The following is a 144,179-nucleotide window of genomic DNA, read 5'->3' as shown; positions in this document are numbered from 1 at the left end:
ATAATATTCTTTAATATGCCTACTCTCATGGATTAATGTGGTGGCTTGCATGAGCAAACTTGGTAGAAAGTAGATAGATAGATAGATAGATAGATAGATAGATAGATAGATAGATAAATAGATTAGATAGATAGATAGATAGATAGATAGATAGATAGATAGATAGATAGATAGATAGATAGATTAGATTAGATTAGATTAGATTAGATTAGATAGATAGATAGATAGATTAGATTAGATTAGATTAGATTAGATTAGATTAGATTAGATTAGATTAGATTAGATTAGATAGATAGATAGATAGATTGATAGATAGAACCATGAACTATGAACGATTTCAGTTTTGTGGCCAGACTTTTGTGCCGTGACAAGCTAACCTGTTTGTCTTATGTGTTATTGTAATTGAAAGGAGAATCGGATTAAAATATCATAAATCCAGACACAGAAAATATTTCCAATAACTTTTCATTACATCTCCCAAATCAACCAGAGTAGTTACACATGGACCTAGACAAGAAGGAGAAGCAGACATGGAAAGCGATGGGCAGACAACATAAAGAATGAACGAGCCTGGCATGGAAAGATATTCTTGTCATGGCCAAAGAAAGAGGAATGGAGAAAGACGGTCGACTGATCATGAGTGGTACCCCAACGGTCTAACAGAATAAGGGATGAGTGATGTTGAGGGGAAGATGGTGTTGATGCTGAGGGTGCCTTTATCTCTCTCTCTCTCTCTCTCTCTCTCTCTATATATATATATATATATATATATATATATATATATATATATATATATTAAGATAATTTTATTGATCCAATCAAATATAAAGAGAGAGAAGGATGTGTTTGTATGAAATAGATAGATATAGATATATTCAATGTTTTTTTTTTTTTAAAAAAAATAGGTGCCTGTACTCTGTGATGGATTGCCTAACTTAATCTATTAATACTTTAATAATAAATGTTTGAATACAAGAAAAGTATAAAACTTTTCCCTACATTGAAAAAAACGCCGGTACGCCGTACCGGTGCGTACCGTCATAAAAAAGTACTGAGTAATATATATATATATATATATGTTTACTTTAAACAAAGTGGTGAAACAGAGAAAGACAGTGAAACAGTCAAACTTAAAAACAATCAATGTCTTTCACAGTTGTATGTATCCGTAAGAAACCGAATCACCCAGAGATTTTCTACCTTTCGATGGCCAGATAAGAAAATATCAAGATGGCGCCAAATCTCGTTACCGGTTTGCATCTCGTGAGAGACCTCCAGCTAGCAAGCGTCAAATTACGTCACACAAGGGAATCATTTCCTGTCGAGAGAGAAAATGAAGGGAGGCTATCCCAGCAGTCATCTCTTATGTGTAACTCTGTCTGATCTATTATATTATCCTTTAGTTAGAAACCCAGGAGTTCCCAGAGCGTGTCCAGGTCTATTGGTTCTATTTAAAATGGCCACATCACAAGGTCCTCAGGGCTTGCAAAAACCTTCTTTCAGGGAACAGTACCAGGAAGAAGAAGAAGAAGAAGAGAAAGACAGAGGAAACGATAGGAAAAGAACATCGAAGAATGGACAGGCCTCTCATTGAATGAAATCCTAACCAAGGCAAAGGACAGAGAGTAATGGAGAAAGACGGTTGACAGATCTTGTGTGATGCCCTAACGGTTCAACAGACTAAGGGATAGGTGAAGGGGAGTAGAAGGGGATTTAAAATTTCTGCAAAATTGACGCTTCATATTAAACATTCGCAAATCTATATCCATTAAAATATTAGCTTATTATTTATTAGAATACTTCCTAGATATGCATACCTTCTTCATGGCTGTTTTTTTAAACTGTTTTTTTTCTTTAGCTTTGTCATCTCTATTGCAATTTTTTTAGTTCAGCTTCTAAATAAATGATTTAATTTTGACTAAAGTTTATGGTTCTATTATTGGATACTTTTATTCTCAAGAGGACCCATAGTGATGCCAGCCTCCTGCTGTCGTAGATTGACTTGAAAACTAAATCGAGGTAGTTCCTCTTGTTGAGCGCTTTGTGACAGTAGGGCCCTTCACTGGGAAGACATTCCCGTTCATATACTGGCAATTACTTAGGCTGTAGAGAAAACAACTGATTTTATTTTGGCTCGCTTTTCTTCAGGAGCTGAGGCTAATGTTTTATTTTACTGTCTCAACATAGTGCAGTCTAGGGTTATGTCTTCCCAGAAGTTAACATCTCTCTCCACATAGTGCAGTCTAGGGCTATGTCTTCCCAGAAGTTAACATTTTTCTCCACATAGTGCAGTCTAGTGTTATTTCTTCCCAGAAGTTAACATCTCTCTCCACATAGTGCAGTCTAGGGTTATGTCTTCCCATAAGTTAGCATCCCTCTCCACATAGTGCAGTCTAGGGCACGGGTCGGCAACCTTTTGAGTCAGAAGAGCCACAACAAATTATATAATATACATATCATGTATTAGATGATTATTATTTTTTTATTTCGGTATTAACTAAAGAAGTTCAACATTTACTTACAACACTAACTTGTACTTCACTAACAAACAGGTGAGCAAACAAATTCATGGGGGAGGGTTGTGGTGACAGGCGAGTACAAGTGGCTCAGAGATAGAATCGGCGCCTAATTTTCGTTAAACGATTCGGAACTATTTTTTTAAAATGTTTCGATAAAATAAATAATATTTGCGTATAAACTTGAGAGCCGCAGCTTCACATCCAAGGAGCCGCATGTGGCTCGCGAGCCGCAGGTTGCCTACCCCTGGACTAGGGCTATGTCTTCCCAGAAATTGATATCCACTGCATTAACTACATCCAGATATGACGACCTGATTTAGTTTGGCTCAACCCGAGCAGCTCATAGAGGATGGCTTTCAGAATAGCCTGCGTCCATACTCTATCGTTAAAAATGTTGGTTAAGGCCACGCCTTCAATGATGTAGGCCTGCTTTGTTCTTATGGACCGCAAGCCGTTCTTCCATTTACATAACGTAAGCGTATTTCACTGGTTATTTTTCAGATGGCTATTGGATTATTTAATTATATTTATTTCTCTTATTTAAATGACATTAATTTTTTTTTTTAAAGGAAACCTCAGAATTTGCGCTATTCAGTTTTAGCTTTATCATCATAGGAATCATTGGGCCTTAGGCCTCTTTTCTTTGCCTCTTTTTTGGGCTTTATGTGCCTCTTTTATGGGCCATCTTGCCTCTTTTGTGGGCTTTTTTTTTTTTTTTTTTTTTTTAATAATATGTTTTTATTTGTAAGTTATCATAATTCACAAGTATTAAATCATAAACAATTGAAAAGTGATTAACCTAAAAATATAATAATAGTAATAGAGATATTATTTAATATCAAAGACATACTACCTAAAGACAGAAAAATGATACAAGTATACTCTACTCCAGAACAATCAACACAATATCAGATATCCCTGACCCCCAACACCCTATTTTTGAAAAACTACATGAGCATTGTACATTAACATGTACATGTGCAGTAAATGACATTAAAGGTTATTGTAAAGTTATTTGCCAACTTTCTTTGATCTAAAACAATCGCAAAGGACCTACTTTAAATGTAACTTAAATATGAAATTAAAGTTAGTTTTGTATATTAACCTGCTGAAAGAAATGTTATCTGTTATTGATGCAATTATTTGTGAAAATGAAAAATATATAAAGCTATTTCTACTTTTTTAGAAGCTAAAAATATTTTGTTTTATTGTTTTTTCTCTTGCTTCCTATCAAATAACGTACAATCTAAAAAAAAAATAATAATTACCCCCCTTATGTCCGTGCTAAAACGATTCATAAAACTATTTTCTTTTATAGTCGAATTAGATTAATCAGCGCACCGGTTAAACGGGCCAGCTGCTTATTCGAATCCCAAAGTACCTAAAAAATCTTATTTAACAGTCCAATCTGGTTAATCGGATGACCAGCAATAGCTAACACAATTGCGTCCCGATGTGGTCCGGATTAACCGGATTTGACTATATCTCACAGATGTTAAACTTGACAGACTGACGGACCAACAGACTAACAGACTACACAAAACCAAAAGCGGGAAACTTGAGGAAGTGTGACGTCTTAAACGCGATAGAAAGTAACAAAAAAAAGTAACAGAAGATGTAGGAAGGTAAGTCCCACAACAGGTGCAAGACCAAGAGGACATTCTAGAACCCTCGAGATATCGTTGTATCGTCTGCCCATCAACAACAACAAAAAAACAACAACAAAAAAAACACAAGCACGTGATTAGTTCAAAAGCCAATAACCAGATTCGACTTCGTGAATGAGGCTTTTAGCTGTACAGGAACAGAAGACTTCCTGGATTGTTTCTCAATAATGCTCTAGTGTAGCAGTCAAGATTTGAAGGGGGCTCATTGTGGCTTGGGCCCATTATTAAAGGTCCACAGGCGGTCCTTAAAAAAAATTACTGCAAGAATTTGAAAGCACATTATTTTTCCACACTTTTGTTTAGCCCCCTGTCTATGTACAGTTGTTGTCGCTATTGAGTTAGAATCAGCCAAGTGTTTTAATATTATGTAATTGTTACGACTTGCTGCTCGTTAGGCCAGAAAAAAAAGCCGCTTTTTTTTAGGAAACAAATAGCATTGATACAATAAAATGTTGATTGTGACATGTTGGGGCTTTTGTCCATCCCCCGCCAGTGCTCTGTCTGTCTGTCTGTCTGTCTGTCTGTCTGTCTGTGTGTGTGTGTGCGTGCGTGCGTGCGTGCGTGTGTGAATGTTGCAAGATAAGCGGCATTGTCGTCAGCGGTCTTAGGAAAGACAGACGACTCCAGGACGCCAGAGCGAAAAGACGTGTTTTTAGCGTCCCCCGTAAGGGGAAAAGCCGCTATTAGGTTTGTGCAAAATGTCCGTTTGTCGGTCTGTCCGTCTGTCAAACTCAGATCTCGAAAACTAGAAGAGATATGAAAAATATTATTTCATCATTAAATGCGGATTGAAAAGTTTAGGTGCAACGGCTACTTTTGGTTTTCTAAAAGCAAACCGTTTAATTTTTTAATTTATAAAATTAATTATGCAAGCGTTTTTTTTCATAAAAATGCTCCAATTCTAAAACAATTACGTAAATGTAAGGGAGGCAATGTTACAATATGCTAACAAAGATAGACAATTTTTGTGTATTTTCAGTATCACTAAGTCAAATATATCTATAAAATGTACGGAAATGTTTACAACAAATATAAATAATAGTTAAAGATGTTTTTTTTTTTCTGGTCAAATAGCTGCTAAAATTAAAAGATAACTTTTCTGTTTGTTTATAAAGGCTATTTATATTGAGTTAGATTTTGTTCAGAACAGTATTTTATACTGTTACAAAAGTCGGCTATATGTATAACATTTCACCGGCTACATCGGTTTAGTTGTCTACCAGCAGTTTGGTGCTATAAGTCAACGACAGAGAAAAGCAATAGGAAGACAACATCAAGGAATGGACGGTCATGTCATTGAATGAAATTCTATCAAAGGCAAAAGACAAGATGAGAATGGAGAAAGAGGGTCAACAAATCATGTGTGGTGCCCCAACGATTCAATTGGTTTTTGACCTGCAGGCCATTTTAATTTCCGACACTCGTGTCGCGGGACAAATGACCGAAAAGGTACACAAACAAAATGAAATTGACCTGGAACTATTTGATTAGTGACCCGTGGATCTAGTACTTAATGGGATATTTGAAGTTTACTTAAAATATAAGAAATATTCTAGTTATCTTTACCACAGACTCATTTTCTTGTCTTTTTTTTTTTGGTAAATATTCCCATCAATCCTCCTGTCTCTAGGAATTTAACTATCTTTTATTCGCGGCTTAAAGAATGACGTCATATTTGTTTCATCGCAAGGTCTGAAAGTGGAACTTTCAATACAACTTTCGTTCTTACGAATCAAATATGTTGGCTTATTATGACGTTCCACAAACAAAAGTTAAAATCCGTTCACTTTTCCTGGTAGATTTTATATTCAGAGTCCCATTTTATAAACGCACAAACGTTAAAGGACATGGAACCTATCCATCAGAGATAAATTGAGGGCCCTAACTAACGTTTTGGAGGGGGAGAAAATTCTCCACTTTGTGCCGACATTTCGGAACCATGTCGCTTTCCGGATCTGGCCCGCTGGCCGTATTTTTGGCATCACTAAAGGATAGGTGAAGGTGAATGGGGGGCAACCAGTGTTCTTGTGTCAATAGCAGCATGCGTGAACTCCTGGTGGGTCGACCGATTTCTGTACTACATAGTGTTTATGAAAGGGGAAAGCACTCCCCACTACTTTTATTGCAAGTTGATAGCTCCTTTCATTACTAGAACCTCCCTCGTTTGCGAGTCTGACACAGTGACATCACACCACGAGCCAGTGGCGTGGCTAGCCATGTGCGGGCCGCACAGGGTATCACGTAATGAGGGGCATCAAGCTAAAGACAAAATTTGTCAGTAAAAACTACACATTTGTATAACTCATGAAAAAAACAGAAACAAATACATTTAATGTATTTGTTTCGATGCTTAGTTTTTCGCCTATATGCTTTCTTACATTTAATGTAAGCTGTTTATTACCTTAAATCCAATTAATTACATATGTTTAAAGCTATGAAGGCAAGGCACTTTTACACTGTCTTCAGAGATACATGGTACAGTTTTACTTCACTGTTCAATGCTCTGTATTTATAAGAGGGACAAAGTTGTGTTGGTACATTTTTTTACTCAATTATTCAGTACACTTTTTTTTGCTTCCCCTGCTTCCCCTTCTCAACAAGATCAAGTACTACATCTCATATACATTTAAATCCAACACTGCATTGAATGTGTGATGGAGGTTATCTACGAACATTGAAAAGTAACGAGACCAACAGAGCTCACATTCAGTCATCGCTTTCTGTGAAGGAATTTGTAGTTCAACTGTAGGGAACAGTATTGGCAGCAAGGCGCAAGATTTAATTCAAGAATAGGGAAAGAGGGAAGAGATTATCCAAAGAGAATCTTGGACATCATTTGTTTTCTCTCAAAGCAAGATCTGGCACTCCGTGGTCATCGCAAACAAGTTAAAGAAGTATTAGAAGGTCAAACATCAAAGCAATTTCTTGAATTTAGTGAAACTATTATCCAAGAAATAAGAACCAATCCTGACATAACTTGTGCTTCGAACCAAGCTTAGTTCTACACCAAATGCGTAAATGTCACCAAGAACACAAAGCGAGTTTATTGTGATTTAGGACGATTACGAAATCATGATGAGAAAAAAATCTTGATGGTGTTCCAAACAGTATTGACAAAAACAAATTTCCTATGGATACAAAGATACTTCAACGGTTGTCGCAGTTTCTTCAGAAAGCCTCCAACGTATGAAACAAGGATCCGTTAAGCTCTTGAGTTTGATAAAAACATATTCACTAGATGAATCAGTCTCGAATATCACCATCTTGATTCGCATATTTCTGACGATTGTGGTAAGCAAGCGAAATAGTTCTAAGCTTTAGTTAATCCAGAATTACGACATACTCATTAAGGCAATTTAGTCTATTGAGCAAATGCTGGTACAAAGAAAAAGGTTTTGATAAAATTATTGATAAATTGCTAGTAAGAAAGCAAGCACTAGGATATATCTGTAGTAGGCTATCTTTTTGTAAAATTGATTTTTTTATCGAATCAGCGTACTTGAACATTGAATACACATTTCTTTTGGAGAAAAAAAAAGAACGTTTTACTGTTTCTTTTTTTTTTTGGGGGGGGGGGGGGCATCATGAGAGCCTGCCGCACCGGGCATCAAATACTCTAGCTACGCCACTGCCACGAGCTAATCGCTAGAACGTCTCTGACACTGGCAATATATTCGATTTCCTCGCATTATTACTGCACATTACATTTAGGAAGCTGAAGACGCCAGAGGACCGTGTACTTAATTTGAAGCAATTACACGTTGAGCATGTTGTGACATGGAGCGTTCTTGTCCAGGAATGGTTCAGTCACGTGATGTGTTCACAACCCCCCCCCCCCAATTTCCCCACTTTACCCTCTTTTTTTTTCTTTTTTTTTTGCCACAAACTTAGAATACGTAAGGGAGTCATGTCGACTTGCGAGAACAATGACACGCTGACCGAGTGGTGAAACCCAAGTGTCTCACGTTCAAATCCAGGTGATCCAGACCAGGACCAGGCATTTGTGATGGTTTCTGGTTCGAACTCTGACCGCCACCACTCCCTGCCCACCCGCAGAATGAGCTGGGGTGTAATAGTTGTCAGCCAGGAAGAAACGTTAGAAATCAACCACTTTTAAGGGGAAAAACTGAGATTCAGGGATTTAAACACAAACATTAGGAAACTGATCGCCCTAGACGAGAGGTTCTGAAACTAATTTGACCCGAGACCTCAATACAGTCAAAACCTGTTCATGGACCCCTATGTGAAAAAGCTAAATAAATGCACAGTACAAAAGTTACAGATGTAAAAAAATAAATAAAAATAAAACATTTTGTTGAAGGAATGTGTATTCAGATTGTAACTTTCTGTTTAAAATAAAATTGTAAAAAAAATAAATGACTCGAACTATATTGATGAGATTTTATAAATGCATTTCTTGTCCGCCACAATCTTTGTAACTAGCAACCGTGAATCTCCACGAGCATGAATTTCTTGTCGGCTTACTTTTATTTGTAATGAGGTTCATATCGGCACTCAATCCACGTTCCACCAAATAAACAGTCAAATAAACAGTCAAATAAACAGTCAAATAAACAGTCAAACAGTCAAATAAACAGTTAAATAAACAATCAAATAAACAATCAAATAAACAGTCAAATAAACAATCAAATAAACAGTCAAATGAAGTCAAATAAACAGTCAAAAAAACAGTTAAATAAACAATCAAATAAACAGTCAAATAAACAGTCAAATAAACAGTAAATAAAAAGTCAAATAAACAGTTAAATAAACAACCAAATAAACAGTCAAATAAACAATCAAATAAACAGTAAATAAAAAGTCAAATAAACAGTTAAATAAACAACCAAATAAACAGTCAAATAAACTCAAATGAACAGTCAAATGAACAGTCAAATGAACAGTCAAATAAACAGTCAAATGAACAGTCAAATAAACAGTCAAATAAACAGTCAAATGAACAGTCAAATGAACAGTCAAATGAACAGTCAATTGAACAGTCAAATGAACAGTCAAATAAACTGTCAAATAAACAGTCAAATAAACAGTCAAACAACTTCTGTATAATGACCCATAGAGAAATACGAATCTGTTTCTGTAACCAGAATTTGTGGTATCTTTTTTCAAACACTGGTTTCAGTTCCTTGTTTGTGGATATTTCACTAGGCTGCTCCTGTATGAGTAAAGATTCATGTGTGATTGTGATCTGAGTATATCCACTTGGTTCAATACCCAGTCGGGAATATCCAAGTGAAGAATGTCTTTCCAATTCCTTGGCATAGGCCGTCATAGAATACCGTAGTTCGTTATAGGCAAAGGAAACCAGTAGCGAGGGATGAGTTTATTATCAGAATTCAAATAAACTGCCTTTTAAAAGTTTTCATCTTTCTCTTTGAGCCACGGACATTGCACTAATTTAAATATAGGGACTAGTTAAGTGTAGACATTTTAACGCAGAGATTTATCTATGAATGTGTCTATATTATTTATCTCACGAAAGCCGCGGGACACTTGATACCCACAGAAAAGCCGTTGCCGAATATAGAGGCAGAAGATGACTAAAATAAAACAACGTAACCAGAACCCCCGTGTGGTAACGACTTTGTCTGCATCTGTAAGTAAAGTGAAGTACCCGTTTCATACCTTGCTATCTACTGGGCCGATGATTTATAGGGCATCTGTTTCTGTGGCTCACGGTTTAACGAGGGTGTCATGTGATCAGCACAACAACCAACCGCCTTTACTTTTCCCCAACTAATGCAAGGTACCCACCCATTAGAGCTGGGTGGACTCAGAGGCATCCTCAAGATTCCGAAATTAAAAATCACAGTCTTCCCCTGGATTCAAGCCCGGGCCCCCCGGTTCGAAAACCAAGCGCTTTATCACTCAGCCACCTCGCCTTCAAATATGACAACGTCTTGAATATTTTCTAAATCAATTTTTTTTTTCAGCCTGATGTCTTCTTTAACATTGCTTTAATACAGTGGTTCCCAAACTTTTTTTGTCTCGTAGACCCCTTGCCATGTATTCCAGTTTTCGGTAGACCCCCCTGCTTAGCTGATTATGCATTTTTCAAAATTCATCAGCTTCATATGCGTTCGTTGTTCTCACTGATTTCTAAGTCGTGCATATTCAATGGAATTTAAATTTAAAATTAAGCGAATACAAATTTAGCATTTATGACATGAATTTACCAAACAAAAATTCTACGCCAATAAGTGGGATGTACGGTGGGCTGATTTCTTTTTGGATTCGGCCATGTTTCACAAAAACACAATTAAGATATTTAAATACGATGTTAACAGTTACAAATTTGAAAAATTCACTGGAATATCAGGGTTGAAATTGAAAAGATTAACGAAGGTACAAATCATATAAATCAGTGTAACTGTGAGTTAATTTCATTAATAGGAAATAAAATGTATGTCTCGACCTGGTTAGATCGTAGATCCCCATTTACATCTCATAGACCCCCAATTCATGTTTTCACTCTCGTAGACCCCTTGGAAGTCGTAGACCCCTGGGGGGAGGGTCTATATAGACCACTTTGGAAATTACCGCCTTTATAGACCTACAGGTCTTTGCGATTTCCCACTTATATAATCTGTATATAAACCTTTCATTAAATGAAAATAGTCCCAACCAATGTCTGCATCAGATATGGAAAAATGTGCTGGTCGCAATTTGGTTTTTGTGTGATCACATACTGCACCCAATCATGATCTTCAGAATAGAAGAAAATGCCGTACATATTCCCAGACTTTTTTGTCTCGTAGACCCCCTCTATGTCTATTTCAATGTCTAAGTAGTCCTTTTTTGGTGAGCTGAAAGGTGCCCCCCACGGAAACGCTTTCAAAACCAGCTTAGGCGCCAACTTGCTTTAACTGACATAGTAGAGAACACCTGGTTGCAGTGTTGCGAGCGGCCTCAGGACGAGACAGCTGGAGGTCACTTACAAAGGCCGCGGGATACACCTTGGAGACCAAAAGAAAATCCACTTCCGGTGACAGACGTATACGGTTAAAGGAAAATCTAAATCCACCACCGGAAGACAATGGTTATGCCTGAAAGGGCAGAGGCAAAATATATAGGTCGCGGGTTGGAAAATAATGCATTCCTCGCTAATCTTCGAACTCGAAGACAAGCCTTATTATTATTATAGACTGCATTTTAATCATATTTCATTAACTAATTTAAATGCAGTCCCGAATACAAGCGCATACGGCAAGAGATTAATTTAAATGGGAGTCGGTTGATAACGTATTTGTCAGCGTAAGTAGCGATAATCATCATTGTGATAATCATCATTGTGATAATCATCATTGTGGCTCAACTGAGGCCCTAAACTTGCAGTCCTACAGCTATCATCAGGGAAGGACTATGGTAGCTATAGCGATAGCTGAGTATCTATTGCCTGTTCATTAAGTAAATACAATAAAGTTAGTACATCTTTTAGACCAATCGGAAGTATGTTGTAAACCCAGTAAGACTGTTTTATTTGTCCCTTATTGAAATTCGTTGTTACTACAAGGACTATTTTTTTTCATAAAAAGAAAAAAAGAAAAGAAAACTATTGTTGATATTTAAAAAAGCAAAACATAACGGAAGGCAGATACTAAGAGCAGACAACGAATAGTACGTCTTTTCTCTTATCAGCCTGTTATTGAATAGATTACCTCCTCTTGTCTCGTTCAAACTATCCGATAAGAAATTAACTCCCCCTGAGATGTCGTAATATTTGTCCTCTTACAAATGAAAAATATTGTCTAGGAATTCGCGTGTGTGTTTAATAAGAATATAGAAGAAGAGAGAGAGAGAGAGAGAGAGAGAGTTATGGAGAAAGAGAAAGAGAGGAAAAGAAGAGGTATCGAAGAAAAGATAGAGTGAGAGAGAGAAGGAACTTGATAGAATGAAAAATTAGAGAGAGAGAGAGAGAGAGAGAGACAAACTGAAGCTGTTTAAGATGAGAGGGGGCTCGTGCTGAGAAGTAAAAAAACAAGAAACTTAATTCAATTTGGGAACACAAAAACAAAAAAAAAAAAAAAAACAAAAAAAAAAAAAAAAAAAAAACAGAAAATGGTAAGTGCACTATTTCTTGTACTTTTAAAGGTCGATTCCCCCCAGAACAAGTTCATCTTTTATAGACATGTATAGCTCCGCAAGAATCACTTTGTAATTATTTCATTATAATAAAAAAAAAAAAAGAAATAGTTTGTCTAGGCTCGTTCACCTTATCACCTAACACCTTATCACCTATCACCTTATCACATATCACCTTATCACCTATCACCTTATTACCTATCAGCTTATTACATATCACCTATCACATTATCACCTTATCAGCTATCACCTTATCACCTATCACTTTCGCTTCTTCCTCTATCACTCTTTCTCCCCTTCCTTTATCACACTTTCTCCCCTCCCTCTATCACTCTTTCTCACCTTCCTCTATTACACTTTCTCCCCTTCCTCTCTTCCTCTTTCTCCCCTTTCTCTATCACACTTTCTCCCCTTTCTCTCTTACTCTTTCTCCCCTTCCTCTCTTACTCTTTCTCCCCTTCCTCTATCACACTTTCTCCCCTTCCTATCACATTATCACCTATCACCTTATCACCTATAACCTTATCACCTATAACCTTATCACATATCACCTTATCACCTATCACCTTATTACCTATCAGCTTATCACCTATCACTTTCGCTTCTTCCTCTATCACACTTTCTCCCCTTCCTCTATCACACTTTCTCCCCTCCCTCTATCACTCTTTCTCCTCTTCCTCTATCACACTTTCTCCCTTTCCCCTATCACACTTTCTCCCTTCCTCTATCACACTTTCTCACCTTCCCCTATTACACTTTCTCCCCTTCCTCTCTTACTCTTTCTCCCCTTCCTCTATCACACTTTCTCCCCTTCCTCTCTTACTCTTTCTCCCCTTCCTCTCTTACTCTTTCTCCCCTTCCTCTATCACACTTTCTACCCTTCCTCTCTTACTCTTTCTCCCCTTCCTCTATTACACTTTCTCCCCTTCCTCTCTTACTCTTTCTCCCCTTCCTCTCTTACTCTTTCTCCCCTTCCTCTATCACACTTTCTCGCCTCCCTCTATCACACTTTCTCCCCTTCCTCTATCACACTTTCTCCCCTTCCTCTATCACACTTTCTCGCCTTCCTTTATCACTCTTTCTCCCCTTCCTCTATCACACTTTTTCCCCTTCCTCTCTTACTCTTTCTCCCCTTCCTCTATCAGTCTTTCTCCCCTTCCTCTATCACACTTTCTCCTCTTCCTCTATCACTCTTTCTCCCCTTCCTCTATCACACTTTCTCCCCTTCCTCTCTTACTATTTCTACCCTTCCTCTATCACTCTTTCTCCCCTTCCTCTATTACACTTTCTCCCCTTCCTCTCTTACTCTTTCTCCCCTTCCTCTATCACACTTTCTCCCCTTCCTCTCTTACTCTTTCTTCACTTCCTCTCTTACTCTTTCTCCCCTTCCTCTCTTACTCTTTCTCCCCTTCCTCTCTTACTCTTTCTCCCCTTCCTCTATTACATTTTTCCCATTCCTCTCTTACTCTTTCTCCCCTTCCTCTATCACACTTTCTCCCCTTCCTCTCTTACTCTTTCTCCCCTTCCTCTATCACACTTTCTCCCCTCCCTCTATCACACTTTCTCCCCTTCCTCTATCACACTTTCTCCCCTTCCTCTCTTACACTTTCTCCCCTTCCTCTATCACACTTTCTCCCCTCCCTCTATCACACTTTCGCTTCTTCCTCTATCACACTTTCTCCCCTTCCTCTATCACACTTTCTCCCCTCCCTCTATCACACTTTCTCCCCTCCCTCTATCACACTTTCTCCCCTCCCTCTATCACACATTCTCCCCTTCCTCTATCACACTTTCTCCCCTTCCTCTATCACACTTTCTCCCCTTCCTCTATCACACTTTCTCCCCTTCCTCTATCACACTTTCTCCTCTCCCTCTATCACATATTCTCCCCTCCCTCTATCACATATTCTCCCCTTCCTCTATCACACTTTCTCCCCTTCCTCTCTTACTCTTTCTCCCCTTCCTCTCTTACCCTTTCTCCCCTTCCTCTCTCACTATGTCGCATCCCGACAAACAAGCGATCTATCGAAACACTATTACTTTATGATTATTAAAATAAACATAAACCTCAACACCCATTTTACAACAAAGTTTCTGGCCTCCTGTTGGCAAAGACGGAACTAGGACTGCAGTAGGCACCCTCGCACTGTAACCCCTAGACAACGAACTGCACTACCACCCAAGGCAGTCCATCTATAGCAGTGATTCCCAAAGTGGTCTATATATACCCCCAGGGGTCTACGAAGACTTCCAAGGGGTCTACGAAAGTGAAAAAATAAATTGGGGGTCCATGAGATGTCCACGGGGGTCTACGATAATAAATTACATTCAATCAGGTTGCGACTTTAATTTTCACATCCCACTAATGTAATTATTTATTAAACTAATCTATGATTTGTACCTTAGTTAATCCTTTAAATATGTATCATGCTATTCAAACGAAAAATTGTAGCATTTAATTTCAATACTTATTTCACTAGCTTAATTTTGTCGACATGTAACTAATGCTAAACATAAAGAAAGACTGTACAGCGTTGATTTTTTAACATTGGGATTCATTCTTTCCTTGTCAAAGAAGCGGTTTTATGACGCTATGAAACCAATTACGCTGGAGGATCGTTTGAGACGATGCCAGCCTGACAAAATAGATAAAGGTTTGAAAAACTTTCGAACACTCAAAGATAAAGTTCAGAATAGACCCACAAAATCCCTCTTCGACATCATATAGAGAAGATGATGGTTTGTAGGCGACTTACAATATCTCTTTACTTATAGCAAAAACCGGTTGATTTTATCAGCCATTGTAGTTTTAAAAACTGTTTTACACAAACCTACATCTGATATTATTAAAACATTTTCTTTAAGCAACAATACAGTTCAATGGCACATTAGTGGTATGAGTTATAAAATTGAAGGCTTCTTATGTAATGCTTTATAAACGACATACATTCTGTGTTTTGGATCAGCGGTATCACAGGCTCTGACAGAATGTAATGCTGTGTGCTTCAAACTGGTTAAGGGCCGCCGGCTCCTTATTTTTAACAGGGTTGACCCACGAAATGTTTCCAGTGTTTGGGTAAAGTTGCAAGCAGCAGAGGTTTGAATTCAGTTTTCCTTCTGCTAGGTGGGCAGCAAGCCAAGGCTAATGAGCCCTTCCTGCTCAGGTGCCAGTTACTCAACTTCGCCCCTTCTCCTCTTAGTGAAAACAGTTCTGTACATCCAATATTTGAGCCACACGTGAAAGATCAACAAATAGGCCTACACGAGAAACTGCGCTTTGCGAAAACTTTTACAAATAAGGCAAATTAATTAATTGATTAATTAATTTTTAATGTTTGATGATTACATCATAGAACAACAAATTCCTATATGAAACATAATATCCATAGCAACGGATAATAGACGTGCAAGAAAGACATTTCCAGTGTGTTTTGGTGATTCCAGTAAAAAATATTAATTGTTATTTTAATTGGTTTAAATTTGAATTTCATGAATAAAAAAAGATTATCTATATCTAATATATATATCTAATATATCTAAAAATATCTATTTTTCATTCTTACACTCACTACTATTAGAAATTAGTTTTAAAAAATGGAGTTGATGAATTTGCAAAAATGCAAATATAAGTTAAGCAGGGGGCATCCATGGCGCGAAGGGGTTCAATGAACCCGGGCCCACAAGCAATAGGGGCCCACAGCTGTGGCGTAGCAACCATGGCGCGAAGTAGCTTATTACGCTTGGGCCCATGCCTCAAGGCCAGTTGGAGCCCACATTAGAACTTAGGAAGAACATTTATTTGTTCATTTGAAACACTTTTAAGTAGTTTAACTCTGTTAAGAAGTTGTAAAAACATTGACTTTTAAGAAACTATTACTTATATACAATCCTAACTGAATCAAACGTTATGACATAATTACTTTTTTAAAGAAAAATGTACAATCTTTACATTGGAATGTATTGACATTTAGTTTTTCTCATTATTTGTCACACACTAAATTTGTCTTATTGGCTGGAGAGGAGCCCATCAAGATGTTCTTGAACCCGGAGTACTAGTGTGATATTTACTTGTGTAGCAGACAGTGGTTACGTCCTATAGTCCTAGCAGTACTGGTGTGATATTTACTTGTGTAGCAGGCAGTGGTTACGTCCTATAGTCCTAGCAGTACTGGTGTGATATTTACTTGTGTAGCAAGCAGTGGTTACGTCCTATAGTCCTCGCAGTACTGGTGTGATATTTACTTGTGTAGCAGGCAGTGGTTACGTCTTATAGTCCTAGCAGTACTAGTGTGATATTTACTTGTGTAGCAGGCAGTGGTTACGTCCTATAGTCCTAGCAGTACTGGTGTGATATTTACTTGTGTAGCAAGCAGTGGTTACGTCCTATAGTCCTCTCAGTACTGGTGTGATATTACTTGTGTAGCAAGCAGTGGTTACGTCCTATAGTCCTCGCAGTACTGGTGTGATATTTACTTGTGTAGCAGGCAGTGGTTACGTCTTATAGTCCTAGCAGTACTAGTGTGATATTTACTTGTGTAGCAGGCAGTGGTTACGTCCTATAGTCCTAGCAGTACTGGTGTGATATTTACTTGTGTAGCAAGCAGTGGTTACGTCCTATAGTCCTAGCAGTACTGGTGTGATATTTACTTGTGTAGCAGGCAGTGGTTACGTCCTATAGTCCTAGCTGTACTGGTGTGATATTTACTTGTGTAGCAAGCAGTGGTTACGTCCTATAGTCCTAGCTGTACTGGTGTGATATTTACTTGTGTAGCAAGCAGTGGTTACGTCCTATAGTCCTCGCAGTACTGGTGTGATATTTACTTGTGTAGCAGGCAGTGGTTACGTCCTATAGTCATCGCAGTAATGGTGTGATATTTACTTATACATCTGGCCATCTACTAAATTAAAATTTAACTTAACACTAATAGTCCAATATTTAAACTACAATCTTACATATTACTTCCTAATGTGTCTTAAAACGAATAGATATTAATGAATAATATCGTTTTATCCCGTGCTTTTAAGAATGTGCGCTTATAATACTGTCTCTAATTCAGTCACAAGAAGCACTGGCACTTGATTTCCAACATCAATTCGGTCCAACACCAAGCCGTGTTTATGCCATCTCCCATTTAGCTCGAGCCTGTCACACATGTTCTGGGTTGGATTCCCATACTAAATGAAATATAGATGTTAAATGTTTTCTTGGAGGTTCAGCGAGTGCCTATTTAAATTATTCCGATAGCGGATTCCAGCGGTGGTTGATTTTGAAACCAATACGATGCCAATGCCCATACATTCTCATCGTATGACCTCAAAACCATCCATTCGAAGTTTGTTAGTTTCTTTTTTTTCTTGCGGTGGTTGATTTTGAAACCAATATGATGCCAATGCCCACACATTCTCATCGTATGACCTTAAAACCATCCATTCTAATAACTTATTTTTTTTAAAAAAGGTAAGATCTTTACATTGGAATGTCTTTGCATTTAGATTACTCATTTTTGTCACACACCAAATTTGTCTTATTGGCTGGAGGGGACCCACCAAAATGTTCTTGAACCCGGGCCCACCAAGATGCTCTTGAACCCGGGCCCACGGGTACCTTGCTACGCCACTGGCAGGGGGTCTACCGAAAAGCAGAAAACATGGCAAGGGGTCTACGAGATAAAAAAGTTTGGGAACCACTGATCTATAGAGACAGTTTGTAGCAGTCGTCCATAATCAACTCAATTATAATATATTTTGTTTATATTCTGTTCTTGCATCCTTCAATTTTGTTCAGCAGTTATTTGTTTCGTGCATAGATTTTTACTTCGGTTTGTTTTTGTTAAAAATGGGATCCTACTTTTCTGTTTGCCACTTTTCCATCCATTAGAACAGGGGTTCTCAACCTGTGGGTCGATTGACTATTTGCCCGGGGTCGCCTAAGACCATTGAAAATATGGTTTGTTATTGTCCATTCTTCTATTGCTGTATGTGTATGTGTGTGTGTGTGGGGGGGGGGTCGCCGCAGAGTTGGGGATTGTAAAAATGGGGCGCCGAACATAAAAGGTTGAGAACCGCTGCATTAGAACATCATGCTTGAACTGTACACACCATCTCGTAACATGGGAACTGGCAACAGTGCTAGTCCATAATGTTAAACCAAAACAAAATTAACCAAAAACCCTATGATCTTTAAAGTTTTATTATTATAACTAGCTTTTGGCAAGCCATTCTAATTCCTAGCAGTGTATTTTTTATTTACAACTCCTCTATTCAGTTTGCGAATTCTTCATCGGGTCAAATAAAATCCAAAAAAAAAAAAACATGGGTGGGTGAACACGGCTCTCGAAAACGACTTTCCCAGAAATTTGTCAGTTGAAGTATTGATAAGTGTTAAGAAAACCTAACTTAAGTTTTTTTGTGTTTATTTTTGTGTTTGCCTGAAGTTGTGGTATTAGCTGATTTAGTCCCTTTTGTAGGTCGTCGTCTGAGTCTTAGTGAACAGAACATGTACAATAGGACAAGATTATGGAAACAATAGATAACTCTACAATCTTCCATCTCATGGGCTCTCCACTAGCAGAGTGGTTACCGCGTTGCCTTGAGAAGAATTGAGCCATAAGTTCGAATTCAGGTCGTCCCCCCCCCCCCCCTTTTTTTTTTTAAATATTTTTTTTATTGTTAGTCTAGATCTGTTACAATCTTAATTCCATGACTGATCCAGGATGGCTGCCTGGCTCGTGTGCTTTGTGCGCTGGACTGTCGTTCGGATTTATCGACGGTCGAGAGTTCAAACCCTGCCCGCTCCCATCCCCCGTCGTCCTGCGGGAGGTTTGGACTAGGAAGTAAACTATCTTCAACCCTGAAGGAACATCCGAAACATGTAAAATATTTTACAAACAAACTAACTAAACTAACCAAACTATAAGTTCGATTAATATAAGCTTTTTTAAAATTATTTTTTTCTTTTTTTATTTTCATGGTAGTGTCTTGGACATTGTTTTATTTCGTCTATTTATCGTTTTATTTTTACTTTGTATAGGTTCCATTTTATCGTCTTCGCATTTCTTCATATCTCTTTCTCTTCTTTACTGCTTATAGAGTTTGTTGCTATTATTCAAGAAAAAAAATGAAAATTAGTCTTTATTCTTGTTACAAAGTGTTAGCTTTACAAATCAATAAAAATCGTCAATGTGTACTAGCCTAGTTATTTTTAACCTGCGATATTTTTTTTTTTTTACAATGAGCACTCCCTCCTATTTTCCTAATGTCTCGTGTTTTTACGAATATCCTCTCGCTAACCACATTTTAGGACTCCGAAGAGGTCTTTCTAAAAGTGCACAAATACCACGTGATCTTAACGAAACAGGTTTTTCTTTCACTCTAAAGTAATTACTGCCCGAGGCTGTCTAGAGGACTGTATTTTGGGAGGGGGGGGGGGAGGTTGTAATTAGTTTATTTTCCAGTGGCGGGAACAGATGTATGGTATAAAAGTGTCAAGGGATTATTTTTTTGTAGCGTATGGTTTCTATTAGACTTATTGTCAAATGTGGACAGTCTGACCTCATTCCAAAGCGATATCTGGCTCAGACAACATAACTTTATATCTCTGTATTCAGTACCAGTGGCGTCACTAGGGTTGGTGTCGCACGGTGCGGTTAGCTCAGGTATCATGTTCCATATGACCCCCCTCCCCTCCTCCAGATATACTAATAAAAACTATTGTTCGTTTTGTTTATTTTGTTTATTTTTTTTCAAATGCTGTTTTTGTATAGCGCAACTTTCATGCTAATAGCAATGGTCCAATCTCTTTTGAAGAGTTGTAGGGGGGGGAGGGGTGTTCTTTAGGCCTTTAGCTAACACAACTTTTTCTCCAAGAGTCCAGATTTGAACTTGACCCACGTGGAGTATCACCAGAAAATGCTGACCACGTCCTCCAAAACTGCTCTCTCTACCAAGAGGCCCGTATAAGACATTGGCCCCAAATCACCCCAATAGAAAGAAAACTATATGGAAACCACTGCGCAGTTCATCTCATGTATTGGTCTAGTCATATGAACACTCCAACATAACAATGAGAACGATGAAGAAGAAGAAGAAAGAATAACTTGACCCCTTGATAGGTGGTCATGCATCCTTCGTCACTCAGCCACACAAAGAGTTATCTAATTAGCTACATTAAAATGAAAGTCTGTCTGACCTTATTATGCTCTGTAGGCTGAACTTTAAAGGGTCAGATGGCGCCATTCTGATTCCAACAGACTGTAATCTTTCCTTTATCTTATCTTATACGATACAGACGTTACTTCAAAAAAGAAGATGATTACGTCCTACGCTTCCATTCAGTTCAATCGCTCAGCAAATCATCAGAGAGGTTTTATTTTTGGTATTGTTCATTAGTTGTTTCTTGTGTATTCAATATTAGAAAGTATACGGTAATAGTTTTGTAGGCATTCCTCCGTTTATAAGCAGTAGTCCAACATGGTCTACTAATGTGGTATTGTAACATGATCTTTTACCATTATCTTTCAACATAACCTTTTAACATTATCTTTCAACATAACCTTTTAGCATTTATCTTTCAATATCATCATTTAACATTATCTTTCAACATAACCTTTTATCATTATCTTTCAATATCATCATTTAAACTTAGCTTTCAACATAACCTTTTAACATTTATCTTTCAATATCATCATTTAACATTATCTTTCAACATAACCTTTTAACATTTATCTTTCAATATCATCATTTACCATTATCTTTCAACATAACCTTTTAGCATTATCTTTCAATATCATCATTTACCATTATCTTTCAACATAACCTTTTAGCATTATCTTTCAATATCATCATTTAACCTTAGCTTTCAATATCACCATTTAGCATTATCTTTCAATATCTCCATTTAGCATTATCTTTCAATATCATCATGTAACATTATCTTTCAATATCACCATTTAACATTATCTTTCAATATCATCATTTCACATTATCTTTCAACATCATCATTTAACATTATCTTTCAATATCATCATTTAACATTATCTTTCAATATCATCATTTAACATTGTCACAGCCTAGTTCTTGTTGTAGGCGTGATGACGCGAATGTCTCTGTGTGTTGTAGATACCTCTTCTGGTACTACTATAATGTTCTCTGACTTGTTAACTAAATACTTTCTCACACGCACTAGATTTGCAGGTGCGTGAGAACACTAACATACTGGACTCTCCGACCACAACATTTAGTATCATTAATAGACACGCTGGTCAGCAGACATGGATTTTATTCACATAATAATTCACAAAAGATATTGGCGACTTCAGCCATCACAAATTATACATCCAAAGAAATAACTTGATAATAATCACTATCTACTTATACTTTCTACTCGAGGAGATAGCAACGCCCCTCTCTTTACCAGAGTCTAAGAGCAACTGAGGTGTCCACCTCGTGGTCAGTCCCCGACCAAACAAAATCTCGTGCTGACCGCACGGAATAGTTACTAGTCACCAAATATTACAGGGGTTCTAAAACTGATATATGACAAACATTATCTTTCAATATCATCATTTAACACTGTGTTTTAACATGATATCTCAACACGATTTCAGCATTACCTTCTAACATGATCTTCAAATATGATCTTTGAACATTATCTTCTTATCTTATCTTATATAATACAGACGTTACTTCAATGATCTTATAACATGATCTTCGAACATTATATTTCACAATGATCTTATAACATGATCCGTATACACGATCTTTTAACATTTTTTCCAACATGATTTTGCAACGTGAATCCAAAAATATGATCATTTAAAATAGATTTCCAATAAGAATTTTTTACCATTATCCTTTAAATGATCTTTCACCATTAGTTTCCAACAGGATCTTTCAACAGGATCTATTAACATTAGCATTTAAAATAATCTTTAACTTGATCTTCGTACAAGATCTTTCAACAAGGTCTTCCAAGGAGTAAAGATCCTTAACAGATGTTCACACATAAAAAAAAGAAAAGTTTCCCTTTCAGACCTTGTGGTCTATAGGGCAGATGATGTAAAGGTCATCTGTTTCTGTGGCCTACGGTTAACTAGGGTGGCATGTGGCCAGCACGATGGCCAACCGCCTTTACTAATGTCAGATACCCATTAGAGCTGGGTGGACTCAGAGGCGCCCGAAGATCCCAAAATTAAAAATCCACGTCTTCAACAGGATTCGAACCCTGGACCCCGGTTCGAAAGCAAAGCGCTTTACCGCTCAGCCACCACGCCTCCTGTAGATGTTTTCAAAAACTGAAGACATGTTGATGAAGATAAGCTCCTTCTTCCCTAGTGCCACTAGAGCATGGAACGGGTTGCCTGAATCAGCCAGGAAAACAAACGACTTAGCAGAGTTTGAGTCACTTATTAACATGCATGATTAGATTGACAGGTGAAATGCGTAGGGCGTAATTATTTTTCTTTTTAGTAACGTCTGTAATCAATAAGATAAGTTATCATAAGATAAGATAAGAAAAATCCGACACTATTTTACTCAATCAGTCCCCTTGATCTATACATTCCCTTCCCATCTCTGAGAATCGAAAAATTGGAGTCAAACGGAATTTCCCTAATTATCTTATCGTATTTTATCTCATGCCATTGACATATGTATATTCTGTTAGTGGTAACAGAGGCACCTATTTTACAGTTAGACTGAGAGCGCCCTTCCCTGCTACTTCAAATATAAAGAGCGCTTTACAGGCGCCTGTCGCATGTCTAACACTTATCCGAAATTTGCTCAAAGTCTTTCACGATCATTTTTATAGATGCCAGAAAGTCTTTAAAACTAATGCGTTAAAGGTGTATGATACATCAACTGTGCTCGAAAAAAAAAAAGCCCCAGTCTTTTATGTATTTGTACAGAACATGAGATGGGTGGCCTATTTAGATTGGTGGGCTTATGATGGTATAAGAAACTTCATGTTGTGAAACCCTTGCCAGACGCGGGGGTCGTGTGGGGCCGCCCCTGTTTGCCACTTCCAAGGGTCTCCTCTAAAAGCTGGTGAAGAGGGGGTAACGATGTACTCTTGGTGAATGTAAAGGTTAAACTAAGATGTACTCTTGGTGAATGTAAAGGTTAAACTAAGATGTACTATTGGTGAATGTAAAGGTTAAACTAAGATGTACTCTTGGTGAATGTAAAGGTTGAGCTAAGATGTACTCTTGGTGAATGTAAAGGTTAAACTAAGATGTACTCTTGGTAAATGTAAAGGTTAAACTAAGATGTACTCTTGGTGAATGTAAAGGTTGAACTAAGATGTACTCTTGGTGAATGTAAAGGTTAAACTAAGATGTACTATTGGTGAATGTAAAGGTTAAACTAAGATGTACTCTTGGTGAATGTAAAGGTTGAGCTAAGATGTACTCTTGGTGAATGTAAAGGTTAAACTAAGATGTACTCTTGGTAAATGTAAAGGTTAAACTAAGATGTACTCTTGGTGAATGTAAAGGTTGAACTAAGATGTACTCTTGGTGAATGTAAAGGTTGAACTAAGATGTACGCTTGGTGAATGTAAAGGTTGAACAAAGATGTACTCTTGGTGAATGTAAAGGTTGAACTAAGATGTACTCTTGGTAAATGTAAAGGTTGAACTAAGATGTACTCTTGGTGAATGTAAAGGTTGAACTGAGATGTGCTATTGGTGAATGTAAAGGTTAAACTAAGATGTACTATTGGTGAATGTAAAGGTTGAACTAAGATGTACTCTTGGTGAATGTAAAGGTTAAACTAAGATGTACTCTTGGTGAATGTAAAGGTTGAACTGAGATATACTCTTGGTGAATGTAAAGGTTGAACTAAGATGTACTATTGGTGAATGTAAAGGTTGAACTGAGATGTACTCTTGGTGAATGTAAAGGTTAAACTAAGATGTACTCTTGGTGAATGTAAAGGTTGAACTGAGATGTACTCTTGGTGAATGTAAAGGTTAAACTAAGATGTACTCTTGGTGAATGTAAAGGTTGAACTGAGATATACTCTTGGTGAATGTAAAGGTTGAACTGAGATGTGCTATTGGTGAATGTAAAGGTTAAACTAAGATGTACTATTGGTGAATGTAAAGGTTGAACTAAGATGTACTCTTGGTGAATGTAAAGGTTAAACTAAGATGTACTATTGGTGAATGTAAAGGTTGAACTGAGATGTACTCTTGGTGAATGTAAAGGTTAAACTAAGATGTACTCTTGGTGAATGTAAAGGTTGAACTAAGATGTACTCTTGGTGAATATAAAGGTTAAACTAAGATGTACTCTCGGTGAATGTAAAGGTTAAACTAAGATGTACTCTTGGTGAATGTAAAGGTTGAACTAAGATGTACTCTTGGTGAATGTACAGGTTGAACTAAGATGTACTCTTGGTGAATGTAAAGGTTGAACGAGTAAAGTTCCCCTTTCAGACCTTGCGATTAGATAATGTTTTGGTCATATGTTTTTATGGCCTACGGTTAACGAGGGTGTCATGTGGCCAGCACAACAACCAACCGCCTTTACTTTCCCCAACTAATGTCAGGTACCCATTAGAGCTGGATGGACTAAGAGGCGGCCAAAGATCCCAAAATTAAAACAACCAGTCTTCACCAGTATTCGAACCCTGCACCCCCGGTTGGAAAGCCAAGCGCTTTACCACTCAGCCACCAGCCTCCAAAAGGTTGAGCTAAAATCATAAAAATGCTGATTAAAAAAAAAATCTAATATTTTCCTAAGCACCCACCTGGAGCCGGGGATAGATAATGAACTTTTTCAGGGATGTAAAACAAAAACCTACTCGTCTGACTGGGTTGTTGATTGACATGAGTTTTCTTTATATACGTAGACTTTAAAAAAAAAACAACAACAACAAATTATTCAACCTACCCCCCCCTCTCCCCCCAAACCAAAACTTTGAAAAAAAGACAATGAACAAGATTCCTAATTTGAAAGGTCAGAGTACGTAGTTCTAGCCTGATTCTATCCTTTCAATGTCTTTGAAAATAAAGCAAGTATCTTTCTTTAGTTTATAAGGGCCGCATTTTATGAATAAAAATTAATTGTTTCAATTACAGGGGCATTTGTAAATTTTGACGAAACGAGATTTTTTTTTTAAGGGAAACCTCAGAATTTATCTACTCAATTATAGCTTTGTCATCATAGCCTTGGGCCTAAGGCCTCTTTTCTTCGCCTCTTTTTTTTGGGCTTTATATGCCTCTTTTTTTGGGTCCTCCTGCCTCTTTTGTGTTTTTTTTTTATTATTATAATTAAGTTCCCACATGTCACAAAATTTATATATTTTTTTTCTTTTTTATTCAGTACTGAAGAGATGACCTCGCCAACAACACATAAGACACTACCGTAAGTTTACGGTTTACACAACAGTTCACGTTAAAAATGTTCATAAACTGTCCAAACTTGACGATCTTTTTTTTTTTAATTAGGTACTTAATACCTTTTTTTTTAAAATTAGATACTTAATACCTTTTTTGTTTCACTTTATTTTCTAAAAGATACATTGCAAAAAAGAATAATAAATTTTAAGGTATCACAAAAACAAATGTTCAGAAATTGTTCATAGTTCTTGCGTTCATTTGCTTGTCCTTATTCCTGCCATAGACGCATGAAAGTCCGCATACAACCCACATGGGCTTGCATCTCACACGAAATGTCTGATCTCCGAAGTTTTGAAGGTCATTGTCTTTATTTACTAGTAAAGTCCAACTTGTTTTTTTTTTTTAGGAAACCTCAGAATTTGCGCTATTCAATTTTAGCTTTATCATCATAGGAATCCTTGGGCCTTAGGCCTCTTTTCTTTGCCTCTTTTTTGGGCTTTATGTGCCTCTTTTATGGGCCATCTTGCCTCTTTTGTGGGCTTTTTTTTTTATTTTAGGTTTTTATTTGTAAGTTCTAATAATTCACAAGTATTAAATCATAAACAATGAAAAGTGATTAACCTTAAACATATAATAATAGTAATAGAAATATTATTTAATATCAAAGACATACTACCTAACCATTGAAACCACTAGAGACAGAAAATTGATACAATTATCCTCTATCCCAGAACAATCAACACAATATCAAATATCCCTGACACCCAACACCCCATTTCTGGAATACTAATTGTACAAGTATATATGAAAATCAAACTAGATCATTTTCTACCCTAAAATCCATTATTTTCCTAAATGTCAATTCTAAGTGATTAGGATCAAACACCTTATAATTATGTAGAGCAGTGGTTCCCAAACTTTTTTGTCTCGTAGACCCCTTGTCATGTTTTCTGGTTTTCGGTAGACCCCTTGCTTAACTTATATTGCATTTTTGAAGGTTCAAAAACACATTTTTTCAAATTAATTTCTAACTGTAGTGTAGTGAGTCGAAGAGTGAAAAAGTAATTTAAAGCTACATCTGAGAGATCTATCTTTTTTACTGATAAAATTAAAATTTGAACCAATTCAAATAACCAAAAGTATTGCTGGAATAACCAAACACACTAGAAAAGTTTTTTTGCATGTTCATCATCCGTTACTATGGATATTATGTTTCATGTGGATAATTTGTTGTTCTATGAAGTAGTCCTTCAAACATTAAATATTAATTAATTAATTTGCCATAAGTGTCATTGTAAAAGTTTTCGCAAAGAGTTTCTCATGTATTTCTTGATTTTTTACGTCTGGCTTAAATATTGGGCCCGCGGAACTGCTTTCACTAACATGAGAAGGGTCAAAGACGAGTTACTGTCGCCTAAAGCCTAAATCAGTAAGCTTCGGGCAGGAGGGACTCATTAGCCTTCGCTTACAGCCTACCTAGCCGAAGGAAAACAGAATTCAAACCTCTGCTGCTTTGCACCTATACCCAAACATGGGAAAGGTTTCGTGGGTCAGCCCTGTGGAAAAATGGAGCAGAAGACCATTAGGCAGTTTGCAGCTTTAATGCTATAACTCATCCCATCCATGTGCCTTTGAACTGTAGTGTTGCTTAAAGAAATTCGTTTCATAATTTCAGATGTAGGTTTATCTAAAACAGTTTTAAAACTACTTCAATGGCTGGTGAAATTTAATGTTTTATCTAAAGTGTTTTCCGTATTTGGTTATAGGTAAAGAAATCTTGTAAGACGCTCTCAAACCACCTTCTATATGATGTTGAAGAAAGTTTTTGTGGGTCTATTCTGAACTTTATCCTCCAGTGTAATCTGCTTCATATAGTCATTAAAAAGGCACTTAGACAACCGCTTATTTAACAAGGAAATAAATACCTAATCAACGCTGTTAAATCTAGATTTCTTTCTGTTAAAGATGTAGACACAATTAACTATTTAAATAACTATTGAAATGAAATACAATTTTACATTTGAATAGCGGAGATAAATATTTATAACTAAGGTACAAACCTTTATACGTGTTTGAAATTAACTGGTGTGAAAATTAAAGTCATGACTTGCTTAAATAAAATCCACTATCGTAGACCCCCATGGACATCTCATAGACCCCCAATTTACTTTTTCACTTTCATAGACCCCCTGGAAGTCTTCGTAGACCCCTGGGGGTCTATATAGAACACTTTGGGAATCACTGAATGTAGAGCTTTGAGCCAGCTAGCCCAAACAAGATTCCTGTATTCGGAAACAATAATCAAGTTATAGTTATATATCATTTTATTTTTTAGTTTCGGCAGCTTGTTTAAAACAATAGACAAGTTAACATTTACATAGTTGCCACAGTTTGATTCTAATAAGTCCCTTACAGTACATTTAACCTTAAGGAATAATGGACATTCCAAATACATGTGTTTCTCATTATCAGCATTTTCAAGACGGCATAATTTACATTTACGGTCATTTGCCCTTTTTCTAACCATAGGGGTCATCCCAAAGATAAGTATATAACTTATCTCTCTAGCTTTTGGTGGGATATGTTTGCTGTGCAGGTTTATGACCATGACTAGGATAACTGTAGTCCATACTTTTTTGGTTTCAACTGAAATATTTGTACTGTTGGAAAACAAATGGGATGAACTCTTGGTAGTCAAACATTTTAGCGTCCAGTGCAACGAGTTTAGTGGTACTAAAATGTAGACATTCGTTTATACATTGTTTATATCTGTCATAGTTTTAAAAAGTTTAGATGACTTTGATGATGAATTTGATGACGATTTAATTATCTTTGATGATGAATTTGATGATGACTTTGATGACTTTGATGATGACTTTGATGATGATTTTGATGATGATTTTGGTGATGACTTTAATAACCATTTAATGATCTTTGATGATGACTTAGATAATGACTTAGATGATGACTTTGATGATGACTTTGATCTTTGATGATGACTTTGATGATGACTTTGATGATGACTTTGATGATGACTTTGATGATGACTTAGATGATGACTTTGACGATAACTCTGATGATGACTTAGATGATGACTTAGATGATGACTGATGATAACTCTGATGATGACTTAGATGATGACTTAGATGATGACTTTGATGATAACTCTGATGATGACTTTGATGATAACTTTGATGATAACTTAGATAATGACTTTGATGATGACTTAGATGATGACTTAGATGATGACTTTGATGATAACTTTGATGATAACTCTGATGATGACTTAGATGATGACTTAGATGATGACTTTAATGATGACTTTGATGATGACTTTGATGATGACTTTGATGATGACTTAGGTGATGACTTTGATGGTAACTCTGATGATGACTTTGATGATGACTTAGATAATGACTTTCATGTGTTATGCAGAGGCAGCCTTAGCAGTAGGTGGATTCCTGGGCGAGTGTCACTAGAGGGTCATACAGGATTCGTAAATGTAGCTTATATATACCATATCGCATTTCTCACTGCTCTTTTCACATCTAATGCAACACATGTAGGTCTTATCATTGCAATTTACTTATTCATAATAGCCGTAATACCTTATCCGTAATAGCTTATTCATAACAGCTTATCCATATTTTATCTGCAATAGCGTATCGGTAATATCCGTAATGGCTTATCCGCAATAGCTTATCCTCAATACCTTATCCGTAATAGCTTATCCTCAATACCTTATCCGCAATAGCTTATCCTCAATACCTTATCCGTAAGAACTTATTTATAACAGCTTATCCATAATACTTTATCTGTAATAGCGTATTCATAATATGGATGAATGACAGTCTTTCTATTGTTGGGGCCGCACTCTCAGACTCGAGACTCAAGGCGGTTTCCCCACTCTCAGACTCGAGACTCAAGGCGGTTGCTCCACTCTGAGACTCGAGACTCAAGGCGGTTGCCCCACTCTCAGACTCGAGACTCAAGGCGGTTGCCCCACTCTCAGACTCGAGACTCAAGGCGGTTGCTCCACTCTGAGACTTGATACTGAATGCGGTTGCCCCACTCTGAGACTCGAGACTCAAGGCGGTTGCTCCACTCTGAGACTCGAGACTCAAGGCGGTTGCTCCACTCTGAGACTCGAGACTCAAGGCGGTTGCTCCACTCTGAGACTCGAGACTCAAGGCGGTTGCTCCACTCTGAGACTCGATACTGAAGGCGGTTGCCCCACTCTGAGACTCGAGACTCAAGGCGGTTGCCACACTCTCAAACACGAGACTCAAGGCGGTTGCCACACTCTCAGACTCGAGACTCAAGGCGGTTGCCCCACTCTAAGACTCGAGACTCAATGCGGTTGCCCCACTCTGAGACTCGAGACTCAAGGCGATTGCCCCACTCTCAGACTCGAGACTCAAAGCGGTTGCCCCACTCTCAGACTCGAGACTCAAGGCGGTTGCTCCACTCTGAGACTTGATACTGAATGCGGTTGCCCCACTCTGAGACTCGAGACTCAAGGCGGTTGCTCCACTCTGAGACTCGAGACTCAAGGCGGTTGCTCCACTCTGAGACTCGAGACTCAAGGCGGTTGCTCCACTCTGAGACTCGAGACTCAAGGCGGTTGCTCCACTCTGAGACTCGATACTGAAGGCGGTTGCCCCACTCTGAGACTCGAGACTCAAGGCGGTTGCCACACTCTCAAACACGAGACTCAAGGCGGTTGCCACACTCTCAGACTCGAGACTCAAGGCGGTTGCCCCACTCTAAGACTCGAGACTCAAGGCGGTTGCCCCACTCTAAGACTCGAGACTCAAGGCGGTTGCCCCACTCTCAGACTCGAGACTCAAGGCGGTTGCCCCACTCTCAGACTCGAGACTCAAGGCGGTTGCCCCACTCTCAGACTCGAGACTCAAGGCGGTTGCCCCACTCTCAGACTCGAGACTCAAGGCGGTTGCCACACTCTCAGACTCGAGACTCAAGGCGGTTGCTTCACTCTGAGACTCGATACTGAAGGCGGTTGCCCCACTCTGAGACTCGAGACTCAAGGCGGTTGCCACACTCTCAAACACGAGACTCAAAGCGGTTGCCCCACTCTCAGACTCGAGACTTAAGGCGGTTGCCCCACTCTAAGACTCGAGACTCAAGGCGGTTGCCCCACTCTAAGACTCGAGACTCAAGGCGGTTGCCCCACTCTCAGACTCGAGACTCAAGGCGGTTGCCCCACTCTCAGACTCGAGACTCAAGGCGGTTGCCCCACTCTCAGACTCGAGACTCAAGGCGGTTGCCCCACTCTCAGACTCGAGACTCAAGGCGGTTGCCACACTCTCAGACTCGAGACTCAAGGCGGTTGCTTCACTCTGAGACTCGAGACTCAAGGCGGTTGCTCCACTCTGAGACTCGATACTGAAGGCGGTTGCCCCACTCTGAGACTCGAGACTCAAGGCGGTTGCCACACTCTCAAACACGAGACTCAAGGCGATTGCCACACTCTCAGACTCGAGACTCAAGGCGGTTGCCCCACTCTAAGACTCGAGACTCAATGCGGTTGCCCCGCTCTCAGACTCGAGACTCAAGGCGGTTGCCCCACTCTCAGACTCGAGACTCAAGGCGGTTGCCACACTCTCAGACTCGAGACTCAAGGCGGTTGCCACACTCTCAGACTTGAGACTCAAGGCGGTTGCCACACTCTCAAACACGAGACTCAAGGCCGTTGCCCCACTCTGAGACTCGAGACTCAAGGCGGTTGTATATTTGTTATGTCGTTTGTGTGTGTTATGAGGAAAGTGGTGTCGTCTGCGTACGCTTGTATTTTGATGGCGGTTTCGTCTCCCGGGACTGCTAGGCCTTTTATTGTTGTGTCCTCCCTAATCTTTTGTAGGAGGGGTTCTATACCTAATGTGTATATTGTGGGGGAGAGGGGGCAGCCCTGTCTAACTGATCGCTCCACATGGATGGGTTAGACAAGGTGTGGTTCACTAGTACACTGCTCTGTGGGTCAGCGTACATTAGCTTAATCCACTTTATTATTTTGTCTCCTATGTTGTTCCTTTCAAGAATTTTGAATAGGAAGTTGTGGTCTACTCTATCGAATGCCTTCTCCTGATCGTTGGTCAGAAACGCTAGTTGTGTGTTTTTTTATGTCTGCGTATGTTATGATGTCGCGTATGCGGTGGTTCATTGTATCTATGTTTCTTCCTGATGTGCTGCAGTGTTGGTTTGGGTGTAGTAACGAGTGGAGGTGTGGTTGTAGTTTGTTTGCTAGTGTTTTGGCTAGGATTTTGTAGTCTGTGTTGAGAAGGGAGATGGGTCTGTAGTTGTTTAGTAATGTTGGGTTGTTTTTGTCTTTCTCTAGCACAGTAATGTAAGCCTCACTGAAAAGATGCGGAAGTTTGCCTTTTTTTTGTGCATTATTAAAAATTGTTAAAAGGATAGGGCCTATAAGGGGCAGAAAGGCTTTGTAGAATTCCGCTGTTAGGCCGTCTGGTCCGGATGTTTTATCGTTTTGAAGGCTGTTGACTGCTATCTCTATGTCGCGGAGTGTGAGTAGTGTGTCTATTGCGGTTTTGTCTTCTTCTTTTAGTTGTTTGCAGAATTTTAGTGTCTCATTTTGTGCCTCTGCGTCTGTTTTTTCTTTCGTGTAAATGCTTTGGAAGTGTTGTTTGAATGCCTCAGCTATATTTTTATAGTCTTCTTGTGTGTTGCCTAGTGTGTCTGTTATTTTCTCTATGTTGCGTTTTCTTTGTATGTTCTGTTCTATGGTTAGGAAGGCTTTGTTTGGCCCTTCTGTTATGGTTCTTTGTCTGCATCTTTTTTGTACCCCTGTGTATTTATAGTCTACTAGTGTTTGTAGTTCTTGTTGTGTTGTCTCGATGGCGATTGAGTCTTCTTGTAGTGTTTGGAGTTTTTCTTTTCAGATGTTTTTCTTATTGTGTGCGCTGCTTGTTGTTTTGAGTGGCTATTATTATTGTTTGTTGTTTTATGCTTCGTTTAAGTAGTGCCCAATTGTCTTCTGTGTTAGTGTTTGGGTCCGTTGTGTCGAAAGTGTTTTGTATTAATTTTGTTATGTTTTTAAGGTAATTTGTGTCTGTTAAAAGTGAGTTGTTGAATTTCCAGTGTGGTGATTGTTTCTGACTTCGCCTCGTACTGGTCATATTGCGAGGTAACGTGAAGTGTCTTGACTCTAACACACTCGCTCTTATATAGGGTCCATAGGCCTTCTAGAATTGGATGGAACGTCGCTTGACCTCTGGTTGATCACAATCGCCGTGACTTGTGTGCGCAATATTTACAACACGTGTACGGGTCTTTGCCGAACTGGCGTGTACTGTTTTTCTTCACGGTTGACCGCTCGTCTAGCGCTGGCCTGGGGCGATTTGCGTAGTCCAAAACACACACAGCACTACCCCCATCTGTCTCACCACCAGGTTTATAACAATAGTTATACAATGAAAATGACATGTGATTAATGATAATAATAAATGAATATAAATATATATAATGATATAGTTCAGATTAAATCTGTGGCATTTTACGTCTCGAGAGACGATATTTTCTCTTTGCAACTTTTTGTGTGACTTAAGAGGCCAATCCTTGATACACAGCTGCAATCGCAGGTTGGGCATATGTGATCACTAGGCGCCGTTGCGTTATCGCCCTTCTTTCTGCTTCTGTAGTGTATGGCATCTGCAATCCGAGACCTTTCCTTTATGCTCTCTCTTAATGTATATCTATCCATTGCTACATTTTCCCAGCTGCTAGTGTCGATTTTTAAGAGCTTCATGTCGCGTTTGCATAGTTCAATTTAAATACTTCAATAGTATTTTATAGAAATAGTATTGACCTCATCAATATTCCATTTCAAGACAAAGATTCTGTAAACTGTTCAAGTAACATTACTATCTTTTAGCCAGGACGAATGTTCACCGACGATGAAGAATCAAAGTTCAGAGTATTATCAAAACTCCCAACGTCACAACTTAAACCTAGAATTAGCGCGGGTCCTATGAAAGTGCGGGGCGTACTGCTGTCGCATAAGTGCGGAGCCCACTGCGGTCACCTAAGGTCACCCTGCAAAATAGCGGCGTATGATCAGCCACATCACCCCAATATCAATATATCTAATTTGAAATCTACTTAGTATCTAAAAATAATTTTAAGTCTTATTTTGGTGGCGTGGTGGCTGAGTGGTAAAGCGCTTGGCTTCCGAACAGTATCCGGGGTTCGAATCCTTGTGAGTCCAACCAGCTGATATCAATTTTCTTAAGCAAGGTATGAAAGGGGAATTTTTTTTTTAAAGTCTTATTTAAAAAAAAAATAAAACCCTCTATGCTAATTATGAGAAGAAATTTTCTGGGATCAATCATTCAAATGATAATAAATGTAAAGCGTGCTAGGAAACATCACAATTATATGCCCATGACGGTTTGTAGTTCGACTGCACACTAGGCAGACCAAATGGGAGCAACACTAAGTCATTTTGTGTCAACCTGGTTTAAAAAGTGTATGTTCTTTCGAAGAGCTTTGATCTCTATATATTTTAATTTAATATTTTAATTAATAGTGTAAAAAAAAACAACAGCACTTCTATTGGTTCGACGCGTTCGTTTTCTGTGGCGTGCTCGCCCGATTTCCACGCAAGGGACCGCTTCGTCCGTCACTCTCAGTTTTGTCACACACAGATTGAAAACTAGGTCACTTAAAGTATCGTCAAGTGGAGCCAAGAATTAAAGTCGGCAAGGTTAGAGTTTTACGCACCAGTGGTTAAAGAAAAGGAAAGCTTATGAAAGCTATAGCATCTACATTTCCAAAGTTTTGAAACAAGAGCACTGTGACACTAGGTATCTCCTCAAAAGCCATATCTCTATCATGAACCCAATGAACTCTTTGGGGCACCACCACTGAAGCTAACAGTTTAGCTCACTACAACAAACGCATCACCACCACTGAAGCTAACAGTTTAGCTCACTACAACAAACACATCACCACCACTGAAGCTAACAGTTTAGCTCACTACAACAAACACATCACCACTACTGAAGCTAACAGTTTAGCTCACTACAACAAACACATCACCACCACTGAAGCTAACAGTTTAGCTCACTACAACAAACGCATCACCACCACTGAAGCTAACAGTTTAGCTCACTACAACAAACGCATCACCACCACTGAAGCTAACAGTTTAGCTCACTACAACAAACGCATCACCACCACTGAAGCTAACAGTTTAGCTCACTACAACAAACACATCACCACCACTGAAGCTAACAGTTTAGCTCACTACAACAAACACATCACCACCACTGAAGCTAACAGTTTAGCTCACTACAACAAACACATCACCACCACTGAAGCTAACAGTTTAGCTCACTACAACACACGCATCACCATCACTTCTCTGAGATTCAGACTGCCGCCCGTCTCCTTCTTCCTGGTGAGTTGGCCGAGCACGCTGTCAGTGAGGGTACCAAGACCATCACCAAGTGCACCAACAGCAAAAAACGTTTTGTAACAATAAGGTCAAACAAAAGCTCTTTTTACTCAGCACATGCCATTTTGAGCGCCTCTTCTTGTTTCCAATTAGATCATTCCCAATACGATCGATTTGATTTATCCACGTCATACTCTGTTAAAAAATAAAAGAAACTTGGTTTGAACTCTAAAAATAGGACTTTCCCGAAATGAAAATTATAGATCTATTATATTATATTTGTCGAATGTCATACACAAAAGGCCTTCTTAAATGTTGATAAAAAATGTATAGCCACTTCGATGTCTTTGTTAAAAGATGGGAGGTCAACTTTTTTTAAAGCTTATATCAACTCACTCTGTCTGCCTGGTAAAATGTTTTGTACACTTTATTTCTCACATATGTTTCTAATCGCACACAATTATTATTATCTTCTTATCTTATATAATACAGACGTTACTTCAAAAAAGAAAATGATTACGTCCTACGCGTCATGCATTTAGTCATGCATGACTTAAATTCTGCCAAATCACTGTTTTTCCTATTAATATTAGTCTAGAAAAATCTAGATCTATTACAACAATCTGGTATATACTTTGTCACATGTAAATTATGAGTGAGTCTGGTGTGAATGTACACTTTGGTTTCTTATAGTTATAATGTTTTTTGTTTGGTGTAATGCACAAATTGTAAGGCAAATTTCCTTACGGATAATAAAGATTATTATTATTATTATTATTATTATTATTAAGTTGGATTACATAACTAATACAAAACAATTGATACAATTATTCTAAATATAAGCTTTATTTTTTTTTCTTTTTCTTGTTACGTGATACATTCCCACTCCAACATGAATTAGGTCAATGTTCACACAGGTTTTTTTTTTTTTTTTATTGTTTGGCGTCCAAGCAGGTTTTTTTTTCTAACTTAGGGCTCGAAGAGCCTTCGGCTCAGCCCTGCGACATTAACATTGGTCTGCTGGACCGTTAGGGCACCACACATGATCTGTCAACTTTCTTTTTCCAATCTTCTCTGTCATTAGCTTTTGATAGAATTTTATTCTGATATTCTTTCTGAAAATATTGAAATCTGCCTTTTTACCTGCCTGGATAGACCACTTCGGGTGCTGATTTTGAGTTTGTGTTTCCATACCAACTGTCTTTGTAACCTTGTTTAAAATAACTTTGTAATTGTTACACTTTTTGAAATGGTCATACACATTCCTTAATGTTTCATCTAGACTCGGCCAGCTAATTGTCTCTTCTAACACAGTTTTTCCAAAGTCTGGTAGCCTACGCGAATCCCAAGGGATGCAGAAAGAGTTTGAACGGAATGCGCGTTGCATTGCATGATTTATGATGTTTTAAAATACTTATTTATTTTGTTCAGTTAATACATTAAATTAAAAGTCAATAACTTTTCAATCACATTTTATTTGATGTATTACAAACTAAAACACCGAATATAGAAAGAAGAATGTGAAGATGAGAATGTAGAGATGAAAATGTGGAGATAAGAATGTTAATATGAGAATGTGAATATAATAATGTGGAGATGAAATTGTGAAGATAAGAAAGCTAATTTGGGAATGTGAAGAAATGTGGAGATAAGGTTGTGGAGAAAAATGACAGCTGCACCTGCAAAAAATTGAAACAACTTGAAAAGACAAAAGCATAACCCTCGACACTAAATTCAGACCGACACGCTCCCTGGCCACATTCTTATGTGTGTGAATCTTGGACGCTGACTGTGGGACTAGAGAGAAAGGTCCTAGAAGTGAAATTTAGATGATATATATTTAATATATGAGGATCCTAGACATCCCATACAAAGTCAGCATCACAAAGGAACAGATAAGAATTAAGATCAAAACTCAGATTGTACCCCAAGACGACCTGCTAACAACTGTCAAAAAACTCAAACTAAAACTTTATGTCCAAATCACAAGGCCTCATTTCTTGCAAAGATCTTCCTTCATTAAACAGCACCAGAATAAAGAGGCAGACGGAGAAAGCGATGGACTCTGGGAGGACAAGGTAAATGAATGGTCGGGCCTGTAATTGAAAGAGATTCTAGCCAAGTAAAAAGATAGAGAGGAATGGAGAAAGATGGTCGACAGATCATGTGTGGTATCCCAATGGTTCAACAGTCTAGGGCACGAGTAGTGCTTGGTCATTTCAATTATTAATTTCTGTACTGCTTCTCTTATTTCATCACAAAACCAAAACATGAATATGTTCATAGGAAATAATTGCATATGTTTGTATCTGTGTGTGTGTGTGTATTTGTGTTAGTGCGCATGTGTATGATGATCCTATACGATCAAATGTTTCAATTCAAGTCGCAATGTTGACATGTGTATTTTGGGTCGTGTTTTTTATTGTCATGTGCTATAGCTTAAGATTTTAGTATAGGCTTATGAGTTTCACTTGCGTGGCTAGTATTTAGAAACTAGCTGTGTTGTTTTTCATTAAACTTGAAAAAAAGGTGACTAGTCACGCTCTATTAGTTCACATAGCACTTAACTCAATGTTTCTCATACTGTATCCGGGGACCACAAGAATCGGCATGACGAAAGGATTTCCACACAACATGAAAACTGTATAAAATGAATTCTTTTCTAGAAGCCAGTTTATCCAATAGGATAATTTCAGCAACAATCGACTCGCCCCTCACTACTTTATATATATCTATATATAAATATTAAAAATGCTCCGCGACAGAGATGTCTTACTTAACACGAAGATCTTTAAAAAAAAACGTTGAAAACGAATATAATGCTCTTTAAAAGAAAACAATATATGCAACGCATTAAAGAATGCATGATTTTGAAAAGCAGCCTAAGCAATCCTTTATAGAATGAATTATTATCGGCAATGTCTGGCTTTAAAGGATCCACAAATAGGTTCTCTCTCTCTCTCTATCTCTCTCTCTCACGCACGCACGCACGCATACATAAAACACTGAACCATAATCTTCAAATACAAAAACAAATTTAATAAAATACTCAGAATAACACAAATATAAATGCACATTCCTCGTCCTATATGCTAGGACAAATTCGTATAAATGCTCCTTCTTCCCTAGCGCTATTAGAGCATGGAATGGGTTGCCTGAGCTAGCCAGGAAAACCAGTGACTTGGTAGAATGTAAGTCATTGGTTAATATGCATGACTGAATGCATGACGCGTAGGACGTGATCATGTTATTTGTTGAAGTAACGCCTGTATTATATAAAATAAGATAAGTACCCAGGCAATCCTGCCTCATTTGGGACCAGGTCTCCTGGTCACGTGACAATAAAATAAATAAATAAATAAAACAAAACAACGTGTACACACACTCGTATGTGTGGATGTGTAGCAGAACAACTGGTCAAATACAGTCCTGTCCTGACTTTGGAATGTCGACCCCAATTGACCTCTTATCCTTGGCTTAAAAACAAACAACGATTCTTAGCATACATGTAGGATGGCTGCCTGGTCGCACGCTATGCGCGCTAGACTGTTGTTCGGACTTGTCGATGGTCGCAGGTTCATACACTGCTAGCTCCCATCCCCCATCGTCTTGCGAGAGGTTAGGACTAGGAAGTAAATTATTTTCAATTCTGGAGGAACATCTGAAACATGCAAAACATTAATGTCAAACAAGGCACGCACCCCCCTTTAAAAAAAAATAAATAAATAAATTGGGAAAATGAAACGTGCTTATATCAATTTTCTTTAATTTTTCAATGAAAACTTCTATTATGGATTTTAAGCAGAGAGTTTTATTATAAAATTCTAAATAATAAACAATTATTTAAAAAAAAAAGACAAGCACGGAAACGAACATAAGACTCGACTTTCAATAAAAGGAAATTTAAAGAAGATATTAGTTTAGTCATTTGATGGAGGTGAGCTACAGAGAGTCAGAGAGAGAGAGGGGGGGGGGAACTGGAAAGATTGCAAAATTTGTTATCATCGGGTGACTATGCTCTTAGCTTTGTACTCTGGTTCATATTTGTTTTTATTATAAACGCTTCAAAGACCACTTTCAACTTTCCTTGGCTGACATAGAAGAGAGCACCTGGTTGCATGCTATACCAGTGATTCCCAAAGTTCTGAGTTGTGACTCTTTGGAGAGTATGTTAATCCTCCACTATTACATAAGATGTTCCAGTCGTCAAGAGACTGAACTAGGGTTTGGAGTTGCTCGCCAGTGATCCAACCCTCTAAATGACTTTCACATCCAGCAGGGGTAACCTCCCATGTATATGCGGATTGTGACAGCTGAATAGCTAAGTTGATCGAGCATAGCATAACAACAATGTCGTGGGTTTGATCACATAATGGCCTTTGTTTCACTTTTTTTGTTTGCCCAACGACTAATAGGAATGTTCAGTTCATTCTGTTATTTGAACATTAAGTAGGAATAAATTTAAAAAAAATATTTGTAGCTTTCTTTTGCAAAAGTTAAATTTATTCACCGTGGTGTCAGCACTGACGGATGTCACCTGATGAGGTACCTCCGCCCCCCCCCTAGCTAGGTCACTTGCTATGTAACTATTAATACATAAACCATTCATCTCCCCATTGAATCACCCATTCCATCAAATGATAGCGTACCTTCACACCGTAAAACGACACGAGAGCATTTACATAATAGAGGTTTCCAACTTCCCATTAGTCAATAGTTATCCAACCTCAGTGCCGTGTTTAGAATTGAAAAGTCCTTGATCTATTTGAGATATGGGGTCCTTTTACGTGCCGGAGATGCCAGAGGCCCGTAAGCTAGGCATCACTGCCATAATTAGTATCTCCAGAATCCAGATATCCCCCATTCACACGCCCTATGAACTAGTAAAGTTCCCCTTTCAGACCTTGCGATCTATAGGGCAGATCGATGTAATGGTCATCTGTTTCTGTGGCCTACGATTAACGAGGGTGTCATGTGGCCAGCACAACGACCAACTGCCTTTACGTTTCCAAAACTAATGTCAGGTACCCTTACCGAAATTAAGAATCCCAGTCTTTACCAGGATTTCAACCCGTGACGCCCGGTTCGGAAGCCAAGCGCTATATCACTCAGCAGGCCCCTCCGAATGAGCTCAAAAAGAAATAAAATTTGTTAATGTAACCGAAGATTCATTCTTCTCATGACAGTGCTGCAATTTTATCTTCTTTCACTTCGCATCATGTAAATCTAATTATGAAGATAACGGAGACATTGTTCCCACTCCAGGCCACGGATTTTTTTCACTGTCTTCTGCTTGACTGATGCATAGATATATGGTCACATGTCACGCTCTTCAGTATAAGAAATCATAAGAAATCTATCTTCTGCGTTTATCAAAGTATTTTAGTAGGCCTTAAAAAGGGAGAGGGGGGGGGCGAATTTCTTGATTTTACGTCTAAACGTTACAAAAGCGTTTGTTTCCCTCTCTTGTTATTATTCATCCTGTTTGGTTAAAACAAATGTTCGAAGGTCATGGCCGCTTTAGTTTTTGGAATGTTCCAGTTTCAACTGAACATTTCAAACATTGTAAATTTTGGTGTTTTATTTGTATGTCAACTGCTGCCAGTGGCTCTCTTCTATGTCATTTAAAGCAAGCTGACCTTTAAAGCGTTTCGGGGAAAAAAAAAAGGGGGGGGGGCTTATTTCGACCACCTTTCAGCTCACTAAAAAAATATTGCCTTTGGCATATGGTAGTTGTCACAGCTTTCCTATTATATAACTCTATCTACTTATAACTCGATAGAATCTACCTTAGGTCTCGATACGTCTTTAGGCATATCACACAAGCTGGACTCTGTCTAATCACTCTCTGAGAACACACTCCCGATCAATCGCGCAGAGTGTAAAAATAGATTATAATAATAATAATAATAATAATAATAATAATCTTTATTATCCGTAAGGAAATTTGTCTTACAATTTGTGCATTACACCAAACAAAAAACATTATAACTATAAGAAACCAAAGTGTACATTCACACCAGACTCACTCATAATTTACATGTGACAAAGTTTATACCAGATTGTTCTTATTTAATGATTTGATTGCCAGGGGAACAAAAGAGTGTTTGTGTCTGTTTGTCTTTGCTATCGGTGTCTTGTATCTCTTTTGTGATGGTAAAATCACAAAATCCTGACACAAAGGGTGATTCTTTATTTCGAGGATCTTGTTAGCTTTTTTATAGATGTTTGTCTCAAACAACTGCCCAAATGGGGTTTGTTTTTTGCCAATGAATTTGCTAGCAGCATTTAGGATTCTATTAAGTTTATTTTTATTTTTAATGCTCAGATTGCCATACCAGGCAGTGATATTGAAACTTAAAATATTGCAGATGTGAGCGTGATAAAACATAGCCAAGGCCTTTTCGCTAACATTAAACGAGGACAGTTTTCTTAGTAGTCGTAATCTTTGCTGCCCTTTTTTGCTGATATAATCAGTATTTGCAGTAAAATTTAGTTTATTGTCTAGGATAGTACCAAGGTATTTAAAGGTTTGCACACATACATACATACATACATACATACATACATACATACATACATACATACATACATACATACACACATTCATCCGTGACATCTCGCCCTCCTAAAATTATAATCGATTTTTACAAAGATTAATAAATACAACGATTATAAAACAAATAGTAAACATTACACCACAATACAACAAAAATGTTCGTTCGATAGGCCACAAACGCTCTGAATATGCCACACAGGCGGTTATGTAGTCATTCAGACTTAAACATAGTCACAAAGATTTCAATGTAGTCACACAGACTTCAATGTAATAGGCACACAGTCTATATTTAAGACACACAGTCTTAGTATGCGAAGTGCTCAGTTAAATACTCAGAACGTGCGAAGTGTTCCTTTAAGGTAGGGTCTCAAACTCATTTCAGCATGTGTGCCGCAGTGGGAAGTAACAACCAGTCAGCGGGCCGCACCACGAAAAGAGTATGTTTTTCCATTAAATTTTACGAACACTGCAGTTAAATGCTAAAATAAAGTTTTTATAATTATTAATTACATTTAGTGTAGTTTATAACATGCACAGGCAGTTTAGATTACTAAAATAAGTTGACGTTGTGTCTGTCACTAGTAAAAAAGCAGAAACTGTATCCCCCCCCCCCCCCCAAAAAAAAAAAAAAAAAAAAAAAAAACTATAATTACTAGGCCACTTGCAGTTAGCTCGTCACTCATGCTTCTGTCCACTCATCTGAGAGCGTTTGGCAGAGACCAGACCATCGACGTTAGGCATGCAGTCGCGTGTAGTGGCAAGCCGCAAGGTTGCTCTCAGATGCTCATCAGTCAGTCTTGATCGCAATGCTGTTTTGTTGATCTTCATTCTGGAGAAAAACTGTTCGCAAACGTACGTACTCCCAAACATCGCTAGAATTCTAGCAGATGCGCAGAATAAGTTTGGAAACTTCTCTCTGGGAAGAAACTGGTAGAAAATCTGGAACGCCAACATCAGCGTATTTTTGCTTCAGAACAGTGTCACACTGCAGGTCCAGTAGATCCATCTGGACTTCCTCTGGAACGTTGTTCACGTCAACTGCAATACAGCAACTCTCCGTATTCCGTTTCTAAATCAGCTAGAAATTACACAAACTGTCTGTGGTTGAGACCCCGTGCACGTATGAAGTTCACCGTCTTCACGACAACATCCATCACGTTCTTCATTTGTAGACTTTTGCCACAGAGTGCTTCTTGGTGCTGAATGCAATGTATGGCTGCAAAAGGTCCCGCCAAGCTGAGCTGATTCCGTTTCTCTACAATTAATCCAACAACACCAACCTTCTCTGAACACATTGCTGGTGCACCGTCCGTAGCCACTGAAACAAGTTTTTCCCACGGTAGCCCACACCTGTCAATACAAGCTTCCAAATCTTGAAACACGTCGCGTCCAGTCATCTTTCCTTTCATGGGTAGTAAGTCCAATAGCTCTTCAACAATGTTCAAGTTTTCGTCGACCCCACGAATGAATACAGCACAGTATGCGGTGTCTGTTACACCAGTAGACTCGTCCAGTACAATGGAATATGCTACAAAGTCTTTTGCAGCGGCAATCAGTTGCTGTTGAACATTTGTCGCTGACTCGCTAGCGGCCAGCGGTTAGAATCAGGCCACCGTTCACCCAGCTTCTTCTGAAAGCCTAAGCGGTCGGTGGGCGACAGTGACACCTCATTTACTGATTTGTGGAGTTGTAAATCATTTCACGGCTTTTATGTGGTCATTGTAAATTTTATCTATTTTTTTTTTTTTTGAATTTGCGGAAGTGTCCGCGGGCCACACAAAATAGTTTCGCGGGGCCACTTGTGGCCCGCGGGCCACGTGTTTGAGACCCCTGCTTTAAGGAAACAGTTTGTGAAACACTGCTCTAGTGACACACGTTTAGTTGCTCATGCAATAGCGCCGACTTTTATCTAGGTTTGCTCTCAGTGGACAGTGACTTGAAATACCCTCCCCTCTTAAAAATTAGTATATGAAAAAGAAAATATAAAAAAATACTTTTAGAAAAAAAACTGTACAAACTTTTTACCAGACAGACAGAGAGAGTTGATATACGCTTAGTAAAAAAAAAATGTGTGGCCGCCTGTTCGAGTGATATGCGTTTTAATGCTAGTCGTCAATGACGTCATCCCCTGACGTCACGCATGAGGTTCGGTCTGGAATGAATTATCTTCATTTCAAAATAAGTGTACGAAACTTGAAAAAACAAAACTTTAAATTGGGAGATCACTTACACAATCAACCTGTCTTTACACAGTTTATATCAACTCACTGTCTGTCTGGTCTAAAGTTTTAACACGTTATTTCTCCCATACCCATTCTTGGATCATGCTTAAATTTTGCACAATTATTCCTTGGTGAAGTAAATACATGAATCGATAACAAAAAAAAAATAACCAATTAATCAATTTTTAAGTACTGATAATTAAATATTTTGTTTAAAGCCAACAAGGGAAATTAATCATTCAACAGTCACAGATATGCTAAATATGTAGGGTTTCGTCCCCATAGATAATTGTTATTTCTCCCACATCTATTTTCGGATCAAGTTGAAACTTTAAACATTAATTTTTTTTTGTACCTAAAAAAACATGAATCAATTAAAAGTTAACCAATTTGCCAATAGACCTCATTCACCAATTGTAAACAAACAACATTTAGTCACGTGATCTTATTGATAAAACAACGAAAAAAAACTGTCACGTGACAACCAACATGAATTAAACACGAGATCGTAAATTATATAGAAGAGATAGAAAACCGCGTGGCTAAATGTTGTTTGTTTACGATTGGTGAATGAGGTCCATTATATATTGGTTATCAATTATTTTGATATGGAAAAATTAAAATAGCTTCTACAATATTGAAATTTATTGTTGCGAAGGTGGAGTTCTTCCTCCTATAAAAGCTTTTTTTTTAAAAAGTATTTCTATATTTTGCCTTTTTCTTGTTCCTAATGTGTCCAGATAGTGTATCCAGTACTTCTGAAAGACCTTTTTGTTCCAGGTTATTTGCATTGCTGGATAGGAGTAAGATCATTCAAAAATCTATTCAGGAAAGCAACAAGTACACTGCAAACTTAAATTCCTGTTTATTTTAAATTTTTTTAAATTAGATTTTAGATCTATATCTAAACTTAGCTATCACAATGACTTGTTCAATTAAATGAATCATCTGAACATGTTAAGAAAGGGGGGGGGGGAGTTAACAACGTACACAAATTCTACATTCGTAAAATGTTTTTTATGTTTCGGATGTTCCTTCAGAGTTGAAGATAATTAATTCCTAGTCCAAACCTCCCGCAGGACTACGGGGGATGGGAGCGGGCAGGGTTTGCACCCGGGACCCTCGATGAATCTGAACGACAGTCCAGCGTGCAAACCGCACAACCAAGCAGCCATCCACGACCAGGCAGCCATTTAAACAATGAATGACAATTGATCTATATTTGTTTTGATAGTACTCCTTCTTATTTAAATCGATCTAAAATTACTTAATTCGAGATCATCTAAAATTTAGAGCATTTAAAGTTAAAAAAAAAAAAAAAAGAAAAAGCGAAGACCAGAAAGTGAGGACTTAAAATTATAAATGATGGCTCCCCATGTCTCAGAAGACAATGGATGCTCCCATTAGATCTATAAATACGAATTAGAAAAAAAGATGACTTCCGTTAGAAGTTTTTATTATTGACGTCTGAAACTAACATGACTAGCTAGCTCTATTGACTATTAGACTTTAATTTACAGTCTGGTATATAAACGCTAGATATTTCATCACGGTAATCTAGATCTATAGTAGATTCTTATATTAGGCACACCGTATTCGGGAACTAGGTCAAATTTTTATTTGGTGACGGTTTAACTTACTGTCACTGTGACACTGTCTTACAAAAAAACTGAAAGCAGATTCTTATTCTGCAACTAAAGGACTATAAAAATAGCCGTGTTTCTTTGAATTACCACTCATAGTCAAGATTTGATTTTATTTTAAAATAAATCAGGTCACTTCATGCTCCTATAATAAACACAGTTTTTGTGCTTTCTCCTTCAGCACACATCGAGCACCGTTAAGAAACACCACTATGTTATTGCTAATAAATTATATCTGTGTTAATTAAAAATTATTTAGATTATATTAAAAGAAGTAGATTCACTTCTGCAATATGTATTTATAGTATATTGCCTCTCTCTCTCTCTCTCTCTCTCTCTCTCTCTCTCTCTCTCTCTCTCTCTCTCTCTCTCTATATATATATATATATATATATATATATATATATATATATATATATATATATATATATATATATATATGCCTACCTATATAATCTATGTGTAGAAACAGAAATAAATCTATATAATTATAGATCTATAAATTAATTATTATAATGTAACAAACATGATATTTTCAACTAGGCTACATGTATTCTCTGTCTCTTTCTTTTAATTCCCATCCAAGGACCCTCTTCTTTTCATAATTTGGATGTTCGTTTTGTTACATCCCCTCCCTCCCATAGATGCTTATAATTCTTTTCATGAATCTCTCCCCCTTCCCTCCACTGCCTGTATGATAGGTTGTGACACTACACGCTTAGTGTATACCTCTCCTCACCACCAGCACTTGCCTGGCGTGATCACCTGCAGTGGGCATGGTCTCTGGCTTCAAATTAGCAGCCCACACTTTTTCTTTCATTCATAAATTATATATTCTAGATATCTAGATATAGGTCACATTTATTTATTGAAAAAAATCATAGATTTATTAATCCCAATAATATTTCTTACGATTTTGCCTTGTGCACTATAGGAGAATGTGTTTAATTCATTATTATTCATTGAAACACCTCCTTTTTAAATTTTATTTAACAGCTAACAGTATGAATGTGATTGGAATGTCTTTCTAAAGATGTTTGGAAGCTTATTTTGATAGATCCACCAGTCTACGATCAAACAGGCTCATAATATAGCCTTCATCCCTTATATGGGTATGAATTGCCGGGGGAGGTTTAAACAATAGCTTTACATACTTGGTTACCGAGAATCTAAAAAACTGCCATCTGCTTTGGAAAAGCGGAACAAAAATTCAGGAACTTATCTAAAATTGGACATGCATTGTCCCGAAACATCGTTTTTAGCTTCAAACATAAAAACAAATTAATTATAAACAAAAAAAGCGACGTGTTTCTTAAAGGAGAATTCGATGAGCTGTGCCTAATATAAGAAGCTACTATATATAGTTACTAGAATCTACTCTAGTATTTCCTGAATCATTCATAAATTTCATACATTTATATATAATTTATTGTTTATAAATCGATGGCGATGAAGACCATAGGCCATAGGCATAGCATGATGATGATACTGTCTAATGATAGCCCAGGTACACTCACTGACTCACTGGCAATATAAGTTTAAAAGTTGTAAGTTACAAGTAACTACAGTGACTAAAAGTGACAGTCTGAGTTAAGTTAAGAGTCAGAGACAATCTCTTACTCACACTCATCAGTGAGTAACACTTACAGTGAGTCACAGATTAAGAGTTCAGTCTCACACACCCACGCCAACACTAGTCTATGATATAGAACTAGATAGAATCTGTAAGTCTATATTCTATATCTGAGTGTTTCTCCAGTACTGGTTACAACTAGGTGTTGGTTCACTAAAAAGTCTGTATTTCATAAGATTCAAATGTGTAAATACTAGCGTAGTAATTAACAGGAGTACTTAAACAATAGTGTGTCCCACAATTAACCATTGATGCGCCTCAAGCGTCGACACGATCAATCTCCGGCAATCTTGCACAAAAATCTCATTTAATCTGTTTTTTGTGATCTTTTGTGAATCAACAACCCATCAGGTACGTAGATATTTCCTTATTCTACTGAAATGTAAGCTTATTACAAATCATCATCATCATCAAACTCCATTAGAGTGAGGGCTTGAGAGGCTCAAATCCTCTCCTGCAAAAGCCCTGGACAGAAACCCTGCTGTCTTGCGTAGTGCATAAATGTCGCCATACAGGTCGAGAATTTTGGGTTTCCCAGACCTGTCGAGACGGAGATCAGCAAGTCTGGGGCAGTCAAACAGAATATGAGGCACGGTTTCCTCTTCTTCCCCGCAGTGGGGGCACCGTAAATCCAAATTTGGCCTTAGCCTCGAGAAATATGAGCCAACAGGACAGTGGCCTGTCCTGCACTGTGCTATAATAATAACCCTAACCCTAACCCCTCCACCACGGGGAAGTGCGGTCAGGGCGCCTCATGCGCTCCCAGACTCCACTGGCTTTTTGGGACTTGTCCCAGCACTCAAACCACTTTTCCATTTCTGTTTTTTGTATTATATCCAGGGCTTGATGAAAGCTTACAGCCTGATCAGTGGGTGGAATTTGCCCTCCCTGGTGGGCCAAAGAGTCTGCGATTGTGTTGCCAGTCACACCTATGTGACTCAGTACCCACTGCATTATTACAGGGGTGCCATAGCGTTGTTTGATGTTATGTGAAGCCATGATGACAGTGTTGATATTGGGGGGCCATGGTCCGGGGCTTTGCAAAGCCTGTAGTACAGATTTTGAGTCAGTGACCACAACAATCTGTGTTGCCCTCAAATGTCCCTCGCCGAGTTGAGAGTCAATGACTTTTAAGGCTTCACAGACTGCCATGGTCTCCGCATCAAAACTGCAAACACTACCACAAGGTCCAAAGATTTTGACTGTGTAAGAGCCAAGAAAGTCGATGTAGGCTCCATAGCCTGCTCTTCCAGAATCTATAGATGCCGACCCATCAGTGTATGCAAAAATAGCACTGGGCTTGAAGGTATTAATGGTCTCCAGAGCTAGGATTTGAAGGTCATTAGATGAACGGCTTTGCTTAGTGGCATTAGGGTATACTAATTTCAAGCGTATGTCTGGGGTTGTTTGATTGCAATATGCTAATCGAAGTGCTTTTTTATTACGAGGTTACTAAATTTAACCATTAAATCATGACGTCACGTGAAGCGTCTTGAATACAATTTAGTCTTAAATCGTAAAGTTAATAAATTTTAAAGCCTGTTACTAAACAAAAAGTTTATATTTCTAAAACAATTATGTTGATGTAATAGTAGACGTGTGTAGGGATTTAAAATAATTAATTTGTTTTTATTTTGAGAAGTAAATCGGATTAGGCGTTGAGGCGCTCCATGGGACCCCGTGTTTTCCATGCATAAATTATGGCGTCACATGTAGCGTCTAATACGAGTTCAGGATTTGTTACGTTTTCTGTATTCATGGAAAGTTTCAATTAAGATTAAATGATTTTAATATATGTTATAAACTATTTTCATAATCATTTTAAATGAACATTTTTTTTTTGACATCTTTCATTTTATATTTTTTGTAATTTTACTTTACATCGTTTGGGGTGTTTCAGTGGACACTACCCAGTTTATTTACAAATGGTGTCCTAGTTTACGTCTGTTAAGTCCAAATAGATTTTAGTGATACTTTGTTAAAGATTTTACAGTGTCAGATAATATTAGCTACATCTAAAAGAAATAAAGCGGTACTGTTTAAGAAATATTAAATAATTTAAAATTTACTTATTCTGTAAATAAGATTTAGAACTATTTGATCTTTCGTTTGAGGCGCATCTCGGACACTTGTCTTTAAAACTTTAAAGAGCTAAACTCTAGATCTAGAAATCTAGACCTAAATCTAGATTTACTCTAGATCTAGATCTAATTATGTAATTCATTATCTACATTTACTCTAGATCTAGACCTTGATCTAATTATGTAATTCATTATATTATAGCTAGATTTACTCTTGATCTAGACCTAGAGTAGAGTACAAGAGTCTAGAATAGTCTAGTCAGTCTAGATCTAATTCAATATCTAGATTTAGATCTAAACTAGATTATTAGATTAGAAATCATTAGATCTTTTATGAATCTAGACTAATGACTCTAGACTAGGTCATTAATGATTTAGATTTAGAATCTAATTCTAGATTTAATAATATATTTTTCTTTAAATTGACAAGTATCTAGAAAATTATCTAGATCTATATTATAGACCTATTCTATCTTATATAATACAGACGTTACTTCAAAAAAGAAGATGATTACGTCCTACGCGTCATGCATTTAGTCATGCATATTAACCAATGACTTAAATTCTGCCAAGTCACTGGTTTTCCTGGCTAGCTCAGGCAACCCATTCCATGCTCTAATAGCACTAGGGAAGAAGGAGTATTTGTACAAATTTGTCCTAGCATATGGGACGAGGAATGTGCCTTTATCTTTGTGTCTTTCAGAGTATTTTATTAAATTTTGTTTTTGTATTTGAAGATTATGGTTCAGTGTTTTATGTATTATTGCTACTTTACTTTTGAGCCTTCTGTCCTGAAGGCTTTCTAAATTTAGTGATTGTACTAAAGGTGTTACTCTAGTCAAATGTGAATATTCGTTTGTTATGAATCGCACTGCTCTATTTTGTGTCTGTTCTAGTTTCTTAATGTTTTCTTGAGTTGAGGGGTCCCAAACAGAGGATGCATATTCTATTATTGGCCTAACCAAGGTTAAATAACATTTTAGTTTTATGTTCTTATTTGATTTATAAGAAATTTCTTTTAATAAATCCTAATGCTTTGTTTGATTTTTTTGTAGTTTCATCAATATGTGGATTCCGTGACAGTTTTTCATTTATTATAACACCTAGGTATTTTGCGTTTTTAGTCTGTGTTACTGGTTTGCCATGAATAAGATAAGTGGAATTAATTTGTTTTAGTTTTTTTGTTACTCTTAACAACTGACATTTTTCTGGGTGGAAAGACATGCTCCAATTTGATTCCCATTTCTGTAATTCATTTAATTCTCTTTGTAAAATATCTGTGTCTTGTGTTGTTTTTATTGTTCTATATATTATGCAATCGTCTGCAAATAATCTGACTTTTGTTCCTGAAGTAATGCAATTTGGTAAATCATTTATGTAAATTAAAAATAGTAGTGGACCCAAGACTGTTCCTTGAGGTACACCTGAGTTTACTGTTATCGGTGTTGATTTAGAGCCATTTATTATTACAGTTTGTTCTCTCCCTATCAGAAAGTCTTTAATCCACTGATGCAGTGGACCATTAATGCCGAAATATTTTAATTTTTTAAGCAAACTATGGTGGTGAACTTTGTCAAAAGCCTTAGAAAAATCTAGTAAGATAGCATCTATTTGTTCACTATTATCTAAACCTTTTGAAAAATCATCAATTAGTCCTATTAGTTGTGTTTCACATGATCTATATTTCCTAAAGCCATGTTGGTATGGTGTGAGGACATTATGTTTGTCTAAGTGGTTTATGATGTTGCTACATATTATGTGTTCTAGGATTTTACATGTGATGCTGGTAAGTGATACTGGTCTGTAGTTTCCTGGGTCAGATTTTTCTCCTTTTTTAAATAGGGGGGTGACATTAGCTTCTTTCCAGTCCTTTGGTACTCTGCCCTGGTTAAGTGAAGCCTGAAAGAGTATTTTGAATACTGGGGCTAGCTCATTACTTAGTTCTTTGAGTAATCTAGCTGGAATACCATCTGGTCCAGAAGCTTTATTTGGTTTGGTGTTGGCTAATAGTTTTTTAATTCCATTTTCTTGTACTACTATATCTTCTATGTTGTCTACTTGGTTCAAATTCAGTAATATGTCTTTGTCTCCTGGGGCTGAGAATGCTGATGCAAAGTATTTGTTTAGAATGTTTGCTTTAGTTTCATTATCATTATGTATTATGTTATGTTCATCTTTTAATGGCGCTATGCCTGTTGTTTCCATTTTCTTAGACTTAATGTATGACCATAGGTTTTTGTTGTTGTCTTTAGATATTACATTGTTTATGTATTCACTCTGCAGCTGTCTGCTTACTTTTTGGGTTAAGTGTTTAATTTTTATATACTTTTTGTAAACTCTTTCTGCATTAGTTTCTTTAAATTTTCTATATAGGTTTTCCTTCTGTTTACAAAGCTTCTTTAGTCTATTATTAAACCAGCATTTATTTATTTTGTTTGATGTGTATTTAGTTGGTATTTGATTTTCTATAATGCTTTTAAGATGGTTTTTAATGAAATTCCAGAGGTCATCGACTGGTTGGTTAATGTCTTTTTCTAATAAGAATGTTTGTTGAAAGTTTAATGCAGCTTGGTGTAGTTGTGTTAGGTTACATTTATTCCAGAGTAAGATTTTTCTTTTGGGTTTTATATTGGCTACTGCTTTTATCTGACTGTGTATTTTTATGATCTCATGGTCTGATAGACCAGGGATAATATCATAATCAACTACTAATCCAGGTCTGTTGGTTAAGAAGAGATCTAATGTGTTGTTTAATCTAGTTGGCTTTTTAATGATTTGATCTAAACTTAGGTTGTGTAAAGTTTCTATGAAAAGCTCATTTATGTCCTTAAGGTTTTGGTGTTTATCTATGGTTAGTGTTTTCCAATTTATATCAGGTAGGTTGAAATCACCCATAATCCAAAAAACTGCATTTTTATTTGTCTCTTTAAGTGTCGTAATCTGATTACATAGTTCCTGCATGTATTCTAAACTAGAATTTGGTGGTCTGTAAATGCTGCCTATTATTAGGGATGTTGAGGTGGTATTAATTTTACAAAATGTTGATTCTATATTTTTTGAGTTAGGTAAGGTAATTTCTTCTGCTATAAGAGTGTTTTTTATTGCTAAAAGAACTCCTCCATGATTATCAGCCCTATCTTTTCTAAAAATTTCATAATTACTATTGAAAATTTCTGCATTATAAATTTCAGGATGTAGCCAAGTTTCTGTGCCTGCAATTATGTCTGGTTTCTCACATTCTAATAAAATTTCTAAGTCTGCTGTTTTGTTCCTAATGCTTTGAAAATTTATTACTAAGGTTTTAAGGTATTTTGGTGTTACTTCTTTAGTAGGTTTGTTTAGTGAGGCTGTTGTATTAATTTTAGTAGATTTAGGTTTAACAGGAGTGGATCTGGCTAGTGGTTGGTGAGTTTGGTTTGGGATGGTGTTTAGGATGTTGTATGGGTTAGAAGTGTCTGCATCAAAGGAATCAAACAGTCCTGATGTAAACTGAGGTAACCCACACGGTACACAGTGCCATGATGCATCTTTGTTGCCTAAGGCATAATACACAGGTGTATTCATATGGAGACATGATGCATGGTACCATTCATCGCAGGTGTCACATTGAATGGCTTTCTGTTTCATGGTGCATACTTTTTTGCAGATGTTGCATCTATCTTTAGATCTAGGCCCTGGATTTGACTCTACATCTCCTGCTATTAATATTAACAGTGATAGGTATTTATTTCTGCTGTGTCTGATTGAGAACTTCCATTTGTGATGGGTAATCTTCTTTAGTGTTATGGATGTGTATGTTAGGTTATTTTTTAAGTTGCTTTGATCTAAAGTGTGATGATTGATTATGACTGTTGTATTCTATATTAAAATGTAGATTGTATCTAAAACAAAGTTTGGTTTAACCTGCACTTAATTTCCATTGTATTGTTTATACAGTATATTCAATTATATTGTATTCAGTTCTTTCAGTCTTAACTTAATATAATTAACAGTACTAGTCCTATACTATTGATTGAGTCTATCCCTATCAAGCAATTATGGGCATTACTAGACTAGATTTAAATAATGCACCAATATATAATATATGTTTATGAAAGTTATTAGTAGGCCTATATATAATAGATCTATTTATTTTGATACTTATAAATTTTTAACTTATAAATTTTTATAAATTACAGATTTCAGTAATGGAGTATCTGTTAGAGTTTCAAGGCGTCTACAAGCCAAGAAAGACTCTAAATTTACAAGCATCAAAGCCTGAGCCGTGTTGCTGTTTTAGAGCGGAGAGAAAAGGAAAGGTTAAGAAAAGCTGCATACAGAGCCTAGTTAAGCCCACATGAAAAAGCTTGGATAAACAGAAAACGCAAAGAAAGAAAACAGCAAGCTAATAGTCCACTTAATGTCATCTCAGCCGAGGTTGGTGAATCACTAGGTACTGGATTCCAGACTCCAGTGGCGAAAAGAATGGCTGTTTCAAGGGCTTTGATGAAATTGCCTAGGTCACCCAAGAAATATGCTGCAGTTTTTGATGGTCTCACACAAATATTCTCCCCAAGAAAAAGTAAAGCTGTCAATGACATAAGCTTTCTGTGCCTACCTGATAGAAGAATGCTCATCTTTCTAAACAACATTAAAGAAAGTATCAAAACCTAACTACACTCCACCAACAAAAAAAAAGTCAGATGTCTAGTGCTCATAGACAAGTACTCTGCAGTATCCTTAGTAAGTACAAGAAACTCAGAGGTTGTGCTACTCATTTCTAACATTTTGGTCTTCCAAGAAGTTTTATGTCCAAGTGCAAATCAGAACAAATTGCAAGAAAAAAAAACGAAGTGATTGCATTGCACAAAATGCCTTGGAAACAATATTCATTTTTTACAGTAGAGAGGATGTCTCAAGAACTGATCCCTCTCAATCATCTGTTAGTGCTCAAACAGGAAAACGTTTCATGCAAAAGCTACTAAACATAAGATGCAGTCTTGCTTATGTGAGTTCTGTTTGAAGATTTTTCTTTATATAGAGGGCATTAATAAATTTCTGATCAAAAAAGGACACAGAGAGCTGACATTAAAAAAATCCAGCTTCATCACTCGGCGGTGATGGTACACTGCGAAAGGTAACAAAGTGGCGACCAGTAAATAAAGAAGGATCTTTCAATGACCTAGTGAGAGGTATTACATCTAACACTATTGCTTACAGAAATAGAAGCTGTTTCTGCTTTCCATGCAGAAATTCATATGGCAGTCAGTGCCTGCATGATGAAATATGTGGATCTTGGAAGGTGTTCAAACTTCAGAAACAAAATGGTAAGTACTTGTATTTATTTATTTTTAAATAGCACTTTACAATTATCTGAGAAAAAACATTATTCATTTTAAAATTACCTAATTGATTTCTAAATGAAATTGTTTCTTTTTCTTCAGTAGTGCAATCTCAGTCAAATCTTGAAGACTCTTTGGATGTCAGTCCCATATGCTCAAATTCAAAGGTAAAGAGCTTTTACATTTTAAAAATTTCCATTGAATCTTATGTTACCTGTATTGTATAAGTTGTTTTTTAATAATATACCCTGCTAAATAATTTTAGACTCACTTTAGAAATTAAGTATTTCAGCCCCATGTTGTTGTTTTTTCAGGCCCAAACAAATTCCTTCACTAATCAAAAGTACATTGTAAATAGCTGTGTGAGTGTCAAGTATGGGGAAATATTCTATCCAGGTATAATTTTTTGCACTGTGTACCTTTTAATTTCAATAAACAAGTTCAAAGTATGTTTTAGATTGAAGTATTAACTTTTCAACATTGCTGGTAATTTTTTTTCTTACAGGTGTTGTGATAGAAGTCCTGAATGATCAGCGCAGAAATAATTTTTTAAAAAGGCACAGAAATAAAGAATATATTTGTATATCCAGAAGTGTAGGACATACAGTTAGTGTATGCAGACATGATTGTTACTGAAGTGATGTAGATACCAAATGGCAATAGTTTGATAGTGGAATGTTTTGATTTCTGAATTTGTCAAATAAAATTTGTGTACAGTTTTATGCCTTTTCTTTTCTTTCTTTTTTTTTCAAACCTTTTTCTGTGTGTTAAAACTAACAAAAGATATAAAATATATATTGTCAATAATTTAAAATAATAACGATCATTGACTTGTGCACAGATAAGACAAAAATGTACACTTATAAACATTATTTTAAAAAATGGTGTCCCATGAAGCACCAGCAACATTTTGTGAAATTAAAGCAGCATTTTTACAAATGGGTACTTTATGACTAGAATAGTGAACTTAATAATAAGTCTAATGGATCACTTTAGTGCAAAAATAAAATAATTTCTATATTCTCACAGAATATCTTTTAAAAAAACTTTAACCTGTAGTGTCACAGGTGCTACGGTGTCCCAATTTTTGAATTGAGCTCAAATCCACTTTTTCTATGCAAAAGCATAAATTTTAGTATCTAAAGACTAATAACAATAAAGACAGTTATATTATGCTAAAATACAATGAATTTATCAATTGGTCGTTGTTAAATTATCAAGTGGTGTCCCGGTGATGCACCTGTGACGCAAAAGGGGGTACCCCTTGAATAGACACTGCTGTCAAAATCTACATCTTGCAATTCATTTTCTATTGATAAATTCTTAAAGTGAACTGGTTGAAGAAGTGAATACAGTTGAAATGAAACCAAAAACTTCAACTTTAATTTTTAGCATAATGTGACACTTTTTGGCACCAGTACTGGAGAAACACTCATATAGAAATCTAGATCTATGTGGTGACTATGACTACTAAGTGACAGTCTACTACTTAGTACTAGATCTAGGTATTCTAGTATTACAATAACACTTAGTAAGAAAGTGAAAGTGCTGCCTGTAATGCTGTATTGTTGCCTGATGTAGAATCTTAATGCATCTAGAAATTTAGTCTGACCTATGACTAAGTCTGTACGTTTTATGACATTATATATAATGTCACCCTAACATCATGTTATCACATTTATGATGTCCTGATAAGTCAATAGAGTCTGAATAGACTCATTGCTGCGAAATGCCTGCAACGGTATTCATGATAGTCAACGTGACAATAATATGATTCATAAAGACATAGATCTAACTATGTCTATAACAATTAAGATTACTAAGAATACTTTGATATGACTTGAATCAATCTAGATCTTTAACTATGTCTATAACAATCAAAATTACTATAACTTTGATATGACTTGAATATATCTAGATCTTTAACTTAAGTAGTCTTATTCTTAGTCCCAGAATCAGAAATTGGCTGTCAACTGTCTTTGTTGTTGTCACCTTCTCCTTTAAGCTTCTTCAGAGAGTATGCTTTTCAAGAACAAGAATCATGAGTCGATAATATTCTTAAAACTTAAAATATCGTTGCTTTAAATTTAGTATGTAGTTTATAGTTTAGTAACATCTTTCCATTCAGATCTCTCTTGAGCTTTTTATCTCTATGCCGAAACTCTAAGTTGTTGTAGATCTGTCGCCATATCTTCAATCCATTTTATTAATGTTCTGCCCTTTGTTTTTTGTTGGTATACTTTTTTCGCTCCTCTGTTGTCTGACATTCTTTTGGAGTAATCTTCCCAATGTAATCTGCTCTTTTTTATACATTTTTTCTAAGGATTTGTTATCTCCAAGTATTTAGCAGACTTTCTGTTGTTTTGTCAGTGCCCAGGTCTCACTTGCATACATGGCTACTGGTCTTATGATGTTTATATATACTTTTTTTTCTCTTTTCATTGATATACACTTTAATTTTGCTTCTAAGTATGTGCTGGGTGCTGTAGTATGCTTGTTGTCTGCTGCTAGTCATTCCTTTTATTTCAGCCAATAGGCTATTTTAAGATCTACTTAGCAAAGGAAGTTTTATTATTATTCTCCTGTGTCTGCAACTCTTAATAATGAACCAATTAGTTCATTTTTTCCAATACATTCTGAGACAATGATCTTCATCTTTAAAAAAAATAAATGTATCATAAGGTTCCCTTTGATTCTCCAGACCATCACACTAATGAAATAACACAATAATTTTCTGGCAGAATGATCTCCACCTAACAAACCAAACTATGTCTGTGACATTACTTCAGCAGACAGTGCTACTGTTTGTCAACATCACTTGTTTTTTTATTTACCATGTGAGTCTACTGAAAAACAAATCCTCTTTCAATATTTTTTGGAAATAAATTTATTTGTTTGGCTTTATATGTTGTAATGATTCTCTCCAACAGGCCTTCTGTAAAACACAGATCAACACAACAAATCCAACTCAAGAACTTGACAACAAGAGTTCCAAAATAATGTGGTTCTTTAATAACAAACAAATAACATCCAATATAAATACTACACAATTGTCTACAGGATACACTGGCTAAAAATGCTTTACTAAACTCTAAATTGCTGTACTGCCATACTAAACTCTCTATCTATTCTGGACTCATACTACTTCACTTGAGAATTCACTACTAATTCACTTGAGAATTCACTATCCCCGGACTGACTTCACTGTAGACTAATAGTTTGGTTCCCCTAAGGTTTCAATCACATGATCATAACATGAGTCATATTTATGTGTAACATTCATACCAGTACTGTCCCTTGTCCATCAACACTCTACACTTAACTGTATTACTGGCCTGTGTCAAATTTGTCAGGTTATGACACACAGTTAACCCTATCATGTCCTTCAGAAAAGAACATTTCTTCAACTGAGCCTAAACTTCTTGCTGGATGGCAGGGGATGAGCTGGATTCAAACTTGGAACATCATCTTGATGACAGGATGGCTGCCTGGTTGCTGGTCTTGATTGTCTTCAGTTCAAACCCTGCCTGTCATCATCTCTTGCAATTCTTAGGTGGTTTGTGTTAGGATGTAATACATTTTCAAATCTGAAGGAATATCAGAAACAAGTAAAAGCAACAAACAGCATGATCAATGACCACATGAACAGGCAGACATTCAATCTGCATTACTAGTATTCAATTCAATAGATATATATTTTTATATATAGATCTATATACTAATATTTAATTATTGTGCTTTGTAGCCTAGATATAGCCTAGATATTGTGCTGTATACTGTGTAATATATGTACTGTATAGCCATATAGTGCTACAGAATGTAAAATATAGCCTAGAAATTGCACTATAAATTTAGTTTTTGATAGAGTTACATGAGTTTATTTGAATATATGATTAGTTAAAATTAAGTGACCATGTATTCTCTGACCCAGTTTCTAGAGTCAATAGCTTGCCTTATTTTCTGTCAGTAATAAACATAAATATAAATAAGTTGACACTTGAGTTAACTTGAAGTTTTCTCCTTGATTTCCTTCCCTTGAGTATACTGCACTATTCAACACATTCAGAGAGGAAGCAGCAGCACAAACTTCACAATTTTTGATTCTTTCTATTTTGTTGTTGTCATGTTCTCCACTGTTGGCTATGGTGAATTTTTCCCTGACATTTGGCTGGGTCGACTCTTTATGATTCTAACCATTGCCCTGGCCTCTGTTTTTATATCAAGCCATGTAATCATACTCAAGTCTCCCAATCTAGCTAAGTAAAGGGATACTTTACTACAAACATTCCAATGGAACTTAAACATTTTAACTCATTTCTTCTAACTGGTTCATTGTTATAAATCCATTCTAGATTCAAGGAATCTTAGCCACTTACATGGAAAGAGTTAACTGTGGTGGAGACTACCGTTTGGGTCTATCTAAGATCAAGAAGCATGTGATTGTCTGTTCTACAACATTAACTCTTGACAGCCTGATAGACTTCCTGAATGAGTTTTATGGTAATCCTAACTTAGAGGTGAGGCCATTGCTTGAATATATGACCATTAATAGCACTTTAAAAGAGTTGTACTTTAAGGCTCTCATAAAATAACAAAAATACTACAGATTTGATGAGGTAACCTCCACTTGGGAGTCATTTTACAGAAGATTGAATCATATCAACTTGCAAAGAGATATGTGGCTAAATTTTAAAAAAATTGAATAACAAAATAGTTTAATTTTTTCAGCTATTTAGTAAAAAATATTGATAAAAACACTATTGGCTTTGATTCTCATGGCATATAACTTATAACAAAACAAACACAAATGAATAGTTAGACTACCACATGATAAAGAAAGGTTTGAGGTAAGTAATCTTTAATCATGGGTTATGTTGGCAAATGACATGCAGGTTTTTTCGTCTTTCTCCCACAAAACTTCAGAGGCCTCTAGGATATGGCCGAGTTGCAGGTGGTCATGACTTCCACAGTATGATGTGGAGGGTTATAAGGGAAAACCTGCACAATCTATTCACCCTAACACAAAAAACTTCCCACAAGCCTCAGCTGAAGGCACAGTGGCTAAGCGGTAAAGTCTAGTAATGTGCTTCTCCAGTTCCGCCGTATGGTAACGTGATCAATTTGATTCTCTGTTTTATTGTCTAGTGAAACCCATGTCACTTTGTGGCATTTTTTGTGGGGGAAAATGCTGCCTCCTATCACTAATTCATTAAATGTGCAGAAGTCTGCAAACTTTTCTCCATTTTCTTTTATGATGCCAAGTCCATGGGTGCCCATACTTTTCTCTCTCTCTCTGTGTCACTTCCCACTTTGGCATTCAAGTCTCCCATGAGGATCAAAATATCTCTTGTAGGTATTTTGTCAACTTTACTTTGCAGTTGGTCATAAAATGTATTTTTGTCAGTATCACTTGCAAGGTTGGTGGGAGCATAGCACATAATGATGTGAACATTTTTGAACTTAGACTAAAATTTGGCTCTAATTATTCATTCTGAAACTATGACTTTTGAAAGCGTCCTTGTTTAGTAGTAGTGCTACACCATTTTCATGTAAGTCATCTTCTTTTTCCTTTCCAGAGAAGAGAAGGGTTTCTCCTGATTGCAGTCTTGTTTCACCAAATGTGTTCCATCGAAATTCACTCATTTCCAGGATCTGTAGTTTGTAGTTGGCCATTTCCTTGGCAATTGGAGCACATCTACCTGGTCCTAGTAAAGTACGTTCCATGTTCCCAAGTTAAATGCTGCCTTCTGAATAAGGAAGTGTTTCTTTTTCATTGGTTTAAGTAGAGTGGTTGGCCTCACAGGATTCGTTCGACTTTCCATGCATAGCTCCTTTGTGGAGCTCTACTTTCGCCTCTGACAATGTTTAGTGTTTGTGTTTTTGTTCTGGTTTCTATAACACTATTTTTTCAATGGACAGGTTGTTAGCCTATTGCACAACCCCTGTGTCCCGTGGAGGGGGATGCACCTTTTGTCTGGCCTCTTTCCTAGCAGACCTGTCTGGCTTGGTAGTACCTGCCAGGAGTGATGAGCTCCCGCCGGTATAGCTCTGAGGGTCATTGAGGCACTCAAGCTGTCACACCACAGCATGGTATGTGCATCAGGTGTGCATCTAGCGTGTCAGACATTTACACAGCTAAAACCGTGGAAATCTCCTCACATCTCAAACAAGACTAAACTAAGAATCTTTAACTCTAATGTCAAGGCTGTCCTACTGTATGGTTCTGAAACATGGAGAACAACTGAAGCCACAGCAAAAAAAAAATACTGACCTTCATCAACAGATGCCTGAGAAATATCCCAAAAATACACTGGTATGACAAAGTAGAAAACACCAAACTGTGGGAGATGAGTGGACAGAAAAATATAGAAGTGCAGATCTTAGAGAGGAAGTGGAGATGGATTGGTCACACCCTTAGAAAAGATACCAGCAACAGAGCTAGGCAGGCCTTAGAGTGGAACCCCCAGGGAACAAGACTCAGAGGAAGACCAAAAAGAACATGGTGACGCAGTGTACTTGAAGAAGCAGAGAAGACCGGGAAGAGCTGGGAAACCATAAAAAAACTAGCAAGAGACTGTGGAGAGTGGCGTGTTTTTGTCGAGGCCCTATGTTCTATGAGGAATTCAAAGGATTGATGATGATGATGGAAACTGAGCCTCACTAGTCTTTGGCAAACTCACAACAAACATTTTTCAAAGACATGAAACAGCTGGGACTAAGTGTTAGATTATGTCAGGGTAGACAAAATCATAGGCAAATACAATAAGTTCTTAGCAACTTGAAATATGGTGTCTAAATGTAGCCATCTTTATTTCATTGTTTTAATGACCAAATGATGACAGACAATTAATGCGTGTATATTCCGCATTCCACATTTTTCATTCCAACAAGGACATCTGTACAATAAAGTCTCTATTTTCATATTTATATATATATTATTATTATTACCTGGAAAAACCAAATAGATAAAACACAGAGTAAAGGCATCCAGAGACTATCCCTCTTATATATTATATCCCTTATATATTATTATTTTTTTTCAGATTAACAATTGACATCCCCTCATGACAATGTCATCAGGTTTTGGCAAAACAAACTTTCACATCAGGCTAGAACCAAGATCTTTGTGCTGCTTAGAATGGGGAAATTGGGAAAACATATTAGTACCTTATTCATTAGTAATCTAGTAGAATGAGAGCTCAAAGTCTGCAAGTGATGCCAGATCTTACTTTTTGACAAATAGTTACAATCACAATCATTGAGACATTGACAAAATTCTTTCTCCCTCCTAGAAGGATAAGTATCATCTTTCTAGTTAATGCATTAAAACAGCAACCATCTCTATCTTTAGTTTTCTATTCATGCCACATTGCTCATTCATAGGACAGATGCTATCTCTGCCTTATGGGAGCCCTACAACTTGATCTAGGTGGAGCACCTGCAGGTCCAGCTGGTACTGGAAAGACTGAAACAACTAAAGATTTGGCTAAAGCTTTGGCTATATGGTGTGTAGTGTTTAATTGTTCAGACAGCTTGGATTATAAGGTGATTAGGACCTTAAATATAATTATGTTTCTTTTATAAAGACTTTATTTGAATTAGTGAATATTGAATATTTAGTTCAAATTGTTCATTGACTTATTATTATTATTATAGCTTTTATATAGCGCTACTTTCATGCTTATAGCATGCTCAGAGCGCTTTTGGTCCAATCTCATTTGTGGGGGGAGGGGGTATCTAGGAGTTGGTTTTCCGTGCTGCCTTTAGGCAGAGACACCATGGCTGAGGGGCAGACAAACCATAGCTAAATGGTATAAAGAGGCTTACTTTCATTGAAAAACACCATGGCTAATGGCTTACATATTGTTGTGACTGATGAGACTGGGTGACATAAACACTACAGAACTGAATGACATAAGACTCCACAAGGCTCAGTGACTTAGATAATTATATTAACACAATATATTTTAAGATTCTATACCAGAAATAAATTAATCCTCTCTTGATTTATATTTTTTTTTTTTGTGTGTGTTTTTATTGGCGATGCTCTAGTGTTCTAAACTTCATGTAATCCTTAATATGCTATTGGAAGGGAAGGCTGCTTCCATTTTCATTAGACTAGGCTCACAAGTCTGATAAAACTAAAACTCACCCCAAAAAGATGCAAGTCTACAATACATGCGTTCTGAGTACAAAACATGGTCAATGTATGTGAAACAAGCCCCCACCTCTGCCAAGTGGATGTGATCAAAAGGAAAAAAAACATTTGTGGTGATCCCTACTTTTAAATAGAAAATAGTTGCTTAACTATCTTGATGATAAAGGTGTGATCATCATGTACAAATGAAGCTTTCAGAATGCATCAAATCATATTGTTGTAAACCTGGTGGTGACACAGTTGGGGTTAGTGCTGTGTGTTTTTAGCCTACTCAAATCGCCACAGTCCAGCGCAGGATGAGTGGTCAACTGTGACCAGTGACAGTACACGCCAGTTCGGCAACGACCTGTGTGTAAATATTACACACGCAAGTCATGGCGATTGTGATCATTCTGAGTGGCCAAGAATGTTCCATCCCATTCTAGAAGGCCAGTAGAGACTCTATATAAGAGCGAGTGTGTTAGAAAGACTGGACTTCACGTTACCTCGCAATGTGACCAGACGAGTTAGTGTGATGTTGTTGCCAACCGTACAGTATTTGTAATGTATTTGAAATTAAATTGCTACTGTTACTTTGGAGCCCTGATGAGTTGTGAGGTTCTTTGCGTTCGTTGTGTCATGTGGTGCAGTTTGAAGAGAGCCTGGGCAGTAGAGGAGAGATTGTAACAATATGAATAGAAGAGCATATAAATGCTTGGGAAGACGTGGACATAGATCTAGACTTCACCATGTGTAGAGAAGTGGTAGAGAGACACTCAATGAACAGCCATGTAGCAGTAATGAAGCAATGATGTAGCAATGATCTCAGCTGACCTAGCTAGTTAAATGGAAAAGACTGGAACTACCAGGTTCTACATAGTATGCTTGGGCACTATAGCCCTAACAAGGAAGGCTCTATGGGATAGCCATAGTCATCTTAGGACAGAGGTCTGTCAATGATGATAATGATTACTCTATGGTTTGACTTCTTCAGCTATATTAAATACTGTTTTATTGAGCAATTATTAGATGTTAAAATTTTATGTTATTTTAACATAACTGATAGTTTCAATTTCCATTGTATTCTTCCAGATGATGGGAGGATTCTTCTCTGGGCTAGCACAGTCAGGGGCCTCTTGCTGTTTTGATGAGTTCAACCGAATCAATATTGAAGTTTTATCTGTTATTGCTCAACAACTTATTACTATCAGAAATGCCAAAGTAGCTAAGGTAGGAATCAAAAGTAGATAAGGCAGGATTCAAAAGTAACATAGGCATGAAGCTAAAGCAGCAAATATGAAGCATGTCTTACCACCAAAGAAAGTGTCGATTAAAAAGTGTTACCTGAAAATAAATAAAATAATGACTAATCAAGATAAAGTGACTTTTATCAAAATGTAATTACTTAGATCTGGTTATCATAATATAGAATAAGCTGTAATAAAGACAAAAAAAATTATTAGCAAAGGAATCTAATGAGAAAATAATATTTTCATATCGAACATTGTGCATGAAAGTAAATACTTAGGTTCTAGGTTTCTGAATGAAGATTTCTCATGTTTTTATTAGGTCTAACGACCCAGATGAAAGTTTACCTTTATTAGATTATATTTCGGCATGAAACTCAAGGCCTACATGTTTTTTTGTTGTTTGTTTTTGGCGTAAAACTCAAGGACTACATGTTTGTTTGTTTTTTTGACATGAAACTCAAGGCCTACATGCTTGCCTCTAGTGTTTCAATCTAGTCCTTTATTAATCTCCATTATTGCCTACTAAAAGAAGAGTGTTTTTGTTTAAATATTATATGGAAAGGGAGTTAAATAATCAATGTAATTAATCAGACTAAAACATTGTTTTCTAGAAAAATTGGCGAACATCGTTAGGCTTAGTTTTTTTGGCAGTATTATTTATGAAAAGTGTTGCAGACTAAGAAATAAATAACTTCATTTGTACAAGGCACAGTAAATAAAAACACCATATTAACTCCTATAAGTCCTTCATTATAAAATACAAAGGTCAGTGTGAGAAAATGTGCCTCATTCCTATAATCTTATTCAACTTATTCTGCTCCTCACAAGTCTATAGACTTTTCTAAGTTGTAGGTTTTGAATGATAGGTTTGGAATTTTTATACTAAATACTAATACTACTGCAAACTTTCCATATTATAATCAAGTAGATACAAGTGTCTATGTAAATATGAATAAATCAGCCACTCTGGTTTAAAAAGCGAAACAAAATCAATCTTTCAAAGAGTTATCAGAATAACACAACAATATTTCATCTGAATAACACACTATTTCATCAGAAAAACACACTAATATTTCATTAGATGAACACAGCAATATTTCATCAGAATAACACAGCAATATTTCATCATAAGCAGACATCATTATTTCATCATGGGCAGTGTTTTTGTTTTACTTATTTTTCCAAATTCTATGTGTGTCAAGCAGTTTCTTGTATTTTCTCATGTTGCAATTTAAAACTTTCATATATATTTTTTTTTTTGACATCACACCGTATATTAATATAGTCCTGAGATCGTCTTAATCATTATTTCCTATTTACTGTTGACTATTCATTATCATTACCTCTGTTTTAGTGATGGTTTGAGAGGTGGGTGTGTTTATTCTAAGTTTTAAAATCCCTAGATAGAAGCTTGGTAATTGCATGTAGTGCATGTATGTTTCCGTGTAGGTTATGGTCAAGAAGATTCGGTAATGAAATTGGTTAACCTGATTAGTGTTAAAAACAATAAAAAAATTGTCTCTCTCTTTAGTCTCTTTAGATTACTAGACTGGTAAGAACAACGTTTTCTATGTTGTCTCCCTCTATAGCTCAATAGGTTCATGTTTGAAGGGCGTGAGATCAAACTGGTTCATACATGTGCAGCCTTCATCACTATGAATCCTGGTTACGCTGGACGGACAGAATTACCTGATAATTTACAGGCTTTGTTTAGACCTATATCAATGATGGTACCAGATTATGGTAAGAGGATGAAACATCTAGAAGGTCTTTTCCTTAGTAGTATTCAAAAGCCACAAGTACAACAATGGCTAAGTGTTTAGAAAAATCCCAAAAGGCCCAAATCTGCAAGTACATGTGATGCCTGTCATGGAGGCCTGAACAAACTATAGAAGCATTGTGCAGAACAGGCCATTGTCTTGTTTACTTTGCATGGTTCGAGCCAAAGATTGACTCCTTAGTAGATTTATTTATTTCAAGACAACAAAAATAGAACCTAAACCTATGAACCAGTACAAAGTTGAGTGATCTTTTTGGATGTTTTATTATTGTTATCTTTGGTATCACATGCAATTTTCTTTCTCAGCCTCTGTCATTTGAGATGGCTTGGATATTATGCTAGATATGCTATATTGTTTCTCTATCCAGATGATGGGAACTTGGGCTAATTCTTTTCATCTCCTCTCAATATTCATTTATTTTCAGCTGTAAGACAAATGAAGCTTTTTCCATGAATGCTATTAGTTCTTATGTGTTCTCTTTTTCTTTTAGTTTATGTATGCAGCTGTAGTGTTTATTATATATCATTTTTATCAACTTACAGATGAAGTTTATATGTAGTTTATTGTCACTCCTGTACAAAGTGACTCCTTGTAGATAAATTATTTCCAGTTCAAAAATCTGGCAATATTTTATTGCTTCTTTTCTTTTAGGTCTGATTGCTGAAGTTATCTTGTACTCAGAAGGATTTGAGTCCACCAGAACATTAGCCAAGAAAATGGTTCAAATGTACAAACTGTGTAGTGAACAACTCTCGCAACAAGATCATTATGACTTTGGTAATAACCTTGACACATTCTTAAATAAGTATTTCCTAGAAGAAAAGTACACACTCATAAATAATAATGTCCTAGAAAATAGTAGACACTCCTGAATAATTATATCCTAAAGCTAAAGACATGTACACACTCAAATAAAATGTGCTTATATGTTTCATTTAGGTAAAAAGCAAATTTATGATAATGTACACATTTTTGTTTTAGGTATGCGAGCTGTTAAATCTGTCCTGGTTATGGCTGGCAGTTTAAAAAGACAGAATCCTGACAAACCGGAAGATGTAGTTCTGATTCGAGCGCTTCGTGATAGCAATCTTCCAAAGTTTTTGTTCAATGATGCTAAACTGTTTCAAGTAACTCAGTTTTTACTTTTTCATTTATTATTATTATTAGTATAAGTATTACTATTATTTGTTTATGCTTTGAACTGTTATAAAAGACTAACAGCTAGAAGGAAATGAGAAGGCTGACACACTCGCCAAGAGTGGGAGAACAAACTCACAAGTAAACTCTGCACTGTATCCAGAAGAAATGAAGAAATTAATTGTAGATAAAATAAATGAGAAATGGACGAGCTCCCATCCAAATCACAAGAAAGATGACGCTTACTATAAGCTATCCCGACAAGACCAACGCCTAATCTTTCGACTCAGGACCGGACACAACAGAATGCGACAACACATGTTCCAGAAGCTCAAAATTGGAACCAGTGAAATCTGCCCATGTGGAGTATCACCAGAAAATGCCGTCCTCCAAAACTGCTCTCTCTACCAAGAGGCCCGTATAAGACATTGGCCCCAAATCACCTCAATAGAAAGAAAACTATATGGAGAGCTCCTTGATTTGGAAACCACTGCGCAGTTCATCTCATGTATTGGTCTAGTCATATGAACACTCCAACATAACAATGAGAACGATGAAGAAGAAGAAGAACTAACAGCTATATATATAAACTCTTCTAACAAATGTCAAAACAATAGAAAGATGAAGTAAAAACCACAGTGTTCAGCCCTGTAATAAATGTGAACCATTTGATGAAGTGATAAATCACTCTGTTGATTAATAAACCACTACATCTATTCATGTAGGCCCTACTTCTGATTATAAGCTTACTGAACCATACAATAGTAAAAACTGTAAATTATTATTGTGCCATAATCTAAATAATCACTCATATTGCATGTTAATAATGTGTATTTACTTACATGGAGCTTGAGCTTTTAATTAGTTTTTAGACAAAAATATTGTTATCTATGAATTATCAATTCATTTGTGGAAAGTTTTTGTTATGGTTTTATCACAAGCATTAACCAGAATATTTCTTATAGATAAGTCTAAATTTTTAAAAAGTTATATTTTTGGGTGGAATAAAAAAAAAGTATTAAGAAATAGTTATGAAACTTGTTCACTGAGTGGTTTTATAATGTTTTGCAGGCCATACTTTCAGATCTTTTTCCTGGTGTTAACATACCAGAACATGATTATGGCCAGCTGAAAGATGAGATCATGAACATCCAACTAGAAATGAAGCTCCAAGTGGTGGACACGCAAGTTGTGAAAGTGATACAGTTCTTGGAGACTATGATTGTCAGACATGGTGTTATGCTAGTTGGACCAACTGTGGGTGGAAAGACCACAATTTACAGGGTAGTGTATTACATTTGTAGCCATTCTAATTGTAGTGGTTTAGAGCCACTAACTTAAAAACACTATTCGACAATGTCGACCCTGGGAAGGTACTGGGCTTTATCCGGGAAGTGGGGTTGTCTACAAAGATTCTGATTTATGAATCTGTGAACATGTACTATTTACATTAGATTTTTACCAAATTATTAAATTTTTACTACCCTTACTATTTTAACTGTGAATAGACCTTGATTTTAATGATTTAACTGTATAGAATTTAGCCCCTGTTATGTAGAGAGAGAGTAGTCCTTAAGGGACTGCAGGCATGACATGGCCTAAATTGTGCTGATGTGCCTAAAATCCAAATCAAATCAAATCTAGGTACGTAAATATTAAACTTGTAAGTTTTCATTCACTCTGTGACTCACACAATTCTCAATTCAAGCATATTTTCTACAAATGAAAGATTGCATTTGTTTTTAAATTAATGACTTTATGTTCTTGCATTTGAAAAGTTTGAAACAGGGCCTAAAAGCAGAGTTTAATGATGCTAATAAGGAATCCATCAAAAGTACAGGATCTACTAAGCTAGTATTTAAAAAAAATATATAGTCATCTATCCACATTATGTCCTTTTGTTGTACAATGACCTTGTTTCTTAGGTCTATACATAGAAAGTTAACAACAATCAATAATTAAACACATTCAATATCAACTTTCTCTGTGGCACCAGTGAGACAAAGACCAGAAATAAAAAAGGTTCCTCCCTTGGAATTATGTATAACAATTTGAACAAATTTAAAAATATTTTAAAGACCATCTTTCACACTTAGAGCATTTATATATATATATATATATATATATATAGTTTGTCCATCGTGGTTTGATGATGACCACTTTTGTCATCCAGGGGGCTGAGGGCTTTGCACAGGGGTTTTGTGCCCCCTCATTTGGCTGGTGAGACCTATGTAATGTTTGGCCTTCTTCTTCTTTGGATAGACTGTCATATGTAAAAAAATGCATATCTTGTTTCAGCTAATTTGGGACAGGTTCTGAGTTTTCTGAATTTTTTTCACAATTTCATGATGTAGGTGTAGGTTAAGACATCATTGATATTTTAAGGTAATTATGTCTTACAATGCATACAGCTCAACCAAATAAAGACTACATTGGTAGTGATAGTAGAAAACAATTAACAAAACATACACCAAGGAGTCTTCTTTATAAGCATAAAAAATAGTTTTTTTGATTGGATACAGAGACGTGAGTCTTGAGTGCATTTTGATGCTTGCTTATAGCTTACTTCATTGAGTAATCTAGTAGCTGGAAAGAAGTCTAGATGTAGTGCATTCTAGATGCACTGCTGAAGTACTATTGAAATGACATGTTCTGTTTAAATTTGATGTTATGTTGTCCTTAAAAAGAATACTGAAGTTATGAACATTGAAATTATTTGCAAGATGGAGTGTTTCTCTATTATTAATATAACCTTTCAGCTGCCAGGAACATATCCTTTATGGAGCTATTACATTGAGGTGGACTTAAAGAGAATGGATCTGTGGGAACGTCTTGTCTCATCCTTTCGATTTGACAAATCCATTTCATTTTTTAAAATGATGGTGCCCACTGTGGACACAGCACGTTATGGCTACTTCCTAGAGCGGTTACTTTCTGTTCAAAAACCAGTGCTCTTTACAGGAGGGACAGGCGTGGGCAAGGTAGTATGAAATTAGTTTACCAATTTACCTTCATTAAAGATATGATTATAAGATGTTGATTTAATGTTTTTGTTTAAACTATAACTAAAAAAAAATGTTGCAACTTCTGAATATTTCTTGATTGGTTAATGTTTGTGTAATTGAAATAATTGACTGCATATCTGAAAGAATGAATATATTGTCTCCTTCAACTTGCTCTAGTCTGTGATAGTAAGAGATTTACTTGATCGCATCTCTTAGAGAATGAACTACGTACCAGTTTACATTAACTTTTCTGCGCAAACCAGCAGCGGAAGAACTCAAGAAATTATTGAAGGGAAGTTGGAGAAACGAAAGAAAAATGTTATTGGTAAATTTATTTTTTTGTCTATAACTGTAACATTTTAACTTCTTATACAGTCTTATGTTTTAAACTAAATGTCTGATCTCAGTTTTTTTTTTTTTTTTTTTTGTATGTCTTTTTGGTTAATATCCTGACTTATTAATTTCTTTATTTACTCTCTCAAGATATTTTTAGTACTAAAATTAATTTCAGTAATTATAAATATAAATATCATTTTATGCTAAAAATTGATTACTTAAAATAAAATAATTTTCTATATTTTCAAAACCCTACCAATTGAGTCAAGGTTTGCAGGCTATATAGGCTACTGTTTTGATCTCTCTTATGTGCAAAAAGAATCGACAGGGGCTTATTGCAAAAAAAAAAATTTACATGAAGAGCGCAAGTTGAGAAAGAGATCATGTTCTTCCTCAACTACTAACAAACATTTTGTGTTCAACTGCTAATATGCACTTCTCTAATGACCAACAAAAATCTTTTAAAAACTAACATATATGTCTTTAATGACTAACACACATATAGTTGTATAACATCTTCAATGTTTGAAACACATATAAAAAAAAGTTATGTTCACTTGATACGCTTTGCCAGCTATGCTTTAAGGATCTAGAGTGGTTCCCTGCCCCAAATGATTGTCTGGATGGGTTACATCTGTTTAACAAATGATTGTCTGGATGGGTTACATCTATGTATAAGTAACACACTTCACACATTGCAACAAATGCATTCAAACAATTAGTAGAACAAACAAAATAGGCTACATTTCTTTTTTTTTTTTCTTTTTTTTTTTTTTAAAGTTATAAAACATAAAAGTTGTTTGGTTGAAGTTGTGGCATGTTACCTCACACAGGGGTAACTTGACACATGGCTTGGGGTAACAAATCACCATAATTGGATCACGGTTGTGGCTAAAAGCAGTATGAAAAATAGACTTTGTCCTTTCAATATACCTGCTGGTGGTGAAAGAGTGGTTTTTATATCCTGTTTTGGACAGTTCCAATAGCAGCTACAACAATTTGTTTTCCCTTTCAGCTTTGGCGTTTCTTTTGATAATGCCCTGACCCAATTAACTCAGCAAGCTGATTTTTAGTCTATGCTTTGTGTATTTTTAGTTGTTTTTTTTTCCTGATTCTCTCAGGTCTACCTAGTAAACTTATGAAATGTTTCTGAGGCAGTGATCAGTTGCAACTTTAAATGTTTTTTTCAAGTTCTTTCAAGAAAACTTGTCAGGTCTTAATTTAACCTGCATTTCTTTTTTTCTTGTTTGCTTTCCACACATCAACTGTAGTTTTGTTTTGTACATAACATTGTGCTGTTAGGTAGTTCAGAGTAATGACAGCATAATGACATGGTATCTGCTTGTAGCCTAATTGTACTTTTAATATTTTCCACATGCTTCATCATGATCGAGGGTCATGTCAGGTTTAGGATTTATTTGCGTTTTTAACTAGCTGTATACTGTTAAGGTCCCGGGGTTCAACCTGACAAGAACATCACTCACACACAGTCGTACATACAGTAAACAACTAGGTGAATAGTTTAAATAACAACAAAAATAAATGAATTTAATTGTATGAAACATATATGTGTATGTACAATGAGGATGACAAATAGACAGTATATATATTAGATATATATATATATATATATATATAATAGGTATATATAAAGATATTATACAATAATTAATTTAAGCACCTTTGCTACGGCTATTAACTTGTCACCCTGGCTTTATGGTCCACCAGACTCTGACCGACTGGCGTCACAACACTGCCAACCTCGGTAATAGTAAAGTTTGACAATGACAATGAAAAAAACTGCAATATGTATTTCTGAGACGGCAAGCGACGCCCACAACTCCAACACTGGCACCTTATAAACGAAATAAACACAATACTCTCAACTTCTACACTAAAAATAGAAATAGTGACAACCTCATACAACATACAATAATAGATATCACAAACGAATAACTCACCCTAAACAGGGGTCCCAAGAATCCAACTGAATAATAAGTAAACTGGTACAGACAAATAACGTTTTACGGGCCAACACACCGTCCGTTACAATCAAATTCAGAGGGTGAACTGCCTCATGACAAAGAATGACCGATAGATGTCACCGGACTTTGTGACGTAGCAAAACAATTCAAAACAAAAAAAATACAAGACACTCTCGCCCCGTACACGTACTACCAGTAGAGGAAATAAAAAAACAGAGTTAGGAGAAAGAAGTAGACACTTGTCTATACTACGCGACAGGTCAACATGTCCTAGAGCAATTTTTAATACATTAAATTAACTAACTTTTTGATTGATTGAAATTAAGAATAAGAACAATTTCAATGTTTAACTAATGCATGGTGACATTATAGTCTAAAACTGACCTAATGTTTCAGTAGTATTAATGTTTAATTACAAAATTTCAGAAAATTGAACTCCACTTTTAGAGCAATTAAAAAAACAGTACAGTCCAATAGATGTAGGTTGGTAACAAAGAAGTGGCAGGGGCTATAATTGACCATCATTTATATATGTTTCTATAAGCATCTCAACTGTTGTCTTACATTTTCGATAGCGCATCAGATTATGTTTTTGAGGATTTGTGACGACCTGCCCTTTTGACTTAAAGCCCCACCTTTACCTACATATTTGTTAAATGTTCTTTCAGAGTTGAAGATAATTTCAAACCTCCTGCAGGATGACAGGGATGGGAGCGGGCAGGGTTTGAACCCTGGACCATTGATAAATCTGAATGACAGTCCAGTGCGCAAACCATTCTATCCTTAATGGCTGACATACAAGACCATAGTAGTAACATACAACTCTTGAAAAGTACCGGTATAATTACATCTTAATTCCTGCTCAAAACTTTTATCAATGTTCATTATTCATACCAATGTCCTTCTGTCATGCTTTTCTCTGTGTACAGGTGCACCTCAAGGTAAACGAGTGGTCATATTTATTGACGATCTCAACATGCCCAAACTGGACACGTACGGCTCTCAGCCACCTATTGAACTTTTACGACAGTATCTAGACTTTGATGGTTTATATGACAGAGAAACAATGACCTGGAAAGAAATTCAGGTGCTAAAAATAATTGCGAACGTTTTTTTTTCATAAAGGATAACAAAATGTTTACTGTTTGAGTGCCTGTGTATGAGTTGAAGATTTTTGATTAAACTGATGATAATAATTTAATAATTTTATTTATAAAGTGCTGTTAACAAACAAAATGTAGGCTCAAGGCGCTGTAATAACATTACAAACACAAACACGACAATAGAAATCAAAAACTAATCTAAAAAAGTTTTAAACAAGTAGGTCTTAATATTCTTCTTAAAAGTGGTATAGCATGTTGTCTGTCTGAGATCAATGGGGAGTGTGTTCCAAACCTTTGGTCCGTGCACTGAAAAAGCCTGCAGACCGTAGCTTTTGAGGGAGAAACGTTGCACCATTAAAAGCGTTGAGTCCATTGAGCGCAGGGCTCTCTGGGGGACATATGGAGTAATCAGTTCTCTAAGGTACAGGGGCATCTCATTGTTATATATACACTGATGACAAAGTGTGGCGACCTTGTAATCGATTCTTGTAAACTGATGTACCTGGCATGATAACAACAGCCAAAGAACAATGAGGAGAGTCTTGCAATGTGGACCACTTTTTTTTACCCTTTATATATTTAGAGGGTAGCATTCTTAATATACTGGCTTGCCATGATATAAAATGTTAAATAATTTTAAAAGATTCAGAATGGCTCATACTGGAAACCCTCTTTGACTGCAATTTTGAAATCATTAAAACTAATTCCACCTTGGACTGACAAGCTGTGAAGAGACTATAAAGTTGTTTTAAATAGGCAATTAATAATCAGACATGACCGTCCCGCAAAAGCATCAAAAAAGCTCACATGTTCCGCCGTTCCACATTCACGATTTTTTGTTCCGCCAAGTCTGTATTCCGACACAAAAAAAAAATTTTAAAAAAATCGCCGATTTTTCATTATTTATTAATAGTGCGAAATGAAAATACTGAATGCAAAATAAAATATATATAGGCCTGTGTTTATTGTTTACTTTTCATCTCCTTCCAGACCCGTAATTTACGAATATATTAGATATGGTTGAGCTAGTTCTAGATTCTAGACATAGATCTAGAATCTAGACATAGATCTAGTAGTCTAGGTATAGAATCTATATACTAGATGTATTCTTAGAATCTAGTTAGTGCGGACCGCAAGTACTAATAAGCCAAATTGCCCAAATGTTCCATTCAAATCCCTTTCTTTTCCCGACAATGACAATCACAATGGCTCTAGACTCTAGACTCTAGACTAGTCTACTACTTACTCTTAGTACTTACTACTAGTCTAGTCTAGATAACTAGTACTACTAGTAGTAAGTAAGTAGTAGATCTAGTAGTACTAGTCTTAGTCTAGCTAGACTAGGTTGTCACTAGGTCTAGAGTCTAGATCTATTCTAGTATTCTAACACTAACTCAACTCAGACAACTGGTTTCTTAGGTTTCTAAGTAATCTAAGAAAAAGGATTATTTTTTAAATACTTTAATTACTTTAATTTATTCTAGAGTCTAGACCTAAATGTAATTAATTAACTTAGACACTGTAAAGTGTAAGGCTAAGGCCTAAATAAGGCTATATATCTACTTAATCTATATTCCATATAGTCTAAATTAGTATTAGTTTCTAGATCTAGGTCTAGCACTAGATAATCATAATACTAGATAACTAGATGATACTAAATCTAGATCTATCTAGAAATACTAAATAGACTTAGAAGGTGATAGATCTCTAGATTTTTAAGTATCATTATGTAATCAATTTAGTTCTCAATAAGTCCATAGATCTAGACATAAATATTTAGATCTAGATCTATAATATAATTATTATAATCTGTGTTCTTAGACTTAGAGGACTTATAAGATGTAGGCCTAGACTAGTAGACTCTTAAATTATTTTAGATCTACAACTAGAGACATCTGGAGTGACTAGAGTAGAGCCCTAGAAAGGATAGATAATCAAGTAGATCTAGAATAATCTAGATCTAGTCATTAGATTTAGATGTAGATCTAGATCTAGTAGTAACAAATAAAAAATAGATAGTAACATTTGAGTCTTGGTCATTAGAATACATTTTTTTTTTTTAGAATTCATCATATAATTATAGGAGTTATAACTATTGATTTCAAACAAAGGACATAATTATGAATTAAAGGTTTTCTTACTTTTAATTATATAAATACTATTTACACCTAATGTATAAGAAGCAAACTAGTATTGTTATTAAAGTAATATAATTGAAGTTTTATTTATTGTGTACAGTATGGCTGACAAACGTAAATGCATATATGTTCCACATTGGGGCCCAAAATTCCACATTTTCAACCTGAATGTTTCACATTCTGGGTCTTGGGGGTAGGCATGTCTGAGGCATAAATGTAAAAGTATTCAATTTTGTCATTGCAAATATCATTTAAAGAATTCACCTATCCCTTAGCCTGTTTAACTGTTGGGACACCACGCATGATCTGTCGACTGTCTTTGTCCATTCCTCTCTGTTTTTTTTTTTTGCCTTTAATAGAATCTCTTTCAATGACTAGTCATCCATTCTTTTATGTTGTCTTCCTATCTCTTTCTGTGCTGCCTCTTCTATTTCCTGGTTCTGTTCCCTGCAGAAAGTTTTTTGCGAGCCCTGAAGACCTTGTGGTCATAAACGAATATGGTCATAAAGTTTTAGTTTTCTGTCATTGACAGTGGTTAGCAGGTCATCTCTGGGCCAATTGTCATTGTGATCCAGTATCTAATCTTTTGTTTATGTTTCAGTCTTTGTATGTGATAATTAGGATCATTCTGTAGCATATATCTATGGCCAGGATCCTCCTCTATAGTTCTGCAGTTCAAGCATATAAGAATGTGGCCATGACCAAAGTCTGATTTAAGTGTGGAGGGCTATACCTTTGTCTTTCTAAATTGCTATGAGTTAGCCAAGTGCTCCTGTGAACTGGCCAGTAGTTCAGTTTTGGTTTCTTTATCTGAAACAATAGCTCTTAGGTATTTAAATTTACTGACACTTGTCAACTTTCTTTAAGCCTCCAATACTAATGTCTGTTTGGCTATTAGAGTCATAATTAGTGTTTTTTCAACATTGATTTGCATACCCTATGCTGTGGAAGTCTTGTCTTTGAGCAACTAGTAAGCTAGTGCCTGATATTCAGTCTATGTATTCAGCAAAGCACAAGTTAGTAATTTTTCTTCCTTTAATGCTTACAGTACCTTTGTAACCTTTGATGTTGAAAGCCTTCTTAAAATCTATTAAGACTTGACAGAGTATCCTGAAGCTTAGGATTTTTTTTCTGTTGTGCTGTGACCTTGTCTAAAACCTGCTTGTCCTACTAAAATTTTTGTCATCTATTGGTTTTAGATGGTATAATATAATTTTTAACAGGACTTTGCTGGGATGGCTTATGAGGCATGGTAGTTTTGACAGAGTTGCAAATAGCCTTTTTTTTAGCAGGGTGATGATGAGTGATTGAAACCAGGGCTTGGGCCAGTCTCTTGACTGCCAGATCCTGTTGCAAATCTTAAAAAGTGTCTTTATCATCTTTACTCCTCCAGCCTTGTAGAAACTTACCCCAAAAAAAAGTATATATGTGTGTGTGTTAATGTCATTAAATTTCTTCTTCTTCTTCATCGTTCTCATTGTTATGTTGGAGTGTTCATATGACTAGACCAATACATGAGATGAACTGCGCAGTGGTTTCCAAATCAGGGAGCTCTCCATATAGTTTTCTTTCTATTGGGGTGATTTGGGGCCAATGTCTTATCCGGGCCTCTTGGTAGAGAGAGCAGTTTTGGAGGACGTGGTCGGCATTTTCTGGTGATACTCCACATGGGCAGATTTCACTGGTTCCAATTTTGAGCTTCCGGAACATGTGTTGTCGCATTCTGTTGTGTCCGGTCCTGAGTCGAAAGATTAGACGCTGGTCTTGTCGGGATAGCTTATAGTAAGCATCATCTTTCTTGTGATTTGGATGGGAGCTCGTCCATTTCTCATTTATTTTATCTACAATTAATTTCTTCATTTCTTCTGGATAGAGAGCAGAGTTTACTTGTGAGTTTGTTCTCCCACTCTTGGCGAGTGTGTCAGCCTTCTCATTTCCTGCTAGTTGTATGTGAGCTGGTATCCATTGAATGACAGTTTTTTTGCTGTTGTGGTTGAGCTTTGTGAGTGCTGTTCTGAGGTTTTTAATATAAGGGGAATCAGAGTTTTGCAGGCTTTGGAGGGTTGTTTTTGCGTCTGTTAGAAAGACAATCTGACTGTGAGGGGAACTTGGATGATTTGCTAGCATGGTAGCAGCTAGTGCTAGTGCTTCCCTTTCTGCTCTGTGACTGTCAGAGAGCTCTCCAGTTGCAAAGGATTTTTCTAGTTTTCCTCCATCTGGCCATTCGATAAGTATTCCAGCTCCTCCATTTGTGGTGGCTTTATGGGATGAGCCATCCGTGTAAACTCTGATCCACTGATTGCTAGGGTAATTGGTATGTAGAAAACAGTTCACTATTTCCTTGAGCTCTGTTGGTCTGTAATCAGATTTTCTTTTTATGTTTTCAATATGGTCCCTTATAGTAGGAAGAGGGCTTTCGTCCCAGGGTGGAGATTCATTATAGTGTATCGAGGATTCCAGAGTAATTTTTTCAAGTTGGTGTTTCTTTTTTAGGTTTAGAGATTCCTGTATGAAATTGGTCCTTTTGAGACGGTTTTTTGTGCCAGTTTTGTGGATTTTTGTTCTGAGTGGGTGCCTCTCCAAGGTTTCCAATTTTGTGAATTGGGAAAGGATTTTTATTTCTCTTCTTTCATCCAGAGAGATCAGGGCAGCGGTTTCCTCCATAGCTCTTATGGGTGTTGTTTTGATTGCTCCTGTCATTATCCTTAGACCAATATTTTGAACCTTGTCTATTTTTCTAAGGTTGGTTTGGGCTGCTGAGCCCCATGCTGTGGCACCATATTCTAGTACAGGTCTTACATAACTGGTATAGGTCTTTTTCAGGATGTTGTGATTTGCTCCCCAATCTGTGCCAGCTAATTTTTTCAAGAGGGATAGTCTCTGGATGCCTTTACTCTGTGTTTTATCTATTTGGTTTTTCCAGGTTAGTCTCGGGTCATAGGTGACTCCAAGATAAGTAGGGCTGTCATTTTTTTCTAAAGCTTCCTTATCTAATGTTAATTTTATTGTTTGTTGTTTTGTTGACAGTGAGAATATGGTATATGTTGTCTTTTTTGTGTTAATGGACATGCCCCAGTCTTTGGACCAATTATTGAGTTTATCAAGAGCATCTTGTAATCGAAATTTCGATGTTCCTACATATTCTTCTGTGCTAATTAAGGCAAGGTCATCTGCATACATGCTGCTCTTAACTTTTTTGGGTAGGTTTTGATTTAGATCGTTTATGAATATTAGGAAAAGTGTTGGGGATAGGACTCCTCCTTGGGGGACACCATTTTTTATACCCACTGTGTGGCTTCTTTGTCCTTGCATGCAAACTAAGGCTTTTCTATTATTTAGGTATTCCTTTATCCAGTTGTACATTCTGTGGGATATGTGATGCTGGATTAGCTTGAGCAAGAGACCTTGTTCCCAGACTTTGTCAAATGCTTTTTCTAAGTCAACCCACACAATTGTTGTTGGTTTCTTTTCTTGAAAGCCGTCTTCTATTTCTTGTGTGATGAAGGCAATTTGATCTTCTGTTGATCTGCCTTTTCTAAAGCCAGCCTGGGCTTCAGTGAGTAGGTTATTTGACTCAAGGATCCATGTCAGCCTTCTGTTTATCACTCTTTCCATCAGTTTGCAGGTACAGCTAGTGAGGCTGATGGGACGGTAGCTATCCAGTTTATTTCTTGGCTTGCCGTGCTTTAGTATAGGGATCATAATGGCTTTTTTCCAGATGTTTGGAATTCTGCCAGATTTCCAGCTAGCATTGAATAATTGTAGCAGTTTTCTTTTGGCTTGAGGACCCAAGTGAAGAAGCATGTCATTTGATATTTTGTCTGGGCCCGGGGCTTGTTTTGGTTTGAGGGCTTTTAGGGATTCATCTAGTTCCTTCATTTTAAGATTAGTGGTCATTCCCAAGGAGTAAGCTGGATTGTTTTCTTTAAATTTATCCTGGATTTCTGAGTTTACATCTTTATTTCTACTTTCATTAATTTGTATTTGTCCTACGCTTTGGAAAAACTTAATGAATTCATTTGCTGCTTCTTGGCCTTTCAGGGGTTTGTTGTCCTTTTCTATTACTATAGGAGTTGTTCTGTTTTCTTCCTGGTTGAGACATTTGGCTATACGCCAGAGTTTGTGGCCATCTCTATCTACGTTTAGTTGTTCTGTTTTTTCATGCCAACTTTTCCTCATGGCGGAAAGGTAATTTTTCCTGAAAACTGCGTTAGCTGCTTTTAGATTTATGTTATTTTCTATACAAGGGTTATTTTCTACTGTGTTTCTGGCTTCAATAGTGGCATTGTGGAGTTGTTGAAGGTGATCAGACCAGTTGGGGATATAATCTTTTCTTGCTCCTCTAGGAATTGATTCCTTAGCTGCTAGGAGTATTGCTTTGGAGAAAGCTGAGAATGACTTATTAACCTGATTTGTTTTGCAGTTTATTGAAGTTGTATATAGGTCTGTGAGCTTTGAGAATAGGTGCCAGTTGGCTTTTTTGTAGTTCCATCTGGGGATGGTGGAGTTTTCTGATATTTTGAAGGAGGTATCGATACTGATCAATATGGGTCTGTGGTCGCTGGTGGCTAGCTGGTCTGCAACTTCTCTAGTGCACTTTTTGGATAAGTTGTCTGTTGCAAAGGCTAGATCTGGAGTGGTTGATGTTAGCCAGGCTCTTGAAAAAAAGGTTGGTTTGTCCTCAGGTTTATTTAGCAAGATAAGTCTGTTCTCTGCTTGCCATTCTTCAATTTCTTCTCCCCTGGCATTTAGGTCTGGGTATCCCCAGCTCTGAGAGTGACTATTCATATCTCCTAAGATTAGACAGTCTTCTTGGTCAGGTATTTGAATGTGGTCAATCTCTATTTCCTTGTCTGGTGGGAAGTAGCAGTTAAATAGATTAATATTTCCATCTGGGAGAATTAGCTTAGTTCCCATTATTTCTGATTCTGAGGAGTTGGGCATAATTATGTCTGTGGTAGGGATATCATTTTTAATGAGGGTGAGGATTCCTCCTTTGGGTCTGATTTCTCTATCTTGTCTGATGCAGGTGTAGCCTCTAATGGAGAAACGAAGATTACTGTTCAAATGAGTTTCTTGGATGCAAGCTACATCAATTTCTTTCTCATGCAGAAATATTTTTAGAGCTTCTTTTTTCTTTTGGATGCCCTCTGCGTTCCATTGTAAGATTTTTAGACTTTTGGTCTTGGAGTGTTGGCCAGTAGTATTTACTTTCTTGTCCCTGCTCCTGGCTCCACAGGCAGAGATAGAAGAACCACCAGCTCGCTTGTGTGGGCTCCTTCGAGGCGGAGAGCCCGGCCCCCTACCTGCGCGGCGGGATTCCACAGGCAGGACGCCACATCTATTAGAATCGTTACTGAACTCCAACATAGATGAGGTTGCGTGTCAATGTGTTATGCGCCAGGAGGCCCATTGACTCCGACTTCAGCCTGCTTTTCTTTCTGGGTGTGCTCCCATAGCCTTTGATCAACCAAGATCATCTGCAAGGCAGCAGGTGTTTATTTTCGGAGTTTTCTCTCCTAGATGAACTGCTATCCCTAGCTAACGGGTTTCATCTACCCGGGTTTAGAGTTAGAGCGCCCTATACTCGCTTTTTGCAATCATTTCCCTGGATTTCTGAGATGTTTTTAGTAAATATTCTAACCACTGGAATACTTCACCTCATCCTCCATGACTGCAAACCAGTTGGTCCGCGGCTGTTTATTTGCTATTCACAGCTAACCCTTATATCTAAGGGTCTTTCCCCTATCCGCCACCTGGGGACGCGCTTGGTAGAAGGTGGTAGCTCCCCCAAGATGTCATTAAATGATGGGCTAGATTTTGATAAGAGAATAAATAGGCTTTGCAACACAGAAGTTCAGATGATCAATTTAATTCAAATATTTTTACTCAGCAAAGAGTTTCAAGTAGCACTTTTAATATTTAACATTCTTAAAGATATTTTGAGTGTTTATTTCACTTAAGAAATTTGGTTTGAAATGATAGTCCTGTTTCTGAATCTATTCTGAAGTGAAAGTTGGGCTACCAGAAGTTATATTATCAGAATTATATAGAGAATTTAGTGCTGCCAAGAAGGTACAGGTGTGGAGATATATAGGCTTTCACAAAATAATCTATCATCAAACCAGAGAAACCATTACTGACAATCAGCAAAGTGGACATATTTAATCCTGTGTTCAAGATTCCATGAAATAATCTTTCAAATTCTCTTTTAGTCCATTTTAAAAGAAAAAAAGCTGATGCACTGCTACACAGCTTTGTGCACTGACTCAAACAATTTTTTCTGTTACAGGATGTAACCCTTGCTGCTGCCTGTTCGCCTCCTGGTGGCGGTAGAAATCCTGTGTCACCAAGGTTATTTCGACATTTTTCCATGTCCCAACTGAAATGAGCCTAAAACAGATGTTTTTAGTAAGTTGTTTTTTTTATGGATACTTTTCTTTAGTACAATATTTGTTTTTGCTTTTTATGTGTTTTCGATGTTCCTTCAAAATTAAAAGATTATTAGCTCCTACCGTATCATCAGGCAACCATTTTAACAAGGGCCTCACTTAAACATGTTATAATTTAATTTTTAATGGTATTGATATTTTATACTTAAAATATTAATATTGAGTGTAATATATATTTTCAGTTAAAAAATAGTGATTGTAAATTGTATTGACTGCATTCTCAAATGTCAGGGTAAACTGCCTGGTCATTTAGTATTTGTGAATGTGTTCATGTTGGTCACTCCTGTCAGGTCTGGACTAGGATGTTCTAATCTTCAATTCAGATAGAATGTCTGTCCTGTAACACACATTGAAATAAATTACAATTTATTGAAATATAAAATGTTTTCAACTATTTGTGGAAAAAAAAAAGATAATTAGATAAAATATAACTTTTTTGACTAGAAAATTAAAATACATTTGGTAAAGACTTTGTTGGCCTCTTTCAGTCATTGAACAAAGTATTTACTTAATAATAAAAACATAGTTTAGGTTATTGGGCCTATTATGTTTGACTTCACTTTTACTTCCAGGCAATCATCAATGGGTTTTTACTAGACTTCTCTCGCAATGCCCGTACATTAGCTGAACCAATAGTTAACTCAGCTGTTGAACTCTATTTTAGAATGAGCTCAGACCTACTTCCTACGCCTGCCAAATCTCACTACGTTTTCAATCTGAGAGACCTGTCCAAAGTAGTCCTAGGTCAGCATTCTACTTTATAAATTGTCTGCTACTAAGCATTTAAACAACAAAATTTCATGACATTTGCATATTTTCAATATCCCATATTATAATAATTACTGTTGATATAATTATAATTAATTGCAAGATGATATGAATATAGCTTTAAAATACCACTGAAAATATTGTTCAACTAATACTATGAATCAGAAACTATGAAAAGAAAACAAAGCTTTAGAATGTCTAAGTGAAAGAATTGTTGTTTGAAAATTATTATCACCTCAAAGCTCGAGAGTGACCATAAGGCCTAGAATGCAGACTGGTTCTGATTACAAATAAAAGTAAACTAACATTATTGAGAAACAGCTCTTCAATGAAGAAGTTGATAAATTCAATTTCATATCAAACAACTTTAAATAGTTCCACAATAAAAGCACAGATTTTTTTATTAGAGCCACATTAATTTACAGTAACAAAAGCAGGGGGTTAATTAAACAAATTTTTTAAAAATAGATTACAAAGTCTCACAAAAATGGTTTGGACTTTCTGAAGTTTTTTTTTTTAATAGTATTTTTAGATTGAATTTTCATAGGATGAAATTATAGCAATAATTCTATTTCTTCTTTCACTTTTTTTTTTTTTTTTTTTTTAACAAATCATTTCCTTGTAATTTTATTTCTAGAATCTCAATTTCATTTTCTGTTAGAATTTTCAAATTTGTAGTGACATTTTATTGTTTTGTAGGTATATTGCAGGCTGATGCAGGAATCTTCTGTGAAAAAATTCAAATTATTCGTCTATTTATTCATGAGATTCAAAGAGTGTTCCATGATCGACTGATTAACAATGAAGACAAGCTTTTCTTCCACAAACTTATGGCAGAAATTGTGTACAAAACATTCAATGAGGTTATTTTCAAATTACTGTTATCATTATTTTTAATTTATTTAATTATTGTTTCCAATGTAATCAGTAATGTTAATTAGAACTGAAATAAATACAATCATCAATAGAAGTAATAGCATCAATAGAGGCAAATTAATCTTTATTAATAACTCTTTAAAATGTGAACATTTAGGTCAATGCTCTTAAATTGGTGTAAGAAGTGCAAACAGTCTTGTTCCTATTCATATTACAATGTGAACATTCAGTCTGATTCAGACATGCCTACAGTCCCGCATTATGCGGAACCGTCCCGCAAAAGCATCAAAAAAGTTCACATGTTCCGCCGTTCCGCATTCACGATTTTTTGTTCCGCCAAGTCTGAATTCCGACACACACACACACACACAAAATCGCAGATTTTTCATTATTTATTAATAATGCGAAATGAAAATACTGAATGCAATATAAAATAGATATAGGTGTGTGTTTATTGTTTACATTTCATCTCCTCCCGGACCCGGTGTGTCCTAAATTTATGAAGATATGGTTGAGCTAGATCTAGACATAGATCTAGATCTAGTACTCTAATAAGCCAAATGTTCCATTCAAATCCCTTTCTTTTCTCACAAGTGACAATGGCTCTACTAGTCTAGACTAGATCTAGAGATTCTAGTATTTCTAGACTATTCAATAATTCATTATTCAACTATTCATTCAATTTCATCATTGTCTTGACTGGACTTGACGTATTGTCACTATCACTAGATTCTAGAATCTAGATCTAGTATAGTATTGTCACTATTCTAACACTAACTCAACTGGTTGCTTAGGTTTCTAAGTAATCCAAGAAAAGGATTTTTAAAAAATATGTTATTAAAGACCTAGAATCTAGATCTAGACCTAAATGTAATTAATTAACTTAGACACAGTAAGGCTAAGGCCTAAATATTAAATAAGGCTATACATCTACTATAGTTATAGTAAAGTATAGTAGTATAGATCTACTTATTAGTATTATTACATAGTCTAAATTAATTATTAGTTTCTAGATCTAAAAGTAGGACTAGCACTAGATGATACTAAATCTAGATCTATATTGAAATAGACTTAGAAGATGATAGATTAGATTCTAGATTTCTATGTATCATTATTATGTAATAAATTTAGTTCTCAATAAGTCTATACTATAGATCTAGACCAGTGATGCCCAAAATACGGCCCGCGGGCCAGATCCGGCGAGGTGGTTCCATCAGGCCCGTCGAAACGTCGGCACAAAGTGTAGAAATCTCCCTTCCAAAAAAAAAAAAAAAAGGTTGAAAAAATGTATCTTTACCTAAGTTTGGGCCCGTTTAGGCCCTCACTTTTTTTCCGATGTATTAGTATTATGATCTTTAACATTTGTGTGTTTATGAATTTGAAACTCTGAATGTAGACTCTACCACGAAAAGTGAACCTATCTTTACTTTTTTTGTTGAATATGAATGCCAACATATTTATTTTATAAAGAAAGTGGGGCATTTAAAATAAAACGACAACATAAAAACGGCATTATAAAATAAATATCGCGGCATTATTGGCTTGAGTCGCGAATAAAAGATTGTTGAACTACGCCTAGAGATTGGAGGATCCATTTGAATATTTACCAAAAAGAGACCAGAAAAATGAGTTGGTTGTAAAGCAATATACACTGTTGCTCACATTTTAAGTAGAGAAATGAAGCTGTTTTCTGACACGTAAAAAATATGTCAAATAACCTATTAAGTAAGTATTAAATCCACAATTTCTACCAAAATAGTTTCAGAACTGTTTCATTTCGTTTTTGAAACTTTTCGGTCATGTGGCCCGCGAGAAGAGTGACGGAAATTAAAACGGCCCGCGGGCCGAATTAGGTTGGGCATCACTGATCTAGACTATAGACATTAATATTTAGATCTATAATATTATTATTATAATCTGTGTTCTTAGACTTAGAGGACTTATATTAAATGTAAGTCTAGACTAGTAAGTCACTAGTAGACTCTTAAATTATTTTAGATCTAGAACTAGAGACAACATCTAGAGTGATTAGAGTAGAGCCATAGAAAAGGATAGATAATCAAGTAGATCTAGGTCTAGAATAATCTAGATCTAATCAGTAGATTTAGATCTAGTAGTAACAAATAAAAATAGTAACATTTGAGTCTAGGTCATTAGAATACATTTTAGTTAGAATTCATCATTTAGGAGTTAGAACTATTGATTTCAAACAAAGGACATAATTATGAATTAAAGGTTTTCTTACTTTTAGTTATACTATTTACATCTAATTTATAAGAAGCAAGCTAGTATTGTTATTAAAGTTATATAATTGAAGTTTTATTTATATTGCGAACAGTATGGCTGACAACGCGTTTATGTTCCACATTGGGGCCCAACATTCTACATTTTCAACCTGAGTGTTCCACATTCTGGGTCTTGGGGGTAGGCATGTCTGCTGATTGATGAATATTTGTATAGAAGTTTATTCTATTGTTGATGAGCTTGTCATTGTGTTGTAGTTCTAGTAAGCATTTAGCTTACTTGATACAAAACTCTAAATAAATTCTGAAAATGTTTCAATACCTACAACCAACACACATTCTGTCTCTCATCTCCTACTTCTTTCATCAGCTGCTAGGCTTCTTTTACCAACTGTAGAAATCTGACTTTAGCAGCAACAGTTTTCTGTCAGTACAAACATGGGCACACACTCCATAACATACATGTTTAATAGTTTTTAGTTAGCTCAGTGCAATGGAATCTATATTTCATTTAAAAGGGGGGGGTGGAGAGGATCTGTGAAGAGTGGCGGAAAAGCTTAAACTGCTGTGCTATCCATCAAAGGGGCTCAAATTCCCGACTAAGAGCTGAGTTGTGTTTTCTGGGTTCCTGAAGGCAGCACAGAAATTTTCTCCCAGATAGCACAAATAAAGAGATTGGGCCATAGCGCACTACCATAAGCATGAATAATGAAGCTACAAACCAGCCTAAATCTCATTCATTCTCCTGACCTGAACTGAGATTGTCAAGATCTTACTACCCTATTTATTAGACCATCATTTTATCACTTGGCCATCCTATCTAAAATACAAATGTCAATTTTTTTTAATTTTTAAAATTAACTCCAAACATCTGACCCTCATCAAATATCAATGCCAGTAAAGAATTCTTTTAATTATTTTCAGAACTTTGATCCGCATTCATTTATCAAAGATCCTTTACTGTTTGGTAATTTCATGAAGATGGGATGCCCACCAGAAGAGAAATTTTATGAGGAGATATCTGACATGAACAAACTTCAACATGTTTTAGAGGAGGTAACAAACTGCTATTTAATGATTTCTAAAATTTATATTGTGTAATGAAAATTTCATATGAAAATATCAAAATTAAACGATAAAGTTCTAGACATTTGGAAACTTAGTTTTATACTTCAAATAGTTACATAGGTATAATGTTTTTAACCATTTCAAAAGTTATCATCAAGCACTTCATAGTCTAACCTCTATATTTTATTAAATCATCTAAATTAAAATACATCTTATATAGAACTCTACAAAGCTTTTAATACTTACTTATGTAGAAATTCCTTCTGTTTGAGACAGTATCTAGATGACCTTAACCTTACATCACCTAAAGAAATGCGTCTTGTGTTCTTTATGAATGCAATGGAACATATTACTCGACTAGTCAGGATGATTCAACAAGAAAGAGGCAATTCCTTATTGGTTGGAGTGGGAGGAACAGGAAAACAGTCATTAACAAGGTTCAATATATAAATATCTATAATATTTTTACCAGATTGTTGAGTTAAAATAATCATTTTTTTACAGTTTTAAAAGAACATTTATATATACTAGTAGATAAAAACACACCTAAGTATGTGATTTTTTTTTTTTGTGTGCAGATTGTCTGCCCACATGTGTAACTATCGCTGCTTCCAGATTGAGCTCTTTCGAGGCTATGACTATTCTTCATTCCACGATGACCTGAAAAAATTGTATAATACATCAGGCATTCAAAAAAAAACCACAATTTTTTTATTTACTGATACACAGGTTGGCAAAAGAGTTTTTATATATATATATATATATATATATATATATATATATATATATATATATATATATATATATATATATATATATATAGAGAGAGAGAGAGAGAGAGAGAGAGATACATATGTATGTATGTGAATATCTGTGTGATCATGTGTGTTTGTCAAACTGTATGTATGTGAATATCTGTGGGATCATGTGTGTTTGTCAAACTGTATGTATGTGAATATCTGTGGGATCATGTGTGTTTGTCAAACTGTATGTATGTGAATATCTGTGTGATCATGTGTGTTTGTCAAACTGTATGTATGTGAATATCTGTGTGATCATGTGCTTTTGTCAAACTGTATGTATGTGAATATCTGTGTGATCATGTGTGTTTGTCAAACTGTATGTATGTGAATATCTGTGGGATCATGTGTGTTTGTCAAACTGTATGTATGTGAATATCTGTGGGATCATGTGTGTTTGTCAAACTGTATGTATGTGAATATCTGTGTGATCATGTGTGTTTGTCAAACTGTATGTATGTGAATATCTGTGTGATCATGTGCTTTTGTCAAACTGTATGTATGTGAATATCTGTGTGATCATGTGTGTTTGTCAAACTGTATGTATGTGAATATCTGTGTGATCATGTGTGTTTGTCAAACTGTATGTATGTGAATATCTGTGGGATCATGTGTGTTTGTCAAACTGTATGTATGTGTATATCTGTGTGATCATGTGTGTTTGTCAAACTGTATGTATGTGAATATCTGTGTGATCATGTGTGTTTGTCAAACTGTATATATGTGAATATCTGTGTGATCATGTGTGTTTGTCAAACTGTATGTATGTGAATATCTGTGTGATCATGTGCTTTTGCCAAACTGTATGTATGTGAATATCTGTGTGATCATGTGTGTTTGTCAAACTGTATGTATGTGAATATCTGTGTGATCATGTGTGTTTGTCAAACTGTATGTATGTGAATATCTGTGGGATCATGTGTGTTTGTCAAACTGTATGTATGTGTATATCTGTGTGATCATGTGTGTTTGTCAAACTGTATGTATGTGAATATCTGTGTGATCATGTGTATTTGTCAAACTGTATATATGTGAATATCTGTGGGATCATGTGTGTTTGTCAAACTGTATGTATGTGAATATCTGTGTGATCATGTGTGTTTGTCAAACTAATGTGATACATATTGATATTTGAAAAATCTAATACTGGTACTATACTATATGGCTCCTTCTATTTGAAAGACAATGGATAAGCCTGGATGCGTCATCGGTTTTAGTTTCTTCTTGAGACTGGGCAGAATCTGGTGTTATTAAACAAGCCAATTCTTGAGTGTCAAAGTTTGCCACAGTTAGTGTATATGAATGCACCTGTTATAGGGCTATGTGACAGGACAGCTTTCTTTATCATCTTTTTGTCTCTAGCTGCTTCATTCCTTTTGTTCTCAATGAGGTTTGTACCAGTATGCACAGTCTATCTTTATGCTGACCAATCTTGGGTGATGTTTGTACCAGTATGCACAGTCTACCTTCACGCTGTCCAATCTTGGGTGATGTTTGTACCAGTATGTCCAATCTTGGGTGATTCTTCTCCCACATACTTTCATTGAAGCCTGTGATCATCAAATCTTGCTTGGTTAGTCTTGGGCATCCTTTGGGTATGACTCCATTATCTTTTACATAGTGGTTGGGCTTAGGAAACTTTCATTTGGCATGCAAGTGACATGTCCAAGCCAACTTAGTCTTTTTCTGTGACATAATATTATAGATATTGTGTGTATTGGCTAATTTCAAAACTTCCTGATGGGAGACACAAACCCTGCAGGAAAAGGACATTATGTGTCACAGGCAGTGCAAGGGTAAACTGTTTAATCTATCCTCGTGATGTATGCATGTTGACCAGCTCTCACTACCATTAAGAAGAGTTCACACTATGCGTTTTTTTTTGGTCGCTGTGGTCAGTTTGGTATTTTCCCAGACATAATTAGAGAGTCTTGCCACTGCTGCAGAAGCTTTTTCTTGTGCAAGACTTAAGTCTTGGTGAGACTTATTGTAAGTCTGAACCCTTGACATGCAACTGCCAGAGCATTTACTAGTTTTTGTGATCTTTCTTGTGAATGATAGTTGTGCACCTTATTGTCACTGAACAGCAGTCCCTGATCAGGATATGCAGTTTCTTCATTTTGATGATAAGTCAAGACAGGTTAAAAAGCCATTGGATGTACTGTAGATAAAAGTAGATTGGTGTAAAATGTCTATTTGATCAGTTTCATAGTCATAAATATTTGATATTTAAATTACCTAAAAATTGTATATTGCATACACAAATATTCATTTTATGCCTATACTGAGATCATTAAAGATAACAAACATTTTTAAAATCATTAGATCTATATGAAAACTTGATTTGTAAAATCCTGTATAGAACTATGCATATAGTACTTATTTTAATTAATTAGTCCATATTATTATGTCTTATTAAAATATTTAGTGTTTATGCACTTTCTTTTTTTTTCAATTAGCAACAATAGAATCTACATTCTAACTAGTTTTAGAAACTGTTTTTTCTTGCAATGCAACCCTTCTCCCATCCTCTTGGAATTTTTTCCAAAACAAAGCAATCCATTATCTTGAAGCCTTTCTCAGTACAATTACCTTTGACTATCTGTGTCTTGTCTTTATGGGTGTCAACTTAATTTGTTTAGATAACATTACTTTACAAGTAGGTCACAATGATGCGGATTGAAATCCCCTCTAAATATCGCCACAACAAAATAACATCCACAAAACTTGTCTTACAAAAGATGGTGGTCAAATGCCTTGTCATCAATGTTTCCCTTGCACTAATTTCAATATAATTGACCATAAACATCAATAATCATACATGTGCACCACTGCCCACTAGTTTTTTAATGTGCTAGCTATACTACAACATAAAGACAGAAAAAAAATATGTGAGTTTTGTCATCTTTACAGATTGTGGTAGAAGAATTTCTAGAAGATATTAACAACATGCTGAACTCTGGAGAAGTTCCAAACTTGTTTGAACCTGACGAGTATGAGAGGTTGATAATAGGCTGCAGACTAGGTGCTAAAGAGGCAGGAATTCCTGAAGGAAATAGAGATGCTATTTATGACTATTGTATCCAGTGTGTCAGGTACAGTTGACATTATTGTTTTAACCGTCAGGCACTTATGACCTTACTATATTTCATGTATTAATGACTCTAGACCTAACTGTATCCAGTGTGTCATGTATGTTTGAACTTTGAACTTGTACCTGGTCATTTGACTTTTCTTTATCCATTTTTCACGTTCAGTTGACTTCTCAATGTTCCCTTATAACAGGTTCATTTGGCTTATTGTATTCACTGTCAGGTACATGTAGCTTTTGTTTGCATTCAGTGTGTCAGATAAGTATCCAACATATCATGGCTAATGAAACCAGAAATTGTTCAATCCTTTACCCTTGGAAACTGCCTTGTTCATTTGAATGTGTGGGTGTAGGATATCTAGCACCTGTTCATAGAAAGTCATTAATTCATTGTCATCATGTTCAGAGAATTGTGCTTGTCACTTGACTGGTGTGTAGCATTATATACATATGGTCATCTTCACCATACCCTGTCATTTAGTCCGTCGGACTGTTGGGACACCATAAACATATGTTGACAGAATTGTGCTTGTCACTTGACTGGTGTGTAGCACTACATACATATGGTCATCTTCACCATACCCTGTCATTCAGTCTGTCTGACTGTTGGGGCACCATAAACATATGTTCAGAGAATTGTGCTTGTCACTTGACTGGTGTGTAGCACTACATACATATGGTCATCTTCACCTTACCCTGTCATTCAGTCTGTTGAACTGTTGGGGCACCATAAACATCTGTTGACAGTTTTTCTCCATTTCTCTCTCTATCAGGATTAGAGTTTCTTCCGTAGACAGCCCCATTCATTCCTTAATGTTGTCCTCCCATATCCTTTCCATTTACACCACCTTCTTTATTTCCCTGGTACTGTTACCTGCAGACAAGTTCTTGCGAGCCCTGAGAATCTCACTGTACAGTCTTAACTTGTGTTTTTTAACAGTGGTCAGAAGGTCATCATGGGGCTTGGTTGCCATTGTAAATTGTAATCCTGTTTTGGATTTCCAAGTTTGAAAATATAATCTTTGTATGTGATACAAGTTAACAATTTGTGCATGCATAGGTAAATATATATTTGACGAATGAACAGTCACAGTAAAAGTTAAAAGTTAGGATGGCTGCCTGGTCATGCGGTTTGTGCGCTGGACTGTCGTTCGGATTTATCGATGGTCGAGGGTTCAAACCCTGCCCGCTCCCATCCCCCGTCGTCCTGCGGGAGGTTTGGACTAGGAAGTAAACTATTTTCAACTCTGAAGGAACATCCGAAACATGTAAAACATTATTTAACAAAAAAAAAAAAAAGTAAGACAAGATGATTAGAAGGCACTCAAGAATGAACTATTAGTTGCAGATTTGTTGAGAGCAATTAAAGTGAATTTAGAGTATAGATATCATGTTGTGATAGAGTCAACACTTTTACCCTTTAGATCTTCATTTGGACATTCTTAAAAAGAAAACAAAAGAGCTGAAATTACAAAAGTGTTAAGGTCTAAAATTAATGTGCATAACTAGATTAACAAGGAATATCTGTAGACTGAAAAGATAGAAAAATTATTTTGATGGTTATGAAGAAAACTTTTCAGAGAAATAAATTCTTTAAGACTCTGTACTGTTGTAATATTTTAATCCAGACATAATAAATTTGTTTAATATTATTTTCTGTAAAGCTGTCCTTTAAATTTAATTGCACTTTATCGGTCTGTATTTTTTTCCAGAAATAATCTGCACATAGTATTGTGCATGTCTCCGGTGGGCTCTGCCTTTCGATAACGATGCCGGATGTTTCCATCTTTGGTCAACTGTTGCACCATAGACTGGTTCATTGAATGGCCGAAAGAAGCTCTTTTAGGAGTGGCACAGTCTTCCTTTAAAACCGTATCTTTAGGATGTTCAGATGAAATCAAAGTAAGTTTTACACTAAATTATTATTTTATTGAGCATTAGAAAGAAAATGTGATTCTCAAATATCTATGATCATTAACATTCACTCAAGTCTTCAATTGAAAAACTTGACTTGCATTTTTCTAGAAACTACCACTTAAAAAATATGAAGCAAACTAATCTTCAAACAAATAATGTTTACTATTTAAGTAAACAAACAAAACTCAATAGTTAAAATTGTTCTTAAAAAAATATTAATATTGACACTTAATACAAATAGACATACAAGAAATGTTTAATTTAGAGCAAAACAAATTTGAATATTTTGTCAACAAGTTACAATTAAGTGTAGCATCTGAACCATTACAACAAGAAAGTTCTTATTCATTTTACATTGGTGTTTTATCAAAAGGACTTGATTACATAGGTTTGACATTGCTATTTTATTGCCCTAAACACATATTATATAGAGGTTCCTCTTTCTGAACTTGTGATCTATAAAGGCAGATGAATAAAACTTGTGTTGCCTGATCAAGCAGTATTTACTCCAGACTGTCATCTTGATGGTCCCGGGTTCAAACTCTGCGCACTGGTTTCCCCTGTCAACCTGAAGGAGGTGGGGGCTAGGAAATAAGGATATTCTATTCTGAAGTAACATCTGAAACATGTTAAACAAACAAGCTTATCTGTTTCTATAACCAAAGGTTAACTAGGGTGTCACGTGGCCAGCACAATGCCAACTGCCTTTTCTTTACCTATCATATATCAGGTACCCATTACAGTTGGGTGCACTCAGGGTCCTCCAAAAATCATATATCAGGTACCCATTAGAGTTGGGTGCACTCAGGGTCCTCCAAAAATCATATATCAGGTACCCATTAGAGTTGGGTGCACTCAGGGGCCTCCAAAAAAATCATATATCAGGTACCCATTAAAGTTGGGTGCACTCAGGGGCCTCCAAAAAATCATATATCAGGTACCTATTAAAGTTGGGTGCACTCAGGGGCCTCCAAAAAATCTCAAAATTAAAACTCCAAGTCGTCACTGATTTTCAAACTTGAATCCCTCTCATCAGTTTAAAGCCAAGTGACTTGGATGGCTGCCTGGTCATGCGGTTTGCGCGCTGGACTGTCGTTCGGATTTGTCGAGGGTTCAAATCCTGCCTGCTCCCATCCCCCGTCATCCTGCGGGAGGTTTCGACTAGGAAGTAAACTATCTTCAACTCTGAAGGAACATCCGAAAGATGTAAAACAAACAGACTATCATGTCCCACAAATTGTGTAATAGTTTGAGTATTTCATTTACAGGACAATGTATCTAAAATGTGTGTAGAAATTCATATGAGTGTTACAGAAATGTCGGAGAGATTCTTCACTGAGCTAAAGCGTCATTACTATACCACACCCACCTCCTACCTTGAGCTGATCAACCTGTACATTACCATGGTACAAGAGAAAACAAGGTACACTCATTTCTTCTAAATAAATATAATTTGAAAGAAGTGATCGTAAATTGCACTTCCTATTAAATCCTAGAATAGAAACTACCTTCTATTGTTCTAATATTTCAAAATAAAAATGTCAGTTCTTCCTTATAAATATTTTTTTATTAAATAAAGCCAGACTTATTTCAAATTTTTGGATGTTATTAATGTAAAAAAAACAAATTTATCTTGGATTGTACTAAATCTTGCTCTTCCTTTTTGACCATTGCACAAATCTATCCTTTTCGACCATTGCTCAAATCTATCCTTTTCGACCATTGCACAAATCTATCCTTTTCGACCATTGCACAAATCTATCCTTTTCAGGGAGACTCTTCTCAGCCCTTTAATCTTTCTCTATTTTTTAATCCTTAAAGTAATGTTCTTTTGCTTGACTTTGACATGAGTATATATTATTGGTTTAGAATAAGTTATTAGATTTGTCAAATGAGGTTAGTTAAAAATAGCTAAGTTGTAGTAGAGCTGATGGCTGTAAACATAGTGAGCTAAATCTGGATATAACTGAAGTTTGATCTTTCTATCTAAGTTATGACTGTCACTAAATGGTTCATCTCCTTGGTTCTGGATGCACTGATATATATTGCAGGTGGCTAATTCTTAATGCTTATCCTAATTAAGTCATTTTTTGTGCTACTGTTCTATAGTGCAGTTGCATGTCACAGCTTGGACTGTGTAACCATGTTAAATACTGTACTCCTCACTAATCTTTGGACTCATAGAAAAAGCCTTACTATTATTATAATGCAGTTGTATTAAAAAGTGATACTTCAAATGGTGTCATTATAAGTGTCCACAGACATCAATTAGTTTTATAGACATATTTTAAAGCTAGGATTATCTCTAGTCATAATAAGAGTAATATATTTGTCACACAGACATCTTATAATGCAAGCACAAATCAGGATCAACAAAAGAATACTAACATATTAGTTTAGGCTGTAGAAAATGTTAATAGCTTTACTCATGTTGGTTTATTTAATATGCTTCTGATGCATATTTTTCTTGTAGTAATATTAAGACTGCTCGTGAGAGAGTAGCTAATAGACTTTCCAAACTGTTTTCAACCAATGATTTGGTTGACAATATGAAGAAAGAACTTGTTGCTTTAGAGCCTGAACTTAAACAGAAGTCTGCTGACACTGCTACCTTGATGGAAAGACTTAAAATAGATCAAGAGAAAGCTAATGTTGTAAGTTGACATTTGGAAATAGGACGTTTCTATTTATAACATAATGCATTATTTTTGTGCATTCATCATTCAATTATCTTAACTATTTAATTTTTGAAGTTGGGACAAGTAATGTTGTATGAGTTCAAGTTTCATTGAATGATGGAATTAAATAAATGATCATCAGGGGTATGGTAGTATTGGTAATTATTAAGAAAGTATAGGATGATTGCTGTCAAATTCTTATTTAGCTTTAGAAAAAAAAATATATGTATATATATTCAAAGAGAGACAGAAATGAACTTTATATTATCACTATATTTGAAATAGGATTACAAAACTTGAATAAAGAACTCAGAATGTTCATAAAGTTTACTTTAAAGAAACAATCATGTCAAAATATACCTTTACCTTATCCCTTAGTCTGTTGGACCGTTGGGGCACCAGGCAAGATTTGTCAACCGTCTTTCTCCATTCCTCCCTTTTTTTGCCTTGTTTAGAACCTCTCTCAATGGCAGGCCTGTCCATTCTTTAATGTTGTCCTCCCATCGCTTTTTCTGTCTGCCTCTTCTTCTTTACCCTGGCACTGTTTCCTGAAGGAAGGTCTTTGCGAGCCCTGTAGATCTTGTAATGTGGCCAAAGGTTTTAAGCTTTCGTTTTTTCACAATAGTTAGCAGGTCGTCATGGGCTCCGATCGCTACAGTAACCCTGTCTCTGATTTCTTGGTTTGTGATGCGGTCTTTGAATGTGATGCCTAGGATCCTTCTGGAGCATCTCAATTCCATTGCTAGGATCAAAATATAATTTGTACTTTAAACTTACTGATTTTTAGTAGTAATATAGTATTTTTAAATGTGGTGGCTAAGAAAATAAAATTGTACATAGGTCATTGTTTACTAATTGTACTTTTTAATGATACATTTTAAGATTTGATGAACTAAAAGCTGTTTTGGCAATTAGTATTTAAAAAAAGAAAGGACAAGCAATGGCTGAATAGTACCTAACTCAACAGAATGCAAATGTACCTGATTCAATCAATAGATATAAAAGGGGTGACACTATTATGTAGATAAATTAGAGTTGAGGTCTGAAGCCCTATGACTTTGTTTGGGACTATTTATTGTTTGATTTGTAGGAAATAAGAAGAAAACAAATCTCTGCTTTTTTGTATAGTATATTGAAATTCAAGGGCTATTAAAATTACTGTTCTTGTTTCAAATACCTGAAAAGTCAGCACCTCTAGACCATGAAAACATCACCTTCACTTATCCCTTAGCCTGTTCAACTGTTGGGACACTACACATGATCTGTAGACCATTTTCCTTTGTCTTTTGCCTTAAGTAGAATCTCTTCCAGTGACGGGGTTGTCCACTCTTTGATGTTGTCTTCCATTCACTTTCTTTGCCTTTTCTTCTTTTTCCTGGTATTGTTCCCTGAACAATTGCAGTGTAATAAAATTCACTGATAATAACAATTAAAAGTTGAGTGATTATTAAAGTTAATATCTGATGTAGAAACCTGTCAACATTTAAGAACATAAGACCTCCATCAGTATTTCAATGCACTAATGAGATTCTAGGCTGCTTTTGATCTATCTATTACTTTGTTCTGATTAGGCTCAGAAATTGCTGCTGTGGATTGTTTCAAACCTCTAATTAATATGAAATATTTAATATGTATGGGTAACATTTTCTTTCAATTTATCAATCAGGTTCAGAAACAGGTGGCTATCGATGAAGCCAAAGCGAAAACAACTGCTGAAGAAACTCAGGCTATAGCAGATGATGCTCAGCGAGACTTGAATGAGGCGCTACCTGCGCTGGAAGTTGCAGAGAAAGTAAAATATTTTTTATAAATTACAGACACTCTTTCTAAACAGAAGAGAGTTATAGATCAAGCATATCCATTTGTTAATCTAGTCATGTAAGTTAATAACAGACTTAAACTCACCTAAGTCTTGATTGTCCTGGATGATTCAGGCAACATGTTCCTTGCTGCAATAGCAATAGGGAAGAAACACTTGTACCAATTGTCCTACCAGATGGAATAAGAAATGTTACTTGTTACTTTATCTTTGTGTCTTTTGGAGTATTTCATTAGGTTGTGCTTTTGTAATTTTAAGTTATGGTTGAGTGTTTTATGTATTATTATTCCATCCCATCCCAGTGGCGCTACAGCTCTGCCCTACTTCAACACATCCTTCCATTCAGATCTCTCCTGGGCCTTTCGTCTCCACGCTCTAACCCCAAATTGTTGCAAATCTGCTTCCACATCATCAATCCATCGCATTCGGGGTCTGCCTTTGGGTCGCCTGCCTTTTGTTTTTTGCCTGTATACGATTTTCGCTCCTCTGTTATCTGACATTCTTTCAAGGTGACCTGCCCAACGTAGTCTTTTCTTTTTATTTTGGTCACTATTGGTGGGTCTTCATATAATTGATATAACTCATGGTTAGTGCTGTCCTCCACCCTGTTTCATCCTGTATGGCACCATAGATTTTCCTAAGAATTTTTGTTCCCAAGTATTAAGTAAATTTTCAGATTTCTTAGTCTGTGTCCAGGTCTCACTTCCATGCATTGCTGCTGGTCTTATTATGGTTTTGTATATTATTTTCTTGGTTTTCCTTGAAATATGTATTATTATTACTTTACTTTTGTATCTTCTGTCTTTCACAAAGTGTCATTACATGACAAGGTAGTTGTTCCTTCTCTGTCATTGAAAAAGGATCTCATTTTCTTTTAACTCAAAGACTGCTATGGAAGATTATCTTCATTTTGAAAAACAAGCCGCACACATGGCATGAAAAGGTTGAGTATCTTGAGAGTTGCCCACTTTGATAAAAAAAAATTTGTGTAAGAATGTTCTTTACTGATGACCATAATCTCCTTGTCTTCAATCTCATAATGCTGCCATACACGACTTCATGCCATGAGGTGCAATAATAAATGGCATTTCACAGTCATGAATGTCAATTTCATTATCTTTGTGTCTTTCTGAGTATTTTATTAGATTTAGTTTTTGTATTTGAAGATTCTGGTTCAATGTTTTACGTATAATTGCTACCTTACTTTTGAATCTTCTATCCTGAAGGCTTTCTAAATTTAGTGATTTTACTAAAGGTGTTACTCTAGTCAAATGTGAATATTCATTTGTTATGAATCTCACTGATCTATTTTGTGTCTGTTCCAGTTTCTGAATGTTTTCTTGAGTTGAGGGGTCCCAAACAGAGGATGCATATTCTATTATTGGCCTAACAAACATTTTAGTTATGCTTAATGCTTTGTTTGATTTTTTGTTAGTTTAATCAATATGGGGATTCCATGGCAGTTTTTCATTTATCATAATACCTAAGTATTTTGCGTTTTTAGTCTGTGTTACTGGTTAACCATGAATAAGATAAGTGGAATTTATTTGTTTTAGTTTTTATAATAAGGCTCAAAAGTAAAGTAGCAATCATACATAAAACACTGAACCATAATCTTCAAATACAAAAACAAAATTTAATAAAATACTCTGAAAGACACAAAGATAAAGGCACATTCCTCGTCCCATATGCTAGGATAAATTTGTACAAACACTCCTTCTTCCCTAGTGCTATTAGAGCATGGAATGGGTTGCCTGAGCTAGCCAGGAAAACCAGTGACTTGGCAGAATTCCATGGCAGTTTTTCATTTATCATAACACCTAAGTATTTTGCGTTTTTAGTCTGTGTTACTGGTTAACCATGAATAAGATAAGTGGAATTTATTTGTTTTAGTTTTTATAATAAGGCTCAAAAGTAAAGTAGCAATCATACATAAAACACTGAACCATAATCTTCAAATACAAAAACAAAATTTAATAAAATACTCTGAAAGACACAAAGATAAAGGCACATTCCTCGTCCCATATGCTAGGACAAATTTGTACAAACACTCCTTCTTCCCTAGTGCTATTAGAGCATGGAATGGGTTGCCTGAGCTAGCCAGGAAAACCAGTGACTTGGCAGAATTTAAGTCATTGGTTAATATGCATGACTAAATGCATGATGCGTAGGACGTAATCATCTTCTTTTTTGAAGTAACGTCTGTATTATATAAGATTAAGATTAATAAGAATGACTATGATCTGTTATGACTCTGTGCTTTCAGGCTTTGTTAGCACTAGACAAAAATGACATTGCTGAGATACGAGTATTTACCAAACCTCCAGAACTTTTTCAGACAGTTCTAGAAGCTGTTGCCATTCTCTTAGGCAACAAGTAAGTGGAATAAACAAACGAAACATTAATGTTTTATACTTGGTGAACGTCTAATGACCGTGACCTTCAGTAATTCATTGCACTAAAATGTTGATTGCTTATGCAATAATGTCTTTCAGGACAGACTGGGCGAGTTGTAAAGCCATGCTGGCAGACACAAACTTCTTAAAAAAAATTTATGAATATGACAAAGAAAATGTCCCAGCTGCCAAGCTGGCTAAAGTCAGGAAATATACATCCATGCCAAGTTTTGTACCTGACGTTGTAGCCAAAGTTTCAAAGGTAACTTATTTTATTGTCAGAGGAATCATTAAATTATTTCTAAAAACTCATTAGACTGAGTCCCAAAAAGCCTGTGGAGTCTGGGAGCACATGAGGCGCCCTGACTGCACTCCCCGTGGTGGAGGCTGTCCAGGCCTGAGCAAGCTATTATAGCACAGTGCAGGACAGGCCACTGTCCTGTTGCCTCATATTTCTCGCGGCTATGGCCAAATTTTGATTCACTGTGCCCCCGCTGCGGGGAAGAAGAGGAAACCCTGCCTCATATTCTGTTTGACTGCCCCAGACTTGCTGATCTCCGTCTCGACAGGTCTGGGAAACCCAAAATTCTCAACCTGTATGGCGACATGTATGCACTACGCAAGACAGCAGGGTTTCTGTCCAGGGCTTTTGCAAGAGAGGATTTGAGCCTCTCAAGCCCTCACTCTAATGGAGTTTGATGATTATGATTAGACTGAATAATGAAAAAGTAAAAAGCTGGCAACACATGCATTCAATGGACAAAAAAAAATGGAGGATCTAGATTTCACAGAGGATATCTGCCTCCAAAAACTACAACATGCTCATTTAAAATGAAACAAGATCATTATAGAAGTGGAGAAAACTGATTTAAAAATCATAGAAGCACAACTACAAGTTCAAGGAGAAAACCTAGTCGAAAGAGATGATACTGTCTATATTGAAAGCATCATAAGCAAAGAGGGATGATTAACATAGATGTTTAAAATTAGATCAACTAGGCTAGTCATGTGTTTAATATTCTACAGAAGATCTGGTGTTGAAAAAAACACAACAAAATGTGAATGTGAAATCATTTCTTTTATTTGAATCAGAGACTTGAAGAGTAACTCAGTCTAACATTCACCCACAAATGTTGTACTAATAAAATGATCTGTCTGATAAGTTAAGCCCACAGTATGTCAAAACAACTCCACTTTTCATTGAATGTTGTTTTGTTTTGTTTGTTTTTTTTTCTTCTTTTTTATTTGCCAACCTGCAATCTTCTAAGCTGAAAAACAATTTCTGTATTTGGTGTGAAAAAAAAATGTCTATAGATGCATTATTGTTTTTTTTATTTAGTAGACATTATATTTTGTAATTACATTGTTTATGGAAAAGTTTCATAGTGAATGTACATCTTAAATCATTAACTACTTACCTGAAAATATTTGTGATTTAATGTTTTGAAGATTGTTATAACCACAGAGTAATGATGGAATGTTGTTTGATAAATCTATTCTTCGTCCAGGCTTGTAAAACTTTAGTCCTATGGGTTCGAGCAATTGATGTTTACTCTGCTGTAGCTAAACAAGTTGAGCCAAAGAAACAAGCGTAAGTAATTAGCAGTCAAGGCATTAAATAATTAGCAGTCAAAGCGTTGCTATTTTTTAAATCATTCTAGGTCTAAGTTAAAAAATATTCAATTATATTTGTTTTCTTAGACTTGTTTTAATACAACTTTAGTGGTCATTAATTAGTAAACTTTGTACTAAATCATAATGATGTCACTTTGACAGTGGAACATGGGATATATATATAGTATTATTACAGAAGTATATGTATAGTTGGTATATTATTATTACAAGATGTATTATCTCTTCCTTGTCAGACTGGCTGAGGCTCAAGACGTTCTCAATGAGGTTTTAAGTGTCCTCAAAGCTAAACAAGACCAACTGGCTGAAGTGGAGAAACAAATTAAAAATCTTCAGGCTGTCTTTGACAAGAGTATGGCTAAAAAAAAAAGTTTGGAAAGAAACATGGCTGTGACTGCCGCCAGATTGAAACGCTCTTCCAAACTGACAACAGCCTTAGCTGATGAACAAGTAGGTTATTTTTAAATCTATGAGAACTATTATTATTATTATATTATTATTATAGCTTTTATATAGCGCTACTTTCATGCTTATAGCTTGCTCAGAGCGCTTTGGTCCAATCTCATTTGTGGACCAGTGGGGGGGGGGGGGGGGGGGGGGTATTTAGGAATTGGTTTTCCGTGCTGCCTTTAAGCGCTCAGTAAACGCAACTCTGCCCGAGTCGAGTGTCAAACCTCGAGCCCCCTTCTAGGTAGCCAAGACAAGCCAAGTTCAAGTGCACTCCCACCAATTATTATAACATTAAAATATGATTCTTAGACTTGTCCTACTGTGCATAGTTTTTATAATACCAAAAATAAATTGAAAGGATCAAACGAAAATATCACCTAGAGGAATAAATTAATGATTTGAAAATATGTGCATTCATTCACTAAAACCATATTTCCATATTGGAGATGAGTCATGCATGGCACACAGTCTTAGAAAGAACTGTGAGACTACAATGAATTTGTCACTTTTTGGTGTGATTTTTTTTTTTTTTCTACTTTAAAAAAATATACATTTCAGTAGTTCAACTATCTTTGAATACCAAAACAACATCTCAATCTCATGATTTCATGTTGAAATAAGAAATGGGACATTACTTAAAAAATCATTTAGTTCTCATCTTTATCATTGAACTATTTATTCTCTGCTCCTTGAACTATTTATTCTCTGCTCCTTGAAATATTTATTCTCTGCTCCTTGAAATATTTATTCTCTACTCCTTGAAATATTTATTCTCTGTTCTGCAAGGTTGTTAAAAGTGGTAATGGATATAAGCACTCCACTACCTAAAAAATACTTTCAATGGCTTTCAGATAGCCTCTGACAAACAGCCTCTACCCGTTAGATGTTAGATATGGGAGAATTGTTATCACTAACTGGGGAAAATGTGTAACCAGTGCCTAAACCAGTAAGCTTCAGGCAGGAGGGGCTCATTAGCCTTGGTTGACTACCCATCTAGGAGAAGGAAAACTGAATTCAAACCTCTGCTGCCTTGCGGCTATAACCAAATATGTTAAAGGCTTTGGGAGTCTATCTTAAGGAAAAATAAGGAGCAGACAAGGCAGTTTGCAGAGCCTGCGCCACCGCATTTCGCATTCTGTATCAGCAGTTGCTGTTCCTTTGGATTCATCAGCTGTGCAGAGAAATTGGAAAATAGCTGTTTGGGTTACATTGTTCCAACCATAACTAATGCCCAGGCATTCATCTCATTTCTCATTTCCATAGTTATTTTGCAACTGAAGAAGGCCATTGTATTTGTTCCCTTTCTACATCATGTTTCTTATAGGTTCGCTGGGAGGAAAGTGTTGCCAACTTTGATGTACAGTTGAAAAATGTAGTAGGAGATGTTTTTATAGCAGCAGCTTGTGTAGCTTACTATGGAGCCTTTACTTCTACTTACAGGCAAAAACTTGTAGAAGGTAAGTCTAAACATCAAAAACAATGTACTTTTAAAATGTTTAGATACAGACACCCTTGAAAACTAGTACCATTAAGAGAGCAAACTGGTCGTGTGGTATGCCTTTAGAACTGTCATCAGTTTGAACCCTTCCCACTGCTGTCTGCTTTGGTTCTCAAGAAGTTTAGATTGGTACATGATAATCTTAATTTCTGAATGAATGTCCAAAACTTAAAAAACGAAACCTTTATTAATGCAATGTCTGCTTATACCATATTAACTGATTGTTTTTTGACTAGCTTAAGTATTGTGTTGGATACATAAATAAATTTTTTAGACCTTTGTAGCAGCTTTTGATTCATTTCAGTTGTAAGTTTTCCTAATTGCCCATTAATCTTGATACATGGCAACTAATCATCCTCAATAAGAAAATATGAAAAGTACAAAATGAATTAGGTTTTGAAAATGGTGAAGGCTGTTTCTAAAAAATGTTTATAAAATGTTTTACATGTTATGGATGTTCCTTCAAAGATAAAGATAATCTACTTTCTAGTCCAAACCTCCTGCTTTCTGCTTTTGAATTGATCATTTGAGACTGTATACCTTCCTGGCCAAACATCAAATTATACAAACTTCTTGTTCTCATAACTCTTGAAAATATTACTAGGTCTAGCTTGATTTTTCATTATTTAGTTATGCTTTACTCTCAGATATATGATTTAGTAGTTAGAAACAAAATATTTTACTTCAATTATTATTAACTTAGAAGGCGCGGTGGCTGAGCGGTAAAGGGCTTGACTTCCTAACCGTTGTCCGGGGTTTGAATCCTAGTGAAGACTGGGATATTTAATTTCAGGATTCTTGGGCGCCTCTGAGTCCACCCAGCTCTAATGGGTACCTGACATTAGTTGGGGAAAAGTAAAGGCGGTTGGTCGTTGAGCTGGCCACATGACACCCTCGTTAACTGTAGGCCACAGAATCAGATGACCTTTACATCATCTGCCCTATAGACCACAAGGTCTGAAAGGGGAACTTTACTTTACTATTATTAACTTAACTGTATCTTGTATTTCTCACATTTAATTATTTGTTAAAAACTTTTAGAAATATTTATATTAAGAAAGAACATTTTTAAGAAAGTAGCATAACATAACCTAAATATTACCACAACGACCAATTGATATGACTGAAATACTCTGATGTATCTAGCATGAATACTTAGATTCATTATAAGACATTTGAATGTATTTAATAATTTGGATACAAAAACTTTTCTACAGGTTGGACTAAACGATTGATTGAGCTTCAAATACCTGCAACAGAAAATATGACTCTTGTGTCAGTCTTGGCAGATATATATGAAATTCGACAATGGAATGCTGACGGTCTGCCAAGAGATGCTGTGTCAATTGAAAACGCTGTTCTTGTAACTAAAGGTTGCAGGTGGCCTTTGATGATTGACCCACAAGAACAGGTAAAGTTTCTAAGTAAACAAATAATGTTTCTAGTATGTACTTGTATTGATTAAAGCTGAGTTTTATTGTTGACACTTCTTTCAAGCCAACAGATGGATCAGAAATAGAGAGGCTCTAAATAAGCTTAAAATTATTAAATTATCAAATTCCAACTTTCTGAGAACACTGGAAGCTTGCATAAGAGCAGGTTTACCTGTTTTGATGGAGGATGTTGGTGAAGCTTTGGATCCAGCACTAGAACCTGTCTTGTTAAAACAAACATTTATACAGGTAACATTTTTCTATTACAACTAAACATTTAAACACTACTGTATACCAAAATTTTCTCTGTGTGTGTAAAAGCTGTGTTTGTAAAAGCAAAAAGGTTTAATGATGGAGTTATGTCTCCTGACTTGTTACAACTTCACGTAATCTACCCTTGGACTCCAATATGTTTTGAGGGTTTGGTCAGTGCAACATTCAATTCATTTCTCCATCTATAACCAAAGTGCTTTACATTATAAGTAACATATCAAGCTTTAAACTCCTTTAGGTATTTGAACCTTTTATGTAACCTTATTGATTTTTCAGTTATATATTTATGAGTAAGGTCACTTTTATCAAATCTAACATTATGAAAATGCTTCATTTCTAAGGACTTAACATGTTTCTTTATAAGAGTAGATCCAAAAATTTTGACTTTTTTGGGGTGCCTAATTAGGTAATGTGTGAAGTAAAGCTATTGCTTGTTTTAATCCCAGGATTCTCAAAGAGATGCACAGAACAGTGTTAATGCAGAGTGTTCAGATGCAAATGTATTGTTGAACAGAGAGGAAAAAAAAAAATATGTAATCTTTTAGAACACCAGTCTTGGTTGCTGAAGTTATCAAAATATATTTTGTACAAAAATAAATAGTATAAGTGTTTTAGGTAACTGTGAATGAAAACATGAGAGGCTAAAATGATAATACATAAAAGGTTAAGGATGACTTTTTGGAATGCCTCTGACCCCCTCCCCATTTGCCAATGCTTTCAATGAATTTCTTAGTGTTGTATCTGGTCTCCTTAGTGGTTTTCTTGGAATGTTCTTGGTTTTAATTGAATATAGTATTTGTAGTCGTAACGTATTTCCAATTAGAAAATTATTTTCTGGTCAGAGCCTACTTGTTATAATATCTTATCTTATCTTATATAATGCAGACGTTACTTCAAAAAAGAAGATGATTACGTCCTACACGTCATGCGTAGCAGAGAACAGATCATCTTATCCTATCTTGTCTGCTTACCATATTCCTTTGTAGATTGAAATCTAGATAATGATATTTTAAACATTCTCGAACATCATTCTCATTATAACTATGTTATGGGCTGATTTATGATAATTTTTCTTTCCTTTTCTAAGGGAATGAACTAAGTTTTATGTTTATGCTCTGAAAACAGCACACTTTTTTTCCTTGGCACAGTCTGCAAAAGAGCTCACAGCTCAGCAGCAATAAAGCTGGCTAGAAGAAGAAGAAGAATGTTTAGGCTCACAAAAGATTAATTGGAAATATAAGAAAATATAAGATCCTTACATGGTGTTCATTTGAATCAACTAGTAATGAATGAGATTATTATAAATAAAATCGACATGAGTGAAATTATAATTGAATTTGTCATGAATGAGCTTAAAAGGAATTAGAAGGATAGAAACAACATTTTCAAAGTGATACCCTATGTATAGAGTTTTAGGCCAACATTCTGATTAAATAAAAATTACTTTTTAATCTTTTTTTCGTGTCTTTTTTCAGGGTGGGCGTGTGTTGATTGGCTTGGGGGATAGCGATATAGACTATGATCGAAACTTTCGTTTCTATATGACCACCAAACTGTCTAATCCACATTACTTGCCAGAAGTCTGCATCAAAGTAACAGTTATCAATTTCACAGTCACCAAGAAAGGCCTTGAAGATCAACTTCTTAGGTTGAAAATTTCTTTTACATCTATTTTTTTTTTCTTGTTACATACATTTTATTTTAGCTCTGGCTTAACATCCTAAGCATTCTTTCAAGACTAAATTAACCAGTCAAATTGTTAAAAATATTTAAAAAAAAAAAATAAGATTGGTTAAACTAAATACATTACAATTTTTATTACCAAAATAAAACCTACATTTATGTAAATGTTGTTTTATTGTTTTGATTATGAAAATAGAAATAGAAATTTTTTTTGGAATACAATCTGTTTTTAAATAGACTAATTTTCAACTAGGAGCAGTAAAAATTTCAACTAGTTACATTTAATAGGTCAGACATGAAAAGGTTGTTTTTCTTTCTATTGGTTGTAGTGATGTTGTCAGTTTAGAGAGACCAGACTTGGAAGAACAAAGAAATGAACTCATCATGAGAATCAATGCTGATAAGAACCAGCTGAAATCTATTGAAGATAAAATTCTAAAGTTACTTTTTGAATTGGAAGGAAATATATTGGACAATGAAGAACTTATCAATACATTGAATGATTCTAAGGCAAGTATCACATAGGCCTTGAAATGTGAGAGTTTCACATGTGTGAGTTTCACTTGTTTCCATTGGTAATGTGGGTGTTTATGACCATTAAAGCATCAATCAAATGTCCCAAGCACATCTTGAGGATCTCTCATTCCTTATATCTCTCGGCAGAAGTAACACAGCACTAAAATAATTTTTTTTATAATTCCGCTAGCAGAGTTTAATATGTAATAATGATCATATAATTATAATGTGATTTAGAAAACAAAGATGTAGAAGACTAGAAATCAAACAGAAAAAATACCATTATGTTTTATTAGACTTGGTTCAAGAAAAAACAATGTTCATAAAGTTAAACAAAATTCTAAGATTAAAATGGGTCTAACAATGTTACCAGAAAATTATATCATGAGGGTGTCTACCAATAAATTTTACTGCTATTGGGAAAAAATTGGTTTTAGTTGCCAATTTAAAGTAAAAACATCAAGTAACAGTGTAGATACACTTGTTGAAATAAGTTCAGATGTAAAATGTATATCAGACATGTATTAACTAGTTTTTAATTCTGATCAACTTAAAGAAAAATATTGAATGGTTTCTTGACAGGTCACCTCAGCAGTTATCAAAGACTTACATTGAATTGTTTCTTGACAGGTCACCTCAGCAGTTATCAAAGACTTACATTGAATTGTTTCTTGACAGGTCACCTCAACAGTTATCAAACAAAGACTTGCTGAATCCGAGACAACAGAAGAAAAGATCAGTGTGGCCCGGGAGAAATATCGCTGTGTTGCTGAGAGGGGTTCGGTTATGTACTTTGTGGTGTCTGACATGGGGGAAGTAGATCCCATGTATCAATTCTCTCTCAAGTATTTTAAACAGGTAAAGGAATGGATAAGCCAATAAAATCATCACATTAGTATGTGTAATTTACATTCCTAAACCAATAAGTATTGATCTTAGTACCCAAAGTTGGTCTCTTTCAAATTGTAGTGGGCCCATGCATAAATGTAAAATTTTTAACTTTACCCATATTTACTTCATATACATTTTGCAAGTATTTAAAAAGGATATTGTTATAAATGAACTTATTGATATGGGTAAGGTTAGATGTGCATATGACACGCTCACACAGGTGACAGAAGCCATCTACTGCTAGCATTAAACCAGGATGAGGGATGGCCCTTCAGGAACACTCTACTTGAAAATAGGTTGTGATGTGGTCATGTGATTTGTCTAAAAAAGGTCTGGGGACATTCTGTCATTTCCTAGAAGGCCTTCATTGGCCCTTTATAAAGAGAAGAGGTGGCAGAGTCAAGATAGTCTGGTAGAGTCCAGGTTCAGTTCAGTTCTGGACAAAACAGATAGTCTAGTATGATTCAATTAAGTAGAGCAGTACCTTTTTGTAAGGTTCTCTACAGTGAAGTGCTTGTGCAGTCTTTCAAACTTCCAACTGTACAGTATTTGACATAGTTTATTAGAGTTGATAAAGTACCCGGCAATCTGAGTCCAGTGTTTCCAGGCAGCCAGATAGATAGTCATTACAATAAAAACAGATAATTTACTCATGTATAAGCACATGTGTTTTTTTCTCATATTCTTTGACAATCAGTATATGTCTTATCCAAAATATCCATTATTTACAGTTAAAGTTTGAAATACAGTGTCATTATTAACTAATTTAGAAAATTCATTATAAAATGTTTAGCTTCTTTGTGTATTGTGTTGCTGATGGGCAGAACAACTTTAAACATTAATCCTGTAAACCGATTAAAATAATAATCTTTATTATCCATGAATGCTTTGCTAGATGGTATATTAGATGACAATGACGGTATATAAGATGATAATGACGCCAACCTGCAACAAATTTTAGCACTGCAGCTATGGTTCTTGACAAGGCTAGATGGGATTCTTCTGTAAAATCCATTGTTTCTTTGTGATTAAAAGAATGAATTACAAGGTGTCAACATTTTTGTCATCTGTGCCTCTGTAATAAATTGGTAGGGTTCGAAAACAGGACTAGGCAGTAGACCGAGGAGCCATCTGTATGAGTATGAAGTAGAAATTAGTTTGGTGTATTTTTTAGAAAATCTGAAACAAATTTGAAAAATGAAATGATGCTAGAATATAGTAGTTTTCTCCCCTACACCCACATTACTAATAAAATTTAAAAAAAAAAAAACTCTCCCTCCCCATCATCTGATTGTCTGAAAGGAAAATTGGTCCAGTCCAAAGTTAGGCAATCATGTCTGAGTTTAATTTGAATTTTAGCCTTTATTTTTCCAATGTTTCAAATGCTTAGGATTTAGTCAGAAACATCTTAACCATTTTATTATTTTAAAATTTTATTCAGCTATTTAACAATACAATCTCAACCAGTGAGAAGTCCGATGACCTTCAAACACGACTGGACATTTGCTTAGAAGAGACTACAGTATGTATTTACAAGAATGTTTCTAGGTAATTCTTGTATTGTTACCTGCATTGTGTCTCATGGTTTCAGTAATATTGACATGACTGGAATTGGTGTAATGCAAAAAAAGCACTCCACTGCCTATAAAAATGCTTCCAAAGGCATGCGTCTCAACTAGCCTCTGACAACTAGAGTCCAACTCAGATATTGGATCCGGCTTGAACTGTTCTCTGTAAAGAAGAGCACTGGTGCTTTCACAAGTAATCTTCAGGCAGGAAGGGGCTCCTTAGCTTGCTGGCTACCCACCTAGGAGAAGGAAAACTCTTAATTCAAATCTCTACTCATTGCAGCTAGATCCAAACATGGGGAAAGTTTTCAGGAGTCAACCCTGAAGAAAAATCAAGAGCCAGTGACCCTTGGGCAGCTTACAGTGCTACACCCTGGCAGAGTCTGGGATGCCGATAAAATTTACTCCTTAACTTTATTGGCATTAACCTTCATTTGGATAGATCAGCTGGTTGCAAGGGGAGGGGGGGGAAGGACTGCTGCGTGTGTGACATGGTTCCAATCATAGCCTATGTATTCATCTCAATTACATGAGACCAATAGTTGTTTCATGACTGAAGGAGGCCATACAATAATCAAATGTATCTCATAGTGCCTCTAGTATATCTTGTTTTGTGGGTCATGCTTTATTTTAAATGTATCTCATAGTGCCTCTAGTATATCTTGTTTTGTGGGTCATGCTTTATTTTAAATGTATCTCATAGTGCCTCTAGTATATCTTGTTTTGTGGTCATGCTTTATTTTGTAGTATGCTTGGTCCCCTTTCACATCCTTCAGATGCAGATGATGCAAAGGTCATCTGTTTCTATTACTGATGGTTAGTTAACAAGGGTGTTATGAAGCTAGCCTTTCCTTAGCTAATGTCAAGTACCTATTAATTATATTGTAAATCTTAAAGAATTCATTAACTAAATTAACTTTGATCTTACTTACAGATTAATGTGACATGTGAAATGAGATATTCCTCTAGTGATTGCTTTGATTTTCTTTCAGAGGTCTCTTTGAAAAACACAAGCTTGTATTTTCATTTTTGCTTTGCTCAGAGATTATGAAAACTGAAGGGGAAATAACTCCCTTGGAGTGGAATTTTTTTCTCCGTGGACCTATTGGAGGTATAGAGAAGGTACTAGACATTTTGATTATTATTTGTCTTCTTCTCTTATTTCAACTTCATTTATTTTAGGAAATGCCTTCACAGAAATGAAATGACTTTCTAGAGATCCTAGAGATATATAAATATGTTATCATTTTATTATATACATTAGGAATAAAAAGTTTTAAATAATAGTACACTTGTATGGAATAGTGATTTTCTGTGACCGTGGCTGTGTATCAATGATTAGCCTCTTTATGCAGAAGAGAAGTTAAAAAGGGAAGATTGTAAATTTCAAGAGATGTAAAATGCTGAATGCCACAGAATTTTCTGTACATCTTAAAGATTGTAGCTTATTCAAATCAATTAGATTTGAGAGTTTAAATTTATATAACCATTGAGAATCAACACACTTTGTCACCACTGACAACTTGACATATTTATGGATTATTTAGAATCTCATTGAAAGAGGAAGGTTAAACAATTATAGAACACACAACTTCTATCAAAATAAAAACTTTTTTTCTTTTATTGTAATTAAAAGCCATTACATTTTCTACAGCAAAATGTCCCCAAACCAGAAAACACAACGTGGCTTCCATTAAATGTTTGGAAAATGGCCTGCGAGATGAGTGACACATTTGAAGACTTCCGTTACATCCATTATGATTTGGATAAAACACCTGTATGGATAAGACTGGATGAAGACCCTGAGGTAATGATAATGATAACAAAATGCATTACCCATAAAAAAAAAAATTAAAACAATCAGTCTCAATCAAACTGAAGGCTACTTAATAATTAGGACATATCTTCAAAAAAGATCGTTTCATTCTTTGAAATCTGTCTCTTTAATCTATTTGTACTTAATAATGAGAGACTTAACTCTGCAAAGGCATTGTTTTTCTGGCTGATTCAGGCAACCCATTTCAGGCATAGGAAATAAATAGCACTTTTAAGAATTTGTCCTAGCATTTGGAATGAGAAATATGCCTTAATCACTTGTCCTGAATTAAATTGTTTTATTGTGGTTTTAAATTATACAAAATATTTTACAGTTTGTGGCATAGTAACCATGGCACAAATGCGTTCCGTGAGCCCAGGCTCATTACCAATCTCTTTAAAAAAAATGTGTTTTAATGTTTTGAATTCTTACATTATTTTATTTCCCATTAATTCTGTGATTATAATTTTTAAATTGTCTGCAGTATATTGCAATTTGATAAAGAAACTGATGGGGCCTCCATACAGGATGACTAAATTTAGTTTTGTCATTCTAGATTCATTGTTTTAATCCTGTGCCCAAGAGTCTCTTGCTACCCCTTCTGTTTACTCTGTAATGCTATCCAAACACATTTTCTGTAATAGTATATAGCCTGGTGAGCCAATACACAAAAAGCGATGAACAATCAAAATAAGCCCTATATTTCTTATGGCCCTGAAGAATTCACATTAGTCTGAACACATTTGGATGAACCTATAATAAAAATCTGTCATTGAAATCATTAATGTATACTGTGTACAGCTCTCTGTATTTTAGTTCCAGTGTTACTGAATTAGACTCAGATGGCAAGTCCAGTCACATTTATTGGGTTGGTTAGTTCTTAGCTTCATATCAGGATTTCCTGACCACAAACTCACGAAGCTCTATTACTATCTTAAAAAGCTGAACACATGGACCAAATGAAGATCGTAAAATTAAGAGCAGATAGTTGCTATCTTTGCACCAAAAATGCAACAGCTTTTGTTGAACCTTATGATGATAATATTCATGAGGTCGAAATGCATTTTATTGATCAAGCCAGTTACCTGATGAAAAAACAACCACAAAAGTGCAAACATAAAAAAAAAACAAAAGCAGAAGATGCAGATTAAGGAGACGCCCACAAAAATTCAGACTTAACAAACAACCAGCAAGCTTGCAGACAAAAGAAACAAGCATGAAGATTAAGACAAGAAACAATTAGCAGAAAATGCAGACATAAGAAAAACACCTTGAAGATACAGACATAAGGAACAACAGGCAGAAGATGCAGACATAAACCTTTAAATTCAAGAGTGTAAATTTGAGCCTCCAACTAGGAACAATTAAGTGAGTTGGCATCTTTCACACAAATATTGTAGTGCTTGTGACAATAACAAAACAATATTGCCTTGTGACAAAAATAAAGTTTTTTATTTCACTTTCTCTAGTGGGTATTCCCATTTTACATAATAATTTATCAATCTATGTAAGCAATGGACATAAAGTTTATACAATAACTGTTGGAAATAAAGAAAATGAACAAGATAACAATTATTTTGGTGTATGATTAGTTTAGTTCTTTCCTTGTAAATCCTAGGCACAATTTGAACTGAAGGGGGTCTGGGGTGAAGGTTATGAAAATGATTTAATGTATCAGTTGTTGTTGTTATGTAAACGTGTGCTTGTAACTATCCATAAGAATGTGTTCAGCAAATATTAGAGATGTGTGTTGTGTAGTCATTCAGTGTATTTTGACTCTATTGTACTATTATGTTCCTAACAGGAGGCAAGAGAAAAAAGTGTTTTTCTTTACAATAACTGTTAACAGAATTTTAAAAAGGCTCATTTTATTAACAAGGATGTATTTTATATTCAGCTTGACTTGGGCCTTTAGGTCTAGGTTTTACAATGTTATGAATGCAAGAAGCTTGTGAAAGTTTCTGCGTTTTAAAATTGTATAGATTATAACTGAGAAAGCATGATTTTTTTTATATCAAAAACTTTAGGTTCGAGCCAATCCTCCTCCGGAGCGCTATCTCTACGCTGTCTTGGATCCCCCTGAATATAATGATGGTGATCTGCCTCTTCCAGATAGAGTTAATGGAAATTGGAATGATCGCCTGACAGCTTTTCAAAAATTAATGTTTGTTAAAGTTTTCCGTGAGGAAAGGGTGAGTTTTCAATTAAAAGTTTTGTTGTGTGCCCAAATGAAAGAGCATCATACTCACGTCTTACAAACCAGTACATAGACCTACTATTCTAACGGTGAAACTGGCAAATGGGATCAAAGGATCTTGCGCCATAGCCTTAAGTTTTCTTACCTTGGTCATAGTTTAAATATTAGATCTATGTTCTGCGGCACAGGTTCTCTGTAAAATCACATCACATCTTAGATCCCTGGGTTAAGGCAGTCAAATGGATAATCTAGATCTATGGCCTGCTAACCAAACTCCTTCCCAGTTAAAGGCTCATTCTGGCTTTTTACAATATGATGAATTAAAAATAATGCTTACACTCACAATGTTCAAATGTTTAAAAGGAGTTGATATTCTCTGTAACATGAATTAACTTAATGTTGAGGTAGAAAGACTAATGGAATAGATCTAGATTAATCTAAATTGATACCAGGGTTATCCTTCAATGCTAATAGATATCTTGGGGCTATTGAGATTGTTGATCCATTGAAAATGATAGAAAAAAGTAGCAGTTAGGATCAAAATAATCTTCTAACTATAAAGCACTGTGTGTAAATTTTTTTCAACAAAGATATTTTTCTTGGGTTTTATGTGAAAAAAAATTAATTATATCCTTTTTGGATTTATTGTTAACTTTTATATTATGTCAATTCCGTTTTTATCCTAGACAACATTTGCAGTGACAGAGTTTGTTTCTGAATGTTTAGGGAAACAATTTGTTGAAAGTCCTCCTGTCACATTGCCAGAACTTTATGAAAGTATGTCTAAGACTACTCCACTGGTCTTCGTTCTTTCTCCAGGATCAGATCCAATGACATCATTTCTACGTTTTGCTAAAGATATGGGAGTTCATGAAAAGTAAATACAGACATTTTTTCAATAAATATATTCATTAAATTATTTTTCTACCATAAATGTCTTCTTTAACTTAAGCTAAATTCTATGGAAATTTAAATATGATTGTTATGGAAAAGAGAAACATAAAGCTTACATGGAGAAACTGCTGCCATTTTTGTGACATCTTTTTTGTCTGGTGTCAGTCTGTTGCCCTTTCATATCAGTTAGTTACTTCTTGAAAATTAAGTTTTAACCAAAACAATTAGCTTCTTTTCAACATAGGGAACTAGATTTCTTTGTAACACTAGCTTTTAATACAAGTAGATCTACATCATCTCATTCGAAAAGTCAAGGCTCTAACTCTAGTTAGACTGAGAGTTTCTTATTACAGTGTTCCCCCCTGCTTCCTCATTTTCCAAGAGTTTCTGAAATCTCAAATTTACCCATATGACTGAAACAGTTCAGCTTTGTCTTTTCACATTATAGACTTGAGAAGTTCCTCCTTTTTTTTGTCATCCAGAGTGTTGACTTGTAAGAGTAAAAACCCAGCATTTATTTGAATTTTTTCTGTCTGTGTTCAGTATCCAACTTTCACAACCATGTGGGGGTTCAGAGACCACTAGAGAAGAATGCAGTTTTAATTTGGTTGGAAGCTGTTACTTTTCCAGATTCTCTAGTTTGCTCATGACAGCGAATGCCAAGCTTAAAAGGGTTTTTATTTCTTATTGATTTGAAGTCCATCTCTTCCAATGTTTGACCATAGGTATTTAAATGAGTCAACTTCTTCTAATGTTAGTTCTTTCGACTGTACCCCAACATCTGCAACATCTCATTATATCTCCAGCACAAACTAGTATTTTGAATTTATCAGCACTGATTTCCATGCAGACTGCTCTAGTATACAGTTTTGAAGTAATATCTTGTTTCTGGTCTGAAATTTCCCCAATGAGGTCTATATCGTCTTCAAACCCGAGATGAACAAAGGCTGCCTATATGGTCAAGTAGGAGTAAATCCTTCTAGAGTTTCCATCATAATATGCTTCAGAAATATGTTAATTAATAAGAGCTGGAGAGAGAATGCATCCTTACCACACTCCTATGGATGTCCTAAAACTTTCTCAAACTTGGTTGTTCAGAAGTATTGAGCTATTTGCCTTTTGGAATAGGGCTTTGATAATATTGATAATGTTTTTATCCAAGCTGAACTCCCTCATCACTTGCCACATATCATGATGCCAAAACCAGTCAAAAGTTTTTTGAAATCTGTGAAGTCGTGTACAATTTATTTTGATGTTAAAGGCATTTTTTTGTTTAACAGTCTAATGTTAAGTATATGTTCAAGAATGCTTCTACCTTTGCAAAGGACCTCCTCAACTTTTGAGTCTATTGAAATTATTTTTAGCATTATTTTGCTTGGTTAACCATTAGACTTTATCGTTCTATAGTTTTGGGCTTTTTTATTGTCTCAAGTTTTCTTTCTTGAGCATTGGAATTTTAAAAAATTTGGATCTATTCTTGTGGCAATATTTTTATTAATCCCATATTTTCTGGCAGATAGTCCTAGTTATATTTGAGCCATTGTATTTTGAAAGTTCTTAGGTATGTTATCCCTCTGATGATACGATAAAATACCATCAGAAGGCTAGAAGTGCTAATTATTTGAAACCTATAAATTTTTTATGTGTTTTATCTTTATACAGTATAATTATATATTTAATAAATTCTTTGTATAACTTTTAATTTGGAGCAAGCTGGTTGAGGGAAATTTAATTATTATGTTCTTATTAGAGTTAACAAAAGACATGACATTTCCTAAATTTTATTTATGTATCATTAATTATTGCTTAATTACATGGTGGTTGTTTTTTTTATTAACTCCTATTCACATTTAGAAAGTAATTTGTAGGTTTGATTCCTTATTTTAACTATTCACTTATAGTGTGAAATCAATTTCACTTGGCCAAGGTCAAGGTCCAGTGGCAGATACAATGATCAAGAATGCAACCAAATTTGGTGAATGGGTTTTTGTACAGGTAAGGAACAGAAGCTAGCATTTGTTTTTTTTTAGACCTTTCCAATTGTCATTTTCAAAAAGTATATAGGTAACTGTTATATTATAATCTCTCCTAGCCATTGACTAAACAGAAATCAATGTTTGTTATTTTTTATAAACATAGATTTTTTTCCCTAGATTTATAAATATATTAATTAAACATTTGATTGTATTATTTTTAAAAGACTTAACATTTTTTGCGTTAAAAAGTTATTTAAACCAAAACATTTAGTTTAAATTTAACTTATTAAATTCTTTTTAGAATTGCCATTTAGCTGCTTCATGGATGAATGCCATGGAAGACATTATTAAAAATATCCAGGAGACCAGTTCACTTTTACACAGCAACTTTAGACTCTATCTGTCTTCAATGCCTGCCAAACATTTCCCTGTCAGTGTTCTTCAGAATAGTGTCAAAGTCACTAATGAGCCACCTAAGGGCATTAGAGCCAATCTAAGAAGGGCATTCATAGATATGTCAACTTCATTTTTTGAAGACCACCGTAAGACTTTTTTGTTTTTTGTTAGAAAAATTTTTAATAATTAACAATAAATTCTAACACTATGATAGTATTGAGAGATGATAATGTAGTCCTCTGTGTTAATAGTAATAATGTTATTTACACTATGTATTGTGTATGGATTATTATAGTGTTGGTTTAATCCTGTGCACTCCCGGGGAGCATAGGGCCACACCTCTCCACCGAACTCGGTTCTGAGCAGCTTTCTTCATCTGCTGCCATGTCATTCCAGTACCCTCAGCTTCACTGATGACTGATGACCTCTTCCAGGTTTGCTTGGGTCTGCCCACTTTCCTCTTTCCTTGTGGGTTCCAGTGCCTGCCTTGCAACATTGGTAGCTGGTTTTCGCATGGGGTGTCCTATCCAGCTCCATTTTCTTTTTGTGATGTCTTGGGCTATGGGCTTTTGTCTAGTTCTCGCCCACAAATCTATAGTAGTTATCTTTTCTGGCCACCTAGTTCCTAATATGCGGCGTAGGCATCTGTTAACAAAGGTCTGGAGCTTTTCCATATTTGTTATATTTGTTATTGTAGTGTAGGTTGATTGATTTTTTAATTTAAAAATGACAAAAAAAAGATATTTTAAAGATTAGTAATAATAATGACTGACTTAACTTGTCTTATTGTTTCTATATAAATTAAACATTTTTTATAACAGCTCTGGGAATGGACTGGAGGAAGATCATTTTTGGCATTTGTTTTTTTCATGCTGTTATTCTTGAGAGGAAAAAATTTGGACCATTAGGCTGGAATATAACAGTAAGAGTCATGTTAAGACTGTAGAACTGGAATATAGCAGTAAGAATCATGTTAAGACTGTAGAACTGGAATATTACAGTTAGAGTGTAGAACCATAATATTACAGTAAGAGTAATGTTAAGACTAGAACTGGAATATTATTATTATTAATATTATTAGTGTAAGGACCCATTCAATTTTTTATTTTTTAATAGGTATTATTAAAGCTATTACATATCAGACATAAACTCAAGTGTTAAAATGACCCATTAATCTAAAAAAAAAGTTTTGAACAGATAGGTCTTAATGTTCTTCTTGGAATGTAGTAGTGAAGCAAGCTGTTTGTCTGAGATCAATGGGGAGTGAGTTCGAAACCTTTAGACAAGCACTGAAAAGGCCCACAAACTGTAACTTTTGAGTGAGAAACATGTCACATTGAGTCCATGGACTGCAGGGCTCTCTGAGGGACATATGGAGTGATCAGTTCACTCAAGTAAAAGGGCGTTCTTAGTTTTGTAGTCGATTCTTGCATTCTTAGGAAGCCAATGGAGTGTACACAAGAGAGCAGTAGCAGAATCACTTCTTGTTTTTCATAGGACCATTCGTGCAGCATTGTCCTGAATTTGCTCTAGCTCAGCGGTTCTCAACCTTTTAAGGTCGGCGACCCCTTTTAGAATCCCCCACTCTGACGGGACCCCCCTAACAGCAATAGAAGAATAGAAAAAAAAACAATTTATATTTTCGATGGTCTTAGGCGACCCCTGGCAAATTGTCAATCGACCCCCAAGGGGGTCGCGACCCACAGGTTGAGAACCCCTGCTCTAGCTGAATGATGGTGTTGTCCTGTATACCTACCTGCTATCATGAGGATTGCAGTAGTCAAGGCAGGAGAGTATGAATATCACAGCTAACTTTTTTTGTTGACTCTGTTGTCAAATATGGTCAGATCTGGTCTAATCTGCCCAGCTACAGATAGAGATCTTTGCAGAGCTAACTTATGTGTGGGTCAGAAGAGAAGAGTTGAGGCAGAGAAAACTCATATTAGCTTCATTTAAAGAACTAAGCCACGAGCTAGCACCAGTGCTCAAAATACTTTTTCAGGCAACACTTAATCAGGGTAGGGTACCTAAGATTGCAAACTAAGTGGATAAAAGAAACCTGGCAGTTCATGATGAATAGGGAATCTATACTCTCTACATTTGTCATGTAGTTTTCTTAATTGCTTTTGTCCTCTCTTTATTCATACTATTGCCATTACCACCTCCAGCAAAGAAAACCTTACAATCTGAACAATGAAAAGGAATAGAAAAGCAATCTCAGCAACATGTGTCATGAAGTTATTTTAAAAAAATAAAAAGTTATTTATGTTAAAATAGATGGAAAAAAAACAACAGTGAGGCCCTAAAGAAAAAGCTTAAGAATTATGTTGTTGTTTTTTCAGTGTTTCTATTGTTATTATTAGAACTTAATGTTTGTTTTTATTCCAAAAGAATCAACTTGTTTATTAAGGCTTGTCCCATTAAATTAATTATGACATGAAGCTGATATAAAATAATAAATTGACAAGAGTTGGCCTTAATTAATGCTAATTAGGCATGGGGCATCTGACTGTGTTAAGATTATTAAATTTCATTTAGTGCTGGATATTCGAAACTAAAAACTTTTCTCTAGTTACTAGGAAAAAATTTTGTTAAACATTTATAATTGTCTAACAACCTTTTTTTTTTCGAGAAAATTCATCTACCTGGTATATTGAAAATAATTTATTTGACCTTTCCTTATAACAATTGTGAAAGACTATACCAGTATAGAGTCAGAAGTAATTGAAGCTGGATGATTACTTATATAATATTGTTATTAAATCTTATTTGGAAAAAAGACTCCTGACAGACATTAATCAACTGGTAAAGGAAGTTATGTATTAGAAAAATGTATTCTCTGTGCTGTGTAGAAAAAAAAGAGATAATCAATGTTTGAAAGTAATGAGAGGCTGTATTATGAGAGCAGCTACTGTGATATATTGTAGACTAGATTTGTTCAATTTAAAATAGAAAATGCAATTAGGGAAGAAAAAATGTGTTTTTGTTCAATGCAGACCATCCTGGCAATGCAAGCTCTAAAATGAATTGGTGGCTCATGAATATTAAAAAAAAAAAAAAAAAAAAGATAATGCTCAACACACACACAAATATAATAAACACACATATAAAGTATAAATATTTCTTTTATTTTTTAAAAAAGAAAATGTTCAGCATCAAAACATGCAGCAATATGGACCTGTTAATTAAACATTTAATAAATCATAATGAACCTAACACAGTTAACAATAATGATATTGTTGTGTCTCTCTCCTTTGTTTCTTGATTGAAATCAAAACAGCTACCACCAATAGCAAGAATGTGGCAACTCAGATTCCAAATAGGCTGATACTTTATTGAGTCTAATGTATTACATGCCAAATAGTGTACTATTGGCAACACAAAATTTCTAATTGAATAACTGTTGTACTGTACTGATCTTGTACTGGACTCCACTGTGCTAGACTGTCTTGACTTTGCAACTCTCTCTCTCTCTCTTTATATTAGTGTTTCTGAATATCACTAGTCCTCTCTGGATGATCATTTCTTCACTTTCCTAAAGTAATTCATTTCAAAATATTATCTTTTTAGAAAAAAAAATATTTATGTATACAGTTTTTCTTATAAATAAGTCGTATCTATTTTTATTTTTATTTTAGTACGCTTTTAGTGATAGCGACAGAGAGTGTGCATTGCTCAACATGGAAATGTTTTGTAAAGATGGTTACATCCCTTGGGAGACACTGATCTATATAACAGGAGAGGTAGAGTATTGTGTGTATTGTCATTTGCGCAGCATGAGATATAAATATTTTAGTTTCTTTCTAAAACACTAAGCCAAAAATATTTATCTCTTGACTTTTCATGACTTTGTTATAAATGTGTAATTAAAAAGAAAAATTTTAAAGGAAATTATTGTAATAGTTTGAGACAACTTAATTAATAATTTTGTAATTGAAATTGACCAGACATGGATGCCCACTTCATGTGGAGTGAAAATGACAAAACAGTGCACATTATATCAAAAATGGTTATAGACTTTCTATATGGATTTTGCTCAGCAGCTAGACATGCAATATCAGGCTTTGAGACCAAGCTGGATTAAAGGAGAAACAGAAGTGGGCACATCTTTCTAATGATGCCTTAGCTAAATTGAGTCAAGAGAGAAAAGTATCATTTTGTCATTAGACCACAGACGGCTCACATTTAATTATTATCGCATTTCTTAAAATGCAATTGCGCAAAAAACATTTTAACATTTTAAAATAAAATACCACTACAATTTTCAAACTACATACATCCATAAAAGACTTCATATGTTTATCTATATTCGTTAATTTCCAAATTTTAGGTTAACATTCATGAATGATTTTTTTTTTATACAGTATAATACACAATTAGTTGAATGATTAAAAACTTCTTTTATCACCACAGATTACCTATGGTGGTCGAGTCACAGATGCCCAAGATCAAAGATGTCTAAGGACAATTTTAAAGTTTTTTTTCAGACCTGAAACCTTAAAACCAAAATATAAATACTCGGAATCAGGTAATTGTAATGTATATTCAATATAAGGTACATTATAAGGGAAGTCCTATTAATTTATTTGCAGCAGATGTTGATGTTTATTAGCAGGTTTCAAGCTAGAACTTTTTTATGGAAACAGCTTGCAGCCCAATGCGCCAAACGGCGCAGGAGGACCTAAGTATAAGTCTAAGCTAGAACTAAACTAAATTGAGGATCTGTTTCCTTTTTTCATGATCTGTGACTTTCTGTGATCCAACCTCAAAAGTAGCATTTTAGTCTTTGTGCAAGTATTACTTCAGTCAGTACACACACACATACACACATTGTCCTTAACACAGATCAACATATTTTGATGTAAAATACAAATATTTCAAATTGATTTCTCTCATCTGTAAGTTTGTATAATGTTCTACTAATAATTTGTAAAAGGATTTAACTAGGTTAAGGTGCTGGTATAGTCAATAGTTTATGGCATATCAACATTATTTGGATCTCCATTGATTGTAGAGAAGCTGCAGGGTTTAGAAGCGTTGACAACTGATCAAAAACTTGAAAACTCTGGTTTGACCATTATAATTTTTCAAAATATAAATTTCTTACAATTAAATTTGGTCTGGAGGTCCAGATAATCTATATATTGAATACACATACATAAGCAAGTATTCCTGAATGTATTTCATCAAAGAGTTCAATAAATACATAAACTTTTTCAAGAACATTTTACATCTTTGAAACTTTTATTACTTGTATTAATATCTAGATCCAGTATTCTAGTCTAGGCTACCCTTTTTTTAAATATTGCCATGTCTGCATCTGTATCACCAAGCTAGAATTTTATATATTCTGACTAGATTTATACATGCCCTTAACCTTGATTTATTTCAGGTATGGGGGAGAGGGAATTGTTCTTTTGTTTAAAATGTAGTATTCATTAGTAATTAATAGCAAAGTAATTGCTTACAAAAAGTCATCAGCCTCATAAGAAAGAATGTCTTTGAAAAAAAAAGTTATGTTGTTTTGTATTAAATACAATGGGCCATGGAAGGTAATTTTTTAAATTTAATCTATTTTTGAAGGTATTTACTATCCACCTCTTGTCAAGACATTGGCTACTGTCAAAGCTTACATAGAATCTCTACCACTTGTAGATGAGCCAGAAATCTTTGGGCTCCATGAGAATGCAAACATAGCCTTTCAGTTGAATGAAACCAATGCTTTACTTGGTAAGTCTGTGTTTGTTTTGGTAATGGTTGTATAGAAACAAAAACAGTCGCAATTGACTGCTATATACACTTACACTGGTTTTGTTTTGAAATACTTTAGTTAAGAATATGATTCATTGTCATATAATAAATTGGCATATAATCTTTTTTTACACTGCTTTATTATGGCTTACAACATTGTAGCCATCAGTGAGTCTTATGCTCTATGGACAGACTCCTTTGCTACTTTTCTCCCTAAAAAGATACAGATTGTGGGTCGTTTAGAACTTGCTTTTTGTTGATCTCAGGAGAACCACATTTGATAATGTTCAAGAAGAACATTCAAACCAGTTCGAAACTCTTGCTTTATATATCTGTTTTGTTCACCTATTACCTTGAGCCTACTGTTTTGTTAGCAGCACTAATAAATCAATTGATTCTTCTTATTCAAATAAATCAACAAAAAAAGGGTGAGATGTTTGGAATTTAAGACAAAAATTTTTGTTCATGCAGAACTAAAGGAGTAAAACAAATTTTTATCTAGCTACAATACTTGATGTTCAACCGAGAATCGTAGCAGCTGATGGTGGGATGTCTAATGATGATATTACTTATGAACTTGCTGAGGCTGTCCTGGATCGATTGATTGACAAACTGGATATTGAAAGAGCGAATCCCAATATGTTTACAGTACGTACTAATATTATTAGTTCCAAGTAAAAATGGTAGTTTTTAATTCTTAGTACTTACTTTACTTAGAGTCCATCACCCCTATTGAAGTATGGGCCACCAGCAATGGATTTCCATATTCCTTTATCCTGGGCCATCCTTTTAATTCTTAGTAAGCCTTTCTGTTTCAAATATTGTTAGTGATCCTATCATTCCATAGTTCCTAGTATTACATGATAGTCTTTTAGTTCTTGTGATGCTTTAGTGTCTAGCTTTATATAGCAGTGTCTTAGTTTTTTATCATGCAATACCTAACATAATAGATTGCTCTCTTGGCATGCAATAATACCTAACAGTAGATTGCTCTCTTAGCATGCAATAATACCTAACATAATAGATTGCTCTCTTGGCATGCAATAATACCTAACAATAGATTGCTCTCTTAGCATGCAATAATACCTAACATAATAGATTGCTCTCTTAGCATGCAATAATACCTAACATAATAGAATGCTGAATGTGAAAACTACTACATTATTCAAAGCTTCTTATTTAAAGAAAAACAACATAATAGTGCATACAATATTTTTTAAAATATCAAAAACCATGTTGTTGTTTTTTCAATAATATTAGATACGCTTAGTAGTAATTGACAAATTGATTGCAAAATATTGTTTCTTTATCCACTAGCCTGACGCCAAAGGTGGCATAAACTCTTTAACCATAGTATTGATGCAAGAAACTGAAAGATTCAATAAACTGCTTATAATAATCAAGGTACATGTTAATAAGATTTAAATATAGAATAATTAATGAGTATGTTTTATAGTATTGTATACAAAGACCTTACTGATATTATAAAAGGTTTAATGTAAACGAAATCTGAAGCCTAGATTTATTTAACGAATAGTTCATGAGGCAAATTACAAGAAGATTGCTTATGATATTGACACAGAATAAGTTCCCCTTTCAGAGTTTGCAATCTTTATGGCAGATGATGTCAATCCATCCATCCATCCCAGTGGCGCTACAGCCCATGGAGGGCTCTGGCCTGCATTAACACATCCTTCCATTCAGATCTCTCCTGGGCCTTTCGTCTCCACGCCCTAACCCCAAGCTGCTTCAGATCTGCTTCCACGTCATCTATCCATCGCATTCGGGGTCTGCCTTTGAGTCGCCTGCCTTTTGGTTTTTGCCTGTATACGATTTTCGCCCCTCTGTTGTCTGACATTCTTTCAAGGTGACCTGCCCAATGTAGTCTGTTCTTTTTTATTTCGTTCACTATTGGTGGGTCTTCATATAATTGATATAACTCATGGTTAGTGCGTGTCCTCCACCCTGTTTCATCCTGTATGGCACCATAGATTTTCCTAAGGATTTTTCTTTCCCAAGTGTTAAGTAAATTTTCAGATGTCTTTGTCAGTGTCCAGGTCTCACTTCCATACATTGCTGCTGGTCTTATTATAGTTTTGTATATTATTTTCTTGGTTTTACTTGAAATCATTTTGCTCTTAAGTAGATGGTGGGTGCTATAAAATGCCCTGTTGCCTGCTGCTATTCTTTCCTTTATTTCTGTTAGTAGGTCATTTTTTAAATTAATAGTACTTCCTAGATATTTGAAAGTTTGGACGTTTTCAAATTCGTGGTCTTTGATTTTGATATTTTGTCCCTCTGTTTGATTGTCTCTTGTCATTGTGATGTACTTGGTTTTACTGTCATTGACCTCAAGTCCTGCTGGTCGAGATGCTTCTTCTAGTTGTATGAAGGCTCTAGCGATGTCAGAGGTTTCTTTACCCAATAAGGCAATGTCATCGGCATAAGCAAGGTATTGTAGAGGTTGGCTGTATATCGTCCCTGTTGGTTGTGGACCCATGTTTTCTCTCCTGAAGTAGTTAGTAATAGTTCCCCTTGTGTTTATGTGTATATTTCTTATAACCATCTCCAGTGTTAAGTTGAAAAGCATGCAGGAAAGTGCGTCTCCTTGTCTTAATCCTCGTTTAATCCTAAATTCCCGTGAGTGTTCTCCTTGTATTATGACTTTGCTTTTTGAGTTGTTTAATGTCATATGTATAAGTCTTGTCAGCTTATTGGGTATTCCAAAATCCTGTAGTGTGTCATATAGGTATTTCCTTCTGATACTGTCATAAGCCATTTTATAGTCTATAAAGAGTTGGTGGATTGGTATGTTGTATTCATGGCATTTTTCTAGTATACATCTTAGTGTGAAGATGTAGTCGGTTGTGGATTTGTTGGGTCTGAAACCACATTGGTAGTCACCTAAGATTTCTTCTGAATATTTTCCAAGTCTCTTAGTTATAAGCCTAGACAGTATCTTATAAGTCACATTTAGTAGAGAGATTCCTCTGTAATTACAGCACTTTAACTTGGATCCTTTTTTGTGTATTGGGGTTATAAGAGCCGTTTCCCATTCTGTTGGTATTACTTCTTCTTCCCAAATTCTTGATATTAGTCTGTGTATTTGGGAATGTAAGTCTTTCCCTCCATATTTAATTAGTTCTGCTGTGATTTGGTCCTCTCCTGGTGCTTTGTGATTCTTCATGGTCCTAATTATTTCTGATGTTTCAATGAGTGTTGGAGGGTTCACTAAGGGATCTGGTCCCCCATGTGGCAGTTCATATTCTCCATTGTCTCCATCTTCAGTGGTATTTAGGATCTCCTCAAAGTATTCAGCCCATCTCTCAATGACCCTGCTGTTTTCTGTAATAAGCTGACTTTCTTTGCCAATTATTGGTCTGAATGCTGGTTCCTTTCCAATTTTTGCATTGAAATCTCCTAGGACTATTTTGATGTCATGCTTTGGTGCTTCATCATAAATTCTTTCCAGTCCATCATAGAAGGCTTCTTTTGTGTTATCATCTGCATCTTCAGTAGGGGCATGAACATTGATAAATGATATGTTGAAGAATTTTCCTTTCAAACGTAGTGAGCAGAGTCTATCACTTACAGGTTTAAATCCAATGACATTGCCTACCATTTCCTTTTTAACAGCAAAACCTGTACCTAAGTTGTTAGTGCTTCCACCACTATAAAATATAGTATACTCCTTGGTTCTGAGAATGTCCGAGTCTTTCCACCTGATTTCCTGTAGGGCTGCAAGGGGTATCCTATATTTCTTTAACATTTCAGTAAGTTGGGCTAGCGCACCTGCTCTATAAAGGCTTAGCACGTTCCATGTCGCAAAACAAAAATCATGTCCTTTTCCAGGCCTAGGTCGTTTTCCGTTGAGATCTGTCCGGGTTTTCTTGTGTGTATTAGCTTTCGTAACAGTATTTTTTTATATGACAGAGTTGTTAGCCCTGTGCATAACCATCTGGGGGGCTGCCCCTTTCAGCTCTCTGGATAGCTGCCTTTATTTTCGGGTAAGGTGCCCTAGCCTTTGTGGATCCCTCCACTTCCTGCAAGGCAGCAGGTTTGATTTTGGTCCACCCCGGGTATTTTATTTCCCCGGTACCCACCATATCTGGAGGGCATTCCCCTATCCGCCACCTGGGGAGGCGCTCGATGGGAGATCAAAAACTCCACACGAGCAGATGATGTCAAGGTCATCTATTTTGCTGGCCAAGGTTAACGAGCAGGGTATCATGTGGCCAGCACAATGACCTACCGCCTTTTCTTTCCCCAACTAAAGTCAGAATTTGGATTAGAATTAAAATTAGAATTAAATTAAAATTAGAATTTGGTGGACTCAGGGGCGTCCTACAAATCACAAAGCCAAGCACTTAACCACTCAGCCACCGCGCCCTCAATATCTCATGTAGTGAAATCAAAAATTCTTAACTGGCCGTTTCTTGTAAAAACAAGTTGGTAGCTCCATTCAATTTTCTAGGCTTTCAATGCATTCAACAACTTGAAAAAATTACTCTGGAATCCTCGATACACTATAATGAATCTCCACCCTGGGACGAAAGCCCTCTTCCTACTATAAGGGACCATATTGAAAACATAAAAAGAAAATCTGATTACATACCAACAGAGCTCAAGGAAATAGTGAATTGTTTTCTACAAACCAATTATCCTAGCAATCAGTGGATCAGAGTTTACAGGGACGGCTCATCCCATAAAGCCACCACAAATGGAGGAGCTGGAATACTCATCGAATGGCCAGATGGAGGAAAACTAGAAAAATCCATTGCCACTGGAGAGCTCTCTGACAGTCACAGAGCAGAAAGGGGAGCACTAGCACTAGCTGCTACCATGCTAGCAAATCATCCACACAGTTCCCCACACAGTCAGATTGTCTTTCTAACTGATGCGAAAACAACCCTCCAAAGCTTGCAAAACTCTAATTCCTCTTGTATTAAAAACCTCAGAACAGCACTTACAAAGCTCAACAACAACAGCAAAAAAACTGTTATTCAATGGATACCAGAATAGAAAATACCCAGCAATAACTGTTGGAATTCTCGTGATAATGGTGAAATGATAGTAAGTCAGAGCTTCATTTTAAGAGATAATTTGGTCAAGTTTTTTCAAATTTATTTTTACTCCTTTAGACATCATTAAAACAACTGAAAAAAGCCATCAAAGGTTTCGTAGTGATGAGTGAGTAATTGGAGAATGTATACAAGGCTTTTTTAAATAACCATGTAAGTAATTTATTGTTTACATTTAGAATGAACGTAGATCTATCTGTTAAATTTTAGTTTTATTTTTTTCCGAAAAACTTCACACATTTTATTGGAAGCTTCAACTTAACGTCAGCTTCTCTTATACAAATTTAGTTCAAAAAGAAGATAATAATTCCAACCTGAATTCATCCTGTTACCCACTGGCTCATGTGAAACCTTACCTTTACCTTTTACCTTTACCTATCCCTTAGTCTGTTGGACCGTTTGGGCACCAGGCAAGATTTGTCGACCGTCTTTCTCCATTCCTCCCTTTTTTTGTCTTGTTTAGAACCTCTCTCAATGGCAGGCCCGTCCATTCTTTAATGTTGTCCTCCCATCGCTTTTTCTGTCTGCCTCTTCTTCTTCTCCCTGGCACTGTTCCCTGAAGGAAGGTCTTTGCGAGTCCCGTAGATCTTGTAATGTGGCCAAAGGTTTTAAGCTTTCGTCTTTTTACAATAGTTAGCAGGTCGTCATGGGCTCCAATCGCTACAGTAACCCTGTCTCTGATTTCTTGGTTTGTGATGCGGTCTTTGAATGTGATGCCTAGGATCTTTCTGTAGCATCTCAATTCCATTGCTAGGATCCTCCTCTCAAGCTCTGCATTCAACGTCCACGACTCACAAGCATATAAAAATGTGGCCATGACCAGAGAGCGCATCAGTCTGATTTTGGTGCCGAGGGCTAAGCCCTTATCTTTCCATATTATTTTAAGTTTTGAAAGGGCTGCTGTGGACTGTGCTATTCAGGCCAATAGTTTGGGTTTTGTTCCCTCATCTGAGACAATAGCTCCGAGGTATTTGCAGCTTCAAATACCTCATGTGAAAAAGAGCTTAAAATTCTTTTTTAACTCATTGTTTTTCTTTTCCTTCCTTCCTTTTCATTCTCAAATTGTTCTTGGAAAGAAAGATTATTTATATTAATTTGTTCTAGCATATGGAATAAGAAATGTGTCTTTAGCCTTGTGTCTCTGAGTATTTATTATATTAGGTAATGTTATTGTACTTGCAAGCTACAATTTAGTGTTTTAGGTATTACTACTACCAGTAGTTTCTTTTCTAGTGTTTTGTCTTGGAATTCCTCTAAATGTTTAGTGATATCCTAAGGTGCTAATTTAGTTTAATGTAAGTATCCATTTATGATATTTCTCATAGCTCTATATGACATCTTTTAGATTCTTTATCTATCACATGTTGAAGGATCCCCCAAATTAAGATGCAATTTTGCATAGTGGTTTAAGGTGAAATAGAATTTTGTTGTGATATTACTGTCTGATTTGCAAACATTTATGATAAACTATAGTCTTTTTTGTTTGATTTCTTTATTATGTCAATATGGGAATTCCAAGATACTGGTAGCTTTTCATTTATTTAGGTATTTTGAGTTTCTAGTCCTCACTCTTCATTCAATGTATCATAAGATTAAACATTCATCAAGTCAATATATGAATTGTTGTAGTGGTGTTTCTTGTTTGACATAATTGATTAACTGTGTCAGGGGGCCAGGACAGATAAGGCAAGGCTTTAAAATACAACCTGACACATGTATGGATCAACTTTCCATTCATTATGTTTTTTCTAACAAAATCATTGTTGTATAAATTATATGACTTACTCAATTTCAATAGATTTTTAATTTGGTTAGGGTTATTTCTTTCTGTTTGTAAAGCACAAGTTTCTTGCTTTATAGCAAGCTTCTTGAATTATAGTCCAATTCCTTTTGTGGATCAGGGAGAGACAATGGGTTGCCTTCAGGCACTCAGCAAACACAAGTCTGGTCAAGTTTGGAATAAAACTCAGCCCCCCCCCCCCCCCATCCCCTCCACTCGATGGGTTGCCACGGAATTCTTGTTACTCAGCCACACATCTCACTTATTATAACAAAAAAGAAAAATAGAACTTCAATGAAAATAAATTATTAGAACTTCAATGAAAATAAATTATGGAATATCTTAAATCAACTGTGCTTACTAATGGTTTAAACTTATCCAGAGTTTTCCAAATCACTAATGTGTTTTATGTAACAGTAATAATCAAATAGTTTTAACGACATGTTTAGAAGCACTTTAGTATATTTGATACACATTTTGATACTCATTTTCAGGTCCCAGAATTATGGGCCAGAAACGCTTATCCTTCGTTAAAGTCTTTAGCATCTTGGGTTAAAGACCTGATAATGAGGTGTTGTTTTATTGACAATTGGATCAATAATGGACCTCCTAAGTCTTTTTGGTTGTCTGGCTTCTTTCCACAAGGTTTGTAATTTTGTTGGGAAGTTGTAGATCTAAATGTCAGATACTTACAATATCTTTTCACAAAGTTTTATGTGTCCTATAAACATCATAAAAATGTGTTTGAAAATAAATTACTGTGCTACCTGTTTTTTCGGAGTATTATGTTTCTTAAGCTGTAACGTAACATGATTGGGTATGACTTTATTGCCCTATGAGTTTTGATCTTCCCATTTATAATCACCTTGATTTAAGGCAACTGCAGGTGATTGCTGTTAAAGCTTAAGTGTCAAAACCATGTCAGGAACAAGTGAAATATAAAAAGTACTTTTAAAAACAAATAGCATTACTTATTTTGAATCAATAATCTAATTAATTTTTAACAGAGCTAGACTAATAATAATAAACTTGTGCAATTGGAAATACTTTAATTAGTTGTTTTTGTTTATTGCCACTTTAATGCTAATAGCTTGCTCAGTGCACTATGGTCCAATAAGTTTCTGTTGGGGAAGGGGTTGAATCTGGGAGAAAGTTTTGGTGCTGCCCTTTCAAAACCAAATTTATTTTTTTTAAAAGTAAGAAAGTTGCTTGATTCTGCATTTTAAATGGAGGTCTCAAGTATCTAGGATGAAAGGCTAATGTACTAGTCACTGAGCTGAGCAAGTACTGATACAAAAATAGAAGGTTTTACAGTCTTAAAAAAAATGTGTCACCTTATTCTCTACACAAGGCTTATCTCACTTAGCTTAGTACATTAGGACTAATAATGAGAATATTTGAGTCTCAAGGAGGAGTGCAGTATTTCACTTGGCTAGGCTGTCCTAGCTGTGACCTACATATTTTGCCACACCCAATGCAGACATAATGGTTGTAGACATTGCTGTGATCCGTTTAGGTTCTCTTTCAGTAGTCTACGTCTGTCCTCTGTAGATTTCCTTTAGATCTCAAATTATGTATCCTTCTGCCTTTGTAACAGACCTACTGCTGTCTTGTTCACAATAAGCCTGCTGTCTGGTAATTAACTATTTTCTTAATTTTGTGATTGATTCATGTGTTGTCATCAGCAATCAATAACTGTGCTCATTTTCAATTTGGTTTAAGAATGGGAAGTGGAAGAAAAAATGTGTAAAAGATTCCACTTGTACTTAGTTGGCAAGCATTTTTTTTTAAAACAGTAAAAAAAAAAAAAACTTACTTATTGAAGACTATATCTTCTATTTATTTACAAGTTTCTTGACTGGAACTCTTCAAAATTTTGCTAGAAAGTACAACCAGCCTATTGATCATCTCTCATTCAAGTTCATTCTCCTGCCATATTCTAGAGAAGAAGCACTAGTTATGGAGCAGTTGCGTACAGTTAAAAAGGGCGAAACAATACCTATGGATCAAAATGTAAACTCTTAGTTAAAATCAAATTATTTCTCTAATAAATCAATATTTATTTTTAAAACAATGGTTAAATCAGTTTACGAAATCAAAATATAGAACTTCAAAATTAAAAACACTAACAAATGATCAGACTTGATATGGAAATATAGGAAGTATAAAAAGAATTTCACTTGATTCAATGAAATTATTTCCCATTAATTAAAAAAAAAATTAAAGAAATTAAATTAAACTTTTGTTGTTTTCTCCTCCTCGTCCTCTGTCAGATTTCAATTTTATCATAACATGATGAGGAACCTAAATGCTTCACAGGGGGTGTGGTGGTCAAATGGTTAAGGGCTTGGCATCCGAACCTGAGGGCCAGAGTTCGAATGTCAGTGAAGGCTGTGATCTTGAATTTCAGGATTTTTAGGGCGCCCCTGGGTACACCCAACTCTGGGGAAAGTAAAGGCCGTTGGTTGTTGTGCTGGCCACATAACACCCTGCTCGTTAACCGTTGGCTTAGAAACAGATGACCATAACATCGTCTGACCGTGTAGAAAACATTGTCGGAAAGGGGGAAACTTTTACTTTACTTAAATGTTTCCCAAACATGTTTAATTTAAAAAAAAAACAGCATATCTAGTAAACTTATATTTCAATCCTATCTATTTTCAGTTGGATGTTCCTGATGATGGAGTGCTTGTACATGGACTCTATATGGATGGTTTTGCCTGGGACTGGGATCACTTGACTGTTGGTGACCAATTGAAAGGCCAGATGCAGGCAAAGTAAGTATTGTATACAACTTTCATTCAGCTACATATCATCTAGCAAAATGAACCAATACTTAAATACTCTTAGATAGTACAACATGGGGCAAACTAATAGCCTGTAAAACCACACACTTACACACTTGACATGTATTGCAGTGTGTGTCTTGTAATGGATATAACAAACAAAATGTATTTTAATTAATATCTACTTTTTCATTGTATTCAATATTTAACTGTAACTCTTTCCTCCTTTCTACTGACTGAATAGAAGTCATCTGTCTTCTATTGACTGAATAGAAGCCATCTGTCTTCTACTGACTGAATACAAGCCATCTAACTTCTACTGACTGAATAGGAGCCATCTGTCTTTTACTGACTGAATAGAAGCCATCTAACTTCTACTGACTGAATAGAAGCCATCTGTCTCTTCTACTGACTGAATAGAAGTCAACTTACTTCTACTGACTGAATAGAAGCCATCTCATCTAACTTCTACTGACTGAATAGAAGCCATCTGTCTCTTCTACTGACTGAATAGAAGTCAACTTACTTCTACTGACTGAATAGGAGCCATCTGTCTTTTACTGACTGAATAGAAGCCATCTAACTTCTACTGACTGAATAGAAGCCATCTGTCTCTTCTACTGACTGAATAGAAGCCATCTGTCTTCTACTGACTGAATAGAAGCCATCTGTCTCTTCTACTGACTGAATAGAAGTCAACTTACTTCTACTGACTGAATAGAAGCCATCTGTCTCTTCTACTGACTGAATAGAAGTCAACTTACTTCTACTGACTGAATAGAAGCCATCTGTCTTCTACTGACTGAATAGAAGCCATCTGTCTCTTCTACTGACTGAATAGAAGCCATCTGTCTTCTACTGACTGAATAGAAGCCATCTGTCTCTTCTACTGACTGAATAGAAGTCAACTTACTTCTACTGACTGAATAGAAGCCATCTCATCTAACTTCTACTGACTGAATAGAAGCCATCTGTCTTCTACTGACTGAATAAAAGTCATCTGTTTTCTACTGACTGAAGTCATCTTACTTCTACTGACTGAATAGAAGCCATCTAACTTCTACTCACTGAATAGAAGCCATCTGTCTTCTATTAACTGAATAGAAGTCATCTTACTTCTACTGACTGAATAGAAGCCTTCTAACTTCTACTCACTGAATAGAAGCCATCTAACTTTTACTGACTGAATAGAAGCCATCTGTCTTCTACTGACTGAATAGAAGCCATCTAACTTCTACTGACTGAATAAAGTCATCTAACTTTTACTGACTGAATAGAAGTCATCTGTCTTCTACTGACTGATTAGAAGCCATCTGTCTTCTACTGACTGAATAGAAGCCATCTGTCTTCTACTGACTGAATAGAAGCCATCTAACTTCTACTGACTGAATAAAGCCATCTAACTTCTACTGACTGAATAAAGCCATCTAACTTTTACTGACTGAATAGAAGTCATCTGTCTTCTACTGACTGAATAGAAGTCATCTGTCTTCTACTGACTGAATAGAAGTCATCTGTCTTCTACTGACTGGTTAGAAGCCATCTGTCTTCTACTGACTGAATAGAATTTGACTGAAGTCTCAGTGCTTGTTGAAGTTCAAAAAGCAAGTTTGAAAACATGTTTCAACTATAAAAAAAATGACTGACAAAATGGAAGATCCAAAATAATGCAAACAAATATTGTTAGACTTAGAGAAAGTGATGACAGAAATGAAACCAAGAGTGTCCTAGTCTCATCACAATTTATGTGAACATGACTCTTATACACACTACAAAAAATTCAGCCTGAAGAAAAAAAAATAAAATTAACTCAACTTCATAGGACAATGTAATTTAGAAATGCATTCCCTGGAAGATGAAAATCTGAACCAGCGACACAGACCCAAGTAGAATAGTTCTAAAAAATGTTGTTCAGATCTGTGCTTTTCTTCATAAGAAACTGGCCTCAAGCTAACCTTATAAAAGTGTAAAAAGAACTAAGCAGTTTGAAACATGTAGGACTATTTATGACCTCCATCAATTGACCCTAATATAAAAAAAAAGAAACAACTTTCTGTTTTGATAGTCATATTGAGGGGAACAAATCAGAAAAAAAGAAATTACTGCTTTCATTATTTCTATACAAATTGAGTAGTCTTTAATTCTTTGTTTCTAAATGATATCCAGTTTGCCTGTAATGCACATGGATCCTCGCCTAGACTATGAACCAGATTTATCTCTCTATCCAGCGCCACTCTACAAAACAGCTGCAAGAGCTGGCACACTTTCCACTACAGGTAACAAGTTAACAAATTTCTTTACAGCTGAAATCAATGTTCTCACAAAACACTTTCTATCTTTTGTTAACTCCTACCATAGCTTTCATGGGCATGTCTGGTTAAGTCTTGCTACAGCTCTCACAGGTTTATTTTCTCCAAGACCTAACTTGTTTAAGATCTAGCTCTCACTTGTTTCTTCTTTGTATATCTCTCACTGATTTACTCTGTATATAGATATTGTTAAGGCTTCCGCACGGTGTTGATTCTTTGAAATATAACTAGTGTAGATCTACGTCTGCCTGGAAGTAACACTGAACTCAAACTACTTCAGTAACACCGGCGAAAGGCCGAAACAATCAAAATATGTAGTCGACGCTGATGTTGGTCTACAAATATATTTAATAATCAAGAAGGGAATTGTCCGATGTCAGCTCTGTCCGTAAATCCGTATATCTATGTTACTGCTCTACACGAAGCGTCTTCTTTTTAGCGTCACTTGGAGCGTTCTTGTTTTTTAAAGATCTGTCACGTCACTTGTCACTAAGTAAAACTTTCCCCTTATTCCTGAAACAAATAACTAAATCCTAATCATGTCATAACAATATACAACATTTTTTTCTGTTCATAACAAGATTGGTTAAATATCAAGATAGATTTTTGTGTTCAATAGTTTCTGTAGCTAGTACAATTAGTCTTTCTGTGAATAAGAAGAGGATTCCTGAATTTCTCAATCATTTCTGTGTTGAGAACATCCTCATTTTCACAGCTATTCATTCAAAAATTCATTTAGGAAATGGACTAAAGTCATGCCTACTACATACCCAGCCCAGCAGAGTTTGGACATTTTTTTTTAAAGTATGGACACTGTTGATTTGAGATGTAAAGGATCTTACTATTACATGTGAAATTTTTCTTAGGAGGCACAGATCAAAAAAGAGTTCAGCTATTGAATGTGTCAAGACTATAGAGACCATGGCTTATAAAAGTGAGGGAAGAACTGTGGACTTTCAGCTTTGTTGATGCTGAGTCCTCGCCTTGGTCCTCCTTGTTCTTGAAGTCTACCAAATGCTGCACTAGCATGTGTAACACAAGTTTGTTTAATCATCTATATTAGCATATATTGTTACAGTGCTCCCCAACTGGACACATTATTGCATGTTGACTCTTTGTTTTAATACATTGTGGGTGTTCCTTTAGAAATGGAGATTGTTACCCCTTAGCTCATTCCTCCTGCATGACGGCCAGCTGGCAGGCTTTGAACTCGGGACTAGGTTGATGACTATTCAAAGTGCATACTGCTCAACCTATCGATCAATGACCTGACATCAGGCAGTTTATGGTCATAGTATTTCTGGTTCCATGCCTACTGTGTTTGTGAAGCCAAAATGTGTACAGGGATAAGATCTGCTTCATTTGAGGCATTCAGGGTGCAAGCATCAGTCCATAGCAAATCTCTAATGCAGACATATTTTAGTCTTCAGTCTCTGTGTGTTGAATAGAGACCTGCATCAGAGAGAGATATAAGATGTCATAGTATTACTATAAGGCTTCTAGCCGTGTTGTTTGTGTTTCAGGAACTCTCAGATTTATTCATTGGTTTCATCAAATCAATAATGGTGTTTGCATTTTGGCTGTGCTAGTCACAGTATATAGAGTGCATGTGATCTTTCTAGTGGTTTTCCAGTGTAAAGATTGTATTTGAGGTATTTGATAAGTTCCTGTTTGCTTTCTGTTGTTTTTTTTTAGCTTTAGTACATCCATTGGTTTAACATGATTGGTTTCCTGAAGCTGTCCATTTTCTTTACAGCTTAGTTTTAATATATGTCCAGATCTCAGCTCAGTACATAGTTTTTGTGATTGCCTGACAATAGTTAGGTATAGATCTATTTGATGCCACTGCTTGGGATACATTCAAGGGAACTGAAAAAGTGTATATGTTATGATTATAAAGTAAGGTAAAGTTCATCTTTCAGACCTTGTGGTCTATAGGGCAGATAATGTAAAGGTCATCTGTTTCTGTGGCCTATGGGTGTCATGTGGCCAGCACAACAACCAACCGCCTTTAATTTTCCCCAACTAATGTCAGGTACCCATTAGAGCTGGGTGGACGCCAGAAGATCCCAAAAAATTAAAATCCGTCTTCACCAGGTTTCGAACCCTGGACCCCAGTCATCCACCGTGCCTCCTATGTTATGATTATGAGCTGAGTGTATTTCTAATAGCAATATGCCATTACTTCTATAAAATGGCCGATGACATGATTGCCCTGAAAATGACTTCAGGTTGTCCAATCAAATTATGTATTTCAATACTGGTATAGTAGGCTTATCTGGTTTCTTTGTTTGTTTTAGTTTAAGTTTGATTAGAAGCTTTCTTTGATGTAGTATGGGTTGGACCTACTGTACTTTATAGAAAGCTAGACATGTTTCCTATTCTTTCCTATATGTTGACTGAAACAAGAGATGTACTATTTTGAGAAATGATGTTAACAAAATGCTAAAAATAAGAAACTTAAAAAAAAAATCAACCATTTAGTAGTAGAAATTACTGAATTTAAAATTATGATCAGGCTTCAGTGCCTGCTTTGAGCATTTATTTTTTAATTGCTTGCTTTTAATGTATATTTTTTTATGTTCTTATTTCATCATAATTAATTTTATTTTACACTTTTTTTTTCTGATTTTAAATAATAAGCATAAAGTTATATTTATATATTATAATAGAAGGCTAAAATAGGCAATAATTTATTAGGGTTAATGATGAAATGTGTTCACATTGACATTTCTAAGATTACCTTTGACATTTCAATAGATTGGTTTTTAATATTAAGTAGATTTAAAAAGTGTTTTATTTGTGTAAGATTGCAGCATACAAAACAGATTGGCTGACATCTAGGGGTGTTTTTGTGTTTTAGAATATTGTTATTATTGATTCTTTTGGGGTAATTGTGTGTGCAATCAGCTGACACTGATAGCACAGGCCAGAACTAGGTAAGTGGTCTACTGTGATGAGGGATGACACTTCAGGAATGATCTGTATTCTGAATACCACATATGCAATTGATGATGATAGTCTTATGATCATCAATCACTTTCTAGAACAGGGGTCCCAAACTCATTTCAGCATGTGGGCCACAGTGGAAAGTAACAACCATTCAGCGGGCCGCACCACAAAAAGAGAATGTTTTTTCATTAAATTTTACGAACACTACTGTCACTGCAGTTAAATGCTAAAATAAAGTTTTTATAATTATTAATTACATTTAGTGTAGTTTATTACTTGCACAGGCAGTTTAGTTTGCTGAAATAAGTTGACGTTGACTCTGTCACTAATTAAAAAGCAGAAACTGTAGTTCCTCCACCCCCCCCCCCCAAAAAAAAAAAAAAAAAAAAAAACCTACTGCAGATGGCTCGTCACTCATGTTTCTGTCCACTCAGCTGAGAGCGTCTGGCAGAGACCAGACCATCGACGTTATGCCTGAAGTCGCGTGTAGTGGCAAGCCACAAGGTTGCTCTCAGATGCTTATCAGTCAGTCTTGATCGTAATGCTGTTTTGTTGATCTTCATTCTGGAAAAAACTGTTCGCAAACGTACGTACTCCCAAACATCGCAAGAATTCTAGCAGCTGCGCAGAATAAGTTTGGAAACTTCTCTCTGGGAAGAAACTGGTAAAAAAATGGAACACCAACATCAGCGTATTTTTGCTTCAGAACAGTGTCACACTGCAGGTCCAGTAGTTCCATCTGGACTTCCTCTGGAACGTTTTTCATTTCAACTGCGAACGGAGTGGCAAGAAGGAAAAACTGTGGTTCGAGAGCAGTGAATTGATGAAAGCGGTTTTCAAAATCTTCCAGTAGTCTGAAGAGGATGTCTACGTAGTCTTTCAGGCGCTGTGGTTCAACCGTTATGCTCTGTAGAAAAGACAAATGAGCCAGTTTTCCATCTGCCAGAAGAGTGGCCCACAAAGTCAGCTTGTATCTGAATGATTTGATGTGGTCAAACATCATGATAATCAGATGCTTTGTGCCCTGTAGTTGTGAATTGAGTGCATTGAGATGTTGCGTGATGTCAGTAAGAAAAGCAAGATCTGACAAAAACATTGGGGCACTGAGGTGTGTCTCCGTATTTCATTGCCATTTCCCGTCTCAGTTCAAAAAATCACTTTTCCACGACTCAACCATCTGACCATATGATAAAGCAACTCTCCGTATTCCGTTTCTAAATCAGCTAGCAATGACACAAACTGTCTGTGGTTGAGACCCCGTGCACGTATGAAGTTCACCATCTTCACGACAACATCCATCACCTTCTTCTTTTGTAGACTTTTTCCACAGAGTGCTTCTTGATGCAGAATGCAGTGTATGGCTGCTAAAAGTCCGGCCAAGCTGAGCTGATACCGTTTCTCTACCATTAATCCAACAACAATAACCTTCTCTGAAACAATAACCTTCTCTGAACACATTGCTGGTGCACCATCCGTAGCCACTGAAAAAAGTTTTTTCCCACGGTAGCCCACACCTGTCAATACAAGCTTCCAGTTCTTGAAACACGTCGCGTCCAGTCGTCGTTCCTTTCACAGCGTCCAATAGCTCTTCAACAATGTTCACGTTTTCGTCGACCCCACGAATAAATACAGCACAGTATGCGGTGTCTGTTACACCAGTAGACTCGTCCAGTGCAGTGGAATATGCTACAAAGTCTTTTGCAGCGGCAATCACTTGCAGTTGAACATTTGTCGCTGACTCGGTGATCCTGCTTGCAACTGTGTTCGCAGACAAACTTATGCCTTCGAAGAGTTTCTTTTTCTCGGGGCAGAAAATTTCACACGCCTGTAGCATACACTCTTTTTACAATCTGGCTTTCAGTGAATGGTCGTGATGCATTTGCTATCATCTCGCTAACAACAAAGCTTGTCTTCACAGAATCTTCGCTTGCAGTGGGCGGACACTTCATTTACTGATTTGTGCAGTTGTAAATCATTTCACGGCTTATATGTGGTCATTGTAAATTTTATCTAATTTTTTTTTAATTCGCGGACGTGGCCGCGGGCCACACAAAATTGTTTCGCGGGCCACATGGCCACCTGTTTGAGACCCCTGTTCTAGAAGGTCTTTGAGAACCCTATATTAAGAACAAAGGTGTCAATCTAGATGATTCATGATTGAGTGTCTCACGATTCATTGTGAAGGCAATAGGAAACAGTTAAATCCAGGATGAGGTGGAAAGGCCTGTAGAGTTTGGTACAGCTGTCGTTATAATATATATCCTTTTTTTTTTTGTCATTCCTTTGGAATTAGCAGCTGCCAGGTGAGGGGCTTCTTTGTGGATGACAAGATCTCCTAACCAAGACCATAGCTTCAGGCTTTGATTTAATAACCCTATAGATGTAGTTTTATAATAATAGGCAGTAACATTCTTTATGCAATGATGTTAGGAGCCTCTGCCCTGGTCTATTATATTCACATTTTAGAGATAATTAAAAAATAAAAGTTTTTTTTAGCTGCTGCACCCTAGGTGTATAGTTTGATCTATAAATATTTGAACTCCACTGTTTTGACTTTGCTTTCCTTGTTTGTTTCTTTGGCAGGACATTCTACTAACTTTGTTGTAACTGTCCACCTTCCTTCAAGCAACACACAAGATTACTGGATAGCCAAAGGTGCAGCACTCCTATGTCAAATTTCTGATTAATTTTGCTTACAGATAAGTTGTAAAGCATTGAACAATAAAAACAATGTCCATTACAAATGGTTCTCTAGTTATTACTTTGTGTTTGTTCTCCTGTTTGTTTGTTTGTAGGCTCACACAATGTTATATATGTTTGTGAGCAACTTTCCTCTCTGATGACTATCTAGAACATGTTGTGTTCATATCACTAAAATAAAGTCTTTAACTACTTGAAGATAATTATATTTTTTACCACTATAAAAATGAAGTAAAAAATTCTTTATAAAAATTTCTATTTAGTCATAATAAAATACAATTTTTATACATTGAGCTTCTCTTGACACATGAAAGAAAATAATATGAGACTATGTTTCTATACAGTTGAAATTATATGATCCAGGCATTCAAATCCACTCTCATTCAGTCAGAATCACATTGCATAGTTAAGCAATAAATTATTCTCAAGGTCCGCAAAGTTGTAATTGTTGGAAGTGGTAATGGATATAAGCAATCCACTACCTATATCTGCTTCCTAATGGCATATATCTCAAATAGCCTTTGACAACCAGTCTAATTCATGTGTGGCTCATATATTTGAGTCCGGTGGAAGTTGGTTTGGTTCTTAGTGGGGTATAATACCATGCCCCCAACTGTAGAAAATCAACTGATTATGGGTGTGATACTAAATGTATAGAGCAATGAGTACTGGTCATTTAAAGTATAAATATTTATTGTACTCTGGTCATTCAAAGTATAATAAATAAATATTTATATCTATTTATATTCAACTTGAAGGAGATGACACAGAAGTCGACTCTTTGATAATATTATTATAGACTGCACAAACTAGTAAGCTTCAGGGAGATGGGGCTTGTTAGCCTTGGTGCACAGGATACTGTAGAGAGACTTGAATTGATGCATTCATGACTACATAACTTATTGTATTTAAAGGCTGGTATACTATAAATATAATAGAAATATGGAGTGTCCCGGCTTGGCCTCCGGTCTTTGCATAAAAGAAAGTGTAGGCTATCATGGTTCCAGTTAAAAATCTTACCTTTCCTAATTTTTATATTGAGGATTAACAAAACTCCCACGGATGCCAGGAAAGGTTTGAACCCGGGATTTTCGAGACACATATCACTAGACAATATCCCACGACCAGGCAGCCATCCGTAGTTTCATAGCTCACACTATGCACAATAATAAATGTGATATATTATTTATTGCATATATATATGTTTGTGTTTCACATATGTTGGCTTGAGCATGTTTGTTTATTAAGTGGAACATTTTTTAAATGGTTAATTTAATTTTATTAATTTATGGACTATCCAGCTATATATAGGCCTGCTACATTTAGTGAGGTCTTGTCTTCAATTGTTTGCCTTTATCGGTGCCAATAGAAAATCCTGTTACCAATATCATCCTTACCCAAAATAATTTGTTCAATTAAATCTACCTTTTAAAAGTTTCTTAGCTTTTACAGACATTTTAGCCTAAAAGTCTATTGGAAATAGAAATCAATGGATCTAATTTAATGCGCTTGGCAGAGCTCGAAAATAATATAGGGGGGGGAGTGAAGCTTGATCCTAATAAAATGACCATATGTCCATGCGACCAAAATAAAAATTAATGCTACATTACCAATACCAGGCAAGGTTGACTCATCCAGCTGCACAGTCATACAATAGGTCAGCGTGTGTGTGTGTGTGTGTACTGTATCGTTATGAACTGTTTTGTCATTCGTATGTAAAAAGCCTTAGTGTTCTATATAAGGTTATTACCATTGTGTTATTCCACTGCAAAGTCTATTTCAGTGATGATAAAAATGTTAAAAAAAAAAAAAAAAGGGACACGAAAGGTCATCTGTCGTAATCGAGAAGTACATAGAAGTCTAACTTATAGAGCGCTGGTTGTAAGTATGTATGTGTTCCGTGTGTGAATCTTGTTCGTATTTGCATCTATATTGTTATTGTTACAGTAGTTACTTGAGGTGGTCAGTTCTAGACAATTTTCATTTGATTGGGTCGATAAAAATTATCTTGTCTGAAAACAAAACATAATAAAATACTCAGAAAGACAGATGGGTAAAGCACATTACTTGTTCCATATGCTAGGACAAATGTGTACTAGTGCTCCTTTTCAATAGTGTTACTAGATCATGGAATGGGTTGTCTGAATCAGCCAGGAAAAGCTATGACTTGGCAAATACTAAATCACTAATTAACTAGCATAACTGTATTCTCACAGGCCGTAATTATATTTTCTTTTGAAGTAACGTCTGTAATTCATCAGATAAGACAGGCGCAGTCGACGCAAAAAAAAAAGAACTTAGACCCCAGAGAACCTGCTTTTTTGTGGCAAAATATGCAGTTCGCAACTGGGTCTACTTGGCCACTTTAAGGGCAGGAGAAACACTCAAAAATGATAGTTTTGGGGGAAAAAAATCGATTTTTAGTTTTTACATGTTTCAAATAGTTCAACATGTTTTGCACGTATTTTACTTAATGATAACATTGAAAAAAAAATTAATATGTAAAAAATACATTTAATAATGGTCATCTTTTCATAATAAGAGCTGAAAATGACCAAAATACCAATTATTTTTACTTGATTTTCGTTAACAATAATTAAAGGGAGCCCGCCATGTTTAGCCTCATTTAAAATAAACATTCTGTCATCGAGAATTCATAGAAGTCTATTTATAAAGCGCTGGTTATGAGTGTGTATGTGTTTTTCGTGTGTGAATGTTGTTCGTATGTGTATCTATATCGTGCATCTATATTGTTATTGTTACAGTAGTTACTTGAGATGGTCAGTTCTAGACAAACAATTTTCATTTGATTGGGTCGATAAAAATTATCTTACATATTACAAACGTTACTTCAAAAAGGAAGATAATTACGTCATATCACGTGTCAATCTAGTACCAAGCGTCTGCAGTCAAACCCGCAACGTGTCATACAGCCCAAAAGTATCTCCGTGCTTCTACACAGCCATCGCGTGTGTCCATTAGCGCACGAGTTTCTCGTCAAAATAATGTCAACATTGGCAAGACTGCACTGGGTCGGAAATAATAATAATAATTTTATTTATAAAGCGCTGTTAACAAACAAAATGTAGGCCGTGAACTGAAAAAGCACGCAGACCGTAGCTTTTGAGGGAGAAACGTGGCACTACTAAAAGCGTTGAGTCCATTGAGCGCAGGGCTCTCTGGGGGACATATGGAGTAATCAGTTCGCTAAGGTACAAGGGCATCTCATTGTTATAAATACACTGATGACAAAGTGTGGCGAAATTGTAATCGATTCTCGCTTTCACGGGAAGCCAATGGAGCGTGCGCAAGAGCGTTGGAAAGTAATTCAAGACATTATAATAGGTTAATGAAGGCCTGCTGACCACTGTTAAAAAATATATTATGGCAATACCATTATGTCCTCAGTACTTGCAAAGTCCTTCATTCAGAGAACAATACCAGGAAAAAGAAGAGGCAGACAGAGAAAGCGATTAGAAAACAAACATAAAAGAATGGGAGGGGCTTGTCTTTGAAAGGATAGACAGGGATGGAGGAAGACGGTTGACCGATCATGAGTGGTGCCCCAACGGGCTAACAAACCAAGGGATAGGTTGAGGTCAATAAAGGCGCCACGACAAATGGTGCAGAGACAGCTGGTTCAATGACACCGAGTTAATTCCAGATCCCCCTGACCTTTAAGGTGGCGCCTCGGTAGAAATGTTAGTGGAAGCAGATAGGCGAACATCGGGTAGTGAGCCTCGCTTCTGTCCCTTTTTTTTTTTTTTTTTTGTTTTTTTTAGTTATTGTTTTTTAAATGTCTTTGTAACATTGTTTTTTTTTTTTTGTTTTTTTTTTTGGTGCTTTTTAAAAATGTTATTTTTATGTTTTTGTTATGTTTTTTTTTTCAATGTTTTCCAGTGCCTAAAGAGAGAAAGAGAGAATCTTTAGTCACCTTCAGCCCATTGTACAAATATTCGTGCCCCTAATGCTATCTTCAATTTTTTTTTAAATACAGTTTTGTAGAAACAAAGGGAGGATACTAGAATCAAAGCATACCAAACGACGAGAGAGAGAGGAAGAGAAACACAAAGAGAGAAAGAAAAAATTAGAGATGT

At 35.8% G+C, this 144,179-nt stretch overlaps 1 protein-coding gene and 1 pseudogene across 1 annotated transcript; both read left to right on the top strand.

Annotated features, from left to right (window-relative positions):
* The first annotated feature begins 45,156 nt into the window (after positions 1–45,156).
* LOC106060369 (dynein axonemal heavy chain 6-like) lies at positions 45,157–68,166 on the top strand. Its single transcript, XM_056026150.1, has 8 exons — positions 45,157–45,394; positions 58,873–59,037; positions 61,904–62,065; positions 63,750–63,887; positions 65,497–65,650; positions 66,340–66,465; positions 66,670–66,815; positions 67,897–68,166. Exons 2-8 carry the CDS (start codon positions 58,897–58,899, stop codon positions 68,164–68,166), a joined length of 1,137 nt encoding a protein of 378 aa, XP_055882125.1. The 5' UTR covers positions 45,157–45,394; positions 58,873–58,896.
* Positions 68,167–69,522: 1,356 nt separating this feature from the next.
* Positions 69,523–140,084, top strand: LOC106061154 (dynein axonemal heavy chain 6-like; annotated as a pseudogene).
* Positions 140,085–144,179: the final 4,095 nt, after the last annotated feature.

Source organism: Biomphalaria glabrata, chromosome 4 (assembly GCF_947242115.1).
Source record: "Biomphalaria glabrata chromosome 4, xgBioGlab47.1, whole genome shotgun sequence".
Classification (NCBI taxonomy): domain Eukaryota; kingdom Metazoa; phylum Mollusca; class Gastropoda; family Planorbidae; genus Biomphalaria; species Biomphalaria glabrata.
Note: the sequence above shows the minus strand (reverse complement) of the source record. Positions and strands in the feature narration are given on the sequence as shown.

Coding starts and splice junctions, on each gene's coding strand:
- LOC106060369 (XM_056026150.1), top strand. CDS start 58,897: ATGGAAAGAGTTAACTGTGGTGGAGACTACCGTTTGGGTCTATCTAAG. Junction 65,651..66,339: donor AATGATGGTACCAGATTATG/GTAAGAGGATGA, acceptor CTTTTCTTTTAG/GTCTGATTGCTGAAGTTATC. Junction 66,816..67,896: donor ATGATGCTAAACTGTTTCAA/GTAACTCAGTTT, acceptor AATGTTTTGCAG/GCCATACTTTCAGATCTTTT.